Below are 144,179 nucleotides of genomic sequence, written 5' to 3'. Positions count from 1 at the left end.
AGTTGGGCTTCTTTGATCCAACTCGGACTCCAAAAGGCCCACAAGCAATTCCAGAGGTAAGAGGAAGAAGTGGGGTCCACAAGATTTTCTGGAACTAAGAAGAGGAAGTGGAGCCCGCAAGCTACTCCACACGTAAGATGAGAATTTGGGCTTGCATGCTTTTGCAGAGGTAGAGGATGAAGTGGGCCCATAGAGTGGAAAGTGGGCCCACATGCTTTTATAGAGGGAGTTGGCCCGGAAGAGTTTGAACTCGGATTTGGCGATGCCCGGGAAACACTGACTTCGGCGAGGCCGTGACCGTAGGACCCACTTTAGTGAATCTTTTGTTTATCCACGCCGTCTATCCGTTTTTCCAGATCAGTTTAGGGCATGGTAATGAAAATATTGAAGCTGATCCAAATCTCGGGTGGGCCACATAATAGGAAACGGTGGTGTTTGAATGAATGGTCACCATTAAAAAAGTTTTGGATCAAGCCGATATTTGTGTTTTCATTTCATTCAGGCCCCTGCGACCTTTTCAACAGGTTGGATGGAAAATAAACATTACGGTGGGCCGTGGGAAGTTTTAATGTTGGGCGTTCGATCACCCATGTTTCCTGTGGTGTGGTCCACTTGAGAATTATTTCTGCTTCATTATTGTGCTAAGTCCCTAGCATGAGTTTGAAAAATCGATGGACGGTCCGGATATACAATACATACATCAAGGTGGGCCTCATGGTTACGGCCTCACCGAATCCTAGGCTTTACAGAAATAAGTAGACCCTCCAGATTCTAATAGGGCTGAAAGTAGGGCGGCTTGTGCTCAACCCTAACCCAACCCAAGGTTCTTGTACCTCAACCCTAACCCAACCCAACCCAACCTTAGGTTGGGAATTATCAACCCAAGTCCAACCCAAGCGGGTTTTGTCAGGTTGGTTAGGTTGATCGGGTGAATATATGCTAATATTTTAATGCTTGCATTAGTTTATTATATTTCAATACACATCTTATTTTTTATATCTATGATTTTATTAATTATATATGTAGCTATTTATGGTGATGAACTTTATTTATTCTAAACAAACAAGCTAAAGCTAAAATATGGGACAACTACTCATTTAAAAGTCATGTTGTTTGGCACACAACCTATTTGGGAGAGAGAAAAATAGCATATCTTGTTAGTTTGAGTCATTGGAAATGATGTGGACCAATGAGACTTGACAACACTGGGATATCCTATGTCTTCGACACATACAATCCATGCTCAATTATGATTTATAAGTAACTTATATATTGATCGGGTTCGAGTTGGGTCAGGCAACCCAAGACCTCAACCAGGGCCCGACCCAAGTTTTATCGGGTTAGTGTTTTTATAGCCCAAGCCTGATATTGGACTCACTACATCCTGCCCAAACCCAACCCAATGTTAGGTCAGTCAGGGGTTGGTAGGTTCAACCGGCCGAAGTTTCAGCCCTAGATTCTAATGAGGTAATAGGATGCTGTTGGCGCCGCAACCTTTTTCTAGAACAACCTTTTTCCAGAGATACGAATAGGAGGTGGGCCCCACAAGCTTTTCTTGAGGTAATTGGAGAACAAGCATTTTTAGAGCTGGAATATGATATGTGGTCAATAAACAAGATTTTGTGGTAGCAAAAGAAAGAAGTGGATCCACAAGCATTTTTAGTGGTAAGAGGAAGCAGTGGGGCCCGCAACCAATCGTGGGGATAAAGTCGAAGAAGTGCAGCCCACAAGCCTTCACAGATGTAAATGGATTCGGATTCGGTAATGACCCGTCCATACCCGGATGGGTACAGGTCGGTGCTGGAAAAGCTCTTTGAGCCCAACCATGATGTATGTGTTTTATCGATGCGGTCTATCCATTTTCCCAACTCATTTTAATTCATGAGGACAAAAATGAGACAGATCTAAATCTCAGGTGTACCACAACACAGGAAACAGTGATGACTAAAAGCCCACCATTAAAAACTTCTTAGGGGATCCAAAAGTTTAGGAACAAGCTGATATTTGTTTTTTCCCTTTATCCAGGTTTATGGGACCTAATCAACAGATTGGATGGCAAATAAACATACAGTGAACCCCTAGGAAAATGTTTGGCATTCATTCACCACTGTTTCCTGTGGTGTGGTTCATATGAGATACATATATCCTCATATTTTGGCTCATACCGTAAAATAATCCGCTAAAATGGATGAACGGAGTGGATAAAACGGGTACGTCATGATGGGGGCCAATCTAGGTAGTGGAGGACTCCGTACTGGAGAGGTCATTACCGAGTCGGAATCGGACGTAAATCGAGAAAGTGGGGTATAAAGTTATGATTTTATTCTCTAATTAATGCTGGATTACGTTGGCCTTTTACTATTGATTACATCATAAGTCCACTTAAGGGGCCCCTTGGATAATTCCTCAGTATTTTAGCATACTCAAACATGTGACTAAATGGAATAGGCTGGACCGTCCATCTGTGGGGCCTGCGCTTCTAATCAATCCTATTATAGGCGGTTATTTTATTTTATTTTTATTTTTTTATGTGGACTATTATTCCTTTCAATTATTATTATTTTTTTTTCACCAACAAAAACGGCAAAGCCAGGTCGGTTTGAACGCAACTTCTGAAAAAAATAGAAGTTTCAGGCTAGTTTTCCAAACGGGATCGAAATGAGGATTTTAAAAGTGCATCCAAAAAAGAATTCTGAGTAGGTCTGTTAAAACAGTCTTCACAGCACACCTTCGGTTTCCATGGGGTTGGGCCTCATTTTAAGACATTGGTACAAAGCTGTGAGCCAATTAGGCAAGTTCGGGTCCGTGTTTGGAAGACCATCTATAGAAAACCGGTCAGTTAGCCCACGCCCATTTTTCAAGGCTTAAATAATCCCATCAACCCCTTCCACACCTGGCCTATGTTCTACCCACCTTCTATAACGACCAGCCTTATCTGACTTTTGAAGGACAACGGTTGTGATTGGCCGTGACTGTCGGAACCAAATAATCCTATCATGGCCCGGTTCACAGAGAGAGAGAGAGAGAGAGAGAGAGAGAGAGAGAGAGATTTTTGGGGGCTACATTAAATGAGCCAGGGGCTGACTTGCGCGAGGAAACTCGTTTATTCATATAAATTTTTATAGTGCTGTAATACCAACCCTTCACATTTTCAATCTCTTTGTTCACCTCTCTCCTTTTCTTCATCTTCAAGGTCCGTTTGGATGCGCAATCCAATTGAATTGCAATCATTGGTCCAAATCTGTAGACCCAATGTTTGCAATTCAATCCAACGGTGCATCCAAACGCAGTCTAAACAATACTAGAAATGAAAAAAGAAAAAAGAAAAAAGAAAAAAGATTATCCTAGAGCCACCGCCATCGGACTTCTTACAACGTGAACACCATCACTCCATGCATACCACCCAAAAACATACTCACCCCTTCTCAGTTTCTTCCTTCCGTTGCTTTCATCTGCTTCGAACGTGATGGAGAAGCTCTTCCTTTCGCTAACGCCGTTAAATGAAAGAATCTTTGGAGTAATCTCAACCGAAATTCCTGACGGTGGGTGTACCGTTAGGGAATATGTGCTCTTTTGGTTGGTTACGCTTGTAACGGTCCGCTTCACTATTAAAGTACCTTTGAGCTTTGGAATGGCCACAGATGGATGGTTGAGATCGGTTGGAGAAATGGGGTAGCCTGGACACTTGAAAGAACGGTCCACGTTGATTCCAAGGCTGCAGAGGTAGAGGAGGTAGTCCGTGTATGAGGCATCATAGACCAGACCGGGATCTGATGCGTGAGTCGGCCTTATATGGCCAGAGCCGTAGTTGAAGGGGCCGGCGACATTACCGAAAGCATCTGTCAGGAGCTTGCCCTCGTTGTTTGCCACAGTTGCTGCAAGAAAATAAAAGCTTAGAATGAGAAAATTTCACCACAGATTAGAAGATCTTCACCAAGATCAGATTGTTCCAAATAGATGAACGGTTAAGATAATTAACCAAGATCAGATTGTGGCCTAATTTTTGAGATTGTGCATTTACACGGGGATTGCCTGCTTATCAGATAGGCTACACATGTTGTTATTGATTGATGTCTTAAATCTGTAAGGCCTGCTCGATGCCATAAAATCTAGAAAATTCATATTTAGTCGCTGGAACATTTTGTCTTTTGTTCGATGCCATTGAAGTCCCATCTAAGCTGCCATCTAATGATCACGCAGATAGAGAATAGGCAGAATTGAAAGAGGTTGGAAGAGATACCTGTAGTCATGAGAGCAGATCTTATGGCAGCGGCAGTCCAATAAGGGTATATTGCTTTCAGAAGAGCAGCTGCAGCAGCTACATGGGGGCATGACATGGATGTACCAGATATGATGTTGTACTTCACCCGCCGGGGATCGCCCTCCAACTTTGTTGGAGGCGATGACTCGCTCCATGCAGCCAATATGTTTAGCCCTGGTGCGGTGATGTCCGGCTGCATACCAAACAAAAAACCCAATTGTAAAATTGACGAAACGTTACAAACTGCAGTTAAGGGCAGAAGATTTTGGCCATTGATATGTGTAGCTGAATTTCGATCATTGAGGAAAAAAAAAAAAAAAATTTCAATGGCTCACATTCAACACCACATGGTCATTCTTTCAGTGTGATCATTGGACCATAGGCCATTCAAGATTGACCAAGAAATTGGATGGTTCTAACCAATAGACCATTTTGGTACATGGGTGCCAAAATTACGACGCACCGTCGCAATCCTGTAGTAAAACAAGGGTGACTGAGATACATATATTGATACTTTGCTATGGGTGAATCATAATTCAAAGAGAATTGGCTGTGGGTGAATCTAATGGCATAATTCTTCTTGATCACATGGTGAAAACATCCACCCATGAAACATACCTTAAGAATATTGGGGTCGAGTGCATTGGGACCTGTAGAGGAGAAGGCCGCCATGAATGGTGCCGGCTGAACATTTAACACTGTCGTTGCTGGAAGAATGTTCGCAGTTGGTCTGTTGGTGGAATTGATGTACTTGACAATTGCGGTCGCATCGTCAGATATCACCGCGGTTCCTGGAAGGACATGGGCATCGACAGATATCTCATCTCCATTCATCAGACTGTTTCCGAGTATTAAGGCGGCGCCACCGGCTCTTTTGACCTCCATGCCCTTGCCTACTCTGGTACCATTTCCTCTCAAGCACAAGATAATCTTGCTCCTCACCTTGTTGGGGTCCAGAGAACCGGGTAGACATTGTCTGTAGAAATTAGAAACGACGGTATACGTAAGAAGGTATAATTTTTGTGAGGGAAAAGTAATTTTTGTTGTTTGTGTTTTAATCTTTTACCCAGCGTTAGAATTTTTGGGTGTGCCAGGGACAACTGCGTCCGCAGCAAAAACCAGAGGGTAATGTTTGTTGTGCAGCTCGTAAGGGGTAACTGATTGTCCCTGTAATGAAAACAACCAAACGACAGCCTAATTAGATGAGGGTTGGGAACATCTCTCTCTCTTGGGGGGGACGCGGGAAAGAAACCCAAGTTATAATCAAATAATAAGAGATCAATCTAACCAAGCATCAATGAAACACAAGGTTTTATGTGAAAAAACTCTCAAGAAAGAAAAAAAAAATCATGATACAAAGAGACAATGAAATTGACTGTGAAATCAATGTACAATAGATAGAATGCGTTTACCAATAAAGAATACACCTCAAACACCACAAAACCTTAACTTTTTATTTTTTTCATTTGCTCCCCAAAAATCCTAAACACGATTTCCCCCTACTATTACAAATCCTTTTAAGGAATTAAAACCGAAATAGGAAACAAATCCTTTAATTCCACAAAACAGTGCAAATCTGTCAATGGGAGTTTAGATCATATTGAAGCCACTTTGGATCATATCAATTTAGACCTAGAAATTGTCCAGTGAGCAAATGTATAAAAATAAATAAATAAATAAATAAATAAAAATTGAATTTTCTCAATAGGATCGGGTTGTTTACCAATCCCATCAATATACCCGGCTACAGTCACACTTACGACATTAGACGACACTCTCACCAATGAAAAAAATTGATTGGCGGGAATCTAGAAGCATTTCGAATTTCAGATTTTCAGAAGTCCGGCTTGAGATTGCGTGTTAAGATTCAAACCAAGCATTAATGAATGGTGGGAGATATCATTAGCTGTGGCATTTGTGCAGTGTATGAGATCTGGTCCATTCATCTGGTGGCCCTGCCATACACTTTTGGTCATTGAGATGTCGTGACCCCAAAAACAGTACCAGCAGGATTATCCTAACCACCCAATCAGTCGACTGAATGTGGATTCGTGATCTAGATAATTTAACATGTGTTTTTCTGCAAGTGGGCCCCACAAGAAGACAGGCCCTGGAACTTGTACGTATATGGCAACTGCCAAGTGCTTTGGAACCCCTGCATATTCAAAGAAGAACGAATTACCTTAATTTCTATCCCATTCCCGAGCACAACAGGCGAAGGAAACAGACGATCAACACTGCTGGCACCGACGGTGATGATCCATGGTGCCAGGTTGGATACTGTTGCTGGGGTGGGACCCGAATTTCCAGCACTGCATGCCACGACCACGTTCCTCTTAACGGCATGCAGAGCTCCGATGGCAATTCCATCTTCCGTATACTTTGGTGGCGTCCCTGAAGTCCCGATAGAGATGCTAAGAACATCGACACCATCTCCAAGGGCGTCATCAATGGCTGCGAGCATATCTGCTTCCAAGCACGTGTTCCCAACGGCTAGGCTTACTCCTGGGATGGGCCAGCACACCTTGTACATGGCCAGCCGTACTAGTGGAGCCCCGCCTGAGGCGGTCCCACGTGCGAAGCCACCAAGAGAGGAGACACCACGAACCCTTCGTCCCCCGACTGTCGAGGATGTGTGTGTACCATGGCCATCATGATCACGCGGTGACCGGTACTCTGCCGTGGTGTCAAGACGGCCGTGGTAGTATTCGTAGGCCTTGAGATAGTATCGAGCTCCGATCACTTTCCTGCAACAATTTGAAAATTAGATTTCATGAAAGAAATAGAAATTGGGTTTTCGTTACTTCTAGGGCCCATCAATGATGGGCCCACTTCGATGCACTTTGGGATAATCTAGACCGTCAAATGGTGGGCTCTACCTTTTTTTGGTCAAACTTGGTCCTATGATTCAGAATCCAGATCCTCTGCTGTGATGATGTGGCACAATGACATGGCAGAGAATCCGGACTCCAAGCTTTATGTCCCTTCCAAGTAGATGCGCGGCAAGGAAAAAAGGAAAAGGATGGGCGACTCTATGTGGTTTGTTCTATGTGGGCCCCACCATAATTAATGTGTTTCATCCGTTCCGTTGATACATTTTTACAGATCATTTTAGTGGTTCATTCCAAAAACGAGATGGATATAAATCTCAGGTGGACCACAACACAGGAAAACAATATTGATTGGATATCCACCGTTAAAATCCTCCTAAGCCCCACTGTACTATTTATTTGACATCCAAATCTTTTGATTAGGTCATACAGACCCAGATGAAGGGAAAAAACGAAGATAAGCTTGATCCAAAACTTTTATTGCCCCCAAAAAGATTTTAATGGTTGACGTTCATTCAACACTATTTCCTGGAATGTGGTCCTATTGAGATTGATATTGAGATTGAGATGTAATTCATTTTTGGTCTCATACCATAAAACGATCTAGAAAAATAGATGGACAGCATGGATGAAACACATACATCATGGTGGAGCCTACAGAGCACTGATCACCCGCCATTGGCTGGTGGCCGGGGAGTAGCCAATCCGTTTCCAGGAAAAATTTAAAAAAAACTTAGAACCATCCATCAATGTACTTTTTGGCCTGTGGCGCACTCAAACTAAGATCATACTAGCGCAATCAAATCACAAGATCCTACTAGTGCAATCACATCACACGGAGGGTGCTGGTTGGAAGGTTATGCATGTAATCATTTCCATACAACTAATTGGTTATGATACGTCTCTTAGGAGGGATATTGGGGCTTGCTTTCGAATAACCACTTGCTCCAAGAGTTGGACTGTTTAGTGGACGGTGTATCAATATAAAGGAACTTTAACACAAGATTTTCCTGCCTGTAGGAGAATATATTAAAGATGCCCATATCGGAATTCAATCACTTAACCTTTCACCTTAATATGATATTCAACTATTACTTGCTCTAAAAGCTGGAGGACTTGTGATGTAGAGTGGGTTGCGGACATCTTCACGGCTAAGATGGATCAGAAGAGGCACGATCGCAAGCGGAAGTGATCCAGACTGTAAGGACTTTAAATCGGGCGAATCTCTATGCCAGGTTGCGTACGCCGAATTTGTAAAATACCATCATATCGATGGTTGAATTCCTGTTTTTTTTTTCGTTTTTACTATTTATAGTAAGTTTTAGTTTGAGTATAACTCTTCATCCGTTGGGCTTTAGGAGTTGCACCCAACATGAAAAGTGCTTAGAATAATTAGGAGAACGTCGTGATTCAATTAAATAGGACACTTACTGGTTTTGGCTGAAAACCTTGCGCACTAGTAAACATCACGACCGTCTATAAATAAGTTGAGAATTGTAACGTCCTAGATTTTTTTGCTATTTTGAATTTTTAAAACTCCTTGAAACCCTTCGATATGACTAGCTTACGTTGTCGCTTATTGGCCCTTGACGCTCGAAGTGAGCCTATACATGGGTTGTACCAGTAAAGAACCACACAAATCCGATCAACTAACCGTATGAAGCCAACGAATCTATCCGATCACTTAAACATTGAGTTTAGCCTTGAAATTTTTTCACGCAGGGTCCAAACCTAGCCGACCTATCACTGACTAATCGAGACAACCATAACTAAATAAAGATCTACCCAAAGTCGAGACAAGTATGATTTAGATCTTAATTGACAAACCAAATCAATCCAATTACTCCTTTAGCCTAAAAACTAATGGTTTGGGGTTATTAAGATCGAATCGCCATTTTCGCTAACTATAAATTTGCCACACTATAAACTTAATTAATTCATACCCCAATCACTGCGCACAAGAAACCTCACTATCCAATTCATTTAAAAAAATGCCTCAATTACCTGAATAAACTATAGACCGCTCATTAGTAGGCCATTAGTTCCAAAACCATAGAATAATGTCCATCTTACTAGGCTTGACGTCCATCGCGAGTGGAGAATCAAGATAGTACCCATAACTGCGCAACTTGGTCCAGAAGTCGAGTGCTTGAAATGTGCAAATATCCTAAACTGAAGTTTGAAACTTAAGTGAATTAGACTTTTTACTCTTTCATAAAGTTGTAGCTTTCCGATCGTTAGATTATCGACTTTCCACTCATATTCGTATAGTCACAGCATTGATCGATCACTGACGAGCGTCCATCCTAAGTGAGGTCCCCATGGTTGATCGAAGTGTCCAATTGCCATCCAATTCTAACAAACCATAGATCCTATAGTGGGGCACCTTTCCCTTGACATGGATGAGCCAGTGGGCTCCCTGAAAAAACCCTATAAGTGAAAAACAACCTCCCTTTGGGTTAATATAATGGATAAAGGGTCATTAGGGCCATTTGCACCAAGTCTGGCACTGTATAAGAGCCTTGTTTGGGCACCCCCTCCTCCCATACGAATTTCAATAAGAAAATAAGGAAGAAAGGGAGAAGAGAAAGAGGAGAGAGAGAGAGAGAGCTTAGAAGTGTGAGGGTTTGTGCACATTCACTTTCTCATCCCTCTCTATACTCTCAGATCTTTTATGGAGTTCTCTCGGTAGCGATTGGAGGTAAGAAATAGAATATACTCTCTAATATAGTCTTTTGGGTTAGGTTTTCTAGTCCTTACAATGGTTTTTGTGATTGTTTAAATTTTGGTGGATTTTCTCTATAACCCTAATTCTAGGAGCGCTTTGAGTCGAACGAATCATTGCAAAGGTGTGGACCATTATTTCTAGGTTGCTTTTTATCGACCCTTGAGGGTCTTAGTTATTGATGTCTTGTGGTGAATGGTTTGTAAATAGCTAGCATGTCTATGTTTCGAGTTTGATTGTAATATGTGTCATTGGTTGTTTATGGATGCTTACAAGTTTGATAAAATACTCAGGTGATTAAATGCGTTATTCTAATGATGCTCACATGTTTGGTTGAATGCTTGATTGAATGTATTAATTTGTTGATGTTTGCATATTTGATTAAATGCTCTAGTGAATGTATTATTTCATAGAGGCTCACATGTTTGATAAAATGCCTAAGTGATTAGATGAGCGTTCTATATATGCTCTCATGTAATTCTAGAAATATGAATGAAATGACCTTTTAAAAAAATGCCTATGTGGTTGTGTCGTTGAATTTATGTTGACAGCATGACGAATTGTTAAGTTTATAGTGATGCTTATGTTGCTTACAATGTTGGGTCAGTCGGTAAATCACCCAAACCAAGGTGTGGCCCTAGTTATTCCAGCCACCCTAGGCTTGTTTGATTGAACCGGGAGAACATGGACAACTGACAGTAGCTGAACTAAATGGGATGCTTGCACCCAATGCCGGTTGCATCGGGGTTCTCCAAGGTCAATCAAATTAGTCCACTAGCCGATTGATCATGTATGTTCATAATATATGACATGACTAAATTGAATTTAGGATACCACATTCCCAATGGATAGTCCATTCATAACAGTTAGTGCGATACGATCCCCATAAGACTCATGACCCGAGCATGGTGGTATGGGACATCGTGTTTAAGTTGTCAGCATACGTTGGGGTGACAAGCCTCCCTGTAATAACTAGTGAGCACTAATGGAGGTGATAGGTCATTGTTCGAATGGCCTCCGTCAAATTACTCGGTTGATAGTTCCATGTCAGAGTACCATTCGAACGACTCGGGCCTGAATGAAATTGGGTGACGAGACCTTTCCTTGTGGTAATTTGGTTTTATGTGATAAGCTTGCACATCTGTAACGCCTCAGCCATTGTTCATCCGGGCTGTGGTCCGAGCATGGGTTGGGGTGAGCTATTTGATCCGGACCCCCTTTGAAAATAGTACTCCAGTCGGTTGGGACAGCGTGCTTTGAGCTATTACAACCTCAGAACTAAGTAACCATACTCGGTTTGGGTGACGACTCATACCGGATTGATCCTCATACATTTAGGTATCATACCGTACCTTTGGAATTGTTGATTTGTGAGATAAATGGGTGATACCTAAATTTGGATCAATGGACATTAATAAGGAGTCGCTATGTGCGGTAACGAGCCACATGATCTGGATTAGAACTCGTGATATAACGTTGATATCCTAGATTTACCGATATGCTGGATGAATGGAACTTAATAATTACTCAGCTAACATATGCATCAATCGCATTATATTAGATAGGATGTGGCGACCTAGTATTGGTGTCGTGTGATGAGGGAGTGTTGGCATTTACGAAATAGGCGTTGAAGTCGCATGTGATGGAGTGTTGTTTGGAAAGGACATACATCATGTCATATCTTCATATTCACATTTAACAAGAGTATTTGGAAATTGTTTGATTTCTTGTTTATCATTAACTACGCTGATTGTGTTGATAGCATGTGTAACTTAGAATTAATGGAATCACTGAGTTAGCTACTCACTCCCACCTAAGACAGTGTTTTAACATACTAACCAGACATATCATTGATGCAGGTACTAGTGAGACCTCAGACAGGTAAGCTTATATCGGGTTGTACCAACGCCGTTATGTTTTGGAGAATTAGGTGTAAACTGAAAGCTATACAGTTTAATCATCTTGGGTATGTATATTGTGGCTTATGTAACTCCCATTTTAGGTAATCACCACTATTGAGATTGTATTTTTGCTCTTAGCCCTATATTTATTGACTATTGTTATCTTTACCTTGTTTTGGTTCCGATAATTTGAAATGCCCTACTCTAATTATCTGTGTGTGAAATGAATTCGAATTTGAATGAGGATACACATGCGTTTTCATTTGGTTAATACATAAGAGCTTGGGATCAGAGTCTATATACTCGAGTGTTGATTTTTGGAGCGTTACATGAATTCTAAGAGTTTTAGTTGTAGTTTGATTCCGAGACTTCTCTCATGGCTTAATATCCCTATTTAAAGGGTTGTGAACTCGTTATTTCATTCATCAATCAAATTATGAATTTTTATAAAATTTATTTTCTATTTTCCTTGCTTTTTCATCGTGGATTTGAGAAGTCTATGTGAGGAGTCCAGAGAAGCTCCGTGGATTCAGAGTAGTTATCCCCTTGAGGAAGACGATGATCGACCTCATCACGTTCATCCCTACGTCAACTTGGCCTGAGTTGGATTAGATCTACTTCGAGTTTTACGTCAAAAAACTAATTGAGTTGGATGGGCTTGTATTTGCCCAAATGCGTACAAGGGGGTTCGCCTAACTTGAGTTATTTAGCATTGGTGGGCTGAGTTTTCACTGGGCTAGGCACATGCTTGCATTCTTAGCACATGGGATTGGCTTTAATATGCCCTGGCCTAACCCAGTTCCACAGAGGAAATTACTAAGTAAAACTTCCTATGGCTGTTTGAGTACTGTGTTTGTCTTTTCTAACATTGGTACAGAGTGTTATTAAAGATGAAGACCACACAAATCACGTTTGAATGCTATTTGGTAGGGTACGTGGGCCCGTTGTCTAATCAAATCTCACTTAATCGTGCCTATCTAAATATGGGAATAGACAGAGATACCCAACTAATTTAGAATGATTCGCAGACACTTTCATAGCCAAGATGGACAACAAAAGGCCCGATTGGGGGTGGAAGTAATCAATATTTTAAGAACCTTAAAACAGTGGTATCTCACAAACTGAAATGAGGTTTTTTGATGTATCATATGTGATTTTAGGGTAGAAGAAGATACTTTAGCAAACCAACCTCACTATGCCGAGTTGCTCACACTGGATTTTTGATATTCCATCAGATCGACAATTAAAAGTCCACTTTATACTATAAATAATAAGTTTTAATTCAATTATAATTCTTGATCCTTTGAGTTTTATGAGTCATGCCTAACATAAAAAGGGCTTAGAAAAATTAGGAGAATAATGCAGTTAGGCCAAATTAGACACTATTTTTAGCCAAAAACCATGAACTTGAGTATGAATCATGACCGTCTATAAATAGTAAGTTTACTATTTATAGTAAGCCACATTTTAGAGGAGTTTAAGCCCAAAAATCTATCCTAGATTTGAGTTTACTATTTAAAGTATTACAATTTCTTTTCTTTCTTTTTTTTAATCATCGATCAATTTATTTCGAATTATTCGAAATTATTTCTATTTTCATCCCTCATGGATTCGAGGAATTTCTTTGAGTTTAGTGAAGCTCTGTGGATTCGTAGTAGTTATCCCTGAGGAAGATGGTGATCGACCTTATCATGTCCTTCTGTGCGTCAATTAGTATCAGAGTGAGGACTCCCTTTGGACTGATGATAACTAACGGTGAAATGGACCAAAATCCCGTGGACGGTAATTTATGGATTCATTATTTATTAGGAAGAATGAAAGTTTTCTATTAGAGAGTCAGTTGACCATGCAAGGGCTTCAGGCAACCCTTGACCATGTTCGGGATGCGCAAATTGTGTCCTGAGCCCAAGGCCATACTCGGCTGTTCGTGTTTGCTGTACGGCACAACCCTGGTTTTTGTAGAGCACTTTCGAAGGTGAATCGTAAGGCTACCCCAAATGAGTCGAGGTCCAGCGACAAGAATATCGGTAACGGTATTGCCCAATGACTGGTCCATATAGACGATCGACTAGATTGCATTGAAAGAGACTATCGAGGTAAGACCGAACTTCCCAGTTTTAATGATTTATTGTGTATAAAAGATTTCTTGATTGGTTAACCGAAGTGGAACTATATTTTAATTACATGAACGTGCCGGAACATAAAAATGTGAAATTAGTAGCATTTAAAATAAAATTTAGTGCTTCTGCATGGTGCGAGTAATTACAACTCTCACGTGCCCGACAAAACAAGGTGCCCATCCAATCATGGCCATGAATGATACACCTTCTTCGATTCCTAGTGATTACGAGCAATTATTATTCCAAGATACCAAAATTGCTGATAGGAGAATCAAACCATTACAAATTACGTCGAAGAATTTCAGTGGTTGAAAATGCGGAATGACTTGTTGGAGACCAAATTGTAGAAGGTAGCATGGTTAATAGGCGGTTCATAGTTGGAACCGTGGATGAAGCGGTTCATTGGGAGGTACAGTGGAAATGCAGCTTGCAAGAGTCCTTACTCGGCCTTATCCTTTGACTCGGCCCCCCATGACAAGTCCCATGAAGGATTCAACATTGGCTAAAGTAAAGGAACCAATAGGAGAACGTCATCAGCCTCCTACAATCGCAAACCGTGGAGCAGTCCATCTAGGCCTCAACGTGTGGCACCCACAATAACGGGTCTAATTAGGATTCCAAATCTTTATAATTGGCCAAGGCCAAACAATTGTTATCGTTGTGTCCAACCAAACTAATTATAAAACACTTGCCCTCAATGCTCCCCATAATTCACATGACCATTAATGAATGGGCATTGAAGGTAATGTTGCGGAAGAAGGCAATGAATTTGATGAAGATGAACACGCCGCTGAGGATAGAGCTGGTGACGAAGAATATTTGGTCGAGTATTATGACGAATCCTTGGTCATGAGGTGAAAATTGTGCTATTGCTAAGCAAATTCAAAAAAATCTAACCCAAAGATTTATCCGATGGATTGCCCCTCAAGCGGGACATCCAACATGACATATACCTGATGCCTGAGGCTAGCTTGCCCAACCGCCCTCACTATCGGATAAGTTTAAAAAAGTTTATGATACTTCAGGGGCAGGTGGAGAAATTGATTCGTAAAGGTCTTCTTAGAGAGAATATGAGCTCATGTGTCGTGTCAACATTGTTAACGCTTAAGAAAAATGTAAGTTGGCGCATATGTGTCGACAATCGGACAATTAACAAGATTACCATTAAATATCGGTTTTTAATGCCGCGGTTGGATGATAGATTCGATATATTAGAAGATGCCAAGGTGTTCTCTAAACTTGAATATCATAAGATTCGTATCTCGCCATTAGTGAAAAATAATACTCAAGACTAATAAAATGGTTATATGAGCGACAAGTCATACCCTTCTGTACATCAAGCACACCAGGAACTTCCTTTTATGCATCACCAACCAACTTCATTTACTTGGGAGTATAGCATTTAAAATATACCATCATAACATCTAAGCGGGTACAAGAATGGGAGCATCTTAGCATGTGGGCCCCAGTTGATGGCCACACACATTGGGATGCTGAGTCATGCGACAGGCAAACGAACACATAATTGCTTGCTTGAAAGAGACGGATGATTCAGACTCAAAATATATTTAGCTACATCTACTTTTGTGTAGAAGGCTAATTTTAGGGCCAGGAGTTGTGATGGTACGATCTGCCCCCACAAACCATTTAGATGAGACATATGTGGCATGTGAGCATTCGAAGGACAAAAGAACGCCGTCTATTCATCTCGAGGGACTTAGAATCGGATGGCAACTATTCATGATTGATCTTAGTTTTACTTTTTTTTTTAAAGGTGGGCTTCTACCACAGAGAATTTCTTTCAATCATGAGAATTTACAGCCACTCGGGTCGGTCCCAACGGAAAGAATGTACCACACCTATCATATAGACAACAGCTAGGCTAGGGAAAGAGCCCGAAGAAAAAAAAGAAAAAAGAAGGTGACGAGATCAAGGGTTTCTGAAAGCTCCTAAATCAACATTATCTAAACTAGAGCACCTCTGACATTCCTCGGCAGATCTGCACGATATCTGAATATTTGGTCTGGGTGACCCTCGCTAGCCATCCTAGCCAATGCGCCGGGGCCGAATACCCCTCCCGGAAAATATGGTTGAAGATAAGGTTCGTGGTGCGTGGGCGATCTTAGTTTTACTTTTCCTTGTCATTTTCCTTGGATTCACCATATCCAAACAGACTCTTAAAAGTAAACCGGCTGTCAAAAAATGTCACACCTGACATCCAAAGGACCCTTTTAATGGAATCCAAAGCCTGAACAGAACAGACGGTTTACAAAAGCTAGCGGGCCCTCGGCATTCTAACTCCAAGAGTTCACAAGCGCTATCTTTTGCGTGTATCTACGTGTTGTCTTTTACCCTTTTGTTAGAAGCGGCGAAAAGGACCATAGCCGGCAATACAGCTCACCTTCCTCTTGATTGTGTCGAACTCGACAAACAACTCAGTCGAAATCAGTTCTCAATGCTCCAGCCATCTTTAAGGCCTCGGGTTTGGAACGTGACCCGCTGCGGGCTGGCTGCTTTGCTTTCACAAAATATCTCTAGTCTGGCGTGGCGTGTGATTGACCGTCAGATGCCAGCACAGAGCTGCTCTAGACGTTTCCCTCAGTCCAAAACATTAGGTGGGCCCTCATCGAAGATGTGTGGTGACCAAAAAATAATACCGGACTGATGATCCTAGCACATTGATTTGTGAGTCAAATGGATGATTAAAATAACATTGGTCAACGGTATAGATTCAACAAACAAATGGGACCGTTCATTTGAGTTTATGATCTCACCCAATTAATCTGATATGGGGCATCTCACCCATCTCTCAGTGGGCTCACTCAAATGTGATAAATAGAGAATTGTTAGCATTCCATTGCCCATGCCTGTTTTCAGATGAGATTGAGAGGAGCTTCACATAAAGTTGAGAAATTACTAAGCCCGCACTCATAACCTTTCGGTAATACCTTTGTTTTCCTATAATGTTAGGCTTGTATAGAGTTAGGTTAGGAGTAACTAGATTGGGTTGACTTGAACTATTACACTTTAGACTAGACCCATACGTTGTAGACATGATGGCTGCTAAAGTTATGTGGGCCATGCTCCTAAACTTTAGTAACTCTAAGAAATTTTTAATGGTGACATTCAACCTTAATATCTCTTTTCATGTGGCCCACTTGAGTTATGAATCTTCCTCATTTTTTTTTTATCTCCATAGTATTGTAAGCTTGTAAAAGTGATAGACGAAGTGGATTTCTCATGGATATTTTGATATGCTCCACATAGTGGTCACAGGCAACTCATACCCTGAATTATTGGGTTGGCCCACCTGATAGGCCGCTGGGATATCCTACCCACTTTGATAGGTTGGCATACGTGGGTGCATGTAGAGGTTCCCGCGGGGTCTATCAAACCTAGAGATAGATAAGCATATGAGAAAGGATTGGTAAAGGTCTTTCTCAACCATCGGACGGTGATGGTATGTGGGGGCAAGAACATCCCATCACATCCCATCACGTTTTGAATGTTGACGATAGGTTCGTATGCTGGTCCACATCCACCAGCCACCTTGAATCAGATGGTGATGGAATGGCCATATTATTCGTGTCTTCATGTGAAACTAACACAATAATTTCCTTTCTATTTATGAAAGAGGAGAAAATTGTCTTTTAACTTCGAAAGGTAGAATATTTTTTTTATAAAGAAAGGAGAGAGACATTTGGCTAATTTGGGAGAAAATCTTTCGTTCTCGAGAAAGAGAACTTATCACTTGCCTGCAATGTACCACAGCATCTTTCTCGCCCACATGACTCTTATGTAGGATCTATACCATGGAAACGGTGGGTCCACCATGAAGATCACGTGACATAAAAATCAGGAAAATCCAATTATAGATGGGCCACACCATTGAAATTATGGACAACGGACGGTTGACAACATATATCTGTGGTCTAGATAGTAAGTCGATCAGTCTAATTTTTGTGAATGATGATATTAATGGTGGGCCCAATCTTTTTAATGGTACTGATTCACTAAAAGGAGTGGCATGTTGGCAGGAAAGATACCATAAATATTACAGGCTGTGGACCGTGACTCATATGGTGATCCGTTCTGTTGGAGAAAACCTCAAGTCATTATCACGTACCCTTTCATTAAGGTAAATATACACACATGTGATGCGGACTGCGTCGTGACACTGCCAACTAGGACCTCTAGGAATCCGTGGGGCCCACCTTGATGTATGGTTTTCAGCCATGTGGTCCATCCGTTTTACCAGCTATTTTAATGCATGAGCCCGACATTGAGATTGAATCATATCAAAATCTCAAGTGGACCACACCACACGAAGTATACTATTGAAACCTTCCTGGGCGCATGGAAGTTTCAGATCACACTGGCCCTAGGAAGGTTTCAGCGGTGGATGTTATTATCTAGATGTTTCATGTGAGGATCAACTCGCTGAAGCTAACATCCCGCCTTTCCTAATGTGCCAAAGGAAAAGAAAAAGTGAATATTACTAGGAAAGAAGGATTCAATCCGGCCATAGCCTTCCTCACGGCTACCCTGTGATAAACCAAAGTGCTAAGGCAAAGCTACCCGAAAGCCTTAAAATGAGCTGGCAAAACTAACGAACGGCTTGATAAAGGGCATACATTAAGGTGCGCCCTAGAGAGTCCTGCAACCACAGCTAACCAAGAAATCCGCGTGGTGACCATGTCAACATCATCACGTAGGACCTACCTTGGATGGTTAATGTGGTCAAATTATATATATAAAAGGTTCTATACGGTCGAGCTGTGTGGGCCCCACCATGATGTGTGTCGAACATCAACAACGTGCATTTTATTGGTCCCCTTTAAATTATGGGATATCTCAAAAATCAGCAGTATACGGAACTCCGGTGGGCCATACCATCTAAAATCATGTGAAGACATGTCTAAAACAAATAAAAGCACTTGGTGGGGCCCACATGAAATTTGAATGCGTCTGAAACTTGGTCTGACCCCTCATCCAATTGGGATACACATAATGGATGGGCTGGATTTGTGAACCTCATCTCGGTGGGCCCAAAAATTGATTATGAATGTTTTAATGGAGGGTAACCTCTCTCAACTATTGTATGTGGTGTGGCCCACACAAGTCACGGATTGACTTAATTTTTAAGTCTTGGGCCCACCATGGAATGATGCATCTGACTGATGGGGTAGATGTTCAACACGCATCATGGTTGGGCCCACACAGCTCGACCTCATGGGGAGTTCCCATGAGCTCGACAGTATACAACCTTTTCCCATATATATATATATATATATATATATATATATATATATATATATATCCATTTTCTTTTCCAGAAAGTCCTCCGGTAGAATTGTTTGGATTGTTGTTTTAGTGTGAGTTTTGGGTTATGCGCCATCCAAAGTAGAGCCTACCCGATTATAGGTTCAGATCTTATACTAGTGTAACCCTTACTCATCTTTTGTTTTCTAATTGAACTTTTGAAAACAAGATAATTATCTCAGCCTCGTTGGAAATACGTACCTATTGCAGTGCGAGGAATTGAAAAACTCTCCCTCTTGGCAGATTCCTTTCCATGATTTGGGGATGGGCCCCATCCCTTTGTCGCTGAAGCTCCTTGACTCGGGCCATATACCTGAGCATGGCGTGTTTCTCAATCATCTTCTAAAATATTCCAAAGAAAAGGAAAGATGAAAGAAGAAAAACAGCTAAAAAAGTAGCCTTCGAGTATAGCCTAAATAGGAAACGATATATCATACCAGAATCCAACAGCCCAACGATGATATCTTGGCCGCCTCTCGCTCTACCTTCTATACCTTTTCCCTTCCTTTCTAACAACCCTTCTTCAAATTCTAAAAACTCCCATGATCTAGTTGTTTGAAGACTGTTTGCTTGGCTTGGAAAAGCCGAAATAACCTCCTCCTTCTCTATTCATATTTCCAAAAAAAAAAAAAAACACACATTATTCTTTATAATTTTCAATTTAAAGACAGACCCAATTCATAAAAACGAGCGAAAATCAAAACCCAAGTGGGAATTTATAAACCTGATAGCTTGCCAGCTTCTTCTTCCGAAAGCAAAGCAGCGAAGCCATTGATGCTGTTCTTGTAACTATAGAGAAGAGATGCTCGAGCTTCTTCATCACTGAGAGAAATAAAAGAAGAAGAAGAAGAAGAAGCTTCTTCAGGCACTAATCTCCCTCTCATTAGAAGAGAAAATAATCAGCTAAGCAGTATTATCACCTGTTCTTTACGGAGAGTAGAACCGAATGGTGCCCGTCTTCGATATCTTCTGCCGCTTTCTCTTCAGTGTGCTCTCCAAAGTATACTATGTAAACCTGTCGGAACACATGAAAGAAAATCAATTTCTGTTGAATTTGTGAAGAATTACATTGGATTTCATGGCTAGAATTGAAAAAGAGGTAGCACCTGACGGTTATCTAAGGTAGAAGAAGAGAGTGTGAGGAGAGAGAGAAAGAGGGAGAAGTAGAAACAGAAAAGAAGGGACGGATTTGTCATTTTCTCGTTAGAAGGTGAGGACTCCTGAGTTGTGGAATCTGAGGTGCCATGGTCTTTTATAAGGATACCAAAAGATGCCAATGCATACGTGGCGGTATGTGATTGGGCAATGCTTCGGTCTAGCACTCTTCGCAAGGAAACTGATTGACTACACTGACACCAGCCCCGTGGCCGTGGTCGGTGGTCTGTGGGACCCACTATGATCTATGTATCTCATCAATTACGTTCATCCATTTTTAAAGATAATTTTAGGTATTTATTCAAAAAATGAGAGGTATATAGATATCAGGGGGACCACACCACATGAAAACAATAGTGATTGGATATCCATCATTAAAATCCTCCTAAGGCCCACTGTACTGTTTATTTGACATCCAATCTGTTTATTAGGTCATACAGGCCCAGATCAAGGGGAAAAACAAAAATCATCTCGATCCAAAACTTTTATAGTCCCCAAAATGTTTTTAATGGTTGACACTCATTCAACACTGTTTCATGTAATGTGGTCCATTTCAGGTCGGGATATAAATAATTTTTGGTCTTATGCTGTAAAATGATCTTTAAAAATATATGGACGGCATGGATGAAACACATACATCATGGTGGTGCCCACAGAGCACCGAAGCCAATCCGTTCCCCTATTCGCAAGGGCGCGGATTAGCTACTGACACGTTGAGTAGCGAGACTCGCTACTCGAGTGACGTCACAAAGTTCCGTACACCTCACCTAATGTATGTTTCCTATTCATACCTTTCATCCAGTCGTAGAGATCATTAGGGCAATATCCAAAGCTCCGTGGACTGGAGCCCGCACAGAGTACTCTGGAACAGTGACACCCACCATTAAAAACTTTTAAAGGCCACAAAAGCTTTAGATCAAGCTGATATTTGTGTTTTGCCTTATTTGATGTCTTTTCTAACTTTTGAACAGGTTGGATTGCAAATAAAAAATAACGGTCGGCCTTAGAATATTTCAACGGTGGGAATTAATCTCTCCACTGTTTTCTGTGATGGGTCTACTACATCTTTTTTATCTGCTTCATTTTTTGGCTCATGCTTAAAATAATATTTCAAAATGGATAGAGGGTGTGGTTACAACACATACATCATAGTGGGGCCCACAGAACTTAGTGGCATAACTTCATTAGGCGACTCAACCTGTGGCGACGATTAGATGCTGACAGGTTGAGTAGGCTACTCAACCTGTGACGCAGATTAGATGCTTACTGGTTGAGTAACGAGTTAGCTGTTGAAGTGAACCAAGTTTTCTGTGGGCTCGACTATAATGTACGTATTGTATTTACACTGTATACTAATTTTGAGATATTATTTTGGGCATTAGCCAAAGAATGAAGCGACTAAAAAGATACAGTGGACAACACTATAAAATAACAGGGGGAGAGATTGATTCTACCGTTGAAGCTATACTAAGGTTTACCATAATTTTTATTTGAAATCTAACCTATTCAAAAGTTAAAAAAGACAAGAAATAAGGTAAAACACAAATACCAGCTTGGTTTAAAACTTTTGCAGCCTTTGGAAGTTTTTAATGGTGGGAGCCACTGTCCCCGCTTTTTCTGTACTAGGTCTACTAGGGCTTTGGATTTAACTCAATCTTTTGATATTGTTCTAAAACGAACTCTACAAATAAATGAAAGGTGTAGATACAAAACATATATTATAGTGGGACCCATGGAACTTGGTGATGTCACTTGAGTAGCGACTCTCGCTACTCAACCTTCGGTAGCTAATCCGTGCCCGCAAGGGACGCTGATTACTAACTGGTTGAGTAGAAGTCAACCACTGAAGTGATGTCATGGAGTTCAGTACGCCTTACTATGATGTATCCGTTGTATTCACACCGTACATATATCTTGAGATATTATTTTAGGGCGTGAGCCAAAGAATGAGGCAGATAAAAAGATGCAGTGGACCCACTATAGAAAATAGTGGAAGAGTGATTCTCACCGTTGAAACTATCCCAAGCCCCTTGGCAAGACTGGGAATCCTGGTTTACACGGGCGTTAAACAAAACATTATAGGGAGCAAATGAGGTGATCTATCGAGGTGGTCTGTGGGAACCGCTGTGATGCACGTGACTACATCCATGCCATCCATCCTTATTGAAAGCTCAGGTTAGGGTATGATAAAAAAAGAAAGCAGTTCCATTCCAGATGAACCATTGTACATGAAATAGTGGTGATTGACCAGTAAAAACTTCTTGTGGGCTACAAAAACTTTGGGTCAGGATGATATTTGTGTGGTCTATTTATCCAGGTGTTTGTGACCTTATCGGATGTAAAATAAATATTCCGGTGGATCCATGTAGTTTTTAATGGTGGGGATTCAATTACGACAATTTTTTGTAGTGTGGTCCACCTAAGCTTTGAATCAACTTCATTTTTGCATCATGCACTTAAGGGTCTGTTTGGGCGGTGGGATTAGAAGGGATTAGGTGGGATGGGATTCAAAAAACTTAATTATTACCCATGGCTTGTCTCCCGTTGCAATGGGATAAGATTAATGCCATGCTTTGTTGATAATACGGTGGTACACTGAATGGATATACCCACCATCATTTAAAACTACCGAGAATAACACACATGTGTTATATCTAAACTGTTCATTTATTTTGTAACCTTATATTATGACATGGGCCTAAAAATGAGGTAGATCTAAAACTTATGTGGCCCCAAAGAAGTTTTCAATGGTGAGTATTCAATCGCCATTGCTTTCTATAGTGGGGTCCACTTGAGCTTTAGATTTACTGATTTTTTTGCTCATGCTCTAAAATACTCTCAATAAATGGGCGGACGGTGTGGATATAGCCCACACATCATGGTAGGACCTACACAATTTGCTAACATTGAGTGAAATTTGCACGGGACCAATGCAATTCCATTTAATGTAATTCCAAGCTTTTCCGTTCTTCCCAATTATGGAGTGAAATTGGCAAAGTACCGTATGAATCCCATCCCACCTAATTCCTTCTAATCCCACCGCCCAAGCAGGCCCTAAAATGATCTTTCAAAATGGTTTCACAGTGTGGATTTAAGGCACATACATCACTGTGAGCCCCACGGTCAGTTCCGTTTCCAACATCATAGCACTTGGGTGTCCATTGCGTTGTAAACGTAAAATCTACTCCGTCCATCAGCTACGCTGTTTGATGTAAAATCCACTCCATCCGCGATACGAGGCCACACGTACAGTACGGGGAACAACGGATGAGGGAAGCGGATTGGCTCCTGTACATCACACAGCTATATGACTGCCGAAGGTACGTGTCGTGCGAAGACGAGCACTAACGCTCCTCGAGCTTCGAGTTGTACCAACCGTTCAAAGGAGATCAAAGTTACATGGGCCACAGTAATGTATTTATTATATCTACACGGTTCATCTATTTTTAGAGATCATTTTAGAGCTTATGCAAAAAATAAATCATATCCAAATATCATATGGACCACACCACAAATAGCAGCAGATATCATGATTTTCACCGTTAAACAATTCGTAGTGCCACCCTAACGTTTATTTTCCATTCAATCTGTCCGTGAGTTCAAAGACCTTAATGAAGAGGAAAAACAACTTTCGTATTGATCCAAAACTTCTACCCCAAAAAGAATTTCAATGGTAGACGTTCAATCTCCCACTGCTTTTTGAAGTGTGGTCTACTTGATGGTTAAATTTATTTTATTTTTATTCTCAAGACTTAAGACAAGCTCGCCAAATGAATAGACGGTTTGGATATAACACGTACCTGATGATTGGACCATAGAACTTGCTGACGCCGATACATCAACTATACAGACGGTGTGAGGTACACCAGCCAATCCGCTTCCCACCTTCCCGGGATGAGCGCACCCATAGATTTCTGTGTGGGGCTACCATTTTAGATATCTTTCATCTAACCTAATCCCCAGGTTGGAGTCACGGGGTGAAGTACAAAAGTCAGAAACTCAGTCGGGCCGCAGAGCGTGAACCATGAGGACGTAGTTTGGCTAGTTACCCCAACACTAGCAAGCTAGCTCGTGTCAAAGCTCTCTTGCCCATCATGACGTACGTGTTTTACCACGGTCCATTCATTTTGCAAGTATATCCAAATCTTAGGTGGATCACACCACAGAAAATGGTGTTGATTGAACATCCACTGTTAAAAACTTCATAGGCCCACCCTCGATGAAGGGAAAACACAAATATTGCTTTCTCTAAGGCCCTAAAAAAGTTTTCAACAGTAACCCTTCAATTCCCGCTGTTCCCAATGGTGCGGTTTCATAGAGGTTTGGCACCGCTTGCTAGCCATGTTGAGCTCACTAGCCAAACTCCTCTAAAGTAATACATATATATATATATATATATATATATATATATATATATATATATATATGTGTGTGTGTGTGTGTGTGTGTGTGTGAGAGAGAGAAAGAGAGTAATGCTCACACACAACTGATTGGACATTACATTTTCATCCAACTAGCCATGCATTTGATGAAAGCAATCCTTATTAATTAATTAAAGTAAATGCTTCCACTGCATACTAATTTCATTTTGGCATGGGTAAGGGGTAGGGCTGGTCACGAGTCGAGCTAGCTCGAAAAACTCGCTCGACTCGGCTCGAGTCAGCTCGGATTGACTCGGCTTGAATGGCCGATTCAAGCTGAGCCAAGCTAATTATTTGAAGCTCGAGTTGAGTTCAAGCCAAGTTCGACCACGGGGCGTTTCAACTCGACTCGACTCGAAGCTCGAACTCGAGCTCGACTCGGCTCGATTAATAAATATATTAAATATTAAATATTATATATATTATAATATATATATATATATATGTGTATATATATATATATTAATATAAGTTTTAAGTTTTAACTTAAAAAAAAAAAAAAAACCTAGAGTCTCTACCCAACTACATGCACCCCCTTTCCCTTTCCCTTTCTTCTCTTTCTTTACCCATTGCCAGCCACACGCTCGCCCGAACCACTACCACCAATTTTCATTTCAGATCCACAATAGTATGATTTCAATCTCTTGAGATCTACTTCTTGGGCAAGAAACCCAAGAAATCTTGATGGGTTCTTCTCAGATTTGTTAGAGCTTTAAGGAAATCCAATGATCTGATTGGCTAGAGCTCTTTACTTGGATTTTTGATCTGTGTTCTGCTCTGTTTCTTTTCTAGTACTTGGATTTCTGCTGGTGGAAGACGATCAAGAACAGATCGATTCTTACAGGTTTCCTCATCCGATTCGAAGCTTTGTTTGGTTTTTTCATTAGGTTTTGCTTTGATTCTCCTAAGATTTTTGAATATTTCATCAATAGAGGAGGATCAAGAACAAAATACATTACTCTCTCACCAAACAAGCTCAAGCTCGAGCTCGACTCAAGGTAAACTCGACTCGACTCGAACCACTAGCTTGACTCGAACTTGACTCGACAGCTTTGGCAAACAAGCCAAGCTTCAATGTTGAGCTTGAACTCGAGTACATCATGGACAAGCCAAGCCGAGCTTGGCCCACCTCGACTCGACTCGGCTCGATGCCCACCTCTAGTAAGGGGCCACGACTTGGGTACCATCGTTGTGTTAATGTAAAATCAACACCGACCATCAATTATGTCATCCCATATTAGATCAAGTCTCAAATTTCATCCCCATCCTTAGTTCAGGTCAATCACATGATTGGAAGCATTGTACATGGAAAGGTTCACCCACAAAACTATTTCCTTCGGTGTGGCTCACATGAATCATGTATGGACCTGATTTTTGGAATCCAGGATTAGTTTTGGTATGACATCTAATGGATGGAATGGATTTCACAATTTCGTTATGATGGGCCCTATAAAAATTAAGGGCGGATGTCTCCCTCCTCCATTGATGTGGCCCATCTGAATCACGGGTTAGCCTAATTTCTTGGCTCTGTGTCTATAACTGGATTATACATATAATGGTCAGAGTGGATCTCACATACATGTCAGAGTAGACACATAGAAAATCAGATGAGGGAGTCCGTGTGGTACCTGTTCGATTGTTCCCAACACACTACTGCTTTGCGTAATTTAAGATGATAATTAATGCTCATAATGCTTGGCAGAGAAGAGAAGTGGCGTTATTTTGGTAATTAATCCTCATAATAATGGTAGAGAAGTGATTTAAACTTTAGAAAAGAGTGGCTCGTTCAGGTCAACCCACCATGGTGTTAATTTTAAATCTACCCCGAACATCAGGTGGGTGACCTCACCTTACACCTAAGGTTCAAAAAGCAGGTCCATCCTTGTTTTAGGTGGACCACGCAGCTGGAAATAGTTGATAAAGAAAAGCTCACCCTCCAAACTATTTACGTTTGTGTGGCCTACTTGAAAGATAGATGGACTTGAATTTTGGGCCCTAGGCCTAAGTTTTAGTGTGGCATCTATTGATTGCAGTGGATTTGATATAATCTCTATGGTGGGCCCTGTACAAATCAAGGGTGGACGTCTCTATTCCAACTATTTTCCTCGGGGTGGTCCACCTGAATTACAGGTGGGCTTGATTTTTAGGTTTTGTACCCAAAATAAGATTACACATCTAATGGTTATAGTGGATCACACATACATATCAAGGTGAGCCCACAAAAAATTAAGATAGAGCGTCTGCTGAAATTCTTTTTTCCAATAAAAGTCTAAGTTGGAGTACCTGTAAGCCCCGTATCCTAGACCGTACCGTTTCGTAGGCTTCCGCGGTCTTCCCGGTCGAATTCCGGCAATCTTCGACCCTTAACCGGCATTTGCGCACGACCCTGCGTCATGAGCCGTCAATCTGAACTGACTCAAATTGAGACTTGTATCCTTGCGATGCCGTGTCTTGCGCGCCGATCCGATACTCTGACCAAAAGATGTGGGCCAGCGTTTGGTGCGAGGAAAACGCTACGCGTACAAATTTTGAGAGAATCTCTACAATATGTCACATCAATCAGGCAACCAATCAATCTCATCATGTCAAGTACACATCACCTTTCACTCATTCCCAAGCAACCCTAAAGTCAAAGTTTCTTACAAGCCTATACCCCTTTCTTACACAATCTACCCCTAAAGTCAAAAATCTCTTACACACCCATCCCTCTCTCTCCCATCCATCACTCTATCACATCTCTCTCTCTCTCTCTCTCTCTCTCTCTCTCTCTCTCTCTCTCTCTCATTTCTCAACTCATTTTCCCAAGTAAGAGAAAGCCTCACACCTTCAAGCCATTTCTACATTCCAAGGGATTTGTATGTGGTCCACTTCCTACCCCCCCTCATCTCCCATCTCAACCATCTAAACCTCATCTCCTCCGTTAGGATCGAAGCCAAGGAGCGAAGGAAGCCTAGGGAGCAAGAAGAAACGGTGGGTGATCTTGGATTTTTGTCTTCGTTCATTTCTTTTGATTTAAGGGTCCATATATGTGGGACCCACTTTGATGTATGCTTGTATCCAAGAGGGGCCCATAGTGGCGGGGCTCCTCCGTTATCTCCGATCTCTTTTTCTCTCTCTCTCTCTTTCTCTCTTTCTCTATGATGAATGGCCCACCTATGATGTGTATTTTATCCATGCCACTCGACGAATGGGCCACCTTGATCCCAATTTGGGGCATGCATGACTGGACGGTCACACATGCCCGAATGAAGGGAAAAATACACATCAGCTTGATCCAATCTGGTGGCCCACTACAAGGGACGACCATGAGGTTGGGTGCCATCCAGCACCGTCCAACTTGCTGGACGGTGGGCTGGACACGCTGGACGGTGGGACCCATAGCTCAAGTGGTAGGTTGAGTGAAAGACACCTCGTTTCAACGCTGGAGTGAGTGAAAGATACCTCGTTGCAACGCTAAGGTCATGGCATTAATGGCCTAGGGAGGGTGGCTAATAGTGAAGTGTGGCTGGAAGTGGGGTCCATGGGACCCATCCACGCTGTCCATCCTATTCCTTGGCTCGTTTTAAGCGTTGAGCCGAAAAATGGGGCCAATCGGATAATCAAGCGGGCCATATCATAGAAAACTATGTTTCCTACTGTTCAAAGCTATTAGGACCCACCTTGCTGTATCTACACACCAAACATGCCGTATATTGGACTTGTTTGGTGTGTTTTGAGCCCTAGAATCCATTGGATGGAGTGGATTCTCAAGGCACGGGCCCCACTTGTGAAATTTCACAAAAAAAAATAAAACAAAAGATGCAGCAGGTCGTTGCTGCTGCCAGAGGGCGCAGTGGCAGACAGGCGGACAGGCAGACCCAAGGCCCCAGCCGTGGGCCCCACCGTGATGTGGGTTGGACGATCCACACCGTGCATCTAGTGGGCCTTCTTTTAGGCGGTGGGCCCTCTGAAAATCAGCCTCATCCGAAGCTCAGGTGGCCCACACGTTAGGAAACAGTGGGATTGAGTGGCTGCCATTGAAACCCTTTTGGGTCCTCACTCTCGGCGGATTGGATGGAAAATAAACATTGTCTAGGCCGTCCAGGGCCTGGACGTGGATATATTATATTATATTATATTATATATAGTATACATTATATTATATATATATATATATATATATATATTATATTATATTATACAATATATACATGATGGTGGGCCCTATGTGGGATCCACCTATACCTTTCTAGTGCAGCAACTGCACGTATAATAGTCATATAGCGGTCCCTTTTTGACAACAGCAAGCCCATAGGCCCCACATTGATGTATGTATTTTACACCATTCATTGTTTGAATGGTGGGGTCCACCATGATGCATATGTTGTATCTAAACCGTCCAACCATATTGAGATATCATTTTCATGACATGAGCAAAAGGTTGAGTTAGATCTAAAGTTCAAGTAGACCCTGCCATTTAAATAGTGGACCGTGACATCTACCGTTCAAACTCCTAAGGGCCACGGTAGTTTTCAATTAGGTTGATAATTATTTTTCATTTCATCTATCTGTATGATAGCTTATGAATAGGTCGGATCTTAAATACATAAGGGTGGGCTCGATTTAATATACATTTGGCCCATTTGACTTGGCCTATGTAAATCGGCCCATTGATTCGGCCTATTTGACTAGGCCCGATGTGATGTACTCGGGGCCCAGTTGGTTGGGCCGATGTGATATACGGGGCCCGTTGTTGAGGCCCACCCTGATATATATGAGGCCCATATGATTAGGCCCATCTTGATGTAGTTATAGCCCATCCATTGAGGCCCACCTGATATACATAAGGCCCATGTGATGCGGCCCATTTATTGTATCTAAGGCCCATGGGTCGAGGCCCGATTGGATGTACACAAGTCCATTACAATGTGTGACTTTACCATGGTTTGTGTAATGATGTTTATAACGGTCGTACCTTAGGAGCAATGTTGGTTTGACGTCCACATTGTAAGAATAATGTTGGTTAAATGTCCGCATTATAATTCTCCCTAGGGCCCATTATTAGGACCATACTTGTAGGCCATATAGGCCCATCTTCATTATGAACAGTATCCAACACCATATAACATGTTTAGTATAGTTCCATGATTCATGATCATACGCATCATATGTATGCTTGATATGAAAAGTGACTGATCATAGCATGTCTTTGGGTAGATTGTTTACGGGCTCCTGAATAGGCAGTTTTGCCCTACATGAGCGCACGATACGCGCAGGATTGCTGCATGACTGGATAATATGATTCATGCATTTGCATTGTGTGATATGGTAATGTACACCCTAGTGACATCAGGACCATAGCCTCCACAAGTGTATCGTGGTTGGCAGGATTGGATACCGAAAATCTTGTTCTACATGGAGTGTTATAGATATCCCTGGGCGAAAGTCCCTAAACTCTTATGGTACCAGGATGTTACTCCAACGTTTAGACCGAGTGGGTACATGAGCGCCGAGTGCCGATTACCAGACGGCCGCGCTTTCTACTGTGACGTGGTAGGTTGGAAGGGGGTGCGGCCTTACCCGTCCGAGAGGAGGGGACAAAGCTAAGTTGAGTTTGACCAGCTCGAGGAATGGGTCTGCTATCGACAAGCCGAGCCCAATATTGGTAGGCGAATAGTGAGGTCTCTTCTACTTACCTTATTGTGCGCAATGGGGCGGCAATTTAGTTTGGAGTGTACTAGACCCCGGTGATATTCCAAAGTTGAGCTGTATTGATATGTGGATTTAGATGAGAATTCGCATGCTTGAGTTACGTTTTGCACCGCATGGCCTTAATACGGCTAATAGCATTCATGAATTCATCAGTATATTCCGCATTACTCTGATACTGCATAATTGTATTACTACCTTATGCACATACTTGCATCACCCTCTAAGCTTTCTATAAGCTTATGCACGACCATTGCATGTAGGTGACGTTGGACCGCAGCAGCGCTAAGGCAGGAGCGCATAACAGATCATCTTGGAGCTTTTTGTCTGTTATCATTGTATTTCACTTTATGCTCATTGTACTTGTAAAGTTTTTTATCATAGTAGATATGTGATGGAGTTTTTGGTTGTTGTTTGTAGGTTATGTTTTTGGTTATGCTTATTACGAATCAAACTGATGTTGAAAATTCTCCTCGTAGCATCCCAGGATCGGAACCTAACGAATGGGTGCTGGGAGCCAAGAATGGGGTTCTACGGAAGCTGTCGGCGCCGGATTTAGCGATCGGCAATTTTGTGAGCCCAGTTTCTGAGTTTGGGGCGTGACAGTACCATTTAATGTCTAGCCAGCGCGTATCATCCAACCTTTTATGTAAATATGACATCCAACCCGTCTAATAGGTTGGTCCATTACGAGCATTACTTTTTGTAAAACACCACAACAACCATATATATAAGTCAATAGGCTAAACACAATTTGGTTGATTTTAATGGTGGGAATTTCTATCTTAACTATTTACCATGGTGTAGCCCAATCAAGTGTTGAATCTACCTTAGTTTTAAGCCCTTGTATAAACATGAGGTGGCCCACATGATGGATCGGGATGAATCTACTCCACATGAATTCTTTTCTTCTAGGTCTTATAGCCCTTTGGAAGGTCATGCAAACTTTATACTAATATTTGGGAAGAGGAGACGTGTGAAGGGAGAGTACATGTAGGATGGGCTGAATGCTATCATAGATTTGGACCATCCAACTCAAAATCAGATTCATGCATTAGATAGATTACACGTCAACATGCCAGGGGCAAAAAAGAATTTGATGATATTATCATTGATCATGTCAAATACTTACTAAAAGTGTTAGTTGTTAATAAAACAGTCCAACGATCTAGATTTAACATGCATACGTACTTTCAGTTGTACTTTCCTTACAAGTGTAGTTTCTTAGTTTTTGATACATAATTTCTCCTTAATGAGTCTTAACTGATGAATGGCCTAGATCTTTGACACATGCGTCACTTTACATAACTATGACAGGCATTCTAAAATCCCTCCATGTAAGCATATGTATTATATAAAAGAGGAAATTTTCTTATTAAATACATAGCTAGTTGGACGAAAATGCAATGTCCAACTAGTTGTGTGTGAGCATTACTCTCTCTCTCTCTCTCTCTCTCTCTCTCTCTCTCTCTCTCTCTCTCTTATACATATACACACACATACCACACACACACACACACGCAATCCGTAGTGGAATTTCACTACCTATGGGTACTCAAACCCTTGACCCGATGTTGAAACTCCTGAGAGTCTACCACCCGAGTAAGAGAAAGACCCTACACTCACTCACTCACTCACTCACTTATATACTAATTCTCATGACAATCTTTTCCGAATTGATCCCCAATTATATAAGCCTAAAATTTGAACGGTTCATGTGATCGATGCACCCCATGAAACCCTTAGGGCACAACTTTTACCCTAATTTAAAACTTTGATGAGCCATGGCAAATGAAACAATAGCCTCTCTTGATTTTCCTCTCTTTTACCATGGCCCACCAAGTTTTGAATCATGGTAAACGTTGGGCCCTAAGAGTTTCATGGGATGTTGCATCACGTGAATGGTTCAGATTTTGGGCTCGTAGTCTTGGAGATGAGTTCTAAAAATGTAATCACAAATTCTCAATTCTCTCTCTACATATACGTGTGTGTTAAATGCACACCATATACCTAATTCCATTTTAGGTCTAAGATCAATAGTTCGGAGAAGACCTTTCTCATTAACCTTTACAAGTTGGCCTGCTCTAAAAATCTAGCCTACAAGTAGGGACGTACATCAAGTCGAACCAAGTCGAGCTAGCCTCTGGTCAACTTGGTTTGGCCACTAGCTGATCTCAGCTTGAACTTGGCTTGTCTCGGTCCTAGAGCCTGACTGGCCAGCTTAGCTCGATTTGGTCAGCAACTTGGGCCAAGTTTGAGCCGAGTTTGTCATTGAGGCATTTTTACAAATACCTGGACCACACCTTCGAAATCTCACTGTATTTGAAATAGCAGCAATGGTTTTACAAGTATTTTATCAAACACCTTCTAATCAACATAAAAATCAAGAAAAAAGGGTGTTGGTTTCATATACATACCTTCCTTGCCACCAATCACACTTCTTTGGGTCATTTCATCAAACACTTGGTGAGCAACATCAATATCAAAGTGATTGAGTCACCGAACTAGTTTGATCCGAGTTCGATTCGAGTTGGTTTGATCCGAGTCGAGTCTAGCTAGGGCCAACTCGAACTCGGCTTGAACTCATTTTCGAGTTCAAAAAATCAGCTCGACTCGGCTTGAACTCAGCTTCGAATCGCGTCAAATCGAGTTTTTTTGAGTCAAGTCGAGTGAGCTAACTGAGCTAATTCGGTTTGTGTACACCCCCACCTACAAGTGATTCATGTGAGCCACACCAAGATAAACAGCTAGGAGGGTGAGAGTTGCCTTATATATTGTTTTCAGCAATATAGCTTAATTGGAATCACTGATGGAACACAGTTTTAAGCCTAGTAGGCCTGACGTGAGGCTCAATGTGGTGATAAAGGAAGATTTCACATAACTATGATGATGGCCCCATCCAAGATTCACCATTTGATGGCAAGAACCGAGTAACGGTGTTAAAAAATCTAATGGAAAGTACTCAAAGGAAGTGCCGGTGTTAATAAATCTAATGGAAAGTACTCAAACGATAATTAATTAGATTAATGCGTAGGTTGTATAAAAGTTAAAACCTTTTTTGTGAAAGGCCATTATAGTTAGTTTCTATCTTTGGGTGTTTTACTCCTGGCGACTTTTCCTGTGCCCCTGTGCAAAAGCCTGTATGCTGGGGCTCCATGGGGCCTGCAGAAATGTCCTTGTGACATCTACTCTGTCCATCAGCTTCCCCAGATAACATTAGAACATGACCCCAAAATTGAGACACATCCAAAACTCAGGTTGGCCACACAACAGAAAACATTGCGGTTAAAGCGTCCACCGTTTGAAATCTACCCAGGGCCAACAAGGATGTTTTATATTCAATCCAAACCGTTCACATAGTTATTTCAACTGGGATTGAATGAAATGACAAATATTAGCTTGATCCAAACCTTCTGAGGCCCACGTTGGTTTCAATGGTGAGCATTCAATCTCCACTGTTTCCACTGTTTAACAAAACTTATTTATTTATTTTCACCCATGCACGACACATAAGCACTTAAATCCATGCCCACAGTGCTGAAACCGGCGCAAACAGTTGTATTCCGGTCCCATTCTTGTCTGAAATCCACTCCGTCCATCAGTTGTGACACCTCATGTTAGGACTAGAGAATATATATAATCATGTCAATTCAAAATTGAGGCGACTAGGTGAGCCCCAGCACAGGGAACAGTGAGGATGGGGAACCTGCAGTAAACACCATCTGGTGGCCCACCGTAGTTTTTGTATTACATCCAACCCGTTCGTTAGGTGAGCCATACGGGTATGAAGATACATTCACAAAATTAGCCTCTTCAAAGCTCAGGTGAACCACACTTGTATTTAGAGGTTTTAGGCCTGATTTTACTCTTTTTTTTTTTACATGGTGGGGCCCATGGATTGAGATGATTTATGTTATTTTCCGCGACAATGAGGTGGCCCAGCTGATGGATAAAGTGAATGTCACACCGACACTGGTGGGCCCATATCAGAGGTCCAAGTAAGGATGGATTGAAAAATTACAAAAATCGCCCTCGAATTTGGCTGATTGACGAGCTTGAGAAACTAGTCCGACTGACCGAAGAATTTAGAATACGCGACTCATGTCTTTTCAAAGTACATATACGCCGATACTTAATGCCGAGAAGTGGGTCCATTCATCGGGAATCTAGACCATCATTTTTCTTCTTCCAACCTTGAATCAGCTATGCGTCTAATATTTCCCAGCTTAGAAGTTTCTGCCCACTAATCATTGGATTTCAGTTCGGTTGAATGTGGACCGTTACTATATTTTACTCTTTAACCTTCCCTTTAAAAGACAAAAATCAAAAGGCTAGGATTGTCTATATCATAGAGATTATTTTTGGCATGGTCCATCCACGGTAGGAAGAAACAAAACGTGGTCTGAATCACCGAAGGTGGGCCCTACTTAACAAATTTGAAAAACCCCGAGTACGGTGCGAAAGCTTTGGTCACAGATCCTGTAATTCCTACCAACCTCGCCGTTGAGATTGTTCCTATAAGTAAGGATTTAGACGGGCTTTGTGCAATGTATAGAGTTCTCGGTTCATCATTTCGGGCAATGGGGGCCCAGTTTTTCGTAATCTAGACTATTGGTGTGTTCATTCCCACTCTGGATGGATGATGCCCCCAAAAATATCCAAGATTGGACGAACGTAGCTATCAAGATTGGGACTCTTTCCAGTTGACGGTTTACAATCAACTGGAAAACTCCAAGATTGGATGCTAGGATCTTCTAGATTTTTGGATAATGGTATGGATTACTGAACCATTGGCTCTGCTTGTACGTACAGAAACTGAGCTTGACACGACGGCACACCTGTCCCATGATACCGACCATTATTCAGTGAGTGGGTCCCTCTTATCTGGAAGCGGATTGGCTGGTGTACCACACACCACCAAGCTTGCGGTTGTTGTGACGTTACCAAGTTCTGTGGGTCACATTTTAAGGCATGAGTTATATCCAAACCATTCATCCACTTAACGAGCTTGTCATGAGGCCTGAGCGGAAAAATAAGACTTATCCAAAAATCAAGTGGACCACACAGTAAAAAGCAGTGGGGGATTGAACGTCTACCACTTAAAACCCCACGAAGGTAACAAAAATTTGGGATCAACATGATATTTATTTTTCCTCTTCCTCCAGGTGTGACCTTATGAATATATTTCATCCAGGTTTGAGTGACCTTATAAATATATTGTATGTAAATTAAATATTATGGTGGCCCTACGAATGTTTTGACGATGAGAATCATAGTCCTCGTTTCTATCTGTGTGTGCTCTATTTGAGCTCTGGATATGACTCATTTTAAAATCTTGTTTTAAAATTATCTCCCAAATGGATGAACAGTGTGGATATGATCATAAATACATTATTATTAAGGCCACGTAACTACTTTGATCTCCTTTGAACCGTTGGTACAACTGGCTCGAGGACCGTCAGTGCACGTCTTGGCACGACACGTAACCACATCAGCTACGTTGGTGGCGTGTGGTCCCTCTTATCTGTTATGGTAGAAGAATACGATAAGATTGATTGGACATCTTCACCTCCCCTAACGTGACATTAGTTTGTTGAGCTGGATTTAGGGTAGCTTTTAGATATCAGTAGGCATCAATCGGAGAATTAGACCCATATATTGCTTGATGTCCCACCTACGATGCGGGCCACTATATCTGGGTACATGCATTACACGTAGAAAGGGCATGCTACATGCATGTGATACTCCCCCTGTTGGGGATGTTGCACTAAAACCTTAGGATCTTGCCTTCTAAAACATTAGGATTATGAGATATAATAAATCAATAAAATAAATCAAAGCATAAACCATATGACATAAGAGATTTTACGTGGAAAATTCTCAAAGAGGTAAAAACTATGAGACCTCGTTCAGAGCAAATTATGAAGTAGAACATTACAACCGATCACAAGCACACACCGCTTGGATCGAACCTTCTTCACTTACGCAGGAGTTGATGAACAATAAGATAATAATGAAAACAGAGAGATCTTACTGATCACGAGGACGTACAGCGCTGAGACGTCGACTGCGAAGTAGATAACCTTTACGAGCAGAATCCTCCCTCCACTAGCTTCCTCTCTCTTTTTTCTCTTTCTCTCACCTTTTAATATCCCTAAAATCCTTTAGAAACCCTTTGTATAGCTTTAGGAAACACCCTTGCATTCTCCTAGAATCACCCTATGATCCCTATTTATAGTTTAGCCAATTCCATTTCGCAACTCTTGCGAAACCGTCTCAAATTTACGTAGTTCGCACCAAATCCGGATTGAATTTACGTAACCCTCGACTAGTCGAGCCAGGCCCTCGACTGGTCGAGCGGCCCACTCGATCGGTCGAGCTTGACCCTTGACTGGTCGAGCCTCACAGAATTGTAAACCAAATAGCTCGCTGGACTTTGAGTCGAGCATTACTCGACTGGTCGAGCGGCCCACTCAACCGGTCGAGCAGCGCGGTAATACCAAGATTTGTAGCATCCGATCCGCACTACATCTCTTCTGAACTGAGGAGGAAAAACCCAATCAAATCTCCTCCTTTCCGACTCAAGAGGAATTCGCCTTTTTCAAGCCAGCCAGGTTTTTACAAAACTTAAACTTGCCCTTGTGCAATGTATTGGTCATCATGTCTGACCCATTATCGTCCGTGTGGACCTTTTCAAGCTTTAACACCTTTTTTTTCCAAAGTATCCCTGATCCAGTGATACCGAATCTTTATGTGCTTCGACTTGGAGTGCTGACTTGGATTTTTGTTCAAGTGTATAGCACTTTGACTATCGCAATAGATTACGTGCTATTTCTGCTTCAGGCTAAGTTCCTATAAGAACCTCTTCATACAAAGCATCTCTTTACATGCCTATGTGACCACAATGTACTCGGCCTCTATCGTCGATAATGCTACGACCTTCTGTAGCTTGTTCTGCCAAGAGACCGCTCTGCTTGCAAACGTGAATATGAACCCTGATGTAGACTTCCTGAAGTTTATGTCACATGCCATATTTGCATCTGTGTAGCCTTCTAACACAGGTTTTCTATCACCATAGTATAGACTTAACCTGTATGAGCCTCTTAGATGCTGCAGAATCCATTTCACCGCCGCTCAATGTTCTTTGCCAAGATTGGCAAGATACCGGCTGACAACACCAACCACATATGCTATGTCTAGGCGCGTACACACCATAACATACATCAAACTTCCTACAACTGATGCGTAGGGTATCTTCCTCATCTCATCCATCTCTACCTTCGTTTTGGGACACTGTTTGTCGCTCAATTTGAAGTGACCATTCAGTGGAGTACTGACCGGCTTCACTGCATTCATATTGAACAGCTTTAGGATTTTTTCAATATACCGCTCTTGTGACAACTAAAGCTTTCTTCTACTTCTGCCATGGGTTATCTCCATTCCTAAGATCTGTTTAGCCAGGCCCATGTCTTTCATCGCAAACGACTTGCCTAAATCCTATTTTAGCATGTCGATCTTCTTAATGTCTTTACCCATGATGAGCATGTCATCAACGTATAACAACATAACTAAGAAATCACCATCTGAGAACTTGCTCGTGAACACACAGTGGTCCGACTCCGTTCTATCATATCCATGCTTTAATATGAACGAGTCGAAATTCTTGTACCATTGCCTTGGAGCTTGTTTCAGCCCATAAAGGTTCTTCCTTAGCCTACACACCATATGCTCTTTGCCCTTGACTTCGAAACCCTCTGGTTAGTGCATGTAGATCTCTTCTTCCAAGTCACTATGGAGAAAGACAGTTTCTAACTGCTCTATCTCCAGATCCATGCTAGCCGCCAACCCAAGCAACACTCGTATGGATGTCATCTTCACCACTAGTGAGAATATCTCCTCGAAGTCTATACCTTTCCTCTGACTAAATCTTTTCACCACAAGTCTAGCCTTGAACCTCGTTTGTGAATTCTTTTACTCAATCTTCTTTCTGAACACCGACTTATTGCTCAGAGCTTTCTTGCCCTTAGACAATTTCACTACATCATAGGTGTGGTTCTTATGCAAGGATTTCATCTCCTCTTGCATAGCTTTCAAATACTCCCTTTTATGCTCGTCAGCTAGGGTCTCGGAATAATCTTCTGCCTCTCCCCATCAGTGATCATAATATACTCATGCGGCGAGTACCTCTTGAACGGATGTTTGTCCCTAGATGACCTCCTCACATGTGGTTCAACAGGTGGATCAAGTGGGGGCTATTCCCTCGATCCATTTTCTGTAGGAATTTCCTTGTCCTCTGCACCTTGCTGTACTCCTTCGTCATCAAGCACTACAAGAGGAATAACCGGATCCATGTCTTCTAAATCACCTGAACTAGGCTGGGTCTTCTTTGGCTTACAAATGTCTTCTATACATTGATCTTCAAAGAAAAGCACATCTTTGCTCTTGACGAGCTTCTTCTTGGTCAGATCTTACAATCTGTAGCTGAACTTTTCATCATCGTACCCCAAGAAGACACATTGCCTGATCTTCGTATCGAGCTTGGACCTCTGGTCCTTTGGTATGTGAAGGGATGCCCTGCATCCAAACACCCTGAGATGACTATACGATGAATTTTGTCCAGTTCACACCTTCTCAGGTACTCCATTCAACGGGGCTGATGGAGACCTATTTATCAAATACACTGTCGTGTGCATTGCTTCTCTTCAGAATGTCTTGGGCAACTTTACATGGGATAACATGCATCTGATTCTCTCTATAATGGTGCGTTTCATTCGCTCAGCCACACCATTATGCTGGGGGGGTCTTGGGAACCGTCTGTTTATGCCGTATACCTAGGGACTTACAATACTCATGTTAGTCACCAATGTATTCACCACCATTGTCAGTGCGGATGTACTTTAATGATTTACTTGTCTCTCTCTTGACCATAGCATGAAACATCTTAAACACACCAAAGACCTCGTCCTTGGATTTCAAAGCATAAACCCAAACCCTCCTAAATGCATCATCTATAAAAGTGACAAAATACAATACCCCACCCAAGGTTTTTGTCCTCATAAGACCACAAACATCAGAATAAATCAAATCTAATGCATGCATCTTATTAACATGGGAAGCATATTTAACAAATGAAACTCTATATTGTTTCCCTGATAAACAATCAATATAGGTTTTGAGAGGTATACTTGTTATGTCTGGAAGGAGCCGCTTCTTTGCTAATAGCTGAAGCCTTTTTTCACTCATGTGTCCTAGATGCCTGTGCCACATGTTAATAGCTGAATCTTCCGCTGCGTTCAACCCACCCTTGCACACACTGACACTTGCCTTATAAAGGGTGCAACAGTTCTTTCCTCTGGTTGCGATCAATAAACCCTTGATGAGCTTCCAACGCCCACCAGTAAAATTATTTTTATAGTCATCATCATCCAACCTTTCCGTCGACATCAAGTTGAAGAGAAAGTCTGGAATGTGCCTCATATCCCTGAGAACCAATGTGCAGCCTACATCGGTATTCACATAAATATCACCAACCCCTACGATCTTCGATACGCTATAATTTCCCATCTTCACGGTCCCAAAGTCACCTGACTTGTAACTTTTGAAGAATTTCCTGTGTGGAGTCACATGAAATGAAGCTCCCGAGTCTATCACCCAATCGGTGTCCTGACTCGTAGCCGTGAGACAAACATCATGATCTACTGAAAGAATAATTATAGCGTCGCCATATGAAACGACCGCAGTGGAGTCTGATTCATCTTCCTTCTCTTTTCCTTTTTCTTTCTTGTCATTCTTCTTCTTATGACATTCATGCTTGTAGTGGGCCTTCTTGCCACAATTCCAACATTCAATATCCTTCATAGTACTCGACTTGCCTTTTGATTTATCTCGGGCCTTCCCGCCCTTTCTATTCTTTCCTCTCCCTCGATTTTGTATCACAAGGGCCTTTTGTTGAGTAGACCCCTAAGACTTCCTCCTTGTCTCCTCATTGAAGAGACAACTAGTTATCTGTTCTATGAATACCTTTCCGGCTGGCGCGGAGTTACTCAGAGACACCAACAATGTCTCCTAACTGTCAGGCAATGAGCTAAGCAATAACAAAGCCCGCAGTTCATCGTCCAGGACCATCTTCATAGCAGAGAGCTGGTTCAATATGCTGCTGACCTTATTCATGTGCTCAGCCACAGAACCACCATCTTTGAACTTGAAATTCACAAGTCGTCTTATCAGAAAAATTTTATTGCCGACTGTCTTCCTCTCATACAACCCTTTCAATTTCAGCCATATGTTAGCGGCTGAGGTCTCTGTAGACACATGGTGGAATAAGGAATCGTCCAACCATTGTTTAATGAACCCTACCGTGCGCCTTCCGGTCCAACTTCTTCCAATCATTATCTGACATATTCTTAGACTTTGCTGATATGCCTTGAATTGGAGCATATAAGTCCTTACAATAAAGTAAGTCCTCCATCTTAACCTTCTATATGGTCTAATCAAAATCATTTAGACTAATCATCTTTGATGTGCCACCTTCCATAATTCAGAACTGATCCTACTCCGTTCAACCAACCTGAACGCTTTGATACCACTTTGTTGGGGGCATTGCACAAAAACCTTAGGATCTCACCTTCTAAAACACTAGAATTATGGGATATAATAAAGCAATGAAATAATTAAATCATAAACCACACGACACAAGGGATTTTACGTGGAAAACCCTCAAAGAGGTAAAAACTACGGGATCTCGTCCAGAGCAACAATTCACTATGAAGTAGAACGTTACAACTGATCACAAGCACACACCGTTTGGATCAAACCTTCTTCACTCACACAGGAGTTGATGAACAATAAGAAAATAATGAAAACGGAGAGATTTCACCGATCACGAGGACGTAGAAGCGCTGAGCTGTCGACTGCGAAGTAGATCACCTCTACGAGCAGAATCCTCTCTTCCACTAGCTTCCTCTCTTTCTTTTATCTTTCTCTCACCTTTTGAAATCCCTAAAACCTTTTAGAAACCCTTTATATAGCTTTAGGAAACACCCCTGTATTGCCCTAGAATCACCCTAAGACCCCTATTTATAGTTTAGCCAACTCCCTTTCGCACCTCTTGCGAAATCGCCTTAAATTTACTTAGTTCGCACCAAATCCGGGCTGAATCTACGTAACTCTCGACTAGTTGAGTCGGGCCCTCGACTGGTCGAGCGGCTCACTTGATCGGTCGAGCCTGATCCTTGACCGGTCGAGCCTCATGGAATTCCAAACCAAATAGCTCGCTGGACTTTGAGTCGAGCATCGCTCGACCGGTCAAGCAGTGCCCTCCACTAGTCAAGCGGCCCACTCGACCAGTCAAGCAATGCCCTCGACTGGTCGAGCAGCGCGGTAATGCCAAGATTTGTGGCATCTGATCCGCACTACATCTCCTCCGAACTGAGGAGGAAAAACCCTATCACTCTCCCTCCCTTTTATTTTATTTTTGGTTAAAAATAATCATTCCTGACTTACCTGCTGACTTAAGATCTCTCAGGGATGTATTTTTAGCACAGCTGATTCAAAAGAAATTCAAACAAAAGTTGACGTAACCCATTTACATAGACATCATTGTGAAACACACAAAGGCTTCCGTTTAAATTATGATTTTAGAAAATTTATTATTTTTAATAATTTTATTTTTGTCAAATTTGTTTAAATTTGGAGTTTTAAGATTTTTTATTTTTATTTTTATTTTTTTATTTATTTTTTTAATTTTTTAATTTGCTACTAATAATATTAGAAAGGCTTTGGTAAACTTTATTTAGAAGTTTCTATTTTTATCAAATTAAACTTTAAAAAAGTTTTACTATTTTAGATAATTTCAAATTAGTGTTTGAATTTTGGTGTAATCAAGAAATCTTACATTTTATTTAATAAAATAACTAAAATTTCTCTCTTATTTTCCTAGAGAAGACGTGATCTTTCTCTTATCTAAATTTACCAGCTACCACAAAAGAGGAGTGAAACCAAAACTCAAAAGAGCAAGAGAAAATTAACCTTCCATAAACATAAAAATTTATATGGTTGATAACAATATAAAGCTTTTTTCTCCACTTAAAAACAGAAGATATTTTAGAAAAATCTCTTAACTACTTATTTCTCTTTGGGAGGCAACATAAACTCAAGAGAAACGTGTCTAAGTTAAGACTTAAATGTTTGCGCCGGAGAGGAGAGAAGCCACTTCAATTGGAAAGTGCCCGCCATGCTCTACCTCAACATATTTGGTAGATTAAAGAAAAAAATAAAACGAAAAAATTCACTAATATGGAATTGCCAACTAAATTGATATTGTACGGTAGATGGTTTGACGCCTTTTATATATATATATATATATATATATATATATATATATATATATATATATATATATATTATGACAACTAGAATAAAAAACAAATTTCGCACTTACGCAACTTTGCGCACATTTTCAATGGGACTTTCAATGCCATCGACAATTCTCGTCATCATTGAACTTACTTCGATGATATTGAGTAGCAACACTAAAATGTTCTAACAACTAACATGTGATTTTCATAATCTTCTTGATAAAATTGAGTATTTGCCGATGGCATCAACTTTTGCTCGATGGCATTGAGTGGTATGTCAATGGTATCAACATAACTTGTTATCGACATATTTAAAACATTAACAGTATACACAAGATCACCCGGTTGGATAGTAACTTTGAGGCGTGGACAACCAATTACAAAAGGACCCAATATTTTCATATGGAGATTGAATTATGCGTGAATTCGAATAAAGTGGCAAGGCATTTGGAAAGAGAGTACAATGACCACGTGTTATTCTCGGGTTTAGTTGTGGTTAGGCTCGCCCAACGAAATGTTTGGAGGAGCACAAAAGGCAAATTTCAATTTCAACGGCTACTCGACGGACCACCAACATAGGTGTATGTCACGCGACAATAACGTACACTAAATGAGGATTGAGGGTATCTCATTGCCTTTTATCCCTTGGGTTGGATCCCTTACACTGTATGGCATCTGACTCATCCAAAAGGGGCCAACCGGACGCGGATTGCCTACTGACGCTGGCAGTAGACGTGGCTCCGTGAGCCCCACCACCCATTTTCCAGCTCATTTTAGGGCATGATCCAAAAAAAATGAGGTAGAACAAAATCTCAGGTGGACCACACCACAGAAACATGTGTGATTGAGGGACATTTTAATGGTGGGCGTTCAATCATCACTGTTTCCAGTAGTATGGTCCACCTCAGGTTTGGATTTACCTCATTTTTTAGATCTTGCCTTTAAATAATGATCCAAAATGGATGGATGACATGGATGAAACGCATACATCATTTAATCCTGCTCAACCGTGAAAACGAGGAACCCAGAAAATCAGGCAATTCCAAACACCATGTGAGTCAGTTTAAAGGTTTTTGAGTGGCTGTACGTTTATTTCTATGGTGTGGCTCACTTAATGTGTGTACAGGAGTGACTTTCCCATGATCATGTTTGGGCTCATAGTGGGGCCCACTTCATCTGTAGGTAGGATTGCATGAAAGAACACGGTGACACACACCATATAACAGATTGAGCAACCATTCAAAAACTTCTAATTCATGTTGTATTCTACATAATGGTTAGATAACCCTGATTTCTATAGCCTCCTAAGTATTGGAATAATATGAATTTTAGGCTATGGGCCTAACATGGGGTGCTCATCTGATGGACGGTTTGAACGGCACATAAAAATTGTGGTTAGCACTGCATATGAGATATCACATCACATACGTTGGTTGGAATGCGTGTGATCATTCCCCTTGATGAAGTGTTAGGATTGATTGATCTGATTTTAGGACAATGATTAATCTATAGATTTTGTGGTAGTATGAAAGCTCGTCTCAGGGTTTTGCACAAGAAAATTACCCACAGCGCAAGGAACGTGGGATGTGGTGTGGACCATCCTTCTTATGTACTCGTTCGTTTGTTTGGTTGTGGTATATGCAGATATCAACGTTGATTTTCAACTCGTTTTCTTCAAAATCTGCCCATTGTCAACTCCGGTAACTATCCATCCAGCATGCTTTTAAAGGCTTTTCGTTTTTAGCAGCATAAAGTGAATTTCATGGTGGTCACGTTTTCCCTTCATTTTCCACCTTCACACGCCTCTCCCTGTCGGAAATGGATTGGCTACTGACCCCGCCACTAGCCAATGGCCAGTGGTCGGTGCTCTGTGGGCCCCACCATGATGTATGTGTTTCATCCATTCCGTCCACCCATTCTTCCAGATCATTTTATAGTTTGAGCCAAAAAATTATATTGACCCAAATCTCAAGTGGACCGCACAGTGTTGATTGAACGCCCACCATTAAAAACTTCCTGGGGGACACAAAAGTTTTGGATCAAACCGATATATATTTTTTCCCTTCATCCAAGTCTGTATGACCCAATCAAAAGGTTAGATGTCAAATAACCATTACAGTGGGCCGTAGGAGGTTTTTAATGGTGGACATTCAATCACTAATGTTTTCCCATGGTGTGGTCCAAATGAGATTTATATCTAACTCGTTTTTGGAATCAAGCCTAAAATTATATTTCAAAAAGGATGGACAGCGTGGATAAAACATAATACATCATGGTGGGGTCCACATAGCACCGACTACTAGCCTACTAGCAACCTGGCTGGTGACAGCGTGACTAGCCAAACCGCGTCCCACTCTCTCTGGCATATATTCAGGCCCAGTTATTTCACTAATTGTAACCGGACTGGGCCTGAGCATGTGTAAAAACCCAAAATCACACCATAGTCCTGAAGGGCCATACTTATTTAAAATAAAAACTACACGTGTAGGTACTCGGTGTGCTGGACCTTGGCTTAGTTGCTTGGTTAACGAGGTGGGCTGGACTGCCAACCGTTATCTAGATCGTTGGCTGATATGGACAAAACCCAAAACTCTGTAACCTGGCCCGGCCCATTTGCACCCCTAGACTGTCGTGGAGTGCAACTTTGCAAGCAGTTTATAAAATTTCGAGTATGATAGAATATGCCACTTGCTCAATTCCTCCAAATGGCTACTATTCCATTCACATGATCACCTTCACATCCTCAACTTGGCTTTCCCCTACACTACAATGGCATGCACTTTCACGAATCAGGACAGTTGGAATTGTGGGGCCCACCATAGATGGAAAATACCTTGAAATGTGCTGGTCAGATGATCCAATCCATCCGATTCCGTTTGCTGAAATTGAGCGAATGAAAGTTCTATTTTTGATGGTCTCTTTCACGACAACTGGAAATTTGATGGTTAGGATCACTCAATTGATGTGATTTTAGTCCTACACTCCATCCACAATGGGCCCTATAGTTTGAACGATGTAGATTGGTGTACATGGATAATGTGGTTACAGTCGCAGTTTACGCGCTTGGCGTTGTACTAGCATTTCATAAAACAACCATCGTGGAAAAGTTGAACGGTGGATCCAATCTCACTACAAATGGGCCTAGATGACACTAAATATTGCTGGTTGGCGCATGTCACTCGCTATCAAAATCGTCAACTCCTATGCTACGTTTGATACAATTTCTCCTTTTTCAGTGTTTTAATAATAGGGCAGCTACATACTTCCAGATAAGATATGTTCTACCACAACAACCATAGGCCCAAAAAAATACAAAAAAAAGGAGACGAATCAGCTACATACTTCCAGATAAGATATGTTCTACCACAACAACCATAGGCCTAAAAAAATACAAAAAAAGGAGACGAATCGGGGGCTGTAGAAGCACGCCCAGTGTCTGTTTTGTACACATGCATTGTATTATTGCATTAGGACACCCATTTCATCACTGGTTTGGAATGTGATCGATTGAATATGCTGAGAAGGAGAAGATAAGAAAGCCGCCCGCAATAGGAACGTCAGATGGGCCCCACTATATACCGGCCGTGTGAGGGAAATCAGGCTGATATGATCACAGACTGGGCCACACATGCATATTGAGTTAAGATCATTTGTCAACTCTTATCACCTTCCATCGCATGGAAGGAGGAAGAGTTTTGCCACGCAGAGAGAGAGAGAGAGAGAGAGTGCAGGTTAAACGCAGAGGAGAGAGAGTGGGTGTTGAATCTATGCAGAGAAAGAGAGCGATAGATACTTGCATCAAAATTTTAAAATAGTAAAACATCTTAATTTAATTTAGTAGATAAAATGTATATTGCTAATTGAATTCCATGGATAAAATCTAAAAGGCTAGTTGTGAAGTAGGTAAATAGCTCCAAATTACTTAAATAATCTTACTTTTGTATATACACGCCCATCCGAAAAGTCCACTTGTGAGGGGATTATACAAGCGGTGCAACTGGGGAGCATGGCCTAAAAATCAGGTCGGTACACGTATCAGGTGGGCCACACATGTTCGGTAAATATGGATGAACGGCCCATCTTTTTTACCCATCCACTTTGTTCATTCACCGTGGCCACCTTACGAGTGGATCCACGTGATTTTCCGGTACATACGTGTTTTAGCATCTGGATGTGCCATCTGTCCCCATAATCTCCTCTTTACATTGCCACGCTCCCAGAGCAATTCGACTCGTTGTCGATCTGATAGTCGACCACATGAAAGGTATGGCCATGTGTTAAAAAAAATCAGTAATCAGACCAGTCAGAAATTTCCATTGCTGTGTAACGAAAATCTGTTACTTGGTTGTTACACCACCTTATATTAGGATGTTAGCTAATGAAAAAAAAGGCAAATTCAAAACTCAAGTGAGCTACAATACAGGAAAAAATGAGGATGGAAACGCCCACCACATTCAGTCTTATAATTGTGTTTTACCTTCGTATTGGGGGAATCTTCGTTATGAACATGTTAGATGGCATATACACACCATTGTCGGTCCCATGAAGAAGGCTTCAATGGGGCACTTCCAATCCCATTATTTCCTGTGATGTGATTCATTTGAGTTTTGGATAATAAGTCTCTAGATCAATATTCTATTTGTGTTTTCTCTTCATATCGGTGGAAATCAACTTATATATGGGTTAGATGGCGTAAATTTTTTTTTTTTTTTCACACACCCCACGCGCATACCGTAGTGGGATTTCACCACCTATGGGTATAAACACCATTAAGTAGGTCATAAGAAGGCTCGATGGTTGCTTTCTTTCCTAAAATTGATCCAGTTTTGGATTACCATACTTTTTATTCTTATGTCTTAATATGAGCTGAAACAATGGATGGATAGAGTTGATGTGACCCAGACATTAAAGTAGCCATGTGCAGCTTTGCAGAGCCAACTCATCTCATTCTGCAGATTCTCTTATGCGACTTCTTAATACAATAGATCTAATTTTCATGACTACAATATCGTTGTTACACATTACTTTGTTCATCTGTTGCACTAGCTTATATTAAGAAATGGATTTAATTTTCATGACTACAATGTCGTAGTTACAGTATACTCTATCCATCTATTGCACCTTAGGAAGTGAGCAAATTCAAAACCAAACTGAGCCATACCACTGTAAAAATGGGATTATATTTCCACCATTGAAACATTATTAGGGTTACAGAGATTCTGGGAATGGCTTTTATGAATAGGTTGGATGGCATATAAACATCAAAGCAGTTGCAGGAAGTTTCAACAGTCTCCTTTATCATTCCCCCATTTCCCATGGTGTGGCCCATTTGCATTTTGGGCTAGATTTCAGACAGACATTGTGTACAATGGATTCGCCTGTGTACACCCTAGAACAGCGTACTGTGGCACCATCCTAACCTGGTCAGGACCAAAATTGAGTTGACTCACCTGAGTCAGATATTACTCCAACGAGTCACCATCCTAACATGGTCAGTACCAAAATTGAGCTGACTCATCTGAGTCATCAAACCATAGTGATCGGACTATCTTAGCCATCACATCTCCAACCATCCAATGGATATGGTACGGTACGAGTAGCAAAAAAATAAATAACGGTCCAAATACTGGGAGGCTCAAATCAACATAAAACTTGAGCTATGGCCTATGTACACGGTAACACACGAGACCATCAGTTTTTTGACATATTCGTGTTAAAGTCATTCATATGAGCAGGTTTTGAAACTAGGCCACTCCAGCAACTGCCAAAGCATGTCTAGGAGAGGCCATGAGCTAAGCACTTCGTCCACCCCAGTCCATGAGCTAACCAAATCGTTTTTTTTCCCCCTCCAATCAGGTCTGCCTGATGAACGTCCTTGATCTTGTACTCGTCATTGTTAGAGACTGCCCATATTCCTAGACTAGGAGTCTTGCTTTTAATTTGCCTTCATCTTCTCTCAATCAGAAATCTTTCCTTTGTTACTTGCATTATCAATTTGTTCCACTTCTATTATAGACAACAGGTTGCTATTAAAGATGGGGCCAACCAAACAACTTTCGAACATGCTTTGTGTGGGCTTCATTTCTGACAACGGCCTGCTATACATGTAATCGAATTCCACAGCATTGTGCCTATGCCAAGCTCTGTATAGGCACCTGACAGTACCCAATCCAAGTGAATGCACATGCCAGCATATGTGCCAACATGGCATATAGCCACCAGGTATAGCATGTCTCACAATTAAGGATGTTGGCCTGAACAACTTCAGTGAGGAGGAACAAAACACTCATAAAGGGTTGCAATTGGGCCGGGTTCGGCTAGCCTTGATATACAGTGGCCTGAAGCTGGTGAGACTTGGTTCTTAGGTTGGGTTGAGCGCAGGTACGGCTTCAACTTGGGTACGAGTGGTTAAACCTGAACCCAACTGACCCAACCTGAATTCAGGTCAAGTTGTCAAGGTCCTTGGGGTGGGTTAGAAATAATCAACATGTATTTGGGTTGGGTTGGGTCGAGTATAGAGGATTTCAGGCTGGGCTCCTTGGGCTGGAACTCGTCTCAGGTCAAGTTATGGGTTGGGTTGGACTCCAGATGACCCTCTGCCCGATTCAACCCACCCAAGTTGCAACCCTAAGCTCAGGTACCTATGGGCTGGACAGGACCTAAGCTGAGTTTTCAAGTCCAACTTATCAGGATTTGTCTGGGTTTATTTCTTCAAAAAGGGCTGAGAGTTGAGCCCAGTCCAACCTTATTTAACATTGTTGGGCTGACGATTTTTGCAGTCGGTCCAGATGGATCCACCGGGCTTTGAATTGGTTTTATAGCTCAATGGTTCGCTTTAGCAAGTTCTTTTCCCAGATACGCTGGTCCATATATCAAGGAAATGTAGCACCAAGCCCTACATGAAATCAAGACCCTAACCACATGTCACTGGGCCACACCAGCACTACAGAATGTCCGCCCAACTAACCCTACCGCATCCATTATAGTGGTTATGGTAGCCACCCCCCCAAGCCACCCAAGAAAGTAAAAGTGCAAAGAGTAGAAAACCTCTACTGGTTATTATAAATACAACTACCTCCACTCAGTAACTTATTGTATCCCTTTAGGAGTAAACCAAACGTCAGAAACGGTTTGCTGTGGAACACCCATAGCCCAAAAATACCCACTCATCGTGATGAACTGATAAAAAGTAGGCCACCACTGATATGATGGGCCCCATTCTGACTGGCCCATGTACCAAAAATCTCCCAGCGTCAAAAATGTTGTTTTCTGACCGTCCATTTTTCTCATTCAAGTGTGATCTGCCTAATGAGTGGACCAACATTGGGCATGTTCGCAGTGTATACTAGCGATGAATGGCCCGGATCTCTTACATGCATGGAATTGGACGGTTGGACCAGGACCCTATCTTTGTTTTGGAGCAGGCCCGCTTTCTAAAGAAAAACCGTTCTAGTCACTGAATTGAAGGAAGCGACCAACTCTCTCAACCGTAAAAGAGAAAATGTGATCACATCTCCCTCTATATATTTCTCTTTATACTCTTGTTTTTGTCATACATTCACCAGTCATTTTCTCTCCTTCTCTTTGATATACTATCTTTCTTTCTTCATGGCTGGTGAAGTTGGAAAAATATGGATGGTGGGCCTTTTTTTCTTCTTGGTGTTGAACATGTTGTATGCGGTCTGGGCCGCACCCCAGGTTCCATGCTACTTCATTTTTGGTGACTCATTGGTTGATAACGGCAACAACAATAGAATGGCTTCGTTTGCTAGAGCAAATTACCGGCCTTATGGGATTGACTTCCCTAATGGCCCCACTGGAAGGTTTTGCAATGGTCGCACCATGACGGACATCATTGGTGAGCTTTTCATCTTCTTGTATTAGTAATTCCCGGCCACTATCGAAATTTTGATCGAATGATTTGAACTTGATATGCTAACTGTGGTTTAGATTATTTGAGTGTTCAATCAGGATTGTGATGGGCCTATTTCGGAGGTGGACCACACCAGCTACTTAGTTGTTGCACGAGAGAGACTCTTCTCATGTATCTTTCTTTTGAGAAATGAAGCAGTACTGTCATCACTTGCACTGAATTTTCAGTGTAAGCGATATTGTTGAATTGGTCAGAAGGGAGGTCTACCAAAATCTAGTTGGTTGTGCTGATCTTTGGTAACCATGTAATCTAGGAGTTCATTTTGACTCTGTTGTGACTGTGGGTCCAGCATCTGTCTCCACTGACTGGGGTCCATATGATGAATTGTCCAGTGATCTGAACCGTCCATGTTGTGGACTCTGTGGCATACATCCTATCCTAAGTTTTGTGTGGAGAATGGATGAGAGACTGTTCAATGCATATCCTAAGTTTTTTTTTTTTTTTTTACACACTCACACCATAGTGGGATTTCACCACCTATGGATACTCAGAACCCTTGACTGGGTGTTGAAACTCCTGAGAGTCTACCACCCTTACATTCCTTCCTTGCTACTAGCTGATTCGGCAGAGAATGTATTCACCCAAAGCAACACTTCAATAAGTCATTTCATCAAACAGTTGGCAAGTAGCATCAGTATCAAAATAACCGAGCTACCGAGTCAAGTCGGCAAGCTCGAAGTCGGTCCAAATCCAATTTCGAGCCAAGGCGAGTTGAGCGAGCTGACCGAGCTAACACGACTCGTGCACAGCTCCTGGCCCATTGCTGGGGACGCGGATTGTCTGCAGGCCCAGGGATTACTGTAGTCCTGAGCTCCATGGGGATATGATGTATGCGTTCTATCCACTCCGACCATCGGTTTTCCCGGTTGATTTTAGGAGACGAACCCAAACATGAGGCAGATCAATGGACTCCACCACAGGAAACAGTGGGGATAAAGAGGTCCACCGTTGAAACCTTCCCATCGCCCACTGTGATACTTGCATGCCATCCAATTTATTCATAAGGTGACCCGATGAAGGGAAAACACAAATACCAGCTTGATACAAAACTTCTGTGGTCCAAAAGAAGCTTTGAACGGTGGACGTTCAATCCCCACTGTTTCTTATTTGTAGTCCACTTAAGCTTTGGATCTGCCTCGTGTTTAGGCTCGTGTCCGAAAATAAGCTGGTGAAATGGATGGATGGATTAGATATAATACATACATGATGGTAGGTCTACAGAGCTGGAGGCAATCCGTTTGGAGCCCTGTCAATCACACTTGTAAAATTGCTCGCTCCGCAAGTCCTAAGAGCAAGATCCAAACCGCTCATCAAGTAGTTCCAGCCGAGTAGATTCTCAGGGAAATGTTGCTCATCTTGTGGGCCACATTTATAAACAGAAATGAACAGCTGGAAAATACTGGCCACATGATGGAGCCCCTTTTAAAACTACACGGTGAAGCCCCTTGATGATGTGATGCGGACCTTGGGCGTCTCCTGCCGCGAGTGCGCCCATGCAAGTTCACTTCTCATTTCCAAGACGAGTCCGGATCCTCTGTTACCTGGTTAACAGAGAATTCCTGATACCCTAGTCCTCATTGGTCCACGTCACCACTCACTGAAAAAATAAAAAAAAATAAAAAAAAGCTTCGGACGCCAAACCATTAGGATAACAGGGAATCCCTGTTGACCAATAACAGAGGATCTCGACTCAAGACATGTATAATACGGTCGCACGTGCATGTAAGTTGAAAACTAGTTAAATTGGCACATGCAACACAATCAAAGGAGAAGACTATGAATTTGATTACAGGGACATAATCTTAAATTACTTAAATACCCTATCAACTGCTTAAAAGATAAAACCTTCGTCATGCTAACGCGAGGAAATTTTGAGCGGAGTCTATTGGAACCCAGTCCTGGTCTAACTCAATCCTGACTTGAGAAGACTGGTCGATGTGACACATGAGCGTGGCAACGATGGACCAGAGAAAGACCCGGAAATGATCTGAACCTTCCTAACCTTAAATCAGTTGTATCTCACGCACGGAGATAAGTTTGTCAACGTATTATATGTGATTAGGTAGGAGAACGTAACTAATCCAACCAACCCCGGTACCCTGGTTTGCACACACCGGATTTGCAAAATTTCTTCAGATTGACCATCAAAAGTCTTATCTAATTTTGTTTTTATTATAAATAATAAGCTTTACTTCAACTATACCTTTTGATCATTTTAACAAAGAGTTTTTGTTCAAGTATAACTTTTGATCATTTGAACAATAAATTTTAGTTCAAGCATAACTTTTGATCCTTTGAGTTGTAGAATTGCCCAACAAACAAGGGCTTAGAAAAGTTAGACATTTATTATTTTCGTATGAAGTACAATAAGAGTTGAGATAGTTTATAAATAGTAAGTTTACTATTTATAATAAGTTATGTTTTTAGGGTGTTTGGGTTGGAATCTAAGTTTAAAACTCTATCTTAGGTTTGAATTTGTTATTTAAAGTATTGCAATTTCAGTTTTTTTATTATCAGTTAAATTATTTTGAATTTATTAAGAATTATTTATGCTTTTTTTCCTCGTGGATTCGAGAAAGCTCTATAAGGAGTCCTGAGAGCACCATGGATTTAGAGTAATTATTCCCTGGGGAAGGCGTCACGTCCCTCCTTGCGCCACAACGTTGACTTGAATTGAGTCACAGTATTATTATTAATAAAAAGTAAATGCAAAGAAAATAATCAGGCCTTCCGTCAAAGGATGCTATTTATCAGACAACTGACCAGCAATTTCATACCAATGTTTCTATTTTAAAATACTCACCGTTGGTTTGAACTATTTGTGACATCTATTGCTATATACAGTATTTTAATTGTAATTATTAATAAGTCAGGTCGAGCATTTGAGTGGACCCAACCCAATTGAACCTCTATTGTAGTTTTCACATTTTCCAACGTAGAGATGTCCACCAAAAACAGGATGTGCATAAACCATTGTTTGGATGGCATAATCAGACTCTCTTTATACAGTATTCTAATACATTTGAAGATTCTTCCATCAATTACATAGGAAGAAAAATGATAGTATTTCACTAATCCATTCATATTCATGTTGCAGCTCAGCTCTTGGGTTTTGATAATTTCATTCCGCCTTATTCAAATGCAAGAGCTCAAGAGCTTCTTGGCGGAGTAACTTACGCATCAGCGGCCGCTGGTATAAGAGATGAAACTGGGCGGCAATTGGTACTTATCTCCTGATTACATTTTTTTTATATATAAATAATACTATGTATCACTTCAAAAGCATCAATTCTCATCATTTCCACTATTTTTTGACCATATTACTTTCTTTCACAAGGGTTGAAAGATCTCTTGTAAATCTCCAGTAAAATAAATAGGCCCGAAAACCATAATTACTCACTAATGCTTGAACTTCTTGTTGCTCCTATAGGGCAATCGCATCACTATGAATGGACAGCTACAAAATTTTAAGGCCACAGTACAACAACTAGCAGAAATATTGGGTGATGAAAAAGCCACGGCGGATCACCTAAGCAAATGCATTTACTCCGTCGGTATGGGTAGTAACGATTATCTTAACAACTATTTCATGCCTTTGTTTTACACATCGAGCCGGCAATACACGGTGGAGCAGTTTGCTGATGCTCTAATCAAACAATATTCACAGCAATTACAGGTCTGTAAGTTCAATAATTTGAGTCCAAGATCTGGGCTAGTGGTACATTTCTTGCTAAGTATTGAAAAAACAATGTAATTAACAAAGACTTAAACTTTTGGGCTTTTTATAGAGTTTATACAATTACGGGGCGAGGAAAGTGGCTGTGATAGGAGTGGGACAAGTTGGCTGCAGCCCATTTGAAATTTCCAGGTTTAGCATCAACGGCACGTCCTGTGTCGCCAGAATCAACAATGCGATCCAGTTATTCAATGCTAGGCTTGTACCACTCATCGATGATCTCAATAACAAACTAGCTGGTGCGAGATTTATCTATGTGAATGCTTATGGGATATTCGATGACATCTTGAGACGAGCTTCGTCTTATGGTAACAAATCTCAATCACCCATCATTTATTTTGGTTCTTAATTTGCCAGACTGATGTTAAGGGTCTGTTTGGGTGTACCCCAGAATGTGATTTGAAATGAATGTGCATAGGTCTGTGCATAATTTGCAGCAGTAGAGCTGTTTGGCCCATACCACAAAATGCAGATGGTCGAATGCTTAAATGCTACTGACCACAAAAAATGCATCTAAGATAGAGCTGATCACATACAGGCTAAGAAGTACCATAACTTGTAATGAATGCATATGTTTCTTACTGACACACAACGTATTCGGCATCCTTACCATGTAAATGGCAGGCCCACCTTGAAGATCACCTAGCAGTAAAATCAGCCAACCACTGGAATTAATGGACAACTGATAAACTGACTCTGCAGTCCATCTAATGAGCAGTAATATTCATGATAGGACGTGCCATTTTTGTGGTAGGGATGATTGTGCTAATTTCCTACTATATGAAATGAAACAATGCTAGCTTCTTTGATTTTTTCTCTGTTTTTTTCAGGTTTCACCGTTACGAATGCAGGATGCTGTGGGGTGGGAAGAAACAATGCTCTAATTACATGTCTTCCTCTTCAAACGCCATGCCCAAATAGGGAGGAGTATGTGTTTTGGGATGCATTTCATCCGACGGAGGCCACAAATGTGATAATTGGCAGGAGATCTTACCGTGCTCTGTCTTCTTCAGACTCTTACCCTATGGATATTCAAACTCTTGCTCAGCTTTGAAGATGGCAATGATGGTGTTGGTAATGGTTGTTGTTGTTGATTGGTAGCTTCATTTCGGTCTATGTTACTAGGCATTATTGAAATAAATGAGACATTGTCATCTAGGGAGAACTTTTGATTATATGATTAATATGCTGCTTTGTGTTATATATATATTTTGGTATTGCATTATTACACCCTTGTGCTTCCTATGTTAAGGATATGTAGTTGGTTGGGCCCACCTGACGAATCTCTCGTATTCCACACGGATGATGTAGTTTGGCATATAACATCCAGGAAAGGATGGGATGAGGTCAATCATTGTCTTTCTCAGGGATAACTACTCCAAATCCATGGAACTTCTCTGGAATCTTCACAGAGATTCCTCGAATCCACGAGGGATGAAAATAGAAATAATATCTAATAATTTGAAATAAATTGATTAATAATTAAAAAAAATAAATTTAAAATCTTTTAAATAGTGAACTCAAACCTACTATAGAGTTTTAGACTCTTAACTAAAACTCTCCAAAAACGTGACGTAGGTGATTTTTATTAGACTTCATGGTTTTCAACCAAAAATAGTAAATGTACTATTTGGCCTAAACAAGTTATTCTCCTAAAATTTCTAAGCTCTTTCCATGTTGGGCATGACTCCTGAAACTAAAAGGATCAAAAGTTATGACCAAATCAAAACTAACTATTTATAGTAAGAACAAAAATAAAAATAACTTTTGACAATTGATACAATGGAATCTCACAAATCCTGCTTGGGCAATCTAATGTAGTGGGTTAGTTGGCTAAAGTAGTTTCTTCTACTTTTTTATTTTTTATTTTTTTCACACACACACACACGCCCCCACACACTCACGCTGTGAGGAATTTCACCACCTATGGATACTCAAACCCTTGACCGGGTGTTGAAACTCTATAGTTTATCACCGGAGCAAGAGTAAGGATCTTCGACATAAAATCATATATAATATGTCGAAAAACTCATTCCAGTTTGCAAGATATGACTGTTTTAAGGTTTTGACTGTCCCAATCACTTCCGCCTCCAATTGAGCCTTCTCTGGTCCATCTTGGCCAAGAAAGTGTCCACGACTCGCTTTACATCAAGACCACTGTTCAATCTTTGTACATGGCTGACTTAGATGGTCATCTGTAACATCTCTGTAACATCCATAATTTGGTCAGAGATTTACATGGTCCATGATTACTGCGGGTGTACAAAGTCACTCGAGTGTAAAAATCAAGCGAGTCCAATTATCAGGTTGGTGATACCATAGACCAGTCATCAGGTGGGCCACATGAAGAAAACGATTGATAGCTGCTAATCTAATCCAAAATATAAGCGTGGCCCAACTGAGGAGTCGATCATCTTGATTTTTCCCCTGCGTGGAGCTACCCTTTTAATGGCTCAGATGTACACAACAGACAGGCACATGGGAATGATACACAAAAAGTTTGCTGAGACCACAGGCGTGTGAAGTCCTCCCTATACACTTGTATGTTGGAAATTATACAGATTAATGTACTTCTGTATAATATGGAAACCGAAAAGTGCAAAATTAATCAGAAATCAGGACAGGCTGAAGCACGTCTGAAACGCTGTCCTTAAAGCGTTATTTGCCCCTACTCAAGTGAATTGAGTATGCTAGTAGGTTACAGGCAAATAGCTTCTAGGATACGACGAGCCTGGTGTGGGTCTGCGTTCAGCAAACATGAAGGCCCACCAAAATGGAACTCAATTACACGCTTTCTAGCAGTATTACAATATAAAGGAAAAATCCCAAAAGAATAAGAAAGAAGAGAAAAACTTCTGCACTGGTCAGTTCAAATTTTCAGCTACTGGTTCAGTTGAACCGTTCTAGACCACACCGCTGGTCTGTTCTTCAAGCTAAGGTTCAAGCCTTGCTATGTTGCTGGAAAACACTAGAATATTTGAATTGAGAGGGGCTGGCTGTCTCAGTTCGTATGGGTTTGCTGGAGTGAGTTGAGATGGATAGGAAACCCATCCAGGTCCTCCTTTTATAGGCTAGGATGGCTAGGGGGTTATGGTCCAGAGACTTAAATTCCATTAAGCCATTTCTAGCTGTTGGAAAACTAGTCGTTTTATGGCTGTTTTTTGACTGTTGTGCATGAACCATCAAGTTGCTGCATGCTGACTGTTGTGAGACAACAGCTAGCCATTTTCTAGCTGTTGGGCTAGCCATGCAGTAGTTACAGCTGGACCATGCACTAATGGCTCAGCTGTTACAGTTTCTGCTGCAACAGCTCTTTTCAGTCCCTCTATTTATACTGAGAGATTTCTCTCTCAGTCCTTTAGTCTCTCTACTAACCAGCCACCCGCCACGACACGATGCGGACGTGCGAAGTGCAAAGTGCGCCACTAGCGCCTCTACAGCCACACTGCCTCACATGCCCACGCCCTCGCACTGAGCCCGAGCCCGAGCCCGTGCCCGTGACCGAGTCCGAGTCCGAGTCCGAGACCGAGCCCGAGCCCGAGCCCGAGCCCGAGCGCGCGCGCGGGTGTTCCAGTGCTACGCACTGGAACACGCAAGGTCCATAGTCCACGGACTAGGTAAGTAAATATTATAATACTCCACTTCCTTCATATAAACCACAGGTTTTTCTCTTCTCTTTTCCATGTGGGACTATTCCAAAAACCCGTAGAAAAGTGTTTTTCAAAAAACAACTTTTTATATTATATTATATTTTATTATTAAAATATTTTTATTAAAATCAATATTTTTGCAACAATCCCCCACTTGATTTTTTATTAAAATATTTTCTCGGTTAAACAATACTGCCAGAATAATTTGCTTATATGCATAAAGAAAGATATCTTTCGATTTTAATCTTTCCTTAGTGTAAGTATTTCAAAACTCTGTCGAAATGACTGGTAGCCGCAGCTTTGAACCAGTTATTCCTAGATAACAGAATTGGAAATATCACACACATATTCGCTATGTGTTTGTTAGAGTTCCCACAATCTTGCTCAGCATAATTAATGGCCATGTGCTTATCCTAATTCATGAACGATCCCGAGAGAAAAACTCCTAACTCTCATGAGAGACGGCACCATCTCTACGTTCATATAGGTGAAATCCTTCCAGTATCTCCGTTACTATAAGATACTTGTCCTTATAGACTGGATTTCATTAAGAGTTCTAAGACTCAACCCTCTATCGTAACGCTCAGCACTTATCTATTATGGATGAGGTTTTATAATTTTAGTGCTGAAAAACTTTCCACATATCAATGACTTGTTCTTACCCATTAAACTTAAAATCAAAGATTTTTTGACTTTAGGTTGGGTTACCATCACTGGTGGAACTTTGGTTGAAGAGTTTCAACCCCATCCCTCTAGATGTAGCCTTTACTACCTCTTTCGGTAGAGGTTTAGTGAAAGGATCTGCCAGGTTATTGCTTGATTTCACATAAGAAATAGTAATGATTCCATCTCGAATCAATTGTCTGATATAATCATGTCGAAGACTAATATGTCTAGACTTACCATTATAAGTCCCGCTATAGGCTCTAGCTAATGTGGCTTCACTATCACAATGTAGTGACACAGCTGATATAGGCTTTACAAAGAAAGGAATTTTTAATAGAAGATCCCTTAGCCACTCAACCTCTTTGTCTGTTGCAGCCAGGGCTATAAATTCAGACTTCATAGTCGAATATGTTATGCAAGTCTGTTTCTTGGATCCCCAAGATACAGCTGCACCTCCTAGGGTGAATACCTACCCTGTAGTAGACTTTTTGTCCCCTGCACTCGATATCTAGCTCGCATCGGTATATCCTTCCAATACGGCAGGAAACTCTGAATAGAATAGTCCTAAGTCTTTGGTTGCTTTTAAGTAACCAAAGACTCTACTTATTGCATTCCAGTGTTCAGTACTGGGGTTACTAGTAAACCTACTAAGTTTACTCACAGCATATGCGATATCAGGTCTAGTATATTGCATAGCATACATAAGACTCCCTATAGCACTCGCATATTCTAATTGTGCAACTATTCTTCCAGTATTTTCTTTTAGCTTGATACTTTGATCAAATGGGGTCTTTGCTTCTTTTATATTTAGATGATTAAACTTGTTTAGTATCTTCTCAATATAATGAGATTGACACAAAGCATAACCCCCACAATGTTTTTTAACTTTGATACCAATAATGATATCAACTTGTCCAAGATCCTTCATTTTAAATACGGAAGATAGAAATCTTTTTGTTTCAGTTACACCTTCTATTTTATTACTTGTTATTAACATGTCATCAACATATAGACAAATAATAACGATGTAACTACCATCTACTTTAGAATATATGCATTTGTCAGCTACATTATGCATGAAACCATGAGAAAGTATTTTGGAATCAAACTTCTCATGCCACTGTTTTGGTGCTTGTTTTAATCCATACAATGATTTGACTAATCTACATACTTTGTTTTCATTTCTTGGTAGAACGAATCCTTAAGGTTGTTCCATGTATACCTCCTCGTTGAGGTCACCATACAGGAATGCAGTCTTTACATCCATTTGGTGGATGTGAAGATGATGTATTGAAGCTAGCACAAATAATATCCTTATGGATGTTATCTTAGCTACAGGAGAGTAGGTGTTAAAGTAATCCATCCCTTCTTTTTGTCTAAAACCCTTAGCTACTAGTCGAGCTTTAAAGGTTTGGATAGTTCCATCTGTGTGATATTTCTTTCTAAATATCCATTTACAACCTATGGGTTTAGAACCTGGAGGTAAGTTAACTAGTTCCCATGTTTGATTTGATAGTATGGATTCCATTTCATCATTTATAGCTTCTTTCCAGAAAGCTGAGTCTCTAGAGGATATGGCCTCTTTATATGTTTTAGGATCATCTTCTATAGTCATTACTATAGGTATTTTTCTTATAACATTTTCTCTATCTCCTTCTACAAGATGGAAAATGACACGTTGTGAGTCTATATAGTCATCTCCAAGACTCTTCTCTATTCTTGTTCTTTGACTCCTACGAGGCTCAATAGGAGCTTCCACTATCTGTGGAGCTGTGCTATCTGGTTCTCCATTAGGAGTTTGGATTTCATTATCCTTTGACTCCAAGGATAGTGAGTTCTCAAAGAACTCAACATCTCTTGATTCTATTATTGTATTAGACTCTATGTCTAGAAGTCTATAAGTTTTACTATTTTGTGCATACCCTACGAAGGCGCACTTAATAGCTCTTGGTCCTAACTTAGTTCTTTTTGGATTATGGGTTCTGCAATATGCAAGACACCCCCACACTTTTAGATATCCTAGGTTAGGTTTTCTACCTCTCCATGTTTTATATGGAGATATTTTATATTTTTTAGACGGAATTCTGTTTATTATATGGCATGCTGCAAGCAGTGCCTCTCCTCATAAACTTAGTGGCAACTTTGCTCTTATCAGCATTGAGTTGACCATTTCTACTAATGTTCTATTCTTTCTTTCAGCTATTCCGTTTTGTTGAGGTGTATATGGCGCTGTACATTGATGTATCAGTCCATGTTCTTCACAGAAGTTATCGAATTCATTGGAGAAGTATTCTCCTCCTCTATCGCTACGGAGAATTTTTATTTTCTTATTCAGTTGATTCTCCACTTCTGCTTTATATATTTTAAACATGCTTAATGCTTCATCTTTACTTTTTAATAGGTACACATATACATACCTAGAGCAATCATCTATAAAGGTTTTGAAATACCGTTTACCTCCACGAGTAAGAATGTCGTTTAACTCACAGATGTCACTGTGCAGAAGATCCAATATTAGAGACGATCTTTCAACACTTGAAAAAGGTTTCTTTGTCATTTTGGATCTTATGCACACTTCACATTTTTCGGTTTCATTATCTGTGTATGAGATTAAACCATTCTTAGCCATGAACTTCAACGTACTATACCCTATATGGGCTAGTCTATCATGCCACAGTCCAGCGGATTCAACCATATACACAGAAGTGCTACTTTCATTCAGAGAAAACTTAACCATTCCGTTACAAGTATATCCCTTTCCGACAAAATTTTCATTTTTGGACAGAATCAGTTTACCTGACTCATACACCACCCGTATGCCTGGTTTTCCCAGAAGATCCCCAGAAACTAAGTTTCGCCTCATGTCTGGGACGTGCAGTACATTAGTTAGAATCACTTTCTTTCCAGAGGTGAATATCAATTCGACAGTTCCTTTGCCGACGACCTTCGATCGGACTTCATTACCCATTTGGACTTCTTGACCATCGATCAATTCCTCATAGGTTTTGAAGGCTAATTTGTCGTAGCACACATGTACAGTAGCGGCAGTATCATACCACCAACCTGGAACTTTGCCTTGGATAGTATTCACCTCAGTGATCATAGCCATAATATCGCCTTCTTCTACTGCACTTGCCTCTTTTTTGGATTTGCGATAGCGGCATACTCGAGCATAGTGCCCGGTTTTTCCACAGACATGACATGGGCCCTTGAACTTTCCGTTCTTCTTTTGGGTGTTCTTCTTGAATTTTCCTTTATTATGTTTCAAGGAATCGTCCTTCTCGGGATGTTTGTAATTAGTATTTTTTACAGCATGTACCTTGGACGAGGTATTCCTGTAATCATTTTTTCTATCGCGGTTACGGGATTCTTTCTTAATCCTGAGGTGTTTCTGGATTTGTTCTAGTGTATAGTATTCGATTTTATGCAGCAACTTCTTTCTATAGTCTTTCCACATCGGTGGTAATTTGGCGATTATAGCCCCGACTTGGAATGATTCAGGAAGATCGATTTTTATCGCTTTGATTTTGTTTACTATTAGCTGCAATTCTTGGATTTGGGGCAGCAGCGGTTTATTATCTACCATGCTGAAGTCAAAATACCTGGCGATGAGAAACTTGTTGGTGCCTTCTTCTTCTTCAGCCTTGTATTTGAATTCCAAAGCGGCCCAGATCTCCTTTGCTGATGACGTCTGTTGGTACAGATCGTACAGGCGGTCGGAGAGAGCGTTCAGAATGTGTCCTCCACACAAGAGTTCTTCTTCGACTCTTTTGATGCGGGCAGCTACTTGTTTAGGTGTGTCGTTGTCAGATGCTTCAGGTAGTGCTTGCAAATTTGGATCTAATATGTAATAGATCTTCAGCGCCGTCAGGAGAAATTTCAGCTTGTCTTGCCATCTTGTAAAATTGGTTCCATCGAACCGATCAAGACGTATCAAGTCCTGATTCATCAACTTGATGGATGAAACACTGTCGGCTTCCATCAGTAAATAACGCTTTAAGATTGTTGTCAATTATACAGATTAATGTACTTCTGTATAATATAGAAACCGAAAAGTGCAAAATTAATCAGAAATCAGGACAGGCTGAAGCACGTCTGAAACGCTGTCCTTAAAGCGTTATTTGCCCCTACTCAAGTGAATTGAGTATGCTGGTAGGTTACAGGCAAATAGCTTCTAGGATACGACGAGCCTGGTGTGGGTCTGCGTTCAGCAAACACGAAGGCCCACCAAATGGAACTCAATTACACGCTTTCTGGCAGTATTACAATATAAAGGAAAAATTCCAAAAGAATAAGAAAGAAGAGAAAAACTTCTGCACTGGTCAGTTCAAATCTTCAGCTACTGGTTCAGTTGAACCATTCTAGACTACACCGCTAGTCTGTTCTTCAAGCTAAGATTTAAGCCTTGCTATGTTGCTGGAAAACACTAGAATATTTGAGTTGAAAGGGGCTGGCTGTCTCAGTTCATATGGGTTTGCTGGAGTGAGTTGAGATGGATAGGAAACCCATCCAGGTCCTCCTTTTATAGGCTAGGATGGCTAGGGGGTTATGGTCCAGAGACTTAAATTCCATTAAGCCATTTCTAGCTATTGGAAAACTAGCCGTTTTATGGCCGTTTTTTTACTGTTGTGCATGGACCATCAAGTTGCTGCATGCTGACTGCTGTGAGACAACAGCTAGCCGTTTTCTAGCTGTTGGGCTAGTCATGCAGCAGTTACAGCTGGACCCTGCACTAATGGCTCAGCTGTTATAGTTTCTGCTGCAACAGCTCTTTTCAGTCCCTCTATTTATACTGAGAGATTTCTCTCTCAGTCCTTTAGTCTCTTTACTAACCAGCCACCCTCCATAGCCACTTAGTCGCACCGCGACTCGCACACGTCTTGCTCAAGGTCGTGAAGGAGCGACCCTCTGCGACACGATGCGGACGTGCGAAGTGCAAAGTGCGCCACTAACGCCTCTACAGCCACACTGCCTCACACGCCCACGCCCACGCCCTCGCATCGAGACCGTGACCGTGACCGTGACCGAGCCCGAGCCCGAGCGCTCGCGCTCGTGCGGGTGTTCCAGTGCTATGCACTGGAACACGCAAGGTCCATAGTCCACGGACTAGGTAAGTAAATATTATAATACTCCACTTCCTTCATATAAACCACAGGTTTTGCTCTTCTCTTTTCCATGTGGGAGTATTCCAAAAACCCGTAGAAAAGTATTTTTCAAAAAACAACTTTTTATATTATATTATATTTTATTATTAAAATATTTTTATTAAAATCAATATTTTTGCAACATTGTAAGCAGGCATTCCCATATGTAGGGGTGTACACGAACCGAGCTAGCTCGACTCGACTCGACTCGAGGAAGCTCGATTTGAAGCTGAGTTCGAGCCGAGCCGTTTTTTGAGCTCGAAAATGAGCTCGAGCAGGCCCTAGCTTGACTCGACTCGGATCGAATCCAACTCAAATCGAAGTTGGATCGAACCAATTCGGTGACTCGGTTACTTTGCCATTGATGTTGCTCACCAACTGTTTGATAAAATGACTCAACAAAATGTGGCTGGTGGCAAGCAAGGTATGTACATGAAACAAATACCTTTTTTCTCTTTGTTTTTGTTTTTTTGTTTGTTTGTTTTTTTTTTTTTTTGGTTTTTATGTTACTTAGAAAGTGTTTGATAAAATACGAGTAAAAACCATTGCCTCTGTTTGTAAAACAGTGGGATTTTGAAGTTGTAGTTCAGGTGTTTGTGGAAATGCCTCAATGGCGAACTCGGCTCGATCTTAGCTTGAACTTGGCTTGAGCTGCTGACCGAATTGAGCCGAGCTGGCCAGTCAAGCTCGAGGATTGAGCCGAGCCGAGTTCAAGCTGAGGTCAGCTAGTGTTCGAGCCGAGTCGAGCTGAGGCCAGCTCGACTCGGTTCGACTCGATGTACACCCCTACCCATATGGTATATATGTGCAAGATCCAAGCTTCCATCAAGTGGGCCACACTGTTTGGATGGTCTACTGCGATTTGAGGATTATCCTAGAAGTCTATTATCTCATGAACCAAATATCACCTATACAAGTCCGGATCCTCTAATTGTCATGAGTAGAAATTTTCTACTTGGTGCAATGTGGTTGGTCTATATCATCATTAATGTTGTCAGCACTAGCACTGCTACATTAAATACAGTAAGTGATAATGTAGCACCGCTACATTAAATACAGTCAGTGATAATGTAGCCCAATTACATTAATCAGCAGTAAATTTTTACTTATGACAAGAAGAGGATCCCAATTCCACCTATATTGAAAAATCTAGCTATAGATAGATGAACTACTTATTTCTTTCTTGACTGTCTCTGTCTTGGGCCACTCATTGAAGGGTTGGGACATTTCCATTTGGGAGATTTTTGTTGCACAGCCCATCCAAAGTGGTTACCTACGTATCAATGGTTTGTATTTTGGAAAGCCCCATCAGAACTGTAATTGCGCACTTGGTTGAATATGCCTCTCTTTATATGCTTATGTATGTGAATGCAGCTCGCCACTGAAGGCTAATTCATGTGATGAGTAAACTCAGCACGTGTACTGACTAAACTCTATGGGCACCATGATTAAAAAAGAAGAAGAAGCTATTCTATTTCAGGAGCAACATCAAGAAATTGATATATTATTCTTAGTACAAGAGGAATAATCTTTTAAACTAATGATTCATTATTGGAATAGATATATAATAGTAACTATATCATTGGATATACTTTTTTTTTTTTCCTTTTCTTTCTAAGGGCTTGTTTGGATGGGCCGAGTTCCACAGTAACCTCGTAGTTGATTGGATAAACCAACTTGTTCAATCACAGAATTACCACCAACTTGGATGGGCCAAGGTGTGTGTGGTTTTTTTTTTTGTCAGCTTGTTAGTATACCCAGCTGTCAGTTCACACATCGCTTGTTAGCCACCCCCACTAGGGAATCAATACCAGGACCTCAGTGTTGAAACGGTGTATCTTTCACTGAGTCTACCACTTGATCTATGGATCTGGGTGTGGGCCAAGGTGTGTTGATGTCACATAGTTTTGTTGGCCCCACCATGATGTATGTGTTATATCCACCCGGTCCATTCATCTTGCAAAATCATTTTATGTAAAAACAAAAAATGAGGCACATTCAAAATGAAAATTGGTCACACCACATAAAGCAGTTACGATTGAACATCTGCCATTACAAACTTCCGGTGGCCCACAGAAGCGTTGTACGAAACTGATATTTAAGGTCAGGTCTTAAAATGATTTTGCAAAATGGTTGGACAGTGTGAATATAACACATATTAGGCAAGTTACATTTACATACAGCATTAATCACATGAGTACATTACATGCATATAAAAAAGTGAAGTTGCTAGAATGGTATTGGTATTACATATGGCTTTACTTCCTAATATACTGTAATAGTGGTAACCATTTAACATGACATTACATTACGGTGGATTCCAGCCATCCAAACATGCCCGAAATGAATTTACATGTTTTAGGGAAAAACAAAATCAAGTCGGTAGGGATCAAAATATCATTTCTTTATATATCTATTGATCTTTACTTAGATAATAGAGGGGCGCCCTTTAGTACCATTATGCATAAACGGGTTATTCTATTTATATGGAATATGGTATAGAGGTACACTTATGTGATCCATTCGTTTTATCAGCTCATTTTAGGGCATGAGCCCAAAACTATAGCATATCCAAAGTTCAAGTGGACCACACCCCAAGAAACTGTGGGAATTGAATGCTTACCTGTTGAAAACTTCTTAGGGGCCATAAAGTTTTGGATTAAGCTGAAATTTTGTTTTCCCTTTTATCCATGTCCGAGTGACATTGTGAACAGATTGGATTGCAAAGAAATCAACATCACTCTAAGCCCCAAGAAAGTTTTAATGGCGGACATCATTTTCTTAATTATTTCTTGTGATGTGATCCACTTGAGCTTTGATATGCTTCAATTTTGAGCTCATGCTCTAATTGAGCAGATAAACAGATGGACCATATGAATAAGACACATACATCATTGTGGACCCCACGAAGTTTACCGAGTATGCAATCCATTCAAAATGGCAATCCAATGAGGCGTATTGCTCAAAGAACCCGCAGGCATACTTGGCACTAGGTACCTTTCTAGCCTACTTTAGGACTCATTTATTTAGCCAATTACTAGTGAGTACGTAGAGTAGAAGTATCATCATTACAATTTTATTGCCACCAAATTAGCTAAAATGTAATGTATTTAAGAGTCAAGTAAAATTTTTTGTAATCATTGCACTTTCCCATAGCATTATTAAGAAAATCTTGAATACAAGTACACGAGCAAATACAAGTGCTGTTAGACCAAATATCTGAATCAACAATCAAATGCAAATGCGGTTAAGAATAACATAATTTGTAATCATTGCATAATTTATTTCATCCTAAAATTGTAAATTATAGTGCTCCAAAACTCAAGTGAGCCGCAAGTGAATTTAAAGTTTTTTGTATAATTGCATACTCAGCAGCTCACCTAAGTGTTGAATCTATCTTCTTCTTCTTCCTTATTATTATTATTATTATTATTATTTATCAAGGTTAAATAGGAAGTGGGTGGCCTGGTGGATGGGGTGAATTTAAAGTTAAAGTCTTTCCTAGTAATAGGCCTTTTTTATTTTTATTTTTTATTTTTTCCATTTTCCTACTAATAATTGTGTCATTATTACTATTTTATGGAAACCAAACACAATAATTTGTAATCATTAAAATTTTTATGTAACTATTATAAAATTCTCTATCCAAACAGCAATATCATCAGTTTATTTTGATAATACTATGATATTAAAGTAATAAAAAATTATTATTATTATTTTTTTGTTGATAAATCAAATAATGTAAAATTGTTATCATTGCGGTGAATGCAACTATTGTCAGTGTAAAATAAACAGCCCATCGAAGAACATGAACCAGTAGGTACTTAGAGGAGGCATGAAAAGCAATTTTCTCATTGAGCTGGTCTTGGTTTACTAGCTAGAGCCAAAAGGGGGCAAGGCTCAGTTCGAGTTTTGGTTGACCCTAGATGCGTGAGGACTGGACTTGGGCTGAGTTTTCAAGGCCAGCAACCATACAGGGCTCAAGTCATCCAAAAGCTTGATAAGTCAGCCCTGTCCAACCTAACTCATTAAGTGGGCCCAACCAGGCCTAAACATTGTCAATGTGCATTTTGAAGAACCCAATAGAGAGCTAATGTACTGTGGTTTTTGTTTTGGTAAACTTACAAGGAAAACTCCATATAAAGAGTAATATAACAAATTTTTTTTTTTAAATGACTACTAAATGAATAATTCAGTCACACAGTATCTAAGAGTAATATAACAATTTGTAATGGAGAGGTTGATGAATAGTTTGAATTTCCGAACAATTAGTACACACAAGAACATGTGTCACAGGCAGTCAATCAACATCTCAATGGCTGCATACTTAAAAATAAAATTTAATTAAAAAGAAGAAGAATAATAAGAAGAAAAAGAAAGGACAGCTCTCCCCAAAGGTATATGTAACTGTAAAGTAAATGAAAAATGCAAAATGGGTGACACCCAAACACTCCCTAACAATTTCTCATGTGGTGGGTGATGCAAGCTTTGACTTTGTAACCATAGCTTGGGTTGGGCCGTCTGAGCATGCTTACTCTCAAATGGGCTGTCTCGTAGCTGCAATCCAACTGCATTGAAAGTTCACAACTGCATTGCAAGTACAAGGTTCTTTTGTCAACCAAGGCCCTACTACTCATATATCCCAAAATCAACGTCTATGTCGGTGAATACAACTTATATATATGAGGACCACAGGCCTTGCATTTATACGGTTGATTGATTCTATGGAAAATCAAGACCGACATGGAATCATAACCCCACCCTTGTTAGTGGGCCACACCGACACTGCATAATCGCTGCCCAACCAACGCTATATCACATTCATATTAATGGTTATGGTTGTTATCACAATGACTTTACCACCGCAAGGAGTAAAGAAATAGTTCCCGTACTGGCTGTGAGAAGGATCACCACCGTGTGGTAGTAAAGAAATATTTTCCTATCCGTCTAGTCCGCGTGAATTGAATGCATTGACCAACCCTCTCAACTGTAAAAGCTAGAGTGTGTCTCTATCCGCCAACGTCCTTTGCGTTCCTTTCGCTCTCTTTTTCTCTCTATATATATTTCTCTCTTCTATTCTCATACACTCACCAACCATTTCTGCTTCTCTCTCTCTCTCTCTCTCTCTCTCTCTCTCTCTCTCTCTCTCTCTCTATTTCATACATTATCTTTCTCTTTTCATGGCTGGTGATCTTGGAAAAATGTGGGTAGTGGGCCTCTTCTTCTTTGTAATGAATGTGCCGTATGTGATCCTGGCCGCACCACAAGTCCCATGCTTCTTCAGTTTCGGTGACTCTCTGATAGATAACGGCAACAACAACCGAATAACTTCATTGGCTAGAGCCAATTACATGCCATATGGGATCGACTTCCCTGGTGGTCCCACTGGAAGATTTTGCAATGGTCGCACTTCAACTGATGTTATCAGTTAGTTTCATCTTCTCATCTTCTCCCACTGAATTTTCTATTGTTGCATGTACGTCAACTAGCATTTGGGTCCATTACAGTAACATGGCCCACCAAAATCCAGGTGGTGGTTCCACGTTTATCAACCGTCTGATCGAGATGGGATTGTTGTGAAGCGAAAAATAGGAAGTTCTTTTGTAACACGTGACAGAATAGGTTTGGGTCCATACATTTAAGGCTAGGCCCGTCCCATTCATTAATAAAAGATCTGCCATGGATCCTACTGAAGACGGGTCCTAATTGGGACCGGATTGGTGCTTTGTCCTTGTCCATGCGTCAATTGGACATTTTGTCAAAATCCAATCCAGGACTTGGTTAGGGGGGCTCATTTGGTGGGTCTATCACAAAAGCACAGGCCTTACACACACGCCTATTTAAACAAGCTTGAGACAGTTCCCGGTTTGCGGGGTAGACCGGGAATTCCCGGTAGAGCCTGTCTTATTGCCAGCCAGGAATTAAAATGCAAATGGGAGTTGTGATATTTGGGGCCCACCTCAAACCACGTCTGATAGGATGATCAGAGCTGTCCATGTTTTTCTTGCTACCAGACAAAACACAACAATAAACTTATGACCCAGTTGATGGTTCTTAGCATTGACAAACGTGGCTCATTGTAGACTATTGACAGGCAAATTTCAATGGAAAATATTCACACCCCCAAAAAAAAAAAAACCCCTCTAGAGAAGAAAAAAAAATCAATTATTTCACTAATCGTTTTTTTTTTTTCTTCATGCTTGCAGCTCAGCTCTTAGGTTTTGATAATTTCATTCCACCTTATTCAAATGCAAGTGGGCGACAGCTTCTTACTGGTGTAAATTACGCATCAGCGGCAGCTGGCATACGAGATGAAACCGGGCAACAATTGGTAAAAGAATAATAACAATCATCATCTTGAAATAATAAATTCTTATAATTTTCTTTCTTCCTTGCTCTATGGTTTATATATCTCACAAAAATTAAAATGAAATAATCGTAGACCGTCAAAATTTGAAGAAAAATAATTAGGCCCAAAAGCCTTAATTAGTCAGTAATGTTCAAACTTACTTGGTGCTTGTGCAGGGCGGTCGTGTTAGTATGAATGGGCAGCTACAGAATTATCAGGCCACGGTCCGACAAGTAGTGAATATTTTGGGCAATGAAAGCAGCGCGGCAGATTACCTAAGCAAGTGTATTTATTCTGTCGCAATGGGCAGTAATGATTATCTTAACAACTATTTCATGCCGGCATTTTACTCATCAAGCCGGCAATACACACCAGAACAATACGCCAATGTTCTCGTACAACAATTTACACAGCAATTAAGGGTTAGTAATTTGGAATCAGTGCAAGCTAAGCAAGTGTCTATTGAAAAAAAAATGATGTTATTAATGACTAATTTTCTTGCTTTTGGTAGACTCTATACAATTACGGGGCGAGGAAAGTGGCTGTTATAGGGGTGGGACAGGTCGGCTGCTCCCCTAGCGAATTAGCCATGTTTAGCCCTAATGGCACAACATGCGTCACCAGAATAAATAATGCGATTGAGTTATTCAATGACAAGGTTCAAGCACTCGTTGACAATTTCAACAACAACCTGGCCGGTGCTAAATTTACTTACGTGAATGTGTATGGGATTTTCGACGACATCTTGAAGCGCGCTTCATCATACGGTAACAATACTGATTTCCTATGTATTTCGTGTCTTAATTTGCCAATAGATGTTATTGGCTAAGTTGGGCATTTCCGATATTGAAATATGGATTCCCATGAATTTTATTAAGGTTTTATTTGAATAGCAAATGAAAATCTCATATTCCTCTCACAGTGGCCACGTCTTCATATCTTGAATGCAAGAAATTTCTTGTGGAAATCATTAATTTCTTTATTACCTATGCATATATAAGTATATGTACAGGTGATCCAAATATCCTGAAAGTACATTGGCGGTGTGCAATTCATAAAAGTAAAGTTTTAACACACTTTCAAAATGCAAACAGTGGAATGCACAAAAGGTTACCAACCAACGAAATGCACCAAATCTAAGTATGCAATGAAAATGGGTAACCCTCAAAATCACTCAATTCTCATTTCATGCTTAGGTGGGTGCAAATGGGGCCAAAGCTACGGTGAGGTTGTTCTAGTATCCCACTATCTCAATTGAAACAGCTCTTTTTTCTATCTTTTTCAGGTTTTACTGTTACAAATACTGGATGCTGTGGGGTGGGAAGGAACAACGGTCAGATTACGTGTCTTCCGCTTCAAACTCCATGCAGAAATAGGAAGCAGTATGTATTTTGGGATGCATTCCATCCGACGGAGGCCGTGAATGTGATCATTGGTGGCAGATCTTACCGTGCACAATCTTCTTCGGACGCTCACCCGATCGACATTCAGCGCCTCGCTCAGCTCTGAAGATGGAGATGATGATGTTGGCAATGGAAGTTGTGCTTGATTACAATCTTCATTAGGTTTATGCTAATATAGATATTCTAATAAATGTGACTTTGTCATGAACGAAGAATGTAATACGATCAATTTCTCATAAGCTGTTGTCCCCGTATAGCAATGTTGGTCCACTTATCAGGTGGGCCACGTGCATATTGAATACATGATATTGGTGTCTTTTTATTCAAACTGTCCATTTTCCTCATTGCAACCTGATGTGGATTGGCCTAATTTATGGTTGTGTTGGGGGATTGCAGAAGCACATAGAGTTAGATTTAAGACAGTAATTCAATGGGAGCAAGCGAAAGGGAGAACACAGAGATTTTAATATGGAAAAACCCTTGTAGGAAAAAACCACGACACAAAGTGACAAATGATCACTGTGAAAGCATAATTACAAAGTATATAGTTTATCCGATTCAAACAATCTCGAATCTCACCCTTGCTACACCCATTTGAAACCCTAGAATACTTCAATACCCTCCCAATTCGGATTGCACTCCAATATATAGCTTTTGGAGGAAGCATAGTCGAAATATGAAATAAAATCCCACAAATACACAACTCTGTGTAAATTTATGCAAAATAGTTCGATGGCATAGAACACGTATCGATGTTATCGAAACTTATCCTTCGATGACATTGAATTAGCACCTAAACTGTTCAAAAACAAAACCCGATTTTCTGAAATATCTCGATTGCATCGAGCCATGTTCGATGTCATCAAAGGTGCAATTGAACACTCTTTGATGGCATCGAAAAAATGCCCAAATATGCTAGTGATCAAGTGTAGAAAATTCAAAAAATCTCGATAAGATCGAGCATTGTTCGTTGTCATCAAAGGTGACATCGAACAGTCTGTCAATGGCATCAACAGGCCCAATAACAGACTCGACTTAAGACATTTATTACAACATTATGTTCATAGTTTCTTCATGGAAGGATTGGCTGTTGTCTCCAACCAGCACCATTTTGGCATGTGGGCAATCACTCACGTTTTTATTTTCTTAGATGAATCAGTCCACACCTACGGTGTTTATCACACTTGTGATTTTCTTGTCTACTTTGATGAAATTACAGAGCATGATTATGATCTAATAAAAAATTATAATTTATTTGAGGCAAGCGAGTTGTTTTATGTATGCACCCATTTTTTTAATGGTTTGAGTGACACTACATGCCCGTATTTGTATATCTTGGATATGCCATGGCCCACATCTTGTATTAAGTACGCCCATGCCTATTGAGTATAAAGATAGAGCTATATATGTTGTACTAGATGGACATTTTAACCTCGATTGAAAAGGTAATCAAGATAAGATTTCTACAGCTTGATGCAGAAATCAACTCGGAATTTTATCTGGCATCCAGAATCTAGGGATGCTTCTCAAGCCCCAGATCCTCCTCAGCAGGACTCAAAGGTAGATGGCCTTGCGCAGGGTTGATTGGCTTCAGATGCTGCACCAGCTCCTCTGCTGCCATCATGTCACAATGCAGAAGACCTCGACCATCTTTTCAGCTCGAGTTGCATCGCCTCTCAGGTATGGATGGATGTTCTTCTCTGGCTTTTTCGACATGCATTTCCAACAAAATCAGTCGATTGCTCAGAGAATTATCCAATTGTCTTGGTTCAAAATGTTAAGAAGCCTACTCCCAGCTTTCATTTTATGAGAAATTTGGCTCAGTAAAAATGCACATAGATTTGATGGTAAGATGTCAGTTGAAGCTGGTAAGATGTCAGTTGAAGCCACTAAGTGTAAAATCCTTCCTTGGCTGAGAGAGGTGGGAAATTGAATACCTGTAAAGGGGAATGAATCTATGTCAGAAAAGCTCGCTCTTCAATACTTTGGCCTGGATGATCATGTGCGAGGAGATGATATGATTATCAGGGTGGTTAAATGGAATAGGCTTGGGAGGGGATGGCTAAAGATTAATGTTGATGGTTCAACTAGGGGGAATCCCTGCGAAGGGGGAGGTGGTGGTGTTCGTAGAGATCATAGGGAGCATCTTATTTTTGCTTTTCACAATTTATATCACGGAGCATTGAATACAGTAATGGAAGCTCAGTCTCTCATGGATGGTATAAAGATATGTGAGAATATGTGCCTATCCAACATTATGGTGTAAACATATTCAAGGATCTTAGCAGAAGCATTAGAGAATCCCCAATATGAATACTCAGTGGCGTATGCCTTTGCAAAACTGGGGAGTGGAGTTGGCCTAATACAAGATACCTTTCTAAAGTGGAGTTACCCCCAGAAATCAGAGGCCTCCTCTGCCTAGATAACACAGGTTTGGGGGAGATCAGGAAGGGTTAACAATTGCTCCTTATTGCCCACGTGTTTCTACATGTGTTTCTTTCTCTCTGTTCTTCCTTTCAGTGGGCTTTGGGTATATGATGGGTGAGGCTGCCTCATTTTTTGTGGCACCCACCCGGATGTAATGGTTGTCCATAATTTGCTACTAAATTCTTTCTTTCCTACAAAAAAAAAGGTCATTAGAACTAGGAGCCGTCTGGCAGTTTGTATTTGAGTCTACCTGAAGGGATTTGAGAGCATTGGGAGATTTTGCTCCAAATCCATTGTTTAGCGCAAGTGTATTTGACTGTAAATGGAAGTAAATGCATTTGAAATGCACCATTTTGATGTGTTTTAATATCCCAGCATTTTGTCGTGATCTTTAATGGAGTGAAGTGCCTTTTTTTTTTTTTTCACTTCCTTTTTAAAGGCAGTCAAGTAACGAAAGTGTTACTAGGATACTAGTTTATTATACATATGGTACATTGATGGTATCACAAAACAATTTAATTATTGACTGCAGTACTGAAAATCACATCAATAGAATGATCTAAACTATCTAAGCATTGGTCATTTGAATGGAGGTTAAAAAATATCAGTGAGTTGCTCGTTTTTTATCATTATGTTCTGGCCCAACTAAGGAGTGGAATTTCCTCAAATTTGGCACACTAAAAATATTTTAATAAGCTTATGACAATTATTCTGTCAAATATCACATATATATCCTAATTTGTGACATTAAAGTTATTTAGTCAATCAACTTCGCTTTGTGTGAATATACTAAAGACAAAAAGTTTGAATTATATATGGTGCAATCCAATTACAAGTTGCTCATCGATTCTAGTGTAACTGTGATTTGGATTCCAATTCATTCCAAATACAAGCACCCAATCAAGCTCTAATATACTTAGCTAGGCTCGATCATGAGATTATTGCCAGTGATGCTTGACAGTGATGATCATTTAATACATCATCATGACTTGCACCGGCAGAGATGGAACCTACGAACTACTCAAGGTGCAGGAGCTAGAGGGTCACCTCACCTCGGTGCTAATCAATGTGGCATATATAGTCAATGATGAGCTAAGTGCAAGCTGGACCTTTTCTTAATTTGTCATAAATCAACTATGGCATTATATAGCTGGGTCCGATTAGGATGTTTGGGTCAAAGTCCACATTTCAAATAGTTTAGAAAAATCACAACCACACTTGTGGCCATACACACACACATCACATATCGTAGAGAATTCTCCTGCGAAAAGCTGAGGAATAGAGAGGATCTTGTGTTATTGGTATTATCCAAACCAGTTCTGAAGCATTGAGTATCCATACCGAAAACCATTCACTGGAGCAATCTTTAGTGTTACAAATGAATAGTTGGAAAAAGTCCTATCAACAGTCAACATTCAATTGGCAAAACCCACTTAAGGAATGATAAGGGCCCGTTTGGATACCACCAAATAAGTTACTTTTTTTTATTTACAGCAGTAAATAAGTGACTTATTTCAGATAAGTATGGTTTATGATTTGTTATAAGTACATTTTTTACTTAAAAATACTAAATCACTTTAGATATATAATTTTTTAGCTTTTCTATTTTTCATAAGTTGCCTAAGACACTTGTAAGTATGTTGTTTACCGAATATACTTATCTTCTCAATAAGTAGAAATTAAGATTAGCTACTTGTGGCATAAGTAGCTTATCTTAAGCAACTTAAGATCTAAACGCCTCCTAAGAGTCATCTAACTGGGAATACGACCTATTCTGAGTAGGGTGCCATAGATGGACGGTCCAATCTAGTAGATGGGTCCCATATATAGGGCCAAGTGATTAGCATTGGATAACTTCTCTAAAATCATAGGTTTGCTAATTCCATGCACGTGTGGAGCCCCTCCCACCGCTTCCATGCACACGTGTTTGAGATATGAGACGTTGCATAACCTTCCACCTGAAGAATCATGCTGTTTCCCACTCTCACTCATTGTCCATTCCTTTGTCTACCATGGCCCACCAAATGGGCCCATTTAGGCAATACGATTACATATTCCTGCATGTGGATTAGCGGGTCTACACACAAACATCCTTGCATGGAGGGGAACCAAAGAGAGGGTAATACGCATAAACAAGAAACACATTTCACATGCATAGATCTAGACATATATATAGGATATGAGAAGCAATAACATACATCTTAATGGAAATTGATATTATCGTAGAAAAACAGTGTCATGACACGAGTCTTATGACCATCTGCATATAGAAGATAATAAGGGCCTCATTTGGGTTTTTCCAACCCATTGTCCTCTGCATTTTAGACATAAAAAAAGACCCTCTAACTTGCATCTGATCGAATGCTACTACGGATTCAAATCTCAGAAAAGCTGTAGAGAACATTGGACCATCCACCACATTACCTGCCCATAATATATGTATCAATAAACAATTTAATGAATAAATGTAAATTTATTTGCACTCAACTTTATTTTATGGTCCATGGGCTATGATCCTATATTAGTCGTGCACCATTAGAAAATGGTGGTAGCTTATTAACAAGCGAAGCTATCCAAAACCATTGAAATTGTGGGCCTTATTGTTGATAGAGTATGTCTCTAAAATTACATAGATCTAACATCCTAACCATCCAGTTAAGGTCTCAAATCCATTGGTTAGATTATAAGTAACGGTCCACCCAGTAGATAACTTTCAACTTTTCACATCGGTGCCACATCTAACCCACCGAATAGGTTCGCCATGTCACGAGGATCACCTTGAGCAAAAATCAGCCATATCCACTTATCGAGTGTACTGCGCTTGTATTTTACTATTTACCAATAGGTATAAATTTCTTTTTGTTGTGTGGCCCACCTGACGAGTAGATGGGGCTGATTTTTGCAGTAGCTGATCCTCATGGTGGGGCTAATCTATTGGAAGGATTGGATTTTGCATTCGGTTGATAAGGTGGAGGTTATCCGGTGGATACTTTCTCAAATGTAAAATAGTTAGTGTTCCAAATTCCAAGGAAAAAAAATAATAAAATCTTATGGTTAATATTATCTTTTTTGTGCAAATTTTCAGTTATGTTCCATCTACAGTACACTCGATAAGCATGTTCCATCTACAGTTAGGTCACCGATTTGGACAGTTTGGATTGTAATACAACCATGCCACGCATACGTTTAAATGGCGCAAATTCAACATAAGAGCCAAGCCCATGCTACTCATGCATGCGCACGTGTCAAGAACGAAATACATGAATATGCATGCCCATGTCCATGTGCTAGTTGAATCAAAATGGAACGTAGATCAATGCTTCCAAATGCATCCATGTGCTTAGGTGATAGGACAAGTGCACCTCATATTCATGCAAGTTATGTATGTATGTATGTGTTTGTACAGAAAGCATAAGTGTAGGTAGAGGAGAGACCTTTTAGCCAAGTTGGAGGGCTGTTTGCTCCTGGTGAGAGTAATGGTGACTGGAATCCATTAGATTTACTTGTAGGAAGTTCCGAGAATCAAATCCAGGCATAACGTCGTATTCAGGAGCAGGCAACATGCCCATTTGCTGTTGGGCTCTTTCGTTCTCAGTTATCTGATATCACACAAAGCTCATCTCACATTATCATCACTGTTATGCACGAGTGCTCCATGCATGTGGACTTCACATGCATCACATGCAAACGCGCCAACATCAGATCGGTGCAAGAGGTGTTAGGCTAGTCTACGAGTCAGGTAGCAATTGTTGCCTCATATCCCTTGATTCATGGCCTCTGGGATTAAGTTTCTATTCTTACATTCAAGATGCCTGAAATCTACTGGTGGCGGTGGATTTCATACATCCTGTATAAGAATACATTCGGAACATCTGAAATCTACCGATATCGGTGAATTTCACCTGCCCTGTATTAGACGAGGGATAGGAATATGACCTGCGTGGACAGTAGACTCACCTTTTTTTTTTTTGTAATCCAGGTTCTTATCATGGCTGGGCATAACTTTTGCACGGTTTGGATGTCTCACACATTGATAACAAGTAGGCACGTGTGCATGCATTGCATGTGAAATAGATGCAACGAGATAGATGGATAGATACCTTAGCACGGAGGTACATATTATCATTTTGCAAATCAACCTCCTGCAATTTTAGAGAAAATATGAAGCGATAGTTAGGCAGCAGGTGATATTGTATTCCGAGGAAACGATTTCTTGTAACATATGCTGTGGATATCTCTAATCCAAGACTACAAGATGTATGCTGCGTTTAATGCATTCAGATGGGCTGATATTTTAAAGCATGCTTGGTTGTAATAATAAAAGATTAGTAGGTGTGAGAATGTCTAGTTACCCTTTTCTGCATGTACTCGATTTCAGCAAACAGCAACTCGTTCTGGCAGGGTTCAAGGATGTTAGTCAGAATACATGAGCAAGAAACTAAAGGCATTTTGGGGTGTGTTTGGATGCACTATTTGATTGAATTGCAAATAATTGATTTCATTGTTGAGGAATATTTAATGATGGATTTTTATAAATAAATAAATAAAACTCAAAAAACCTGAATTTATGAAAAAAGACCTTGATTATTTTTAAGAATGATCCTCTGACCATATGGATGGATGGAACAATGACCAAATGTTCACGGTGGGGTCGGCTTGGGTTGCATATTACATCCAGCCAGTCCTAAAGGTGCACCCATATGTGATGATCAAATACCCAAAAATTAGGTTGGCCAAACGTGGAATTGGAGACTTTTGGGAGGTGTATGTTGTTTTCTACGATGTGACCCACCTGATAATTGGATCTTCTTATTTTTTGGTAATGTGAATCATGGTGGGGTCCACCTATTTGATGGGTTGGGTGTCTTTGCCACTTCTCATAAAAGAAAATAAATGAAGACCATTTTGGCCTATTTGCCCTCTACCCATATCCTTGCGAAAATTCAAAATGGTGAAGGCCTTTTTTCATAAATTTAGTTTTCTTAAGGATTTTTTTTTTTTTTCATAAAAATCCCGATAAACACAGTGGGGTCATACCAAAGTTGAGCAACCTCCAATTGCAATTCCGTGTGTTTCGAGCCAGACTTGAATGGGTTTAGGTCATTTACTAATCAAATTGAATGATTGCAATTCAATTCAATCAAACATCCAAACGCAGTTTTATATTTCTATTGATAACCATGCAAAGCCTATATGAAAACAAGTTAGAGAAGGATGTTATTACAACCTTCTTAGATCTGATTCTGCTAATGCCTTTCTCCAATCTATTCTCCAGCTGCTTGAGCTCCTTAACAGTCATGGAACTGAGGGCCTCACCCATCAAATGCCTGGAAATAAAGCTTTGTTAATGTCAACAGCTCAGGATTGCCGTAGAATGAGCTTAATTGCGGAGGAATTACCTGTTTGCCGTCTGTAAAATCCCTATTTGTTGGCGCAGTTTTGATGATTCTTGCTGGTAATACTGAGATGATGAATGCGAGCATGATGGAGTAAGAAAATCACTATTAATGAATTTAGATGGTATAGATTACAATACAAAGGAGAAGATGCTTTAGTGCCACAATGCACTCATTTTAAGGCAGAAAACCAAATAACCTCTAAACTTGAAGCTTAAGCCTGTTATTAAAATTGCAGATTTTCTTGATCTTGCAGCATTGCTTTCTATTAATAGAATCCATTTATTCGTATATAGTGGTGGGGAAGACAATAGGGAGTTCGAAAGGAGGAACAAGCTTTCCTGGGAATTTGTAGGGGTCTACTGGAATTTAGACAAAGCAAGGATCAGGAACATGTGATTTAGTTACGTCCCTTGTTTCCTCCTGTTTTTCTTGAAATTTCATAAGCTTTGTAGTTTGGTATTTTTTAGGATGAGGGATAGGTAACAATACATAGGGTAGATAGATCATCTTACTTGTTGGCTGTACTAGCCAGAACTTTACTTGGCTTTACAAAGCTTAAGATTTAAACTCACTGGACTCGTGAGAAGAGAAGAGGAACTTTGCTATATTTACTGTGGCTTACAAGCTGACTGAGTTAGTTTCAAATGACTACAAGAGCTCCCTTATATAGACTTTTTCCACCAATGTGAAAAGACACAAATGCCCATTTAAATTACACTACAGGGGCATAGAATTTACTACAGTAACTAAAACCAAAATAAAATATTAAATAGCTTGCATCAGGAACCAAAAAGTCACATGGAGAAACTGAACTGTCGCATGGAGAAGAACGCCCTGGTTGCTGGAAGCTTCTTCCAACTTCTACTGTCCTTGAGAATCTAACAGTTTGGTTTGGACTTCCAACACTTCCCTTCAAATCAAAACTAGTTTCATTCCGAGCATCGTTCTTAGTCGTTTGAATGCATCTGTCGGTAATGCCTTTGTAAAAATATCCGCTACCTGTTCTGTAGTATGACAATACTCTAATTTTATCATTTTCTGCTTCACGTGATCTCTCAGAAAATGATATCGGGTATCAATGTGTTTGCTTCTTCCATGCTGCACTGGATTTTTGGCTAGTTCGATTGCCGACTTATTATCCACATATATGATGGTGGATCCTTCCTGCGGATGTTTCAGCTCCTTGAGTAGGTTTCTTAACCAAATTTTCTCATAGACAGTGGACGATGCTGCCACGTACTTTGCTTCACATGTGGACAGGGCGACCACACTTTGCTTCTTTGAATGCCATGTGAAAGCAGTCGTTCCGAGATAGAATACATAGCCAGTGGTGCTCTTTCTTTCATCTTGGTCACCTCTCCAATCACTGTCTGAGTATCCATATAGTATTATTTCATCATTATATGGATAGAAAAGACCAAATTCCATTGTTTCTTTAACGTACCTGAGGATTCTTTTTGTAGCTAGCCAGTGTGATTCTTTTGGTGCTTCCATGTACCTACTTAGAAGCCCAACACTATAGACGATATCCAGCCTTGTGATTGTGAGGTATCTTAGTCTTCCAATCAGACTCTTGAACATAGTCGAGTCAACGCTTCTTCCTTCTTCGTCCTTTGTCAATTTTAAGCCCGTTGCTACAGGCGTGTTTACAGCATTGCAATTGGTCATCTTGAACTTTTCAAGCAATTCCTTGGCATACTTCTTCTGAGATATATAGATGCCACCACGTTGTTGCTTCACTTCAATGCCCAGAAAAAAGGACATCAGATCTCCGTTGATCATCTCGAACTCCTTAAACATGGCCTTCTTGAATTCATCAAATATCGGTTGGCTGTTTTCTGTGAACAGAAAATCATCAACATACAGGCATGCTATAAGCATATCACTATGAGCATTCTTCTTGATGTAAACTGCATGCTCATATGGACATTGGGCGAAGCCGTTCTCTTGAAGATAGTTATCGATGCATGTATTCTAAGCACGTGGAGCTTGCTTTAACCCATAGAGGGCTTTCTTCAGTCAATACACCTTGTGTTCTTCCCCTTGCATAACAAAGGCTTCAGGTTGGTCAACATAGACCTCTTCTTCTAGAATTCCATTCAGGAATGCAAATTTCACATCCAGTTGGTGGATCATCCAACTGTGATGGGCTGCAAGTGAGATAATCATCCTCATAGTGTCAAGGCGAGCAACAGGAGCGAAGACTTCTTCATAGTCCACCCCGTACTTCTATTTATAGCCCTTTGCTACGAGCCTTGCCTTATAGCGATCGATCTCACCATCAGCATTTCGCTTGATCTTGTACACCCATTTGACGCTAATAGTTTTCTGACCATTAGGAAGCGTAGTCAGCTCCCATTGGTCATTTTTCTCAATGGCATGAATTTCTTCTTTCATAGCGATTCTCCAACATTCTTCTTTTATGGCTTCCTGAAACGTCAGAGGCTCATGATCTGCATACAGGCAGAAAAGATTGACCTCTTTAGTTTACTCATAGATGTCGCTTAAGCTTTTCATTTTTATAGGTGCCATGGGTGAGTACGAGCTAGCCGAATTTTGACTTGATGGAGTACTTCTAGGAGTGATGGAATGTACTCCTGAACTTCTGTGTACTGATGATACGGCCGTAGAAGGTGTTGGGAGCGTTTGCTCTTGACGGTCATGCCTTTCTTCATGTTCTTTTGTTTCGACTAGAATATCTTTAGTCGATTCTTCATTGTTCCATTTCCAAGCTTCTTCCTCACTAAAGACCACATCTCTACTCACCACTACTTTATTGGTTAGTGGATTGTAGAGCTTGTAGGCTTTGGACGCTTCACTGTAGCAGATGAAGATGCATTTTTCACCATGATCATCAAGCTTCCTTCTTCTTGCTTTTGGAACTTGAGCGTAGGCAACACACCCAAAGATCCTTAGGTGCGCTACGCTCGGTTTGTAGCCACTCCATGCCTCCTGTGGTGTCATGTTTCTGACGCTCTTAGTTGGACACCGATTGAGCAGGTAGGCAGTACATGCAACTGCCTCTGCTCAGAAGCTCTTTGGCAGGCCTTTCTCCTTTAGCATGGTCCTCGTCATGTCGAAAATGGTGAGGTTCTTCCGTTCCGCAATGCCATTCTGTTGTGGCGTGTAGGCTGTAGTGTATTGCTGCTTGATGCCTTGTTCCCTACAAAAATCTTGAAATGCATTTGAGGTGTACTCTCCACCTCTGTCAGATCTGAGTACTTTAATTTTGTGATCACTTTCAATTTCGACACGAGCTTTGAACATTTTAAAGATAGTGAAAGCTGAAGATTTTTCTCTGATGCAATACACCCGAAGTTTTCTGCTGAAATCATCAATGAAGGTAATAAAGTATTTATTACCTCCGAGAGAGGGTGTTTCAAGTGGTCCACAAATATCGGTGTGAACCAACTGAAGTGGTTCCTTTGCTCTAATAGATACTCTACTTAGAAAGGAATTCCTTTGTTACTTTCTGAGTGTGCACGCCTCACACACATGTTTTGGAGCTTCAATAGCCGGTAAGCCATGTACCATGCTTAATGAGGATAAGAGTTTGAGGCCACTGAAATCGAGATGCCCGAAGCGAAGATGCCATCTCCATGAATCATTCTTCACGAGTCCATAGAAACACTTCTCAGCCTTTATGTTAATATGGAGTGGAAACATGCGATTCTTCGCCATTTGGACTTGAGCCACAAGTCTCCTATGAGCATCTCTTATAGAGAGAGAACAGTTCTCCATGTGTATGACATACCCCTTCTCAAGGAGTTGGTCGATACTTAGGATGTTATTTTTCATGTTTGGTACGTAATACACATTAGAGATGTAATTTGGCTCACCATTCTTATGATAGATTTTAATTTTTCCTTTACCTATCACGGGTACCTTTGATGAGTCGCCAAAACTCACGTCGCCACGAACTCCTTCTGTGAGTTCCATGAACAGTTCTTTGTTACCACTCATGTGGTTGCTTACACCCGTGTCGAGATACCACACATCTGGCCGTTCGCATGCTTTTTCTTGTGCGAGGAGGAGTGTGAAGTCTTCTTGTTCATGGTGTGATGCTTCAATATAGTTGGATCGTTCATCTTGATCCACTTTGCTCCAACACTCAGAGGCATAATGGCCGAATTTCTTGCAATTGTGGCATTGAACGTTCTTTGTGTTTCCACGACCATGTGTGAATCGACCTATACCATTTCCTCTTCCATGGAAACTAGTAAACCTTTGTTGATTTTGTTAATGGCTTGGATGATATCCACGCCCTCTGCCTCTTGCACGATTGCTAGTGCCACGGCCGCCTCATTGTGTATGGTCATTCTTTTGTTCTTTTAGAGTCAACTTATACTCTAAGGCATGTTCAAGCGTTGAACCAACATTCTTTTGCATTCGTTGCTCATGCACTTGCAACGATCCCATCAGTTCTTTAATGGACAATTTTTCAAGGTCCTTTGATTCTTCGATCGCCACAACCACCGCGTGCTCAAACTTGGTTGTGAGAGATCGCAGTGCCTTTTCAATGACACGTATATCTTCAACTTTTTCACCATTTCTTTTAAATTGTTAATAATAACAATTAGACGTGAGAAGTAGTCAGAGATACTTTCACCTTCCTTCATGTGCGCCGCTTCGAACTCGGCTCTTGGTGTTTGAAGGCAAACCCGCTTCACTCGATCAACGCCCTTGAAGATGGTGCCAAGGGTATTGTAAGCTTGCTTGCTTGATGTTGCTTCGGCAATCTTTTCGAAGGTTAATTCATCCAACCCTTGATAGAGGAGGAATAAAGCCTTATTGTCTTTCTTCCTTTGACTTTTGAGAGCGGTTTTTCTTCATTGGTGAAGGCAGCTTCTTCCTCCGTAGTGGGTTCTACATACCCATCGGTGACGATCTCCCATAGTTCTTGTGACCCAAACAACGCCTTCATTTGGATGCACCACCTTTCATAGTTGTTCTTAGACAATTTAGGAACTTGTGGCTGGATTGTGCTGGCCATCTCTTTTTAAAGGGGGAATGACTGATTTTTTAAATGAAGGGAAAGAGAGATGAAATGGAAAACAGTTTTTTTTTCTTAGCTAGAAAAACTTTTGAAAACTGATTTTTTTTTTTTATAGATTTTTTTTTAAAAAAAAACTGATTTGGCTTAAAAACAAACTGTTGAAATCTGATTTTTTTCGGCTGAAAAAACTGCTGGAATTTGATTTTGTGACAGATTTTTTTCGCTGGGAAAAATTTGCGTGCAGCTTCAAGCAGCAAAAAAAACTTTGGCTCTGCAATCTGAACTTTTTTCTTGACTGAAAAAAAACTGCTGCAATCTGATTTTTTTATTGAAACAACTGCTGACAATCTCCAACCAGGGAACCAAAAACTTTCCTTTGCAATAGATTTTTTTCAGAAAAGTCTGGACTTGGCTGATAAAATATGCTGGAAACTTTTGTAGAAAAAGAACCTGGGCTCTGCAATCTGAATTTTTTTTCAAATAGATTTTTCTTCAGCTAGATTTTTTCAAATAGATTTTTCAAACTTTGGCTCTGAAGAAAATAGATTTTTTTTAACAGATTTTTCTTTTCAGGAAAAAATCTGTACTTGCTGAAAAATCTGCTGGATGCTTCTTCCCGAAAAAAAAAAAGCTTGGCTCTGATACCAGTTTGTTGGCTGTACTAGCCAGAACTTTACTTGGCTTTACAAAGCTTAAGATTTAAACTCATTGGACTCGTGAGAAGAGATGAGGAACTTTGCTATATTTACTGTGGCTTACAAGCTGACTGAGTTAGTTTCAAACGATTACAAGAGCTCCCTCATATAGACTTTTCCCACCAATGTGAAAAGACACAAATGCCCATTTAAAATACACTACAGGGGCATAGAATTTACTACAGTAATAAAAACCAAAATAAAAGATTAAATAGCTTGCATTAGGAACCGAAAAGTCACATGGAGAAACTGAACCATCGCATGGAGGAGAATGCCCTGGTTGCTGGAAGCTTCTTCCAGCTTCTACTGTCCTTGAGAATCTAACGGTTTGGTTTGGACTTCCAACATTACTTACATATTAGTTGTAAACAAGTGAATTCAACGCGCAGTGCACTTGTACATAACCTAGTTATCACCTTGGAATATAAACACACAAAATTCTCTGCATTGTAGCATACTGTGGTTAACATGGTATCAGAATCGTGGTCTTAGCCCCGATCAATCATTTTCAACCCTTGATCAACTATCAATACATCTGTAATCTTGATCTATCCATTCCTTTGAAGAATTTCTGCAACCATTGTATCTCTGTGTGATTTGGGTTTTCGTCAATGCGAGACTTCAGGCATCCAGTGTTCGAAGTATCAGTATCGCTACAAGTTTCGCTGGCCAGGGATACAGAAATAATATCTATATTGCTGATAATATCTTTGATAACCGGAAATGCGGGGAAACATGGGGAAAATGGTGGAATTTTTAGCTAAACTTCAGGAGAAGTTAAAATATACATATTTGCATATTTAGAAAAATAAAATAAAATTGCAAAAAGACTGCATACATAACAAGTTCCCATTTAATGGGACCTTAAAAGCATGTGTTGTTGTAAGAAATCAGTCCAACCATCCCCTCCACCCTATTTAACCATCCAACCTTCCATCTAAACATCCATCGGTATTGCAAAATATCAACACCACATGATATTTCATCAATAAATCATCAACAATTGGAAAGGAAACAAAAGATTGTAGTCTCAATATCTTGTATGTTGCGATATCGATAATATCGAGATATTATCAATATTATTAATGACAAATTGAACACTACATACAACCATGTGCCCATGAAAAAAATATTTTTTTTCTAATAAACAAAATTTTGATTATATCAACACGTTAGTGATATTATTAAAATATCATTGATACACTTATGATACAAGTATTACTTAGAATTTACATAGTAAAAAATATTGGTAATGCATTGGCGATATTGATGCATTGACAATACAAGCAATACTGTCCTTTCACCCAGATTTGGTCTTCTATCTTCTCCTAGTTTCATGTTTCCTGGGTATTCCCAAATTCGATGGGGCTGTTGCTAAAAGCTTGGCACAACGTCTCCCTTGGAAAGCAAAGATCTATGGTTAGGAGAATTTCCCTTATGGCAGTTTGGTGGGCGGTGTGGGAAGAGAGGAATGGGAGATGTTTTAAAGGGGAGTCTAATTCGATGGGTTCCATTGTGAAAAGAGTTCAGTTTTATATTTTTAAGTGGGCCTCCAATGTAATGTCTTTAAAAGATTGTAACTTGCTTTTATATGGAGACAACCAACTCGCTATCTCAGCGGGTTGGTTTCCTCTCTGTTTTCCTTTTCGTTTTAATGAAAGTCTCTGTTATCTCTCAAAAAAAAAAAAAGTATTGACGATTACATTAGTGATATTGATACGTTGGCGATACTTAGCGATATTGCTAATACCTGGAATTTTCGATACTATCAACATTATCGGTATCGCTACCAGTGTTATCGGTATCACTGAGCTGGAGATAAAGATAATATAAGAGATATTTTGATAATGTCGGAGAAAATTTGAACACTGCAGGCATCTTGCCACCAATTCATCAGATCTGGAACAGTCAGCACTACATCTCAACCCCCTCTGTGCAGCCCTATCTGATCTGAACAGCTAGATCTATTTGCTGAAAATATGTTTTCTGACTCTCCGTCCACCATCTTCAGATCCTCTAGTCTGTAGCCCAGATCGGACAACCACCCCACCACTGATCACCGTATCGTTACCAGAATTTTGCAGACAGACTGATTCAGCAGCTTTGTTTAACACCTGTGTTCCCCATCTCAGATCAGAAGCTTCCTCAGCACTGTCATTCATTATTATTGTCCTATTGTCGCCAGCTACTTGCGGCTTCACCGTGTCTGACCTGCAAACCCATCAACGTTCACCTCATCACCAATTACGACCGCCCGTTTGCCGTTGTCATCTGACTGTCCAAGAATCAAGCTCGTATCCATCCCAAAACTGACCATCCCCTCCACCTAAACTGGCAGCACATGTCGCCAGTCTTTTCCAACCATCAAATCTGTCCACCAGCTCCACTATTTGCCCGCTGCAGAAAACCCTCCATATTGAAAAAAATTTTAAAAAAAAACATTAAAAAAACTGCTATTGCAAGTGTGTTTGAGCACACCTGTCTTGCAAACTGAATTGTCAGTCCTTGGCATCTAAATTTGGATATGATCATCTGTCTCTGGATTAAATTTTCTATTTACTCTATTTACTGTTTTGCATCACTTGCCTGTTGATTCTTGAGTCTGACATCTGTTGTCATTGCCTGTCAATCTGAAGGTGTTTTTACCAGCATTTCTCCTCTTGCTAATATCAATCTCCTGAAGTTTGTTGTCTCCAAAACCTGCTCATTACTCATAGCGCTCAAACTTGCCATTGCAGCTGTCGTTGCTGCTCAGATTTGGTCGTTGAGGAAGTTTATCTATTTAAATGCTGTCCATGCCTTTCAAACTCGAAGAACTTCTTAAAGCACTTAAAGTGTTTAGGTAAGAAGCAGCTTGAGTTTGAATGGGGGTGTTACGATACATACACGTGTATACCATATGGGTAACCAAGCTGGATGGATTATTTAAGATTATGTAGATGCGCATTAGTTGTAAAGACAAATCTTCAAAGTGAAACAAACCATTACAATAGTCCATTGCTCATTTTCTTCACAAGACATGCAACATGCACATTCTGAGATATAAGAAAGAAAACTTACTTGAGAATTGGCTTCCGATACGCATCCTAAACTTGAGGAATCTGCACATGCCTTCTTATACCTATTGATTGTATTCCTAACACTGCACCCATAACATATCATTGAGAATTTGAGCTTCAACTTCGATTGCAAATTCCATCAATATCAATGCAAAATAGCATTAGTTACTCTATGATTTACAAAGCTTCTGTTTTAAGCACAGGTAAGAGGCCTTCTAATCATCAAAGTTACACGGAATGATTATATCAAACATTTAACTCCAATGCTATTCATTGCATCTTATCTTTTGGAATTAATTCTGTAACCAGATCATTAAATGCTTGCCTCTGTAGATTCCCAAAACATGGACTGTTGCAACTTAATTCTTTCTATATTTCAATTCAACCCAAGAAGGAATTAATAACACAGTCACATGGTAGCAAGTCTGGTCTTGTTCCATAGTGGTAAGTATGAGCAGACCTGTAAGTATGTTGTTAACAAGGTGGTTTTACAATCACTGGGGTGGGCCTCACAAAAAGGAAGGACCTCGACTATCATATAAGAAGAGTTAAGGCAAAAAAGAAAACAATGGTCCAACAAAATCACCCGGCCCAAACAAAGATCAAGCAACAAAGGAAATTTAAGAAGCAGAAGAAGAGAGAAACGGCTGAGGCCCTCCAAATGCACTCTGCACCAGATAACACAAAGGCCACAAGAATACCCAGGGCCCAATGGGCAACAACCTTCCAGCCACACTTTTGGAAAAGAGATGCAGGCCACTGCCTGATGCTCGAGACCTATCTGAAATGAGCCACCGAAAAAAAAAAAAAAAAAGCAGCAGTCAGATGCAAGGCGCCACCCCCCACCAGCAACAAGAAACCACAACCCGCAGCCATTCACCTCAATGCACACCCACGACTGAAGTTAAGTTGTCTAGAATAAGCATGATTCCTTTTAAGTGGGAATGTGAAGTCAAATTTTCAGGAGTCGGATTCCGCTTCAAGTGAACCATTTTTTCCTCTCTTTTCTTTATGTAATATCCAAATCTACACCATTATTATGTATGGTACTTAAGGTATTAGAAACAATCAGGTAAGTTGGCAGATGGAACATACCAAAAGCTAAAGATCGAATAGTTCAAGGAAGGCTTCATGAAGAACATGGAATGATGGAAACAAATTGTTGAGAAAATATTCCTAAGGCTTGAAGAGCTTTCACTCCACATCTATCCATCTTGTTAGAGAAAGAAAAGGGTAATTCTATTTTACTTCGGTGCTCACTTAAAAACAATATACCTTTTATGTACTCTACTGTGACATTGCCGGGAGATTAGGGATGTCATTTTGTCTGAGAGCTAGGGTTTTCCAAGCTAGTTCTTCTTCCTGGTTCCAAGCAATTTGTCTGCTAGAATGGGTGTCACCTGAGGAAATGGAGAGAGGAAGACCACTTCGGAGAAAATCGACGGAGAGAGGTAAGTCCGCACCATCGCACTCTTCGCCGCCCAATAGGAGCAGATCTAGAATCTCGTGCACTTCCCGGCTCCGGGCTGGGAACAGCTTTTTCGTTTTACCCACGGATCTAGGGTTTACCCTTTTCGTGGGAAATATCCCTTTTGACTGTGGAAGGGACAACCTCCAGGAGATTTTCCAACAGTATGGAAGGGTTTTGGATGTCTACATCCTAACCCTACCTGGATTGATGAAACCCAAGGGCTACGTCTTCATCCGTTTCCACTATGAACAGGATGCCAAGGCGGCCATGGACATCCTTAATGAGAGGCGAATCGATGGAAGAATTGTTTCAGTGAGATGGGCGAAATCCAGAGGAGCAAAGCCACCAACGACTAAGCCACAATCCCTGACCAAGCAGGTAAACTTTCTGCGTCCGCCTACTTCTTACGCTGAGACAGTGCGAAAACCGATCCTGCAACCCCCTCCCCCTGCTGTACCACAAGGAGATTCCCTCACAGTGGCCGATCAGGAGGCTGTTAAGCAGAGGCTAAGGGACCTTCAATTGGGGCTAGTTGGCACAGCCGTGGGACCGCATATCTCCATTTTATAGCTCATTGAGGTGGTTAGTAACTCTAGATTTGCGGATTCAAATATGGATACTGTCCGAATATCCCAGCTAAAATTCCTATTGACTATGAAATCCAAAACAGATCTGAGAGATTTCTTAGATGACTCAGACCTCCAGAAGAAGATGGGTCTGATATCAGTGATTAAGTGGACCGAAGGGGAAGTTATGGGAGGAGAAGGACGTTGGATCAGATTGTATGGCATTCCCGCTCATGCCTGGATGGAATCTGTTAGTCTAGACCTGGCAAATTTCTATGGAAACGTTATTCAGATAGAATCTATCAGTAGCTATGGTTTATTTCAAGTTTTTGCTTGCGCCAAAATTTAGCTCCCCCCAGGAACAGATCTGCAGGGGTTCTACATTTGCAAGTGCTGGATTAGAAATACCCTATTCATGCTATTTTGGAAGAGGAAGCGTTGTAGAAAGGGCATCGTAGGAGGCCCTCCAAGACCAGCTCGATTCCATTGCAGGAGAGTACCAAGCAATGGGTGATAAAGACTTTTGCGCCAAACAGGAAGGGAGGAAATGATGCAGTAACAGCCCAACAGCAAATATTAGTCCAACCACAACAGACCGAAAGTAGACAACTAGAATGCATAAGAAATTCAACCTAGACCTCCAGACATACCTTCCGCAGACAATCCAACCCATTGCCAGGAGCCAAATCAAGACCACGTTATATCTTTGAAACTCATCAGTCAGAGCCCTTCCCAATGTCAAGTAGGGTAGCCACAATACCGTGAATGCTTCGCCCAGGCAACTGTTTTCTCAACAAAGACAGAGGAGAACTTAATGAGTGTTCCTGACCCAGCCTCCAACAGCGAGCAACACGTTTCGAGGCCGGAAACAAGTTTCAGAAGATACCAAAATGCCTCCTCAGGAGACCTTACTACACCAAGGAGATTACCAGAGGTTACCTGTCAGATTGCTTGCCAAAATTCTGCAGGTACTCTTTGTCCTCGAGATGACTTGCATTCACAAACCTCATGTGTTTTGGATACTTTACAGGGTGCCTTTGATCCTTGCACCGAGGAACTCCACCACATCGACCAAAGGCAACGGTTGAACTCTCCCATGCGGTCCAGACCGGAGGTTGATTTATCCCCTTTCTTCACATCCATTGGCATCCCAGGACATGAAGACAAGGCCCCAGACAAGCACCATACTTTTCCTCCTAACGTCGAGGAAGGGCAGCACGCTGATAAATGTGCACTAGCTTCAGCAAATGAGTTAGCGAGATGGCAACCGCCATCTCCAGACAGTTAGAACAATGCAGAAGAACTGCCAGCAGAAGACTCAACGATGGTGTTTACCGCCAATTCCCAGCCAGATAAATTGAATTTCATCAAGATAAGAAGACCAAGAACTTTATATTCTAAAGGTGATTGGGAGTCCAGGCTGAGAAGACTTAGGAGAAGGGCCGTAAATTCAGGCTGTGACACCGATGATTAAGGCCCTAGTTTGGAATGTTCATGAGGTTGGAAACCAAAGAATAAGGAGGACTTGTAAAAGGCTCATCAGGGAGCAAAATCCGTGGAGGGTGGCCTTTCTTGAACCGATGCTTAGAGACGAGAGGCGTGTGGGAGTGGGTCTCTCACTCGGGTTCCACAATTCCAGCACAAACAGTGAAGCTGGAGGCAAAATTTGGATGTTCATCCGTGACCACATATCTTTTTCTGTTGTTAAAATGACAAATCAGCTGATAACAATTTCCATTCCAGGCTTCGTGAACCACCAAGTGTTGCATATTACCATTGTATATGCCAGTTGTTTAAAGATAGTCAGAAGAGAGTTGTGGGACGATCTTCATACCATATCCATTTCCATGCAGGGACCTTGGATGCTTTGTGAGACTTTAATGCTGTCCTTAATAGATCTGAGTGAAGAAGCCACAGTAGCATGGACAAGTCTAGTGCATCTGAATTCTCTGCGGCGATAAATTCAGCAAGTCTTTTGGATGCAAGATACCATGGTAGCCGATACACGTGGAGTAACAACCAGACTGGAGCCAATCGAGTCTGGGCAAGGCTGGATAGGGCGTTAATCAATACAACTTGCTCAAACTGTTTTCCCCTTATCTAGGTCCACCACCTCCCGCACAACTCCTCGGACCACGCCCCACTTCTCCTCCGCTGCCCGCAACAATCATTCAGTGGTCCAAGATCTTTTAAATTTCAGCGTATATGGACTCAGGACAACTCTTTCCTTCCGCTTATCAAGTTGGCATGGGCTCAGGTCGATTCTAACCCCCCCATTATGAATGTTATAGTCAAATTAAAATCGGTAAAATAGGCTTTAAAAGTTTTTTTTTTTTTTTTTATCGAGAAACTGTACAACCATTCAAGAAGGATTTGGCAAAAATGTCAGGTCCCACCTATCATATAAGCTCAAGCTACACATAAAAAAGAAACAACTCCAAACGAAGCTGAGAAGACACTGCGGCCCAAGTCGGGGAGAGATCTGCCGCTATACAAGGGAACGTAGGCCTCCGTCAGGAGCTCGTAATGGCTCCAAGGCTAGTCCTATCTAACACGAGAGCACCCTTGACAAGACGAGGAAGGAGAGAAGGGGAACCGTAGATTCTATTTGGGCTTCCCTTACTAGCCAATCTTGCTAAAACGTCCGCCACTGAATTCCCTTCCTTGAAAATATGGCTGAAGTGGATATTCAGGGGTCGTTGATGTTGCCGAATGGCACTCAGCTGGTACCGTGGCCCAAATTTGGAACAAAGAATGCTTTGAAAATATTTTCACCAAAGTAAAGTTGGCTGAGGAGGCATTGGTAGCTGTTGCACTGGCGATCCAACAGTCCGATGCTGGTAATCTTGTTCTTAATGTTGAGCTGCAAAGAAGGTTTTCCGATGCGGCAGAAAACTTACGTAAGGAGTTATGTCACGAAAATTTCTGGAAATAAAGGTCCATAAACAACTGGTTGAAAGAAGGTGACAGAAACACCAGATTTTTCCATGCCGCTACCTCGGCTAGACATAAAAAAGCTGCCATCCATAGCTTAGTAAACGACGATGGCCAACTCCTTACTGATCAGACACAAATCCGAGAGGCAGTTGTCATTCAATTTCAGAAACTTTTCTCGGCAGGAAGCTGCGCCAATCCAGATAATTAATATTCTTCACAACATTCCTTCCCTCGTCACACAGGAAGAAAACAACTTGTTACTCTCCCCTCCCACTATGGACGAGGTCCTCTGCGCAATGAAAACGATTCCTGGAGATGGGGCTCCGGGCCCTGACGGTTTTTCAGGGGGATTTTTCTCGGCCTGCTAGGAAGTCGTTGGCCCCGATCTCCTCAAAGCTACAAGATTTCTGTTCCAAAGTGGTAAATTTCCTATAGCGGTAATCGCTTCCCTCATTTGCTTAATCCTGAAATCCAGCTCCCCTACAAGTAATGCAGGGGCATTTTCACACTGGGCTTAAGTGGGATCGCCTGTTGGATGCAGGGGCACACTCGGGGTGGGTGACCCATGCGATTTGGGGCCTACAGAGAAGGTCTCGTGTTCGAGACTCCTTACCAGGGGTGAGTAATGTGCATTTCACACCAGGCTCAAGTGGGGTAGCCCGTGGGATGCGAGGACACACTCGGGGTGGGCGGCCCATATGATTTAGGGCCCACGAAGGGGGTTCGGCGTTGTCCTGCATCAAATTGGTATCAAAGTAGGAGGTCTCATTTTCGAGACTCCTCACCGGAGGTGATTAATGCAGGGGCATTTTCACACTGGGCTCAAGTGGGGTCGCCTGTTGGATGCAGGGGCACACTCGGGGTGGGTGACCCATGCATTTTGGGGCCTACGGGGGAGGTCTCATGTTCGAGACTCCTTACCAGGGGTGAGTAATGCGCATTTCACACTAGGCTCGAGTGGGGTAGCCTGTGGGATGCGGGGACACAGTCGGGGTGGGCGGCCCATGTAATTTAGGGCCCACGAAGGGGGTTCGGCTAAGGTCTTAACCCATAAGATGTGGGGCCTGGGCTATGAGATAAAGGGATTAATTCTCCATACTCTAACAGTTCGAGCTTTTAGAGCAAGTGGTTAATTGTCCTGCATCAACAAGGCTCTCTGACTACCGTCCCCTAAGTCTTTGCAATTGTTTACACAAGATTTTAGCGGGTGTTATTGCTGCCAGACTTAGCCAGGTACTGCCATCTATCATCTTGCCAGAACAAGGGGCCTTCATCCAAGGAAGACCAATCTCAGAGAGCATTATTTTGGCACAGGAGCTTTTTCGGGATATAAAAAAGAAAAGTTTGGGGTGGCAACTTAGTTCTAAAGCTCGATATGGAAAAGGCCTATGATAGGGTGGAATGGCCCTTCATGCGTCAGGTCCTAGTGTGATTTGGTTTTAACTCTGGGTGGATAGACATAGTTGAAGGCTGTTGGGATAACGTTTAGTTCTTGGTGATTGTTAACGGCACTTCGGCTGATTTTTTTAAGTCCTCGAGAGGCCTCCGGTAGGGCGACCCGCTCTCGCCAAGCTTGTTCATCATTACTGCTGATGCACTGAGTAGAGGACTGCAGAGATTGGGCGAGCAAGGCCTGTGTAAACCTTATAAGGTGGGGCGTGAATGTCTCCAAATCTCGCACCTTCTATACGCCGATGACACCCTCCTTTTCTTAAAAGGCGGGAAGTGGTCCCTTGCCAACCTGAAAGAATTCCTTGAAGAATATTAACAGACTTCAGGTTAGCTCATCAACCTTCGCAAGAGCTCTTTTTATGCCTCCTCAAAGCTCCTGTCCTCTAAGGTCAGGGCAATCGAGCAATTCCTGGGCATATCAAAGGCAGTTTCCCATCTACGGTACCTCGGCGTCCCTATGGTGGTAGGTAGAATTCAGGCCGCTAATTTCCAGCCACTTCTTGATAAGATTGAAAGTCGTATCAGTGGGTGGAAGGCCAAAGTGCTGTCATAGGCTGGACGCTTGGTTCTGATCAATCATGTCCTCAGCAGTGTCCCCATCCACACAATTGCTGCCACTCACATTCCTGCCCAAATTTTGTGCGCGCTGGAGCAGCATTTTGCGGATTTCCTATGGGGCTGGGCAGATGGTAAAAAGAGACTTCATTAGCGAAATTGGAATATTGTGGCCTCCACCAAGCAGGAAGGCAGGCTTGGAGTTTGAAAGCTAATGGAATCGGTGAAGGCTTTCCGCATTAAAATGGCATGGTCCATTCGATTCAATGATAGGCCCAACCTTTGGGCTGGCTACATGGTGTCAAAATACAAGCGGGAGTTGGAGGTAACCTCTACCATGTGGCTCTCGGCTGCTCCGTCTCCGATGTGGAAGAAAGTTCGATCTTTGCTCTCCTTTCTGGACAATGTGGTGCAGTGGAAGCTCGACGCTGGCACCTGCAACCTTTGGAATGTGAACTGGTCGGGCCTGGGCCCTCTCAGCAATCTGGTTATGGAGCCCATCCTAGCCCATCTGTGCTCACTTCAGGTTAAGGATTTCATGGGTATGCTGGGACCCCTTCCCCCCTCGGCGGCTCTTCTCCTGCTGCTACAGGAAGCTCTCCAGCATATTTCCCAACAAGGTTTTTGCATCGCGGATGGGCCTGAGTTTCCGGTCTGGCCTTTCACCCCATCTGGGATCTTCTCTGTTTACTCGGCTTAGACTGCGAACAGAGTTTCTAGGGAGAGAAAAGGTTGGGCTAAATGGGTGTGGCACGCCAAGATGCCCCCGAGGATTTTCACATTCCTTTGGAAGGTTCTAAAAGCAGCTATCCCGGTGGACACGGCTGTCCAGCACAGGGGTGTACACCTCGCGTCCAGATGTGAATGCTGCGACCCAAGCTCCCCGGCTGGATCGTCGATTGAGACTCTCCACTACCTATTTCTCGATGGAGAGATGACGTGTGCAATGTGGCTGCGCCTGGGCAACATCTTCAGCATCAGGGTCCACTCATCCATTTTGGTGGAAGCAAGGTTGTCTCAATGGTGGGGTGTCATTTCAGATGGGAAGGCTCCCTCGGTGGTTTCTTATCTCTTCCCTAGGTGCCTTCTGTGGGAGTTATGGAAGGCTAGGAATGCGGCTCGCTTCGAAGGTAAGTCCACCTCCTTAATGGTGTTGATGGGGCGCATTAGCTGGTGGGAGAATTACATGAATGTGGCAATGGACAATGACTAGGGGCCGTTTTCTCTACCGATCGGCGCACGTCCTCAGCAATTTCCTCAGGATCAGCGCTCATCCTCCTTCTCGTTGGGTATGGGAGGGGTAAAAAAGTCCAAGTTTGTTGAAGTGGTTAAATGGATTAGGCCTTGTTATAACTGGGTGAAAATGAACGTCAATGGTTCTTCGAAGAACAACCCAGGCGCGGCAGGTGGTGGCGGTGTTTACAGAGGAGACACGGGCCAATTTTTATTTGCCTTCTCGGCAGGCTACGGCCTAGGTTCCAATACATATGCGGAGTTCCGTGCGGTCTATGATGGTCTAGCCATGTGTTTGTCTATTGGTTTCAAACAAGTTATTATTGAATCTGACTCTCTGCAAGTAGTGAAAGCTCTAAACGGGCTGGGCCGACCTAGTTGGAAATGGAGCTACTTGTAGGAGAGAGGCCGTATTGAATTGGCGCATATCTACAGGGAAGGGGATGCTCCCGCTGATGCCTTGGCCCGTCAAGGGAGCGATTCCCAACTCTCGTCCCTTTCTGTTTCACTCTCGGAGCTTCTTCCACATATCCGAGCTCTTCTTTTTCTTGATAAATTGGGGCTGGGGCGATTAGAGAGGTTAAATAGTGGCTGGGTTTTGTTAGTTTTTTGCTTTCTTGATATGATAGGCTTCCCCATCTTTTCTACTGGGGATCCTCGAATTCAAGCCTTTTATAATCCTTTTACACATCAATGAAATCAAGTGTTTAAATTAATTAATTAAATAATTAATTAAAAAAAAAAGACTTTGACAGTTCAAAAAAAAAAAAAAAGCGATTTGTCTGCTGCATAATAATTGCTTCATGCCTACATGATCTGTTACCATTCTTCATTCTCATTTTTCTCTCTTTTTCCCTCTACTTCTCTTCCCTTTTCTCCTGGCATGGTCACTTGCGGCAGTGACACCTAGTCCAGCTACCTGCAGCTGCCTTAAGTGCTGAAGATGGCAGCAGTGTTGAATGCCACCAACATTAGTGGAGGTTAACACTGCAACCTGCAGCAGCGTCAAGGACCAACAGCCATCACAACATCCAACAACGTGACCTTCAGCTTTTCTCATTGCCCACCCTTTTTGTTCATTGATGCCCAACGCTGCGCGTTGAATCTGTGATTCATGGTAGTCATGATATATTCATCGTATAATCAACATGGCATCGTCCAATGGTAGTCTGGTAGTCTGGTGGTATGATTTTGTTTCAGTGTTGTTGAATAGCAGGTGATATTGGTTTCACTCATTGATTGAGTTTCCATCCCTACTTTTTTGTATTTTTCTTATTAGTTGGGTTGTCGAGAGAGTTTCCTCAGGATATGGGTGATATAAAAGGTGCATTAATGGGGAACCTACTTATCAAGATCCACATCTGCATTGATCGTTACTATAATAAAGTTGGATGGGATGAATTACTTAACTTGGTTGGAATAGGAAAAAAAGGTTTTTTGGTGGGCTAAGAAATTGGTTACATCACTTGCAACAACAAAAAGCTTAACAAAGATTATTCATCTCATGAAGACAGGAAGAGTGAGAATCTTATTGTGACAACTAGGCTACTCCTCTCTATGCAGCCAGGTTAGGTAGAATCTTAAGGTTGTGCAACATGGCCAAAGAAATTTGGGACATCATGGCAGATATGTACTCTCAACACCATGGTTTAGCTTCACTTTTCAGCTGCATAAGAAGATTACTAATATGCAATATGGAAAATCAATGGTTGAGGATATGCAGCCATTCACCTAAAGATTGAAGGAGTTGGACTAGTGTATGCCAACAATTACTATTCCATAAAATACCCTCGTCTCTCTCCCCGACAACTGTAGAGGAATCACTCAACTCTTTCTTAATGAAAATTTGTAGAAAATAATATTATTTTATAACTCGAAAATGGATTCTCTTCTTGTTGCAAAATAGGTCCTAGATCAATTAACCAATCTAATTAAACTTAATCATTTGTTACAAATTGGTTGCAACAATCATGAGTCCCAAGGCAGTACAACATATTTCCTAAAAAGAAAAAATACTTTAGTTTCAAATTCTTTCCTTTCCTATCAATGTAACATGGTCCCAATGCCATACATTATGAATGCATTTGGGATGGAAATAATGGGCTGGATTTCAAACTATGGCTTGATTCATTGGGGCCGGTCTTTCCCCTTGAATTAGGCCAAGAAAATGTGCATCACATATTGAAAGGGGAAGTTCTTCTATTAAGTTGTTATTTGTTAGCAATTTAAAAATAAAAATAATCATGTTCATCTCATCGAATGTATACAATTGCGTAGGATGAGGAGTGGCCCACATGACAATCAGAAGTCAATTCCAGGTTAGGTAGAATCTTAAGGTTGTGCAACATGGCCAAAGAAATTTGGGACATCATGGCAGATATGTACTCTCAACAGTCTCCATGATGGTTGAGGCGAGGCTCTTTTAGTTCGACTCAACAATCACGTTTTGCAAACCAAGTTTAATTACCTTACAACACCTAGACAGCCTGTGCCTTTGAAACTCTGTTGGTAACTCATCTGTGATACTGATGGAAGTCGAAAATAAGATTACAAACTTCTCATCCTCCTACCCCCAGATCCCCCCTTGAGAATCGGTCTTTTATATATATATATATATATATATAATGAGATTCCATTCATATCAACAACAAAAAACAGAGGAACCGACTTTCGGGCGCACACGGGCTGACAAAAAGGATGCCCGAACTGCCTATCATGTGGCTATATAATGAAAGAAAATGAAAAAGGAAAGGGGATTATGATTCCCTTAGCGCACCAATGCCCACTTTGTCGAGAAAACAAAGGCCTCTAATCAGTGTAGGGAGAGCAGCCATCGTGTTCGCCATAAAGAAATTCTTCTTGGCCGCTCCCAATCGAGCAAGGCCATCCACTGGCCCATTGATTTCACGGGGAATCTGTGACATGAGAAAATTTCTTTTCTTTTAAAGATTTTTGATTCGTGATATCTAGTAATCCCATTTCCAATGTAAGTGCGACAACCCCTTGAAAGCTTCCACGACAAAGGAGGAGTCTGATTCAATGAGCATGTCTTGCAGCCCCCGCTCAATGCTGAGTTACAACACATCATGGAGGACTCGAAGTTTCGCTCTGTTATTTGAGGCGTGTCCGTAACCCATGTGGAAAGTGAAAACCAGTTCTCCATTGGCATTTCTATAAACGCTGCCACCACCAGACGGGTCGGGGTTTCCCAATGCAGCCCCATCAATATTTAGTTTTACCTTACCCTGCAACAGTCTGGACCATCTAACGAGCTGACAGGAACGAGATAAGTGAGGGCAGGGAGCGAATCCGAGGCGGAAGGCAAGTGGATTCAGAGCTTGGGACCCATGGAGAAGCCTCACGAGAAGCCATTTAACTTTGCCAATGACCCTGCTGCTAGTGGGTCTTGTCCCATTGTACCGAGCTGAATTCCTCGCTTTCCAGATCTCCCATACAATGAGGCCTGGAGTAATGCGGCGAAGAAGGGATGAATTTCTATGAGGGTGAGTGGCATTCCACTAGAGAGAGAAAAGGCTAGCAATAGAGGATGTAGCGGTGGACTGGATACCAAAAATATCGTTGAACTCGTTCCAGATTGTGGACGCTAGAGCCCCCCGATAGAAAAGATGGTCCAACGTTTCAGGTTAAGGGGAGAAATTCGGCCCACTGTCACAACATATACGCCTGGAGGCAAGTGAGATACCTCGTGATTGGATCCTGTCGTCCGTAACGACTGCCCGATTGAAGAGCCTCTAGAGGAAGATGGAGACCTTGTTGGGGATTTTTTAATGCCAGATATTCTTGGCCCAGTCAACTGCTTGCCTAGCAGTTCGGCACACCTTCCAACTTGTTTTGACAGAAAAACAGTCGGACCGATCGTGGGGCTAGATGCGACGGTCTGGCTGGTCCGAGATGCAGAGCCTAGCATGAATAATATGCTCCTTCACCCCTGCTGGGAGCAGCTTTGCAGCAGGGGACCGAGGGTTGATACCATTCGGGGAGAGTAGGTCTCTAACAGACAAATGGAGCAACTGATGGGGAATTAGCTGATCGATCAAATCACTAACCGGCCCTTCCCTGTCCAGTTCTCAAACCAAATGTTCATGGAGCCGCATCCAACCTTCCAAATAACATGGCTGTTGAGAACTTGGGAAAGTGACAAAATATGTTTCCACAAAGGGGAGATGGAGGACCTGAGTGCGCCAGAAATCACATCCGCAAGGGAACCATATTTAGAAATAGCAAAAACAGCTCACAAGCTATGATTCGACCCAACTTTGGCCGTCCAAGCCATCTCCAGTCGAAGCACTTCCATAACATCGCAGAGCTTTCTGATCCCCAGACCACCTTCCTAAATAGGCATAGAGATTTTGTCCCATTTGATCCAGTGACATTTATAATTACCTTCATACTAGCCCCACAAAAAATTGGAGAAACACGACTCCATCCGTTGAAGGATTTGGGACGGAATCGCAGCTGCCGACATAGCATGGATCGGGACACCGCAAAGGACATGATTGATGAGCGTGCACCTGCCCACCTGAGAGAGGATTCGAGCCTTCCACCCTTGAATTTTGCTTTCGATTTTTTCCAGAAGGGGGTGAAACAGAGGGACTCTGGCCTTACCTTTGAGGAGGGGAATCCCAAGATAAGTAAGGACGTGGAGGAGCAAGGAGTATTAATACGCCACTGAATGATTCTAATTCTGTTGACCGGCATTGAAGCAGAGACATGGGTGCTGCTTTTATGAAAATTGATGCGTTGCCCCGACGCCGCTTGGTAGGAATTGAGGAAATCTTTCACCACTTTAATGGATGAGCTGCGTCCATTGAAAAAAAGGACAGTGTCATTAGCATATAGGAGATGCGTGATCTGTTTGCAGCCACGTTTGAGTTTGAACGGGAGACATTTCTGACTGAGGATGAGGTTGGCTCAGGGACAAGGGGTCCCCTTGGTGAAGGCCTCTGGATGACTTGAAGAAATCGCAAGAGGATCCATTGATTAGGACAGAAAACCAGTTGTTGTTCAGGCACTTTTCTATCATTTGAATCCAACTGGGGGAGAAGCCAAAACGCTGAAGAACCTTTAGAAGAAAATTCCATTCGAGGTGGTCATACGCCTTTTCCATGTCTAGCTTTAGAATTACATTCCCACCCCCGACTTTCCTATCAAGCTCTCTGACCATTTCCTGAGCCAAAGCCACACTCTGCTATGGATCTGCCCTGCAGAAAAGTTCCTTGCTCTTAGGAGACAACGTTTGGGAGGATGAGCGCCAATCTGTCAGCAATAACTTTGGCAAAAATTTTGTATACGCAGTTACAAAGACTGATGGGCGGAAATCAGAAAATGCTCTGGGGGTTGCTTTCTTAGGAATCAAACAAATGAGCAAAGTCGAAAATGCACGGGGGAGATTTCCACCAAGGAAGAACTGAGGGACAGCTTTATGAATATCTGGGCCGACGATATCCCCACTATTAGCAAAGAAGATAATGTATGCTTATCCAGCGGTTGATATTCTTGATCACAACCTCAGCTAATGTATGCTTATCCTCCAACCACCAGGCATTCGTGTTCAACCATAGCTCCCATACTATTAGTCATGGGATAATCCCTCTCAACATTCCTATTCGGCCATTCCACTATATCAAGGGCCATAACCTCATGTAGACCAAAGATCATCAATTATTTTCTTACTACCTCCACCCACATTCTTTTGGCCTTTCTCCTTCTTTTTTTTTTTTTTTCAAAAAATTGAGATTCCATTCATATCAACAACAAAGATACAGAGGAACCCACATTCGGGCGCACACGGGCTGACAAAAAGAATGCCCGAAGCCACTTATCATGTGGCTATACAAAGAACTAAAATGAAAATGAAAGGGACTTTGATTCCCTAAGCGCACCAATGCCCACTTTGTCGAGAAAACAAAGGCCCCTAATCAACCTAGGGAGAGCGACCATCTTGTTTGCCATAAAGGAGTTTTGCTTGGCTGCTCCCAAATGAGTGAGGCCATTCGCCGGCCCGTTGATTTCACGGGGAATAAGAGATATAAGGAAATTTTCTTTCTTTTGGAGATTTTTGATCCGTGATATCCAATAGTCCCATTTCCAATGAAGGCGCGACAGGCCCTTGAAAGCATTCACGACAAAGGAGGAGTCTGATTCAATGAGCACTTCTTGCAGTCCCCGCTCTATGTTGAGTTGCATCGCATTGTGGAGGACCCTAAGTTCCGCTCTGTTATTTGAGGCATGCCCGTAACCCATGTAGAAAGCGAATACCAGGTCGCCATTGGCATTTCTGCAAATGCCGCCCCCGCCAGACGGGCCGGAGTTTCCTGATGCAGCCCCATCAATATTTAATTTGACCTTGCCCTGCGACGGTCTGGACCATTTAACAAGCTGAACAGGATGAGAAAAGATAGGGCTCTCCGCGAATCCAATGCGGGAGGTGAATGGTTTCAGAGCTTAGGTCCCATGGAGAAGCTTAACAAGAAGCCATTTAACCTTACCAATAACCATACTGCTAGCAGGTCTTGTCCCATCGTACCTGGCGGAGTTCCTCGCTTTCCAGATCTCCCATACAATGAGGCCTGGAGCTATACGGCGGGGGAGTGATGGTTCTCTACCGGGGTGAGTGGGATTCCACCATCGAGAGAAAAGACTGGCAACAGTGGGAGAAGCGGGGGGCTGGATGCCAAAGATTTCACTGAACTCTTTCCAAATTGTGGACGTTAAAGTCCCCCGACGGAAAAGATGACCCAAAGTTTTTGATTGGGGGTTGTAATTCTGCCCGCTGTCGCAGCATATACACCTGGAAGCTAGGGAAATACCTCGCGATTGAATCCTATCGTCCGTAGCGACAACCTGATGGAAGAGCCTCCAGAGGAAGATAGAGACCTTGATGGGTATTGTTTTATGCCAGATCCTCTTGGTCCAGTTGACTTCCTGCCCAGCATTTCTGCACAGCATCCAACCTGTTTTGACAGAAAAACAGCCGGACCGGTCATGGGGCCAGATGTGACGGTCTGGCTGATACGAGGTGTAGAACCCCGCGTGAATGAGGTGTTCCTTCACCCTGGCTGGAATCAGAGCTGCACCAGGTGACCAAGTGTCTATGCCTTCCGGGGAGAGCAGTCACTAACAGACAAATGCAGCAAATGGTTGGGAATCAGCTGATCGATCAAGTCCTCTAACCGGCCCATCCCAGTCCAGTTCACAGACCAAATATTCATGGAACCACGACCAACCTTCCAAAGAACATGGCTGTCTAGAACATGGGTTAGCGACAAAAAATGTTTCTAGATAGGGGAAAAGAAGGATCTGGGGGCGCCAAAAATCGCCACCGCAGGGGAACCGTATTTTGAAACAGCAAACGCAGCCCACAGGCTAGCGCTTGACCCAATATTGGCCGACCAAGCCATCTTCAATCTAAGCGCTCCCATAACATCTCTGAGCTTTCTGATCCCTAGGCCACCTTCCTCAATAAGCCTAGAGATTTTGTCCCATTTGATCCAGTGACGTTTGTAATTTCCTTCATACCAGCCCCACAGAAAATTGTAGAAACACAACTCCATCAGTTGGAGGATTTGGGACGGAATCGCAGCTGCTGACATAGCGTGGATCGGGATACCATAAAGGACATGGTTGATAAGCGTGCACTTGCCCGCTTGAGAGAGGATGCGAGCCTTCCACCCTTGGATTTTGCTTTCGATCTTTTCCAGAAGGGGGCGAAAAAGAAAAAGAGGGACTCTGGCCCTGCCCTTGAGTAGAGGGATCCCAAGATATGTAAAGGACGTGGAGGAGCAAGGAGTACCAATGCGCCGCTGAATGGATCTAATTCTATTAGCCGGCATTGAAGTGGAGACATAGGTGCAACTTTTGTGAAGATTGATCCGTTGCCCCGACGCCGCTTGGTAGGAAGTGAGGAAATCTTTCACCCCTTTGATGGAAGAGCTGCCTCCATTGAAAAACAGTACAGTGTCATCGACATATAAGAGATGCGTGATTTGCTTGCAGCCCCGTTTTAGTTTGAACAGGAGACTTCTGGTTGAGAAAGAGGTTGGCAAATCCTCAATTGAGAACCTCCGCCGCAAAAATGAAAAGGCTCAGGGACAAGGGGTCCCCTTGGCGAAGGCCTCTGGATGATTTGAAGAAACCGCAAGAGGATCCGTTGATTAGGACAGAGAACCAGTTGTTGTTCAAGCATTTTTCTATCATTTGAATCCACTTAGGGGAGAAGCCAAAACGCTGCAGAACCCATAGAAGGAAATTCCATTCGAGGCGGTTATACACCTTTTCCATGTCTATCTTTAGAATAACATTTCCACCCCTGACTTTCCTATCAAGCTCTTTGACCAATTCCTGAGCCAAAGCCACACTCTCAGCAATGGATCTGCCCCGTACAAAGGCTCCTTGCTTTTAAGAGCCTTTAGTTTGTACTCACTTCTTCTAACCGATGTAGTTCATGTTTCTGTTGGACATGATCAAACCATCTAAGTCTACTTTTCGTCATTTTAGAGTCTACTTCCCCTTGCACAGCAACAAACATACTAATTCCACATACAGTTATACTAGAAAATCATATCACATATTGACTTTCTCCAATGACAAGCTTGTTCTTATTTCTTCTTCTTTTTTTCCTTTTGATGGGCATGTTCAAAGAAAAAAGAAAAAAGGAGGCCTTATTTGTTAATGGAAAGGACAAGCATATCATACGTACAAGCAATCCCATCCAGCATTTTCCTGTGTCAAGCAATGGGCTGTGGAATTTGCTTCTATGAGGATGGGGTTAAAGGAATTGAATGTAAAGATAACAACTTTAAAATTCATTTACAATAAATTGTCTTTTCCAAGGAATAGGCCTTCGCCCAAAAACTGACGCATTGACATGGTTGGAGTTGCCCTCTATGATGATCCCTGGGAACTCCAATTGACTAGGTTCATAAGTCTTAATAGCTTTTGGTTCTACTTGGTTTGTGATGCCCACTGTAATCCCTCCCCCCAACCGAAACCCATGCAATGGCACTAGTGGAGCCACCCTAGATGATGATTCACCATCTACATCTTTTGTATGCTCTTGAATTTATTTATTTTTCATTTTTTGGTCAAATTAAGTAGCATCATTCATATTTTTAAAATGATGAAATACCCTTTGTTACCGGATAGGAGGGAAACTGGTTTATTTTCCTTTTGTTTATGAGACCTTTAGATTCTCTTTAAAAGTGAGTATTCTCTTGTGGTTGGATAAGTGATTCCCCAAAGCATGTATAGTGCACTGTCACCTCCATTTTCAATCAATCAATCATCTTCATTTTCTTCTCTCTACCACTTGTTTAAGTATTTTCTTCTTTCTTGCCCGTTGGATTGGCATCAAAGTAATATTAGAGCAAGTTAGATTCATGGTGGAAGAATCTGTAAACAATCAAAGATTTATCTCATCAAATTTGGGCAAACATTTGAACATGAAGAGATTTTCCATTATCTTTCTCTAGCATCGTGGTAGAAAGTTTTGCTACTTGGAGCAAGTTACCGTTATTTATTTATTTATTTTTATGAAGAGGTTAATTATGATACTGTGTATGAAATGAAATTTGGAGAATATTTGGGCATGAAATTTTTTAATAATAACTGTAAAGTTGAAAAGACATACAAAAATTATGGTTTTGGAAGATGAAAAGGTTTAATGTGACAAAAAATTTCATTGTATGATAAAAAAAAGTCACCACTATCTTGGCCTCCATCAATCTCCTAAGTGAAGGTTTGTACAATATAATTGAAGAAGTTGATGAATTTTTTTTCTGCAAAGACGAAAGTACATATTTGGTTCAACAATGTGATATTAATTGATCTAGATTGATTTTTAACATTGAAGAAAGACAAACCAAGAAGAATTGTCAGACTATATCATCAACTACCAAAGAAAGAGCCAATTCTAAAAGGCATCACAATTCGAACTCGAGGACCAGTTATTTCAAAGGAAGGAGAGAATAATGTTTTTTTTTTCTTTTATTTATGAGATCTTTAGATCCTCTTTGAGAGTGAGTGAGTCCTCCCTTGTATTTGAGTGAGTAATTCCCCAAAGGCCTCTCTAATGTATTGCCACCTCTATTTTTAATTAATTAACCATCTTATAAATCTATTAATAAGTTTTCATTATCACAGAAATAATCAAATAAACCTTTGAGTTTATAATCACATAGTGAAACTCAAGAAAAACAACTTGAATTCAAGACACTTGACAAAGAAAAGCCAGAAATTTAGTATAAGTCAAGTTGAAATTAAATCCCAACCACCATTACCATAATACGATAGGCGCCCCTATTTTTTGTTCCAGGGGACACCCGACGGCCCTCAATGATGTACAGCCTTTTTTTTTTTTGCAATGAAAAGTTTTCCTTCAACAAAAAAAAAAAAATTTAAGATAAAAATTTAAAAAAAAAAATTTTAAAAAAAAATAAATTTAAAAAAAAAGCGCAATGGTCCATCAAAATATTCCAGATAAGTCATAGATCAATTTGGTGCCCTGAATGATTGAGATATAAGAAATCATAGAAAAAAGTTCCACAGTTTAAGTTAGAAGAGAAGATCCATAATTTAATTTCTTAAAAACATTATAAAAAAATGAACTATTTAAAAATATTTTTAAAGCTATTACCAACTTAAAAACATAAAAGGGAAGCCAAATAGATAAATAGATAGATAGCTAGATAGATAGATAGAGAGAGAGAGAGAGAGAGAGAGAGAGAGAGAGAGAGAGAGAGAGAGAGAGAGAGAGAGAGAGGATGTATAATTCCAAATGTAAATTTGGCAATCAAATCGTAAGTCATAGGATTCAGATCCTAGAATTGTAGAACCATCTAAAAAGGATTCAAAGTGGGATTCAAATCCTAAAAATCGTAAGTTGTAGTATTTCGACAACCGTATCTGTGGTAATTCAACAAGGATTATACAATCTAAGTCTTGTTGTATAGACTATTTCTTTTTCTTTTTTTTCTTTTTTTTTTCAAAAGGTGGGCTCTTGCCACAGTTTCATTAAGCATAAAAAATATACAGCCCTACGGGTGGGCCCCAACAACAAGCAAGGACCCCACTCCACAAAAATAATAAAACTAGGCTGAAACAAAGGTAAACAGAGCTCTACAAGGGTCTATACATTCTGGTTTGGCCGGACGGAAAAAGACACCAGCCCAAACCTATCATAAAGGAAACCTGAAGGGCCGGGTTAGCGCCGGAAGACGACTGAAGACTGAGATCCGCTGTCCGTTCTGGCTAGCCTGTCTGTCGGCCCATTGCCCTCCCGGACGATATGCTGAAACTTCACCTCCCCATTAGCCTGCAATCCCTTGATTCTGGAAGACAACTTGGATTAACGAGCCTAGTTGGTCATGAATTCATTTTTATTTTTTATTTTTTTATTATTATTATTTTTAAGTTCAAAAGATTTTGATAAGATAGTTTTCTACAAAAGAGAGAGAATTTTTATATTATTATATTTTTTCTTTTATGTATTATGTAACAAACTGAGTGAAAGAAACCTCGTTTCAACACTGAGGTCTTGGTATCGATCCCTAGTGGGGGTGGCTAACAGTGAAGAGTGAACTGATAGTAGGGTGTATAACAAGCTAACCAAAAAAAAAGAAAAATGTATTATGTAATAGGGCTTTTTTTAGTAATGGTATATCAAAATCCAACAATGAATCTTCAAGATCATCAAGTGGGTACACAGGCAGATGAAGACCTCTTCATCTCCATGTCACATACATGCTAAAGGCTTGTTTGGATCGTAAGTTGTTGAGGGTCAAATATTGCATATCAGACCCATTTATTGCATGGATTTACAAGCATGATACCGTTTAATAGCCTGATTTAATTGTATTTGTGACGCAGAGTGTATTTACAAGCATGAACTGAAAAAGGGTGCTTAAACCATGGATTTGACGCTCTGATGACACTCAAGGCAAGGGATGGACTCCAGGGGACCAAGATCGATGGAATTACACACCAGGGATCCGAGAAAATCAAGCCATTCACGTTAAAGAGGCCCGAAATTGGTGAAAAATGCAAGATCACATAGTTCCCGCCATCTGATTAGCTCGAAACTCCATATATGGCCTGAAGACCTTAAATAAGCCGTACAAATCAAAAATCAGCCATTAGATCACCGTGGAAGTGGCCAAACAGATAGATCAGCCCCTTAAATCCTTAAGTGGGGCCCACCCGATATCTGGATACTCTCCATTTTTGGTCTCAACTATTTAAATGAGCTGGCCAAACGGATAGACGGAGCGGATTTCTCACAAACATCTCTGTGGGACCCATACATGCAGTGCAAGTGCAAGGAACGCAAGTGCACCGGGCGTGCACCAAACACCCTCAAAGTCGGTCAGCGCACGCTGACCGACGTCTCCTTCTCTAAATCAAAAACGGACACAGCATCCTTGCACCGTCCGTCGGTTCCGTGCAGTGGGGCCCATTCCTCATCAAAATTATCAATCTGGACCGTCCATTGTGTACAGAGGAGGGTTATTAACTTCACCTAGGTGGAATTTTTCTATGAAGCAGTGTGTAGCGGATTTTGACCGTCGAAACTCAGGATGGACGGCGGAATACAATATCCAGTGGACCACATCAACACTCGACAAAAACCAGCCTTTCCTGACTGAAATTTCGTCACGCATCTAATGGACGGCATGGATTCCTCCGTCGACGTCAATAATGGGCCCCACCGAGAGTCCAGCGGCGATCCGTCCCAGGCTCTGTTTTGGCACAGCGAAAAGCCCGGCCGCTGCGGGCCACTTTGCTGGCATGGACAGAGTCGGTCCGTCCATCTGGACCGTCCAAATGAATCCCCAGTTGTGGCCGACCGGATTCAAGAGGACTGGACGGTTTAGATACTCCAATCGGCCCGTTCAGAGCGCGAAAACACGGACTGAGTTCGACCGCAAGCCGTTCAAGCTTCCGTCTGCGAATCGTCTTCTGGCTGCGTAAAATCTCTGCAGGGAGTGCGGAAATCCCCCGGACGACAGTTCTGTATAAGAGGACGGAAGAAAGAAGAGAAGAGGTGTGCTCGGTTTTGGTTTTGAACGAGAGAGAGGTGCTCAGTTTGAGGAGGAGTTTGGCCGCTGGTAGTGTGCAGCCGAGAACCAGAGAGCAGGGAACGTGAAGGTGCTGGGCTCGGTTTTGGGCGTTCAAGGAAAAGAAGGAAACGGAGAGAGAAAGAGGTGGGGCCGTGGAGGCAACAGGAAGGCTTCAACGTGGGAGTTTGGCAGGGAAGCTTGAGGTGGGCGTCAGCAAAGGCAGAGGTTTCTTTTTCTTCTTGTTTTCTTTTCTTCTTATTTGTATTTTAATTTATTTATTTTTTCCAGCCCATCCATGTCCGACTGAACCTCTTAGCTAGGGCTAAGAGGTGAAGCTTGTAGCCTGATGGGAGAGATGTTGCTTGTGCCCTTTGATTAGATTGAAGAGATTTTTGATTTAATTTTATGGGAATATTTTTAGTTTTTAATGGCATGTTGTGACTGAAATTACAATGGGCTTGCAATGGCTTTGAGTATTCCTCTTCTCTTATTTTGATTATAATGTCAGGAAGCCCTGATGTTCGCCATCGTCTCCTGGGCATGGTTGGATGTCAGTACCCTTCCTAACCTTCATAATCATCTGATTGGTTGGTGATTAGTTTAATTCTGTTATTTGCTCTGTCTCCTGGGCATGGTTTGATGATGGAATCCATTCTGATTCAAATACCTTTCGTCCCTTTAAAGTTATATCAGAGGAAATTCAATTTAATTTTCATGATTCCTGATGCAGGCAAAAGATCTCCCTGATCCCTACAAGCGGATCCTCTGAATCCCTAGTTTCCCTTTTCTGAATTCCTTAAGTTTTAGATATTTATTTCACAATTATTCCTTAAAATTCTATTTGGTTAGATCACATCTTAGTATAGTTCTAGTTCTACTTGGTTTCAGATAACGTACAGGTATCAGTCCCTGTGGATTCGACCTCGGTCTTACCGAGTTTATTACTACATCACAACCCTGCACTTGGGGTGTGAACATAAGTCATTTTGCTTTAGCAACTCATGCCTCAAGTAGCTGATCTTGATTTGTCTTGATTTTACAAAAGTATGTTTGGTAAGCAGCATACTTACAAGCCACTCTCTCTCTCTCTCTCTCTCTCTCTCTCTCTCTCTCTCTCTCTCTCTTCTAAGGAAGATCATCAGATTCATGAAGATTTGAGCGAATCAATGTAGAATCTAAAACGATGATGACATGGGTTAGAGGTGCCTCCTTCGGCAGTCTTTGGACTGTTGCCCCAAGAGGTAGTGGATCTGATTTTCCATGAAGGTTTTTGCACCTCCAATGGTTCGGACGCCCCCTTCTGACCCCTCACTCCCTCGAGCGAATTCTCCATCAGGTCAGCCTGGGACCGCTGTAGATTGTGCTCGCCCCATCTCAATTGGGCCAGGTGGGTCTGGCACTCAAAGATGCCCCCTCGTGTCTCGCTTTTCATGTGGAAGCTATTAAATAGGACAATTCTGGTCGATGAAGCGGTCCAACAAAGGGGTATCCACCTTGCGTCGAGATGCATGTGCTGCAAAACGAGCCCCAACCGATATCAGAGCCACTCAGCTGAGTCTGTTCCCCACCTCTTTCTGGACAGTGCCTTAGCGAATTCCTATTGGGCCCGCCTAGGGGTTTTCTTCAGCATCAGCGTTTTGCCAGCCATTTCAGTCGAGGCCAGGTTGTCGTAGTGGTGGAACTCTCTGACATCTAACCCTAACCTGTCCTCCGTCCATAAATTGGCGCCTTAATTGTTGTTGTGGGAAGTTTGGAAGGAGAGGAATGCCGTCGTTTTTTAAGGCAAAACTCCATCAGCAACTTCGGTAATGGCGCGTGTTTCATGGTGGTTGTCCACCATAAGTGGATTAAGAATCTTCATCCCGGGTGCTGTTGTTGAGCCCCGTTTGCTTGGTTCACTAACCAGTGTGTCCTCCACTCGACGTTAGCATAGTTCTTCCTTAATGGTGAAATGGAGAAAATCAGTTACGGGATGGGTCAAGGCCAATGTTGACGGTTCCTTAAGAGGTAATTCGAGGAACACAGGAGGTGGTGGAGTGTGCAGAGATGATAGGGGCGTTTTCATCTTTGCTTTTTTCGGCTGGTTATGGTGTGGATTCAAATAGTTATACTGAAATTCGTGCGGTTCACGACGGAATTAGCTTTTGTCTATCCAGGGGCCTTACGAATGTCATAGTTGAATCGGACTCCCAACAGGTTGTGAAGGTGTTAAGGGGAGAATCCAAGCCAAGTTGGAAATGGGGTTATTGGATGAACAGGATCAGCAGGTTTAAAAGGAGAGGGTAGATTGTGTTTTCCCATATTTTTCAAGAAGGTAATGCCCCAGCGGATGCGTTGGCTAATCTGAGCAGCGCTAACCAATCCTTCTTGCTTTTTGGGGACCCTTCCGATCTGCCCCAGCAGGTCAGAGGCCTCATCTTCCTATATAAGGTAGGTCTAGGGTCAATTAGGGAAACCTGACAGGTCGAAGGCCACTCCTGATGGCTTAGCTTCTTTTGCTTAGTTGTTTTTTTTTTTTTTTTTTGAGCTTTTCATGATAGGTTTCCTACAAGTCCTTTTTTCCTGTGGAAACCCGAATTGTAATTATTTTCATCAATCAATGAGAATTTTGCTTTTAAAAAAAAGGCTGCAGTGGGTGATAGTGGTCGTGACTGCTGCTATTGCCGACAACACCAACGAAGGGAGAAAAGGAAAAAGAGACATGAGAGAGAGAGAGAGAACGTAAAAGTTATAAATAATAATAATAATAATAAATCAAGTATTTTTCTTAAGGCCGCAAGCCATCTTAAGGTATTCAACAACTCCTAAAATCTATTTTACGAAACCAGCTTTTATTGCATAAGCAAGTAGCTTATCAAGGTGTATCCAAGCGCAACTTAAGCGATGAGGCATATTGGAAAGTCTCTATATATTTAACCCTAAGGATTCAAAACGTAATCAATGGTCCAAATTGATACTTACATTGTTCTTCTCTAATATAAAGCCTGAGGTCTATGACCATGCTAATGATTCTCTTTTGGTGGACCTCGATCATAGCTATGAAAGACAACTCAACGTGAGCTGGTATTTTTTAAAGCGAGATGGGAAGAGGTTGAGATTTTGATAAGAAATTGGGGAGAACCAGAGAAGGTGAAGGGAAGAGGTGGGGGAATTCTTACTAGGATTGCCAAAGGAAATGGCAAGGTTGAAGCCTAAGAGCATCTATGTTGGAGATAGAACGTAGAGATTTGTAAAGGATGCTGGTTTGGAATCTTCTGGTTGAGATATGAATGTGGGCCCATTTATGGGTGTTTATGCCCTCCTCACTTCAATCCTTGGTTACCTCCTGACCTAAGGAAAGAGAGAGAGAGAGAGAGAGAGAGAGAGAGAGAGAGAGAGAGAGAGAGATGGGTGACCAAACACGTGTTGCACTGGAACACCTGTCATTGATCCTGGTAGTGGGGTGAACATCTGTTACAGATTGGGTTGAATGACCATGCATCAAAGATTTATAATAGTTATGACACAGACATAACTCCTTAATGTGAAATATAATAAGAACATGTTGATTGCACGTCTCAATAGGCTCCATCAAAAAAAAAAGAAGAAGAAGCTCTATGAATAAGGTTCATATATAACAAAACCACGCTAAGAACTCTTTAATATGTAAAGAACTAGACAAATTTCACCATCAATTCTTTCCAACAAGGGGTTCAATATTTATAGATGGAAAAAAAATAGAATATAAACACTTTTTTTTTTTTGAAGAAACATCTAGAAAACCATTCCATATGAAAGTTTACATCCATTCAGGAGGGTCCCAACAAAAAGGATAGGACCCCTCCCATCATATAAGAAAAAAAAACTGCACAAAAGCTGCCTCAGAAAAAAGAACACGGAGAACAATCTGGAGACCCAGCTACTGACGCCTAACTGTCCCAATGCCGATATTATCAATAGCCATTAAGCCGTGCACCAGTCTAGGAAGGTTGGTATGTGAATTATACATTCTATTTGGGCATCCTTCACTAGCCATCCTGGCTAAGGCGTCAGCTACCGAGTTCCCCTCACGAAAGATGTGGCTAAAATGGAGATTTAAGGGCCGACTATAGAGCTGAATCTCTCCCAGGATATACCAAATGTTCCACGAACTTGGACAACTAGGATCTTTAACTGAATTTGTAATGGTCTTTGAGTCAGTCTCCACCATTATGTTGGAAAGGCCTAAGTTGGAACAAAGCTTGATGCCATCTAACATAGCCCGGGTCTCAGCAATAGTGTTCAAAGAATGGCCATAGTTTTTGTGAAAGGCAAAGATGAGCTTGCCATGGTGATCCTGGCAGATTCCTCCCTCCCCCCGGGGCCCGGATTACCCCTCGAAGAGTCATCAATGTTCAATTTAAGCCAGCCTTGAGGGGGTCGTGACCAGTTAACTATAATAAGATGTGTGGGTGGAGAAAACTAAGTTTTGTTGATCCTGAGGGCTTGAATAGTGATTAGGTCCGTCAAGGAATTCCTGTCTAGGACCGTAATGGTTGAGCCTAGTTCATACAGCCAGCGGTACACATTGAATCGGATATTATGCGTGGACATTGCATTACCTTCGAAGCGAGACTGATTTCTACTAAGCCAAATTTCCTACTAGGGACCAGACCAGTGAGATAAGAAGTTCTGGATTTCTTACTAGCTTTGGTCATCTAGAGTTGGATCTGCTGAGAGATTGTCTGATTGGGAAAATCGACAACACCAAAGAAACTGCTGAAGTGGCTACATATCTGAGCTGCAATCTCACCCTGGCTGAAGAGGTGATTCTGGGTTTCCACGTCTCCAGCCGGTGAGCTGACCAGGTCGCGCTGGCCCCTGTTCCGACTGGATTGAAACAGGGTAGAAGGTTGCTGGTGACCCTGCTGCTTCGGGTTGGGAGGCAGAGACTGATGGGCGATAGATCTGGGATTCTAGGGCTGATGTGTGGAGAGAGGAGATGGAACCTACGGACGATCTGCTAGCTGCTGAGATCCCTGAACGCTAGAAGCTCGATTAGGAGCAGGGTGAGGACTGTGGACCGCCAGATCAGCTGAGGACTGGGATCGGGGAGAGGTCAGTCTGCAACACTCGCAGCACGATGCTAATAGGATGCCTTGTCTCTGAACTGATTGGTCCACTGGGACAACCTCATGCAAAACTTTCCAAACTAGAATGCTCATTCTTAGGGGAAGGGATTTGGTCCAATGGAGAGTTGGAAGATGGTGCCTGATGCCATTCCAGGCTGATTTGACTGAAAAATTGCCGGAAGCAGAGAGGTCCCAAATGAGCCTGTCATACCTGTCAGTTATAACAATCGGAAGAGCTGAGATTGTCCACATTGCTGTTGCAGAGATGTATAGCTGAATGTTGCTCAAATTTCGGGAAGCTGGGTGAGCAAAGATGTCCCTGACTGACACATCCGTGAGGTGAGGGGGAATTGTCCTGATAGTGGCTCCTGATAAAAGGCCACTGCCCGTCTAGTTCTAGTTCCAAATGTTTATCTTCCCTTCCCCTATCAGCCATCTTGAATGGAGGATGGCGAACTGCAAATTCCTAAACATTTCTTTCCACGAGGAGCTGATTGAATAGTTACTCCCTTTTGCTGCAACAATCTTCTGAAAATATTTCGCAAAGAAAAAATTGGCCCATTAAGATTTACCCTGGAGAAGCCGCCAAGCCATCTTGATCCTAAATGTCTCCGTAGTATCGGCGAAAGTTCTAATACCTAGACCTCCTTCATGAATGGGGGTGTACAAAGTCTTCCAGCTGACCCAATGCATTTTGTTGCCTCTCTCTAATGACCCCCAGAAAAAATTAGCTATCGCCCTTTCGATTTTTTTAGAAACGGGTCTGGGAATGCTAATGGCAAATAGCATGTGGATGGGGATTGAAGTCAAGACATATATGTTTGATCAAAACTAGTTTTGCTGCCTGGTTGAGAAGCTTGGCCTTCCACCCCCTCAATTTTGCTAAGAATTTTCTGGACTAGCTGATGCAAGAGAGGAGCCGGACATCTTCCTTTTAAGAGTGGGACGCCAAGATACATGGTAGGGAGCGACACCTGCTTGAACCCTGTCAAGTTCTGCAGCTTCTGGATCTTGGATCTGGTTGTTTTCGACGGAGTTATAAATGATGTCTTCGAGGCATTCACTTTTTGGCCTGAAGCGTTCTCATATTTGTTGATGAACTTGAGAAGAGTTCTGACATTGGATAACCTGCCATTGAGAAATAATATAGCATCGTCAGCGAAAAATAGGTGTAATATAGTTGGGCAATTTTGGGGCAGCTTGAAAGAATGGCAGCATCTTGAAGAGAAAAGCATAGATAAGCCCCTGCTAAACACTTTAGTAGCAAGGATAAAAATCGAAGGAGATAGCGGATCTCTCTGTCTCAATCCCCTAGATGAGCTGAAAAAGCCAAAACTGTTGCCATTAATAAGAACGGAAAACCACATGTCTTCCCAGCACCGTCGAGCTCCTGTGACCCACTGAGGATCAAAACCAAATTTTTTGAGAACTTGTGCGATGAATCCCCATTCGAGACGATCATATGCCTTCTCCATGTCGACTTTGATAATCATGTTGCCGCCAAAAACCTTACGGTCAATCTCATAAGCCATCTCTCTAGCAATAGAAATATTCTCGACAATGGACCTTCCTTTAACAAAAGCACCTTGCTCTTCAGAAATCAGGTCAGGGAGGAAGATTGCTAGCCTATTAGCCATGATTTTCGAAAAAACTTCATGATGTAGTTGCACAAGCTGATGGGTCTGAAGTCTGTCATTTGTTCCGGATTAGTTTTTTTGGGGATGAGGCATAGAAGTGTGCTTTGAAACGCCCTGGGGATCGGCCCTCCCTTATAGAAGTCGGTGGCTGCTTCGAAGAGATCCTGCCCAATAATGTCCCAACACGATGAGTAAAACGCACCACCAAAACCATCAGGGCCAGGAGCGCTGTCAGTCGGAATGGAGAACGCGGCTGCCTTGACCTCGTCACATGTAAGAGGCCTCTTAAGATCAGCATTCATCTAGCTAGTCACGATACGGGGGATACAATTGACGATGTCCCCAATTTGATTGGAAGCATTGGACATGAAAAGATGCTTGAAAAAGGAAACTACTTCCTCCCCAATGTCCTCGGTCTTCTCTATTAGCTCTCTAGAAGGCCGTTTTAGCTTCATAATTTGCAATCTTCTGCGTCTGTCTAACACTGAATCGTGGAAGAAACGGGTGTTCCTATCTCCCTCCGATAGCCATTTAATCCTTGACTTCTGTTTCCAGAATATCTCCTCCTGGAGATAATTAAGCCTTTTTCGGCTTAGCTTGGGCCTGGTTGAATTTGATGGAGTCCTCTTCCGATTACGAATTGATGAGAGAGAGTTCTGCCTTGAGAACGTCCTGCTCCGCTGCCTGGATGTTACTGGTGACATCTCCAAACATTGTTTCGTTCCAGGCTTTGAGCACACTTTTCAGCTTTTTCAACTTGAGGAAGAACTTGAACATAGGCGTTGCGATGATTTCTTCATTCCAGGAATCGTTGATGGTTGAGAGAAAGTCGTCGTGGATGGTCCACATTCGCTGAAATTTAAAAGGCCGAGGAAATGTCGATGGTTGAGCTTGAAAGGTGAGAAGGATAGGGGAATGGTCTGAGTGAGATCTCGTTAAATGCACCACTGTACAGCTGGGAAAGATGCACATCCAATCTGGATTGAAAAGAATCCTATCAAGTCTCGCCCATTTCCTACTTCTCCCAGCTCCGTTGTTGCACCATGTGTAGGGGGAACCTGAAAATCCCGCATCCAGCAGCCCCGAGTCGGTGATTGCTTCCTGAAATTCTGACATAGCCGATGTTGTCCGCAGCGTGCCGCTTAGCCTCTCGTCTGGGCTGATGGTAGTGTTGAAGTCACCACAGACCACCCACGGGCCCACCATTGAGCGAGCTGTGTTCCGAAGCTCATCCCAAAGAACCATGCGATGATTTTGGAAGCAACTGGCATAAACTACCATAATAAAAAGAGAATGAGGGAGACTATCCTCAGCAACCCTGAGAGAAAGGTGTTGCCTATCAGCCCAGATTGTTTGAATTTGAATATGCCCCTTGGCCAAAACCCAGATTTTTCTTTCCACCACTTCCTCATAAATCTGATTGTCAAATCCCAGCTTGGCAGCCATAGCTGGGCACTTCGACTCTTGGATCATCGGTTCCTACAAGACTAATATTCCAATATTGTGCTTCCTGATAAGCCGTTTCAGAAATCGGATCGTTTGAGAATTACCGACCCCGCGAACATTCCAAGAAAGTAGACTAATCATCTGTGAACCATCCTTTTTGCCCGGCTCGTTGCTGCAAGGTCAGTAATCTCTAGCTTTTCCTTTTGCTGAATTTCTTTTTCTGTTTGTTTTTTTGTAGGTTGTTCCCCTTTATTTTGAATGCATTATCTTCCTGGGAGCTGGTTGAGCAATCTGAAAAATCTGTTTCAGGAGCAATGGCTTCACCTCCTAAATCCACACAAAGAACAATAGCCTCGTGGGCTAATCCGTTACCCCTGTTCTGTTGATGACTAGGCTGCTGTTCTGATTGTTGGGTTGGGTCCTGCACTGTTCTTGGGTCTGGTAGTCTTCCTGGTTGATGTTGAAGATCTGATTCATCTCCCGTGGCTCTCGCCATAGTCTGCTGATCTCGGTCTCTGATTCCTGCCTGAGACTGCACTAGGTTTTTCGGACACTCAATTTGTGACTCCCTAACATTGGAGGCTGATTGAAAGGTGAGGTAATGAGCTGTGTTGATGTTATCCGCACTTGGAGAGGGGATTGCTGAGTGTCAGGCTAGCATCATTGTTTGGGTATCCTTGTGGCTGTTGATTGAAACCGGGGCATCAGTGAACATTTCCTTTACACCAATAAGTCACCCCTCCCAAGCTACTTGCGAATCAGGTGGTGGTCAGTGTGATGGGAATAGCTGGGAGCCCTGTTGTCAGGTTGAGGGTGAGGTCGTGGGCCTGGTTGTCAGTTCCTGAGCTTCAATGAGAATTCTGAATGCTTGTCCCAGCTTCTCTGGAGATGAGTTCTGTCTGCTAAAGTAGGGGGTCTTCAGTGGTGCCGTGCTTCTGGTTTCTGCAATCCTGAAAAACGCTTGATGGGCGATGATTAGTGTTTCGCATTGTTGGCAAATTCAGTTGTTCCCCTGCTTCTGGTCCCTGATTTTCTGAGGGTGTATTAGAGCAATACCTCTGCCACATATCCAAGGTTTGGGGATCCACTATCTGGGTAACGTTGGTTCTGATGAGGCCCTGTGAATGAATATTCGTTGATCCCCCAGCTAAGGATGTCACCAACGCTCGCATACCTGCCATTGGTTCAAGGTGGTGACTAGGAGATTGGCTGGGGCTCCTATCCCCTTCCCCATGGCTGATTGCTAGATGAAGAGGTTGCATTCCACTCAACATTTCTACTTCTCCCTGAGTGATTGACTGACTTGAATGTAGCATTGCTCTCCAAAGTTGAAGGTTGAGATGGCTGGTGTCCTGATTGGCTTCCGGGTGGCAGTCCTTGTTTGAATCGTTGGGCGAGTGAGGCCTGTTGATAACACTGGGTGCTAGAAGGATGGGTTCCGATGGAGCTGTCTGCAGATGCTTCTCTGATATTTCCAGCATTCCATGTATTTGGCGAGAGATGGTTTTGTCCTTGTTCCCATGCCGATCCGCTGTCCTTATGGGAAGCATCCAATGTCTCTGGATTGCCGGCACTATTCGTGTCGTTCATTGCGGCATTTTGATAAACAGGTCGATGGCCTTCCAAATTTGCAACCAGTTTCCCGGTCATCCCTGATGGGGCTTTTCCATAAACACTTGTCCCATTACCTGGAAAAGCATAAAAACTACGAATGATCCATTCCTTCGTCTTCTCTTTTGTTGCTTGTTGGATGGATGGGGAACAGCCATGCCTGAATAGAGGTTCCAGCTCTGAAATAATGGGATAGCTCTTCTCCAGCACCTGCAATCTCAAGACTTAATGGAAGCTCACGCTCAGCCGGGGAATGATTTTGATTCGAGCGAATGTTTGGAAGGACCCGAAACGAGTGTTGGAGTCTATCTGGACAATTTTACCGAAGCAGCTAGCTAGATCCAAGATGACTGATTCGATCCAGGCCTGGCAGGGATGCCAAAGAGGCGAATCCAGATTCCATCGCGCCCCAAAACCTCGTTCGGGGTCCACATCGCAACCGATTGGAGCCCCATCTCCTTGTGCAGTCTCATTGCATTTGAACGCCTCCACATCCGTTTTGGTTTTGAATGTTATCAGAAATTTCGAAGCTGAGATCCGTACGATCTTGACCCCAGCCGATTTGAAGCTCGAATTCCTAATTGCATCGAAAAGTTGTATGATCCTAATTTCTGAAGCTGATGCAGTTCCTACCATGGCAAGAGACAAAAGTTGCATTCGGTTCCCCACTGCATGAGAGTCGGCAATGGTAGTTTCCGGCGATTGGTCTACCATTTTAGGAGAAGTCCACTTCGTCGACCCAGATATCGCTTCCGAATAAGCTCAAACAAAGGGAGCGACTTTTACTGGAAGATGGGTGTGAGAATGGGATGGCCATGTATCCTGCTGACCAGAATGTATTTTTGCCCAGGCAATGTGAACCACCCGTCCGTCAATCCGTCGTTCATGTAGACATTGAATGACATTGAAAGCGTCCTGTTCGTATCGAAAGCATATGAAAGCGAAGCCACGGGGACGATTAAGGTTCCGATTCCAGGGAAGGAATACGTCGGTTAGTTTGCCAAAACAACTGAAGATTTGCTGTAAATCATCAACAAAGGTGTCAAATGTTAGGTTCGCCACGAATATGGAGAACGAGGAAGAGCTTCGAGGACGTCGAGGTGGAACTATCTCCCACGGAAGCTGGGATTCAAATTCCGTTTCCTGCTCTCGCTCTCACTCCTCCATGGCTCCTACTGGACCCGTTCAGTACTTATATTTTGTCCCTCTAAAAGATGCCCACATATTAGCTATTAGATCACCCAGCTTTGCTTGAATTTTTCTATATGGCTCATCCGTTGTATGTCCAATAATGTAGAAGGAATAGATTCAGGTAAGTACAATATGCCACTTATAGAGACTCTGGGTGCATGAGCATGGCACTTTAAACAATCAACCTAAACACTTTATTTTAAACAATAAATGTAGATACTTTATTTTAAATAATGAATTTAGACACTTTATTTTAAATAATGAATCTAGATACTTTACAATTAAACTAGAAACCTTTTTTAAAAATAAAAAATAAAAAAATAATGAATCTGAATACTTTGTGATTATCTTAGACACTTAAAGCATTAATTCACAATAAGATACCTAAGATAAATTCCTAAAATATCTTTCTTGAATAATGATTCAATCGAGGGTAAAGTTATAAATCTTCCACATAAATCATCCACCAATCTAACCATCCAATCTTATAGTAAACTCTTATGAGCCTTCTTGCTGCTCTAAAAATGATCCACGAACTTTTTATTATTATTTTTTATTTTTAAATAGAAATAATATATTTTCAAAAAGAGGATGTACAAACGCTTCGAGAGTGCATCACAAAAAGATCGAAGCCTCGCCTATCATATGAACGGACGGGAAGATCACTAGTCTTTTCTCAAATAGCCTAGACCTACCCTATCCAAGAATAGTAGACCCCTAGTGAATGAGGGAGATCCATGAACTTCCCCACTAATGCCATCGCTAGATTTATCTCATCATTAGTCTCCCCTTTCTGATGGAAAAACTCAACCTTGAGGTCACTTCATGCTCCTCCTTTAGCACTTCAACAGCTAGCTGCTCTCCCTTATAGGGCTTGAGACTTCTATGTTAAAAACATCAAAAGTCTTCATGTGATTAGTCAATTTCACCATGCCATTGATTTCTTTAGAATACAATAAGGCTCACCAGTCATTGTCTAACAAACCCCACCGCCTTCCAGTCCAACTTTTTCCAATCATCATCTGATATATCCTTAAACTTTGTTGATATGTCTAAAATTGGAGCATACAAGTCTTTGCAATAAAGCAAGCCCTCCACCTTAGCCTTCCATATGGTCCAGTTAGAACCATTGAGATTGATCATCCTTGATGAGCCACCTTCCATAATTCAGAACTGATCCCACTCTGTTCAGCCAGCCTGAACTCTCTGATACCACTTTGCTGGGAGCCATTACATAAAACCTTAAGATCTAGCCTCTCATAAAGACTATAATTATGGGATAATAAAGCAATGAAATAAATCAAAGCACAAACCACACGACACAAGAGATTTTTACATAAAAAACCCTCAAAGAGGTAAAAATGACGGGACTTCATCCATAGCAATAATTCACTATGAAGTAAAATGTTACAACTGATCATAAGCACACACCGCTTGGATCAAACCTTCTTCACTCACAAAGGATGGATGAACAATAAGAGAATAATGAAAAATGGAGAGATCTCATCGATTACGAGGACGTAGAAGCGCTGAGACGTTTGAGACGTTGGCTGTGAAGTATATCACCTCTACGAGCACAACCTCCCTTCCACAAGCTTCCTCTCTCTCTCTCTCTCTCTCTCTCTCTCTCTCTCTCTCTCTCTCTCTCTCTCTCTCACCTTTGATAGCCCTAAACCCTTTAGCAAACCCTTGCAAAGCTTTAGGAAACTCTCTTGCATTGCCCTATAATAACCCTATGACTCTTATTTATAGTTTAGGCAACTTTCTTCCGCACCTCTTGCGAAACCACCTCAAATTTACACAGTCCGCACCAAATCTCGATTGAACCTGCCTAACCTTGGACTAGTCGAGTCGGGTACTCAACCGATCGAGTGGCCCACTTGACTGGTTGAGCCTAACCCTCGACTGGTCGAGTACCATGGAATTCAAAAATAAATAGCTCGCTGGACTTTGAATCGACCATCGCTTGACTGGTCGAGTGGCCCACTTGACCGGTCGAGCAGTGCCCTCGACTGGTCGAGCAGCGCGGTAATGCCAAGAATTTTGGCATCCGATCCGCACCACATCTCCTCTGAACTGAGAAGGAAAACCCCATCACTCATAGCCGCTGTTATGGCCCATGACAACCCATTACGCTCCTATGACTGAATGTCAAGGGACGCCTACAGGTTTTTAAGATTTTTTAATTTTAAAAGAAAAGGAGAGATAATGTAACGTTACGGACCTATCGTAAAGGTAATGGTGGTGGCTATTATGGCCTTCATTGCCATTATAGAATACCTTGATCAAATTACATTTTGGGTTCCTTTCAAATCAAACCTCAAAGTAAAATAATTGCATATAGGTGCCCAGTCCCTCGATACGAATACTAAGGTAATTGAAATCGAATTTTTTGAGCTTATTGAACAAATAATGGCAATTAGATTCACCAATCATCCAAACATGGCATTCTAGGTTACATAGGCTTAGCTTTTTCAAAAACTTTTACCATTATGCAAGCTAATGCACTCAACAAATGCAGTTACTGGGCATGGGGTTGATTAGGAACGGTGCTGGCCCCGCTTAGTCTCAGTTGAATTGTTTGTTTCAACGTTCATGGGTCTAGTTTGAGAACTTCTTATAAGGAAGGCTGGATAGCGTCCATTTGGCGTGTTTGCCTTTTGTGGATGTTGTGCAGCGCACCTGGTGTGCCCATATGATTTGTTTGGTGCCTGCCCGAAAGTTTGTAAATCAAGTTTTAGGTGAGTTGTGGAGCTGCTGAGTCATTTGAGGGGATGGCTGGATGCCGTTCAAGCAATTAATCTAAGAGCTGGGCACTGTTTTCTACTTGCTGAAGCTGAGAGTAGAGGATGCTGCTCTCTTTTGATGCAGTTGTATACAGGTTAGGTGAGTTCCATCCTTGGATTTTTGTTGGGTGCCGGTCCAATGCGTGGGTTTGAATCTGAGTGGGCAGCAGCTGAAAGTAAGGTGCATTGTTTTCTTCAGCAGCAGTGTGATGTCTGTATATGTTCCCTCTCTTCCTATAGCTATGGGTAAGTAAGAGTTGTAGAATATGATTTTTCTGTCGGATCCCTTTTGTTGCGGCATTTGCTGGTTGTTTGCTGAAGCTCCGATTCGGCCTTCCCCTACCTACCATTGTGTTCTATTGAGATAGAGCGGTTGAGGTAGATCCCCATATTTAAGATAGTGGTGCCAGTGATGGTGTTTTCCTGCTAGGTCATTCATAATCCTGGTGCAGCAGGGGCCCATGATGGTGCCTTCGTTTGTGACTGGCTCAGTTTCTCCGTAGCTCGGTTTTCCTCCATTTCTTCTTTTATTTTAATTTACGCTATACAGTGGATCTGTATGATAGGTGTTGCTCATTTCTTTTTGCACTCACCTAAATGCTTGTACTTACTTTTGTTATCAAATGAGTTAGGGCGGTTTGGATGCCTGTAAGTTTAAGCTGTAAGTAACTTATAAGTGTTTCTGTTTCGGTGTAAGCAGTAAGCCACTTACAGGTAAATTGATTTTTGTGTTTGGGAAGCCTGTAAGTTACTTATAGGTAAGAAGTATATTTATAGCCAAGCTCTGCAGGGAATAATTTTAAGATGTTATAATCACATAAAAAATCTTGACACCAAATATATCATTTTGTTAAGTACACCAAGAAGAAAATTTAAGCCAATTCTTATGCTATTCCATGGTGGGCCATTTTTGATATTTTAGTTGTACACGGTGTAGTGCAGCCCCATAGCTCCCCTACAGCTCAGCATATCTACAAAAATTTGAAAGTCATCTATCTGACGAGCCCAATCACATAGATATACCAATGCCTAGAAATATGTGTACATTTGTTTCGCATAGCATGTTATGGCCCGTATAATAATTTTAATTTTAATTTTTTTAAAAAAAGTAAGCCCAGAAGATACACAATTCAGATGCATTAAAATAATTAAATAAAAATTTGTAAAAATAAAGAACAATGGTCCACCTCAATAGACTAGACCATGGAGAGCTTTAATGGTGGACATTCAATCACCACTGTTTCTTGTGATGTGGCCCACCTGAGATTTGGATATACTTCATGTTTGGGCTTGGGGCCCAAAATGAGCTCGCAAAACTAATGGATGGCGTAGATATACCAAAAAAAATACACATTACAGTGGGCCCCACAACAACCCTAAGTGCAGAGAAGGAAAGAGGGAGGTGCACAATGCCATTGCAGAGAGAGAGAGAGAGAGAGAGAGAGAGAGAGAGAGAGACAGAGAGAGACAGAGAGACAGAGAGAGACAGAGAGAGACAGAGACAGAGAGAGAGCTTAGTGGAGCTTCTTTAATGGGCGGAGCTTTGCCGTAATGGAGGTGTGTATTCCCCCTCTTCCCCTCGTTTAAAAAATCATACCGTTGGCTTGTAAGTCACTTACAATGAAGTGACTTCTCACCCCCAACCCCTAGAAGTTTCCTAACAATTTTTCCTATAAGTGACTTACAGGTTGTGACTTCTTCTCTTCTTTTTTTTCAAAACGAACTTTTCATTAATAAGGATGATGACTTTACAGATTGGAGGGGGATCTTAGGCAAACAAAAAGATCCTGAGCCCCTGGCTGAACAACTCATTCACATTCGGGAAGGCCCAACACAAAAGTAGGCCCACCTATCGTAAAAAGGAAAAATAACAAAACTATGGCCTAGGAAAATCGCACCACTCCTACACCAGCCCTACCCAGGACCAACTCTCTGTGGGATAGGAAGGGAAGGCCAGAAACATCATCGAAAATTCTGGATTGCTGGTTTGAACTACCCCAGCGGGCTAGGTTGTCTGCTACCCTGTTGGCCTCTCTCGGGATATGCCTGATGGAAATAATTAATCCTGTGGACCGAATAGAATCAAACTTCTTTTTCTAATAGAAGACACTACAGGGAGCATCACCTGGCCTGGAGAACATATCAACTATGGCAAGTGAATCACTTTCCACCTCAATCAAACTGAACCCTTTGTCTATACAAATGATGAGGCCGTCTACCACTGCTTTCACTTCCGCAAGAAAGCTGGATCCCAGGCCGTATCCCTTGGAGAAAGCGAACTTGAACTCGCCTTTTTCATCACGACAAACACCCCCACACCCCAAGGGCCCAGGATTGCCTCTAGACGAGCCGTCCACATTCAGCTTTAAAATTTTATAATAAATAAAAATAAAAAGTGGACTTCTACCACTACCATTCATTAAGAAGCAGAAATTACAGTATATTCGGGAGGGCCACAACAAAAAACCTCAGGGCTACTCCTATCTTGTACCACCTCCTGAAAAGCAAAGGAATACACCCCTGAAGGCTGGCTAAAGGAAAACTATCCACAAAGGTACAAAAACTGCCCTGCTGGGAGGATCCACAACCCACACCGGAACTAAAGTGCTAGCCTAATTTGATGCTACCCAAACCAATTTTGTCCAGGAAGACCCTTCCTCTCACCTCCAAAGGCAAAACTTGCACCTGCCAACAGAGAGCGAAGGATTGAGCTAAACTACCTTGGTGTGCCATCCCATCAGCTGGACCGTTACCTTCGCAAGGGATGAGGCTGAAAGAGACTGAAGCGACACTTGTCAACTTCCTGATTCTTGAGACCCACAGTTTCCAGTGCCAGGCAACTATCGACTTAGTCGCTAAAAGATCGATGATGATTTTGGAATCGGACTCCACTTCGATCTTCGCAAACCCTCTTTCTAGGCAAAGGGCTAGGCCGTCCACATTCAGCTTCATGCTTCTCGAGTTTGGCCTTAACCATTTCACGTATGACACCAAATGGGGGGAGCTAACGCCCTAAGGGAGCTGGAGATCTGCCAGGACCTCACTCTTTGCCTGATTTTTAATCGGAGGGAGGGGAAAAGTGATAGATAGATAGGTGGGTGAGCCAAGACCGAACGTGGCAAATGGTGTGTGAGAAGCTGGAATGGACCCCATCATAGCAAAGAGCGTTCCTGGACTTCCATATTTCCCAGAGGATCAAGGTTGGGATCAGCCCTCTAAGGCCGCCCAATGAGGACGAGTCGTTGGCCAGCTTACAGGTTGTGACTTACACAGGTGAATTTCTTCCCCCAAACAACATCGGCAAGTGACTTCCCTGTACATCACTTCCCACTAACCCAACTTATAGACATCCAAATAGGCACTTACAGATGGTGTGCTCCGACCTTTCTTTAAAATATAAAATAACATAAAAATAAAAGAGGTGCTTGAACTTGGAAGAAAAAAAAATAAAACAAAATTGCAGTTACTGATGCAGTCTGGCAAACCAGCTAGGTTGGTTTGGTAGATATAAAACAAACTCCTTTCCTGAATCATTCTCATAAACTGATTTAACATTTACTACCGGCCGAAAGTACAATAAGATTATTTGTAGAACTACCAAGGATCTAGGGTTAGTTGGGAACCTACTTTCTATGGAATTTGGATGAGTTTAGGAATTTTGGTCTTAAAAGGGTAACATCACCTTGCCCCATAAAAAGTCCCTTCCCCGGTATTTCTCATATCAAGGTCAGTTTCAGCAATTTCAACAATTTAGTTAAACCCATTTTTAACTTAACATTGCTTAACCATTCAGGCTGTTTGATTGAAGGTTTCTATCTTGAAACAGGAATTATATCAACACCATTAAATACAATAAGAAATCCATACAAACATGTAGGAGAAAACATTATTTGAAAATTAGCCAGCTGCCTTCGTAATCACACGTATTTCCTTTAATAGTGCCGATCAAAGAATAACTACTCTATAACCTACCATATTTAATAATAATGATGATGATAAGGATATATTTGATTTCATCAAATTTCATTATATTTCATGATGAATCAGTGTAATTTGGAGAAATTTTTAGTGATATTTCAAGAAATCTGGTGCGACCAAACATAATCCGATAAGGGAGGGCCGGCTATTTTGTAGTGCCCACCTAATCTTGTATAGCCGGTTTTTCATATCAACGAAGTTATAGGTGGTGTGCTCCCACCTTTCTAGGGAAAAAAAAAAAAGCACACAATTCAATATATTAATCCCGAAACAGTGAGTGAGTTTTGCTAGCGCAACACACCTCTAAAAATAGCCGCATATGGGAAACTAGCATGTAAGACATTTGATCCGTATATCATGTTAGATGCACCGTGTAGATGAAATGAAAAATGACCATCAAAGATAGAAAAAAGAAAACAAAAAACACACAAGTTTTTCAGACCGATCATTGATAGTTAAAGAGCATCAGCTTTTGTCGAAATGATCTACTAGATGACCCAACCAATTGATGGACAGTTTAGATGGTATACATAAGCGCCAATGTAGCTGAATGTAGAGGTGCACGTGGGCCTAGTAAAACTCACAATGCAAACTCTCTAGCCTGGTTCGTTAAGACACAATATAAATATCAGGAAGAAGCATAGAATCATAAGAGCAGGTAGTAGTGCGGGAGATTCGGGAATGAGTCGAGTAAACTCCACTGGGCCGGATAAATCACAGATGAAGTCAGCCTTTGATTTGATCAATAAACCGTAACGTACTTGATGTGCATATTTGCAAGTTCTGAGGCCAACCAGCATTTGAAAGGCGCAACATTTAGAAAAAAGCACAGAAAATAGATCTACCGTTGTCAGCCCGAAATGAAGATTCCATTCGGATCTTATATGAGGTGAGATGAGCAGGCTGTTGTAGTGCCCTACTAGCGGGACGTGGAGAAAACCTAGCAGTTGATACGATAGACTGTCCTTTTCTTCTTCTTCTTCTTCTTTCTTTATGAAATGTTGAATAAAGATATGGGTGACTGTACCTACCTTCTTCTTTTTTTCGAAAAAAATAATAATAATAATCTTTATTGCCCCTAGTTGGATGTTGGTGAATCTGTTTTTATTTTATTTTATTTATGATAAAGAAACAAGAACATATGAGAACCCAAACAACCTGAAAGTCCCTCTTCAAAATCAAAACCGAAACAAGATAGCTTAGTGTAAAGACAACAAGCATGGACCCATGAACCTTGCCTGCTTGTCGATGGTCAGATCACATCGATTTTTATGGCATGGCCCATCCATGGTTAACTCCACCGGATTCGAGGGGCTAAATGGCCAGATGCAGATGGCACAGACCATACATTGTAAAAATTAATGTAATAGAATATCAGAAACGAAAAAGCCAGCATCGATGCCAGGCCTTTATTAATCTTGTGCAGTACTAAAAGAAATACAAAGCTCCTTTAACCCGTGTTGCTGATCATGTAGCAATGGTGGCATACACACTATTCTGAGTAACCTAATTCTCAAGCATGAACTTCCATAGTTGGGTGTCAGTGCTTAGAAATTTCCAACCCATGGTCGTACTTTTATTTCCTCGACCTCTGGGTGGTCCATGTAATAGTTAGGCTGAGGGGTCAATACCTTGGGTGCAATCATGCCAATACAAATGCATTAGATCCCATAAGAACTCCTTGAATGTGGAATGTGACTTGTGTGAACATGAGTCCAGGCAGCAAATATTGCATAGCCTATAAGAACCTGAACATGGGATGCAGTCAGTTGAATTTGCACGGTTTAAATTAATTGTCTTTGCTTTTAACCATCCATCCGGTGACCACCAATGAGAAGATGGAGATGGATGGATGACCACCACCGAGAAGATGGAGGTGATATTCTGTCTAAACAACATGATTTGACAATGAGAATCGGCGTACCTGCAGGCCTGGGTAGCTCTTAGGGGGATATTTTTGAGAATGACCCACCGTATCTAGACCAATGTGTTGATTCCTAGTCATCCTATCTACTTTTTTCCTTGACTATTGAACAAATATTTTATACAGTTAAAAAAAATGTAGGACGGAGAGAACATTCATGAAATTCAAAGCAGGAACCATTTCAATATACGGATCATCCAAGATGTGGTCCACTAATTGAACGATCCGGATTCATTTCTTAACAGCACTGGTCAAGAATCTTTTCAAGATCGATATCATGAAATAAATGGCACTCGATGAGCACTGAACCCTGATCTACAACTATGCAAAGCAAAAAAGGACCGTAGTCACTTCAGGAGTTACAGACAGATCCACGTGGCGTATCGGGTAAGCAACGTCCAGCATTCAGCTGTTACCTTAGTTTCGTCGAGCCACTGATTGGGCGGGAACTGCCACGCTGGCGCACAAACCTGCGCATGATTGGCGAGGCCAGTTGTCCGACGCGTGGAGACTCGGTCGCTTACCCAGAGGTTAATCCCCGACGAACTAATCTATTACCCACCTCGAAAAGGTGAGCAATTACGAAAATGCCATCAGGCTCAGCTGGTCCGTTCTCAGCATCGATCATGATCATGTAGCAGCCAAGGCAGGCACACGGCTCAAGCGGTAAAACACTGCAGGTACGAAACAGCCATTGGCTCGCAGTCGTCGTACCTTCTCTTCCACCTGCAAACTGCAGCACCCATCTCTCTCTTTCTCTCTGCTTTTTGAACATTTTCTTTGAAGTTGTATACACATAAACGAACGTGTATACGCTCTCCCCCAAAGGCAACCCTTCCTATAGCTAAAGATGATATAACGTGCATTGGTGCGCAGTTAGATGCAGACCCGCCTCTTTCAAACCTAACAACTCCCAGAAGGGTAAAACGGTAAACTGCAAGTTCGGTATCATGAGAAGAAAAGCCGAAAAGCTAGCTTCTCTTTCAACAGAGAGTGAATCCAAAATCCTTAGCAAACCGTAATCTTTTTTTCTTTTTTCTTCTTTTGGGTTCTTGTCTTTGGGTGGATTGAATATAAAATCCTAGTGAAATCCATGGCTAGGGTATTTAGAGGGCTATTGTTCTTCTGTGATTTTCGTCTCATTTCTGTTGTAGGAACTGACACGTTTTGAGGTAGTATCAAACGACGGAGAGAGAGAGAGAGAGAGTATATTGGTTTAGGAATGGGCTAATGAGAGTGCGACAGCTTTGTTGCAGGCTTTCTTATGCTGATGGGTTGACGTGGAGAGAGAGAGAGAGAGAGAGAGAGAGTATATTGGTTTAGGAATGGGCTAATGAGAGTGCGACAGCTTTGTTGCAGGCTTTCTTATGCTGATGGGTTGACGTGGAGAGAGAGAGAGAGAGAGAGAGAGAGAAGGGAACAAGTTGCAAGAGGAATAAAGGCTGAGAAAAAGAGAGAAAATGGCAATGTTTTGATACAAACTTAAAATCCATAGAAGCAATAGATATCACAAGGAGTCTAATTCTCCCAAGCCTCCTTACATATTACTATTTCTTCTACTTCAACTACAGCCACATCAGACCTATATGCATCCCCCAAACAAAGAAATGAGAAGAAAAAAACATAAGAAAGCATTCCCAAGAGGGAGGGAGAGAGAGAGAGAGAGAGAGAGAGAGAGAGAGAGAGCCAAATGAGCATTTCTTTTTTATATATAATCTAACATTTCTTTTTTAAATATAATCTGATTAGCATAAAATGATCAATGCATGTATTGCTGCCTTGTCCTTGCATGTAATCTACAAAAGAAGCTGAATCAGATCTAAAAAAGTAACATATCTCATACAAGTACCTAAAGAGGAAGCTCTCCATATCTAACCTCCAAAAAAATCTACCAAACAAGCTGCATCTGATCCTAAAACAGCAAGATATCATATATGTATCTATAAGCATAAAAAAAGAAACAGTTCAGATATATCTATAAAGCCTTGAATAAAATCAGAAACAAGCATTTCAGATCCATAGACAGAGAAAAATAAATAAATAAATCATAATAATATTAATAACTACCTTCCCCCAACTGCAGAATAAAAAGAAACAATCCTCCATAGAGAAGCAAACCAGAGATCTTGAAGAGGGTGCAAGAGAAGAAGGATTTTAATAATACCATTGAGAAGCAGTAGTAGTAATAGAAGTAGTATACCTGTTATTGGCGTATTCGTAGAGGCGGCCGCGGCTGGAGAAGACGATGAGAGCCACCTCAGCATCACAAAGCACAGACAGTTCATAGGCCTTCTTGAGGAGGCCATTACGGCGCTTGCAGAAGGTGACCTGGCGGTTGGTCGTGTTCTCAATCCGCTTGATCTCGATCTTGCCACGGCCCATCGCTTCTTCTCCTTCTCCTCGCGGAAGCGGTGGTGGATGCCTTGTTGTATTCCCCAATTCGGAAAGGCGTCGGTCGACCTTACGCTGCAACCCAAAAGAAAAGGGATGGTTTCTATTAGAGAAAGGGTTAGGCCTGAGTCGAGATCAAAGCAAAAAGAGATGGATCCAGAAGAAGCGAGACATGGGTTGTTTGGGATTGCTTACTGGCCTCAGAAGGAAAGGCAAGTGAAGGAGAGATTTCTCTCTATTTTGCCCCTTTTTCTATGAACGATCCTGCACTAGAGAGAAGCAGAAAATGGAAGCGGTTTTGGTGCTGGAGGTGATTGTATTTATAGGATTAAAAGCGACCCTTTACCTGTAATCACCTCTCTCTCTCTCTCTCTCTCTCTCTCTCTCTCTCTCATTTGTGGGCTTTGTTAACAAGAGATTCGGGCTCTGATCTCGTCGTAGGTCGAAATTCATTAGGAATGCGACGTCTCCCACATTATCTGAATTTTACGATTATTTTATGTCCGAGCACGAAACAGGATACAGTGCGGGAGTTATTTGATACTCTGGCACTGTTATACTTTATACACATGCGCTCATACGTTGATAATGTGGCACTAATGTAACTCAAATAAACCGTTCAAATCGTGTGACCCACCATAAATAAGGGGTAACACCAAAAATCATATCATTGGACTATTCTAGCCACTGATTAATAGATAATTGTTTGATGAATTTGGACCATTGGTTTTTTTTTTTTTTTTTTAAATAACCCTCCATTCAATTTCCATCAAAATAAGCCATTTAGGACATCAAAGCATTCTATGATGCCGTTTAGATACTACCCCCACTACGGCCTGGATAGAAAGGAACTGTGAGGACGTGGGCTCTGTGAGACCTATCACGATGTATGTGTTTTATCCACGCTGTTCATGTACCTCGACAGTTAACTTTAGTGCATGAGCTTATGTAGACCACACTACGACAAGTAATAACGAATCAAAGACTCACCATTGAAAACTTATTAAGGCACCGCAAATGTTTTAGATCAAGCTAATGTTTATGTTTGTCCTTCATTACATAAAATTGAAGACTCACCATTGAAAACTTATTAAGGCACCGCAAATGTTTTAGATCAAGCTAATGTTTATGTTTGTCCTTCATTAACATTTATGTAATTTTATAAACAGTTTAGATGGTAAATAAACATCATGATAGCAAATAAACCTCTTTTATAGATCTTGCTCTAAAATAATCTAAAATAATCCGTCAAAATACATAGACACTTGGGATAAGACACGTATCAAACTTTTCACAAGCCCGGGGTCGATCGTTACTCTTGCCCGGGTGGTAGGCTCCCAGGAGTTTCAAGGCAGGGTAAAGGTTTCGAGTACTCATTGGTGGTGAAATCCCACTACGGTGCAAGTGTGTGGGGGTGTGTGTGTGCGTGTGTGAGAGAAAAAAAAAAAACTTTACGGAGCCCCTGTCATGACCGTCAGCCTCTGGGCAAGTACTGGTGGGGTAGTACCCAATTGGGGATTATTTCCAATTTTCAGTTTATGAGCCATCTAAAGTGAGACCACTATTTGGATGGCTTAATTTGATGCTTGTACGGTTTACCAATGCACGAGCGTTAACCATTGCACTCTTCCATGTTGTCAGAGTTTGAATATTTGGTAAAGGCACTATCCTATCTCATAATATCAGAAAACCAAAAAATCCGCCAATCAATCCAGACCGTCAAACTGATTGACATCTCCTTGGATGGCCCACCTGTCAAATTGTGGAATCAATTGGCTGTTTCTAAATATTCAATATGTAGGATGTTTCCGCATCCTTCGCTAGAGATGGATCCAATCATCGTTGGGCCATGGCTCATCCAAGATGTCATCAATTAGACGGTCTTGATTCATCGCCAAACTGCAGCAATCAAAGCTTTGCTCGCTCTCTCTTTCTCTCTCTCCAGAGCTATGACACAAGTGAAGTTGACTCCCACGTGACAACCTGCGCACCATTTGGCTACTTCTAGCCTCATTTATGGTAAGGGAGCCGCACTAGCTGTTCTAAATTTCTATTTTCTCACCCTCTTTTATGTGAGGGGCCATACCTGCGGTCCACAAAGATGGTATCCCTAACATGTGCACCACGTCACCCCCACCAAGACTGTCCACGTGACGTGGACCCCACTCCATTTCACCGTCAACTCTCCCATCGCCAACCTGGCAATGCCACTTCACACTTCAATTTCCACGTAAGAACCCCCTGGCCAATCCTATCCGTACGTTAATGCCACCTCACTAATAATCATCTGTGAGAACCGATGACATGTCATTCTCCAGCACCAGCCTTAGCAGTGCCATGTCACAAAGATCCGACGTGGACTCTTTGTCCACCAACCCTTTCACCAAAGCTACTCCTAACAACACTTGGAGCTTATACTGGAATTATAATCACTAAAAACAGGCTCATGTTGAAATTCTCTTCAACCTTGTGCTTGTTATTGAATAGTGAGAAACATGCGGCTGACCCTCCTCTCTCTCCCCCTTTTAATGGCGCACCCAACAAGAAAATTTTCTCATTTTCTAATTTCGTATGTCTGCATACCCCTGGCTTTTAATATAGATCCTTCTTGCAACCCCGGATCCAGCATAATTCCATAATAAGGACTGCCTTTCAAGCACTCGGTGTAAGAGTTCAATAAGGTGACATAATTAATTATTGGTCTAGATCTTCCTAAGGGTTAGCTATTGTAATTGGGCATCCTAATGGGCTTACTAAAATTGTTATTGATGTCTTAAATCAGTCAATAACAGGGTATGTCGATACCATCGAGTAGATGTCGATGCCATCGACAGATGCTCGATCCCATCTAAAAAATTCATGTTAGTTGATGGAACGTTTTAGTGTTATTATTTGATGCCATCAAAGTAAGTTCGATACCATCAACATATCTTCGATGGGTTGTCAATACTATCGAAGGTCTCATTGAAAATATACGCAAAATTGTGTAAGTGCGTAATTCATTTCCTATTTTGGTTGTAATAGTATATATATCAGGTATAATCGGGATTAAGGAACAAAGGAGGTGTATTATAGCTTTTTAATTCGATCTTAAGGGCTCAAAAGCATAGCTATGGCTTGTGAAAAGAAATTTGAGACTTGTTCGAATCAATAAACTATTATCACTTGCAATTTCTGTTTTCTTAGTGCATTACACGTCACTTTGTGCCATGGCTTTTTCCCCTAAGGGTTTTTCCATGTAAAATTTGGATTATTCTTATTTGGACTTGGTTGTGCGATTGCAATTATTTTGCTTGATTCTTCTCTGGGCACTTATGCAGTTCTCTAATAAGTGGTATCAAAGGCAGGTTAGGAAGCAGATCAAATCTAAAAGCAACGTATCAATGGCATCTAACCCAAAGTTCGATATAGAAAAATACTCCGGTAAAAATAATTTTGAACTATGAAAAGTTAAAATGAATGGTATCCTAATTTTGGAACGATTAGATGAAACTCTCCTTAAAAAGTGATTGAATCTATGAAAGAAGAATAATGGAATAAGATGGATAAGAAATTTAGAACCTCTATCCAATTGTACTTAATGGATGAGGTCCTCAGTAATGTCATGAGAGAGAAAATTACAGCAAGTATATGGGTGAAACTAGAGAATATCTTTGTGAAAAAATCTCTTAAAAATCATTTGTACTTAAAAGTACAGTTATTCAATCAGAAGATGGCGGAGGGGGGCTGATGTTGAGGCCCACATTAGTAACTTTAATAGGTTGATTTGTAAATTATTGGATATGGAAAAGACAATGAAAGATGGGGATCAGGCATGTATACTGTTAAATTCTCTCCCAGCTGTATGAGTCATTTAAGGATTCTTTGTGCACCGGTATAATGACTATTAGCGTCAAGACTATTATCTCTGCCCTTCAATTGAAGGCGATGAGAAAGAAAAACAGTGATGTTAGTGCTTCTATAGTGCACTAGTTACGAGGGAGAGAAACTCTAAGTGAGATAGTGGATACTTCACGATCGAGATCCAAATCTAATGGTAAGGACAAAGGAAAGTTGAAGTACTGAAATTATAGTATCTTAGGGTACATGAAGAAGGATTGTCATAATTCTAAGTCAAAAAATGAGAATTCATATTTATAGTTCTTCTAGGGAAGCCAATATTGTAAAATCTAGTGAGGAAATGAATTGCAGTGACGTGTTTACTGCATCAAAATTCAAGTACTTGTCGAATAATGAATTTTGGATATGAGGGCTTGGTACCACATGACCCATCATAGAAGTTGGTTCATTAGTTACAGTGAATGCAATGGTAGCCAGATGTTTATGGGCAATGATAATGCATGTAAAGTGGTAACCATTGGATCGATGTGCATCAAGATATTTGATGGCATGGAGTGTATCTTGACTGAAGAGTGATACATTCTTAATTTGAGGAAGATTCTGATATCTCTGGGAGCACTCGAGGCACTATGGTGCAAATTCACCAGTTTCAATCATTTTCTTAAAGTTTAAAATGGGGCACTCATAGTTATGAAGGCGCGGAGGAATAGAAACTTTTATAGGTTAATTAGGAGTCCTTTTTTTAAACTAAGAGCTGTATATTCATCTTTGGGTCAACTTTACAGAGGAGTTACAAATAACGGATGCCCCTCCAGAGGAGGAGACAGGCGAACTATATCTAAGTTGCGAACTCTGAGAGATAGGACTACATGTCTCTAACTGTCCAGAGCCCCATTTAGTCAAGGAGGAGTTCTCCTAAGGGCAGGAGGGGGAGATTGGCAACCTGGGTAAAGTCCCTGTCCAATTGCTCATTGCTGCCCAAGCGAACCAAACCATCATCACTGTCCAATTGATTGGAAGAACTTCATCTGGTGAAGTTGCAGCGTCTGTAGCGGATTTCACGTCTACACATATGTGGCATGCACGCTTAAGCCACATGAACGAGTGGGGCATGCAGGTACTTTCTGACCATCGTTTAATTCCATTTTAAAAAAATATTGATTTTAATATATATATATATATATATGGATCAAAATTGTATATATGGTAAACAGTCATGATTATCTTTTTAATATGGGAAACGTGTTTGCAAGGAAGTTCTATATTATATGCATACTGATGTATGAGGGCAATTGTCCTTAGTTTCTAGCGGAGGGTCATCATAGTTTATCACGTTCATTGACAACTATTTCACAAAAGTATAAGTTTCTTTTATGAAAAATAAATCCAATGTTTTCACAAACTTCAAACAGTGGAAGGTGGTGGTGGAAAAACAGTCAGGACGAAAGGTGAAAGTGTTAAAAACAGACAATGGTAGGGAATTCACTTCTATGAAATTCAATCGGTATTGTAAGGATGAATCGATCATGAGACATAACACAGTGTGCCAGACACTAGAGCGGAATAGTGTGGCTAAGTGGATGAATCAGACTCTCTTGGAGAGGGCCAGATTCATGATCAGTAATACTGGGTTGGGTAAGAAATTACGGACTTATGCCATTAATACGACTTGTTACTTGGTGAATTAATCACATTTTATGGTCATTGAATGTAAAATTTCAGAGGAAGTGTGGAATGGTCAGTAGGTAGACTACTCAAGACTGCATATATTTGGTTGTAATGGTTACTCTCACGTACCATCAGTTGAGAGAAATAAGCTAAATTAAATGGCTAAAAAATACGTCTTTTTTAGCTATGGTAATGTTATAAAGAGGTACAGGCAATACGACTGGATCACATAAAAAATTATCCTTAGTTGCAACGTCAAATTCAACTAAGGATCCTTGTTCGATAAGGATTAGCATAAGGAAGTTGAAAAGTTGGTTACGCACGTTCAGTTAGATAGAGATGAGACACAAGGTGATATTGGGACATGGACACAGGTGTTGGATTAGGTGGAGCAGCCACCTGTGAGAAGGAATGCCAAGGGATCATAGGTTACCACCAAGATACAAGGATGACTTAAATGTTGTATTTGCCTTATTACAAATAAGGGTGATCCGTTTACTTTTCATGAGGCTCTTGATAAGCCAGATGCTGAAAAGTGAAAAGTAATGATGAATGATGAGATAGACTTCTTATATAAAAATGAGACGTGAGAGCTGTGTAGCTTTCCATCAGTCGAAAAGTGATTGAGTGCAAGTAAATCTTTAAGAAGAAATACGATAGTACAAGGTAAGGTTGGTAGGAAGGGACGTACTTAGAAAAAAGGTGTGGACTTCATTGAGATATTCGCACTAGAAATAAAGTAAGTATCTATCAAATTCATATTGGCGCTAGTTGTCAAATACAATCTCGAGTTGAAATACATGGATATAAATATTGTCTTCTTGCATGTGGAATTGGAAAAGCAGATTTACATGAGGCAACTAGAAGGTTTCGAAATACAAGGGGCAGAGAACAAGATTTGCAGGTTAATGAGGCCATTATATGGTCTGAAACAGTTATCTAGGCAGTGGTACAAAAAAATTGATTCTTTCATGGTGAGTTAGAAGTTTACCAGAAGTAATTATGATCATTATGTTTATTACAAAATACTGAGTAATGTGAAGTTTATTATCTTGGTATTGTATGTTGATGACATGCTTATCGTTAGTCATAGCATGTTTGAGATCGACATACTGAAGGCTTAACTATCATGGACATTCAAGATGAAAGATATGAGGGATACAAAGAGGGTTCTCAGTGTTGATATACACAGAGACAAAAAGTGGAGCAGGCTATGGTTATCTCAGACTTAATACCTTGAGAAGATATTGATGAAGTATAGGATGGATAAGGAAAAGCCGGTCAGTGTTTCCCACATGACTCATTTTATGCTTTCATCTAAATAGTATCCTAAAACAAATGAAAAAAAAAAAAAAAAAAACAGGATATATCTCATGTGCCTTATTCAAGTGCAATTAGTAACTTGATATGTCATGACCTGTATAAAATCGGATATTTCACATGCAATGAGTGTTGTTAGCAGATATATGTCTAACCCCAACAAGCAACACTGAGAGGCAATAAAATAGCTACTTCAATGTATTCAAAGTACGCAGAACTATGTCTTATCATTTGAAAAATAAGGAAACAAGTTAGTGGGCTATCGAGATTTAGATTACGCGGGCAGTGAGGATAATAGGAGGTCTACTTTCGGTTACTCATTTGTGATAGCGGGTCAAGCGATCAGTTGGATGTCGAAGCTTTAGTTTACGGTGGCTCTTTCCACGACCGAATGTGATTAGACAGTGACAGAAGATTTCAAGTAATGTATTTGATAGAGATGAATGATAAATCAAGTTGGGCTTCAGTAAGAGGTCATGTCAGTCAAATGTCACAGCAAAAGTGCGATCAATTCAACTAAGAATTTTGTTTATCACTCACGTGCTAAACATATTGATGTGCGCCATGATTTTATCTGACAGGTTCTTGAGAAAGGATGCGTGACTCTAGAAAAGATCCACACAAGCGTGAATCCGATTAACATGCTTACGAAAGTGGTTCCGACAGAGAAGTTCAAGTTTTGTGCAACTTCTCTAAGCTTGGTGAATGCGTAAATGGAAGACAGAATGTGCACAAGAAGAATGACGATTGAAGACATTGTGGAGATTGTTGTTGATGTCTTAAATCTGTCAATAACAGGATCTGTCAATGTCATCAAAAAATCACTCAATATCAATGCCATCAAGCAAATGTCGATGCCATCAACAGATTCTCGATCCCATTGAAAAAATCCAAAAAATTCATATTGGTTGCTAGAACATTTTAGTGTTACTACTCAATGCCATTGAAGTAAGTTTGATGTCATCGACAGATCCTCGATGGGTTATCGATGCCATCGAAGATTTACGTAGAATTACGCAAATGCAGAATTTGTTTTCAATTCTAATTATGATAGTATATATATCGGGTGTAATCGGGATTAGGGAACATAGGAGGTGTATTAGGGCTTTTTAATTCGTTCCTAAGGATTCAAGGGCATAGCTAGGGTTTATGAAAAGAAATTTAAGGCTTGTTCAAATTGGTAAGATATTATCTCTTGTAATTTCTGCTTTCATAGCGCATTACTCATTGCTTTGTGTAATGGTTGTTTTCCACACAGGTTTCTTCACGTAAAATTCATATTGTTCTTATTTGGACTTGGTTGTGCGATTGAAAGTACTTTGCTTGATTCGTCTTTCGATGCTTTTGTGGTTTCCCGACAACGATTAATCTCTAATTCATGTACAGGTGGTACGCCTTAACTATGTGGAGGTGTAAGAGAGGAATTGTGATGAGTTTCAAACTCCTTTACAACTACTTAAACTCAAATGAAGCCTAAGGATGTAACTTACAAAGCTTAAGGGTAACTTACGAAGCTTAAGGCTGTAACTCCGCGACCATCCTTCATTAATGGCCTCTCGATGAAGTATGGATTTCATTCAGTTAAACAGATCCCCATTCAGTTAGTCAGATCCTCTTCACAGATGCACTAACTGATTCTTTCAATTCTACTTAAAGATCAATCCTTTCAATTAATTTACTTAAAGTTTTTACACTTAGTATTAAGATTTATGCTAGAATTCTACATTGAGAAAGGCCAAGGCGCCATCCTTGAGTAAATGATACCCGAAAACTAGCTTAACAAAATTATCCAATAACTATAATTGAATGAATTAAGCTCAGTTAAATAAAAGATTGATAGAGAGAGAGAAAGAAAGAGAAAATATATCCCACAATACAGACGGTTGAATCCAATAGCTAGCCTATCTTAGCTGGTGTGGATTTGAGGTTGGGTAACCAAAAAAAAAAAAGGGCAAGGGAAAGTAATTTCTGAAATGCCGGAAATTGCATCACCAAAAAGATCAGTCTTAGAGAATGTTACTTTCTTCACATTGTAAGTAGTAGAGAACCCTAAGAAGGTACACATGCTCTTGGCCCTAAAACCTTTTTTTTTCTTGGCCCTAAAACTAGTGTTGCGTGTGGGGACCACATTGACATAACCATCTGTTTTTTAATTGGACTTCAAAAAGATGCCAAATGATGGGAGTTTCAATGCTATACCTAATGCCATAAATGTGCTACAAACATTGAAACTCTTCTCCTTCTTCTTCTTTTTTTCTTTTTCCATTTAACGGACCGTTTGGATGTACCGTAAAAATCGCAATCCAAAGGAATATTTTCATCGTGATGATACCAGACGGTCTTCTGTTATCTGTTTTGGGTTGGCACAAGGAAATGCATTGAGCTGTATACAATTTTCCCACTCCCCCAAATTAACATCGATCCGTCGCATTTCATGTTCTACTTGAAAACGCTCCATGCCTGGCCCACATCGCAACGGCCGTCGAAACGGTACCATGAGAAAGGTAAAATTGTCCTGAATAGGAGTTAAAAAATCAAAATAAAATACATAGAATGAGAATGACAATCCAAAGGACAGCATTGAAATCGCATCTATTATATCCTTATGCAAGCTTATTACCATTTTCAGGTTAGCAATTCAAAATATAGCGTTCGTAGCATATTATCTTTTTCTATCCAGATGTGAAAAAGCCAAAGTAGAGAAATTCCAAACATCAAAATGCCTCAGGATTGCGTTGTGAGAAGGTATCAGGTGCTGAGCTCTAATATCTCATTTGGTCACCAACAATTTAGACTTCACACATGTGGAACATGAATATGAGATCTGGTTCCAGCATATATATATATATATATATATATATATATATATATATTTTAAAGGGTGTATATATATATTCAGTAAAAGATGTACAGCAAAAGGGCCTTCCTGGTACAAAAATTAGGAGGGCCAGAAAACCCTGAGAAAACAGAACATTATATATATATATGTGTGTGTGTGTGTGTGGGGAAAAGGTACTATGCACTCGACCTCACGATAAGCTCCCGTGATGTCGAGCTGTGTGGGCCCCACCGTGATGCGTGTCGACCATCAACACCGTGCATTTGATGGGTCCCCTTTAAATTATGTGATATTCCAAAAATCAGCCGTATACAGAACTCAGGTGGGCCATACCATCTAAAATCATGTGAAGACACCGTTAAAACATATAAAAGCACTTGGTGGGGCCCACCTGAAATTTGCATGCATTTGAAACTTGGTCTGAACCCTCATCCAAGTGGGACACACATAATGGATGGGCTGGATTTGCAAACCACATCTCGGTGGGCCCAAAAAATGGTTATGAATGTTTTAATGGTGCACAGCCCCTCTCCACTTCTGTATGTGGTGTGGCCCACACAAGTCACAGATTGACTTGATTTTTGAGACCTAGGCCCACGATGGAATGGTGCATCTGACTGATTGGGTAGATGTTCGAAACGCATCACGGTTTGGCCCACACAGCTTGACCTCATGGGACAGACTCGTGAGGCCGAGCGCATAGTACCTTTTCCCATACACATACACACACTTGTGAATTCTAAATTGTTCTATGCTGTCCACCTCATAGGAACTTTCTATGAGGTCGAGTTGCATGGGCCCACAGTGATGTGTGTTGAGCATCCACCCCATCAATTAGATGCACCATTACATGGTGGGCCTCAGGCTTAAAAATCAAGTCAATCCATGACTTATGTGGGCCACACCACATACAAAAGTTGAGAGGAGTTATCCTCCAATTAAAAAAATTCATAATCATTTGTTGGGCCCACTGAGATGTGGTTCATAAATCCACTCCATCCATTATGTGTATACCACTTGGATGATGGGTCCGACTGAGTTTTAGATGCATCTAAAATTTAAGTGGGTCCCACCAAGTGCTTATATATATAGAGAGAGAGAGATGCTCAACTATGTGCCGGTTCGCACATCATTACGTGCAAATCTTATTGTCAACCATCAAATAAGATAGGCAGTCTGGATGCAAGCGCTCTTACATGTGAGTTTGAAAAAGCGAATCTCCTTCCACAGCATGCATCTTCACGGCATGAATAATGGGGCATACCGCATAAACTATAGATGTGAGAAATTCCTAATAATGGCAGCTATAATAACCTGATCGGTGTGATTGTAGGCATATGGTCCTCCCAAGTAGAGCCCAGTCCTGATCACACACGTGTGTCACCCGTGTAGAGATTTCGTGACTGATAATTTATGAGGGAAGCGCTAGGGCAATTCACATAGATTTTATGATGCAATTCACGGTCCACGTACCAATGTGTCACATGTGTGACATATCCAAGCCATTCATCAGCTGGGTCCCATTACGGACATCTCCTGGACGGAAGATTAGGTTGGTCCAATCATCAAATGAAACACATTGTGTGTGAAAATTGCACGTTCAGGAGAGATATATACCAGCATTCTATATCGAATATACACACATGATTTCTTGATTATTGGTCTAGCGCATGCACACAGCGGCCCACACTAGATGACTGTGATCACGCACGTGTGCCATATAATCCGTTCATCAATCTCTCCCGGTGCGGATACCACCGCCAACTCAGTCGAGTCAAGCTCAAGACCGAACGATTGCCAGAGTCGATCGACGAGTACGAAAACCAGCCTTCTACTCAGATACTTTCTCTTGAATGATAGCGGTGTGCTTTTCAACGCTCCTTTGTCTCTTTCTTTCCGGACCAGTCCACCTGGTGGAGATCACATTTTCATCCCCACGCTTTTTACCCAGTAGATATGGGATATGTGTATGATGATCTGAGCCATTCATTCATTGTGGACAACCATAAACAGATCATAGAACAAATATTAAATCCATCAATCCATCCTCACCATGTAAGAAACGTTTGGCACCTTGTATTTGAGGAGATTTTGCCCCAAATCTATAGTTTGACACCATATATTTGGAGTAAATGGAATCAAATGTATTAGAAATACACACTTTCGGCATGTTTTGAAATTTAAAGTTTTTGGTGTGATTTAGGTATAACAAAAGTAAAATGAAAATGCCTTTTTTACTCCCCTTTTATAGATAAGAGAGTCACACGTGTAATAAAGTTGTTACTAAACTACTAAACTACTGTACTTGTGGCCTGCTGTTGATACTCCAAACAATCCAATTATGATCAGTTGCAACACTCAAATGACATCAATAAAATTATATGAACTGTTCAGATGTTAGCCATCTAAATAGATGCTTAAAAAATATTAGTGAGTTTGGTTTATGTTCCTTACTTTTGTAGCCTACTTAAGGCTCAAAATTTCTTCATTTTTTGGCCAAAGTATATATTTCAATGCATTTATTATAATTATTCTATTAAATATCACATATGTATGCTAATTTGACATATTAAAGCTAATTTCATTAATTAAATGTAAGTCATATATATATATATATATATATATATATATATATATAAAATAATTCCAATGCATTCCAAATACAAGATCTAAAATAAAAGGTTTAGATTCCAATGCATTCCAATTACAATCTACTAAAGACCACTGAGCATTCAGAATGACCATTTTTTATTTTTTTATTTTGCAACAAAAAAGGTGGAAGCACACCACCTGTAATTTTGTTGTACATGCATTTAGGTGGGCACCGCTAAAAAGAAATGTACATTATAGCAGGAAGCAAAAATACATGAAAAAAAAAAAGATGGTAGAGTCATCGACGGAACATCAATCATTCTTTAGAAACTGGTGTTC

The 144,179-nt window shown here is 41.3% G+C and overlaps 4 protein-coding genes across 5 annotated transcripts; 2 read left to right on the top strand and 2 right to left on the bottom strand.

The window, feature by feature from the left end:
• Positions 1–3,085: 3,085 nt before the first annotated feature.
• Positions 3,086–20,374, bottom strand: LOC131245502 (subtilisin-like protease SBT5.6). Its single transcript, XM_058245018.1, has 10 exons — positions 20,267–20,374; positions 20,081–20,175; positions 19,885–19,982; positions 19,598–19,765; positions 19,362–19,473; positions 6,444–7,008; positions 5,328–5,428; positions 4,880–5,237; positions 4,241–4,454; positions 3,086–3,875 (listed from the first exon to the last, which is right to left on the bottom strand). The coding sequence occupies exons 1-10, from the start codon at positions 20,354–20,356 to the stop codon at positions 3,340–3,342; spliced, it is 2,337 nt and encodes a 778-aa protein (XP_058101001.1). The 5' UTR covers positions 20,357–20,374; the 3' UTR covers positions 3,086–3,339.
• A 30,012-nt stretch (positions 20,375–50,386) lies between these two features.
• On the top strand, positions 50,387–55,588 carry LOC131246949 (GDSL esterase/lipase At1g29660-like). Its single transcript, XM_058247408.1, has 5 exons — positions 50,387–50,638; positions 53,811–53,935; positions 54,144–54,389; positions 54,502–54,757; positions 55,280–55,588. Exons 1-5 carry the CDS (start codon positions 50,389–50,391, stop codon positions 55,501–55,503), a joined length of 1,101 nt encoding a protein of 366 aa, XP_058103391.1. The 5' UTR covers positions 50,387–50,388; the 3' UTR covers positions 55,504–55,588.
• A 13,428-nt stretch (positions 55,589–69,016) lies between these two features.
• On the top strand, positions 69,017–71,989 carry LOC131245501 (GDSL esterase/lipase At1g29670-like). The gene is made up of 5 exons (XM_058245017.1): positions 69,017–69,336; positions 70,116–70,240; positions 70,435–70,680; positions 70,770–71,025; positions 71,544–71,989. Exons 1-5 carry the CDS (start codon positions 69,090–69,092, stop codon positions 71,765–71,767), a joined length of 1,098 nt encoding a protein of 365 aa, XP_058101000.1. The 5' UTR covers positions 69,017–69,089; the 3' UTR covers positions 71,768–71,989.
• A 4,279-nt stretch (positions 71,990–76,268) lies between these two features.
• Positions 76,269–131,960, bottom strand: LOC131245500 (agamous-like MADS-box protein MADS1). Of its 2 annotated transcripts, none has more exons than XM_058245015.1 (9): positions 131,777–131,960; positions 131,391–131,656; positions 88,239–88,320; positions 79,488–79,549; positions 79,316–79,415; positions 78,441–78,482; positions 78,189–78,230; positions 77,523–77,687; positions 76,269–76,512 (listed from the first exon to the last, which is right to left on the bottom strand). In XM_058245015.1, the coding sequence occupies exons 2-8, from the start codon at positions 131,570–131,572 to the stop codon at positions 77,526–77,528; spliced, it is 672 nt and encodes a 223-aa protein (XP_058100998.1). In that variant the 5' UTR covers positions 131,573–131,656; positions 131,777–131,960; the 3' UTR covers positions 76,269–76,512; positions 77,523–77,525. The 2 variants fall into 2 exon arrangements, with proteins under 2 accessions (XP_058100998.1, XP_058100999.1); XM_058245016.1 differs by having other exon boundaries at positions 131,781–131,960.
• Between the last annotated feature and the right edge of the window lie 12,219 nt (positions 131,961–144,179).

This window comes from Magnolia sinica, chromosome 5 (assembly GCF_029962835.1).
Source record: "Magnolia sinica isolate HGM2019 chromosome 5, MsV1, whole genome shotgun sequence".
NCBI lineage: Eukaryota > Viridiplantae > Streptophyta > Magnoliopsida > Magnoliales > Magnoliaceae > Magnolia > Magnolia sinica.
The sequence above is the reverse complement of the archived record's forward strand: the minus strand, read 5'-3'. Positions and strand labels throughout refer to the sequence as shown.

Bases quoted from the DNA above. Each gene is read 5' to 3' on its own strand.
- LOC131245502 (XM_058245018.1), bottom strand. From the start codon at position 20,356: ATGACAAATCCGTCCCTTCTTTTCTGTTTCTACTTCTCCCTCTTTCTC. The intron at 5,238-5,327 runs GTAAAAGATTAA...TAATTTCTACAG, and splicing joins CCCAAAAATTCTAACGCTGG to ACAATGTCTACCCGGTTCTC. The intron at 4,455-4,879 runs GTATGTTTCATG...TTTGGTATGCAG, and splicing joins TCGACCCCAATATTCTTAAG to CCGGACATCACCGCACCAGG.
- LOC131246949 (XM_058247408.1), top strand. From the start codon at position 50,389: ATGGCTGGTGAAGTTGGAAAAATATGGATGGTGGGCCTTTTTTTCTTC. The intron at 50,639-53,810 runs GTGAGCTTTTCA...TTCATGTTGCAG, and splicing joins CACCATGACGGACATCATTG to CTCAGCTCTTGGGTTTTGAT. The intron at 53,936-54,143 runs GTACTTATCTCC...TTGCTCCTATAG, and splicing joins ATGAAACTGGGCGGCAATTG to GGCAATCGCATCACTATGAA.
- LOC131245501 (XM_058245017.1), top strand. From the start codon at position 69,090: ATGGCTGGTGATCTTGGAAAAATGTGGGTAGTGGGCCTCTTCTTCTTT. The intron at 69,337-70,115 runs GTTAGTTTCATC...TCATGCTTGCAG, and splicing joins CACTTCAACTGATGTTATCA to CTCAGCTCTTAGGTTTTGAT. The intron at 70,681-70,769 runs GTTAGTAATTTG...TGCTTTTGGTAG, and splicing joins AATTTACACAGCAATTAAGG to ACTCTATACAATTACGGGGC.
- LOC131245500 (XM_058245015.1), bottom strand. From the start codon at position 131,572: ATGGGCCGTGGCAAGATCGAGATCAAGCGGATTGAGAACACGACCAAC. The intron at 79,416-79,487 runs GTAATTCCTCCG...CTTTATTTCCAG, and splicing joins ATTTTACAGACGGCAAACAG to GCATTTGATGGGTGAGGCCC. The intron at 78,231-78,440 runs GTAACTAGACAT...CTAAAATTGCAG, and splicing joins TCGAGTACATGCAGAAAAGG to GAGGTTGATTTGCAAAATGA.